Below are 123,529 nucleotides of genomic sequence, written 5' to 3'. Positions count from 1 at the left end.
TATGTCCCCAGTGGGCGCAGGGACACTGCAGTAGGACCCAGGATTGCAGAAGGAGGCCTGAGCCAGGAGGCAGAGACCCACCGAGTGGCCTTGGGGGAGTCCTTTGCCCCTATTCTCTGGGCCACATTTGTCTATTGAAGGCACCGGGCTACAGTGATCTGACCTGCGAGCCCCTGCCCTGGCCCTTCTGGGAGACCCTTTAGAGGCTCTTGAGGCTGAAAGACCTTCAGGAACACACTTCCCATCCCTCTCACCTGGGCCTGTGTTCCACCTCCTGCCTAGGCTGGGTGTGGTCCCCTGTGTCCCAGGTGGCCCTACCACCCCACCGGCTGGAAGCCCAGGGCTCATCACCTGTGACAGCCTGGCTCCTGGGGAAGGGGAGAGTGGTGGTGGGGTGGGAGTGGGGGGCGGCTGGGGCTATGAGGGCACCCGCTAAACCTCGGCTCAGGTCAGTGGGCATGTGGATCTTCTCTGTGACTCCTTCCCACCACACCGTCCTTGACCTGAAGTATTACCCTTGGGGCAAGAAGCAGGGGACGCCCATACCTGCTCTCTGCCCAATTGCTTCTCCTGTCCCCGGACCTGGCAGAGAGAATCATGGGGGTCGGATCCCCACCCCCTGCCAAAGTCATGACACCCTCACATTCAAGGCTCTGAGTGATGATAAGACTGGAAGCTTCCATTCACAGGTGAGGCTGGAACGGGAAGGGAAGGGCCTGGCCTGAGGCCACTTGGTGGCAACAGCTGGGTCTCAGCTCCTCACCCAGCACTCTGCCTGGGCATCTTCTTCGCTTCCTTGAGGGAAAGGCTGTCTCCCAGAACAAGGCACCTCCCCACAACCCACCCCCCCTCCCGACGCACACAACATGTCAAATGCCAGTCCACTCCCGAGAGGCCAGGCAGCTGTCTAGGGGGACAGAGACAGCAGGCCGAGTCCTTGCGGAGAGGAGAGCACACTCCCAGCAAGGTGGCCACCCTGGTGAATAGTATCAGTTTGCTGGGTGGCCCGGGCACGTGCAGGGTGCCAGGCCCTGGAGAAGGGGTCAGCAGAGCAGCCCGGCCTGTGCATGCTCCCAGAGCCCCAGAGGTGGTCAGTGCCCTGGCAAGTTCCTTAGGCCTCTGGTGGGACCCTCAGAAACCCTCTTGGCCCACTGGGAGGAGAGAGGAGGCCTTTGGTGACAAGGGGCAGGGCAGAGGCGGCAGCCCTGGGCCCGGATGGCCCTTGGGAGCCATCGGCCACTGCTCATGAGACACCGTGCTTTGGACCAATCAGGACTCCTCAGCTGTCCCAGCCGCACCATCCCCAGAGAGCTGTGCCCCTCTGGACAGGACATAACTTCTCAAAGAATCCTTGCTCTGACAGCTGACACGTGGAAATGATAGGCTGTGGACCCCAGGAGTGCGCACAACTACTTGCGAAGAAACTGAAGCCCCTGGGGCACCTGGGTGGCTCAGTCAAGCATCCCAGTCAAGCGTCAAGTTCAGGTCACGATCTTGCAGTTCGTGAGTTCAAGCCCCACATCAGGCTCTGTGCTGACAGCTCAGAGCCTGGAGCCTGCTTCAAATTCTCTCTCTCTCTCTCTCTCTCTCTCTGCCCCTCCCCTGCCTCTCTCGAAAATAAACAAACATTAAAAAAAAAAATTTTTTTTTTTTTTTAAATAAGAAACTGAGGCCCAGAGAGGTCTGGAGATCCGGAGCTCTCTTGGCCGCATTTGACATTTCTAACCAGACTGGCCCAAGCATACACACAAGGGGCCACCTAGCATGCTAGCATTTGAAGGCCACGTCTCTATGGTCCTCTGCCATTATAAATGTGTTTCTTTGTATTTTGAAGGCATTTAGTTCTTTCTTCCAAATTCAAGGGCCAGTACCCAGGAGAATTAGTGACAGGTCCTGAGAGCTTGGAAAGGACCAAGCAGAAGAGGCGGCCGGGTGCTCTAGGACGTGTCCAGGGAAGGGGAGTGTGGGAAAGACCAGTGAAAGACAGCAACCTGTCCTGTCCCAAAGGAGTCCGTTCATAACTGGGACCAGCCATTCCCAACATCACAGGCAGGGCTGGTACTTGTGAATCTCCTTTTCTGCCATCTGCCCGGGCTGTGCAGATGTAGGCAGATGGTAAAGCAGGGATACGGGGTTTCTTGGAGGCTCCGCCAAGGCCCTTCCTTCCTTCCTTCCTTTTACAAACCTAGCCCACGCTCCCTAGGTTTTTGTTCCATGACTGCATAAGACATCTGATAAGGGGGAGCTCAGCCCAGGAGAGGCGTGATGACCTATCCCCAGAGGTTCTAGCATGGGGGACAGAGTGGAACAAGGATAAGGATGACCCGCCAGTGAAGGATTTCAGGCAATAAGGAGAGATCGGTGGCTATTTGAGGCCAGGCGTCTTCCCTAAGCGTCCTCGGAGGAGGAGGTCCCTAGGCAACCACCCATTTGCAGGCGGAGAGAGCACTCCCCGCGGCCACCACCAGGGGCAGCATGGAGCGTGGCCTGCCCCACAATGGTGCAGATACTCTGGATGCCCCTAGGTGGCGTTGCAGGCTCAGCCTTCCCCACGGTGGGGCCTGCTGCCCTCAGGTCTGTCCCTCCGAGCCACTGCAGGAAATGCCGCGATTGTACAGGAGATGGAGGGAATGCCATCCCGGGGCCCGCATGGCACCGCTCAGACAGCCACGGGCTTGTCCCAGGTCAGGGCAGGTGGGGCCCCAGGGTGTAGGGCTTTGTGCATAAAACTTTTTACATTTCAGAGGCCTGTTGCCAAGCCCTATGCAAAGAGCCTTCCATACAGCATCCCTTTTACCTTCCGTCACCCTCGGGGATCATACTACCGCTCAGAGAGGTTGAATAACTTCCACAACGTCACACAGCTCTGAGTCCAGGCAGAGGTGGTACTAGTCCCCTGGTTTACGGAGGAGAGGAGGGTGGGAGCTGCATGGGGTGTGGATCAGGGTGGGGCCGGGCAGTCCTGGGAAAAGACTGGACGAGACCCCCAGCACGTGTGCCCCTTCCACCTCCCCGAAGAGAACCCAGTCCAGGGCAATGGGGGCCTTGACAAAGCGAGGGGCAATCCTGTGGCTGGTGGGGAGGACTCCCCGTTCCCACTCCAGAAAAGGCCTCAGAGAAAACCTAGCTAGCTCAGCACTTTGTTTTCTTTAAGCTGCTTCCAGCAGGCAAGCACCAGGTCCCAGGGAGGCATGGGAGAAACCCAGGGTCCCCTCCTGTGGGCCACTGAACACAGTCAAGCTGCACCCCTGCCAGCATGATGCTGGGTGCAAATGCTAAGACTGGCAGGTGGCCCTCGGAAGCTCCGGGAGGCCAGCGCAGGGCGGGGCGGGGGGACATCCTGGCTTCCCCTTCCTGTGCTGGGTGGGAGGGGGGCGCCTGCAGACGTGGCCCGAGCCCTGGTCTGCCGGACCGGCTCCTGTCCCACCTTGCAGAGGAGCAAAGCGAGTGAACCCAACGTGACGGCCACAGGTTGCTGGTGAGTGGGTGAAAGGACAGGAAGGGAGGGACCGTCACAGAGACCCGAGCCTGGGCCAGCTGCCAGCTTCCCGACCCAGGGCCACCAGTCTCTCCCCCTGCCCCCCTGCCCCCCCAGCACCCTGATGGCCCAAGTGGCCTAAACTCCTCTCAGGAAGCCCCGCTCCAAGATTCTTGCAGATTCAATACTCCACCGTTTTTCTGTGTTTGTTTTTATATAAAAATAACCGTTTTCCCTAAATTTTTGCTCTAGGAAAACATGCCATGCTGTGTGGCTTTATGTACTATCCCCCTAGCCCTGGTCCTGTTTGGCCAAGAGCCATGGCCTTAGGGCTGCCAAGCAGACAGGTGAGGGGGGTGGTGAGGTGAGGACAGCAGATCCAGAAGGGTGGGCAGGGCCCCCTAGGCCAGGTGGAGGGTGGGGTGCGGGTGGGGGTGGGGCGGAGTGGTCAAGCCTGCCTGGGCCGGCTTGGTGGTCGCTGGGGCCCTGGGTGCCGCCTTCACTGGTGGAGGTAGGCTTCCAGCCAGATGTCGCCAGACTTCTTCAGGGACCTAGGAGGCAGAGGTGGGGTGGGTGTCTTCTCTCACCCCTCCCCCAAGACAGTCCTCCGCGCGTCCCATTCCCCTGGGCCAGGCAGCTGGGGTGGGGGAGCAGAAGGGGAGACTCGGGGAGGGGGCTACACTCTCATCAACTGGAGTAGAATCTAGACCTCGGGTCGGGGGAGACCAAGGCCGGGCAGCAGTCAGCACGGGCCTGTCCTTCTCTCTTTGGTCTCCTTCTGCGAGGCCCTGCGACCCTGGAGCCCGTGTGTAAGGCACAGAGGCTGCCCACCAGGAGCCCGATGACAGGCAGAGGAGCCAGAAATATCAACCACTCGCCAGGAACCCCTGAGCCAGGTGTTCTAATGGGACCCTGCCCAGTGGCAGGGGCTCGGACGACGGGGCTTGGAAGGGTCATGAAGGGGAAGCAGCAAGAGTTCAAACACCAGCCTAGAAGGAAGGGCCTGCAAGCAAAGGGAACAGCATGTGCAGAGCGCAGAGGTGGAAGAGCTCTGGCTGGGGGAATCTGCCCTCTGCTCCCCACTGCCAAGGCCACCTCCATTGTCCCTCACCCAGACGGCTACAGGGACCCCTGCACTGCTTCTCGCTTCAAATCGAGCCCCATCCGTGCACTCCCGGTCAGGGCATCCAGGTCCCGCGTGTCCCTCCTCCACTCACACCAGCACACGCCTGCCTCACGGCCTTCGCACGGCTGTTCCCGTGCCCCAGATGCTCTTCCCCCCGATGTCACCACTGCCAACCCTCTGCCCTCCTCCCTGTCTCTGCTTACATGTGACCTTCTCGACCTACCCTGCCACCCTACTGAAACTCACAAGTCCCCTCTCCTGCTCCTACTCTTAGGTTTTATGGTTCCATTTCGCCAAAGCATACCTTCTCTTCCCACAGTTTCTGTAATTTACTTAGTTTAACTGGTTTCCAGATCTGCTAGGCAGGGATCTCGGCCGGTTTTGCTCACTGATGTTATCTATAGCCCTCAGGACAGGGTCTGGGCCCATGGCAGATGCTGCCCTAAACCCCGGCAGTGTGAAAGAGCCCTGGGAAGGGAGGGCAGGCACAGGCTGAGGACCGAAAGGTGGATCAGACGGGCCTTGAATGCCAGCTCTTGGGCTCAGAGAGCCAGGTACCCAGGAAGGGGCGCTGAGCGGGGGATCCTTACCCAACGATGTCCACCAGGGCGGTGAGAAAGGGCTTCACCTCGTAGTTGAGGCCGTGCTTGGCACACAGCGCCTTGACCAGCGGGGCCACCCTACGGTAGTTGTGCCTTGGCATCGTGGGGAAGAGGCTGGTGGGGAGAGCGTGTGTTGGCACCTGAGGCGACGGGTGACGGAGGGGGCCCCCGGGGGCCCCCCCCCCCGTTCACCACCTCTCCCCAGCCTCCAGGGAGTCCAGGGCTTATGTCCCGGCCTCCCTGGGGAAAGACTAGACACAGGGGCCCCTCATCAGCTCCTGGGCTCAGGACTCACTCCCACCCCACACTCACTGGTGCTCGATCTGGAAGTTGAGGTGCCCGCTGAACCAGTCGATGAAGAGCGAAGGCTCCACATTGCAGGTGGCTGCCAGCTGGCGGAGGTGGGCGGGGCACAGGTGAGAGAGGTGGGCATGGGGCCCCCACCCCCCTCACTGGGTCCCTGCCCGGGCCCACCCCTGCTGCCCACCTGAGAGCTGGCCCAGTCCCGGTGCTTCTCGTGGCCGATCTCCTTGGGGATGTGGTTCATCTGCGTGATCCACACGAACCAGTGGCTCTCCAGGACCCTGTGAGGGGAGCTCAGGCACTGCCCATGTCCAGCTCACCCCCTGCACCAGACCCGGGCCTTGGCTTCCTCGTCTGCACCACGGGATCACGGGACCCCTTTCCCAGTGGTGTTTAAAGAGGCTGAGCAAAGCAGGGTCCATTGCCAGGCAGAGCTCGGAGCAGCCCTGCTCATGAGGGCGGACATCCATGGGGCTGCTTACAAGCCAGGCCACTTCCTGCAGACCCACTGTCCCTGGGGTCCTGTCACTCGTGTTTCCCAACAACCCAGGGAGGCTGCACTGCTGTCCCCATCCTGCAGATGGGGAAATGGAGGCTCTGACACTGGAGGGCTGTGGTCAGGGTCCCCTGCTGCCTGTGTGTGGCCTCCCCACCTCCCTGCCATCCCGAATCTGGCCATACCTGACAGCGACGAAGAGGAGCAGCGCCCCAGGAACGCCGTAGAAGGGGATGTAGCACAGGAAGAAGCGGGAGTAGAAGCTGGCAGCCCAGAGCAAGTCCTGCAGAGGAGGGTGGAGGAGGGCAGAGGCCCCCGAGGCAGCCGGGAAAGGGAGCTGGGGTCATCCACCCCTTCTGCCTGATGTGCCTCGGAGCCCCGGACGGGTCACTACCCCTCTCTGGGCCTCTGTCTTCTCAGCTACGTAAAGGGACAGGATCCTTGCCCTGCTGGCCTCATGGAGGAGTGTGCAATGGGGGAACCCCTCCCCGGGGACAAGCGCCTGGCAGAGCCGGCCCAGGGGACCCCCACCCCCAGGGAGGGCACCCCGACCGGGGGAGCACCGCGCGCCTCGTGCACACTCGCACAAGCACACACGCATCACAGCGGCACGCGCGCGCACACGCGTGTGCACCCGTCTGCATCCGCGGACGGGGCCGCCCCCTTGTGCCCCACGTCCCGCCACCACAACGGCGTCCCCTGGGGGGCCTGCGCAGAGCCCCCACTCACCATCCACCGCATGCACACCAGCATGTACGCCAGATTCTCCACTTCAAAGTTCACCAGGGTGAGCAGCGGCGGGCCGACTGCGAGGGGCACAGGAGGGCTCAGGAGCAGGGCAGGGGTGCCAGGCAGGCCAGGCCGAGGGAGTCAGGGAGCGGGGCGGCGCTGACATCCCGGGAACGCCCGTGGGGCCTGGTGCCGGTCCCGTCCAGCCGGCTGACCCTGCGTCACCCACGTGGCCTCGGCCACCCATCTTCCCTTGGCCTCCGAGCCTCCCCGGGCTGGCCCTCGCCCCACCGCCTCCGTGTTCCTCCTGAGGAGGCCAGCCTCCCACGTCCCCTTAAATCTTCATCCTGGCCACCCCGACAACCCCCTCCCCCCCCCCCCCCCGGGGCCCTAGGGCTCCAGGCCACTCTGGCGTGCGTGCAGGAAGGAATCCTGAAAACCCCGGGGCAGGGCCGGGGGCCAGCAGGGCAGGGGCTGGGAGAGGTGTGCCGGCGCCATAATGAGGGGGTTTGAACAGGTCCGCCCCTGGCTCGGGAGGGGGTGGAAGCAGGCAGGGGCAGACAGGTCCTGGCCCCGCCTGTGCCCCCACCCCCAGGAGGACCGAGGGACACTCACTCAGGAAAAAGTACAGATGCTGATGGTTGTAGGGCAAGTATCTGCGCTTCTTCCTGCCGTACTGCAGAGGAGACAGCCAGGGGTCAGGGGGCAAGGGCAACCCTGGGTTCTAGCAGTTGGGCCCTTCACCCCCGGCAGGCTGGGAGGTGGGGCAGGGGTGCCCTTCGGGTAGGGACTCAGCGTGGAGTGACAGTGGGGGGGCTCCGTCAGGGGCTCGGTCACAGTGACTCAGTGGCTACCGCAGATGGGAAAATGGACGCTCTGACGACGGAGGGCTGTGGCCAGGGTCCCCTGCCGCCTGCCTGTGACCTCTCCGCCTCCCTGCCTGAGGCCCAGACGAGTGAGTCCACATCCTTCCCACACACCTCGACCGACGACTCCCCCAGGAGGAAGACGGGCGCTACGGTCACATCCGGGTCTTTGTGGAAGATGTTGGGCTTGGCGTGGTGCTGGAAATGGCGGAAGTTCCACCAGTGGGCAGAGAAGCCCTACAGGGGACAAGGGGGGGCTCTGAGGGCGGGGGCCAGGTGCCTGACCGCGTGTGTGGACCCGGCGGGGCACCCCCAGCTCAGCCCCAAGGCTGCCCACCACCCACCCCCACCCTCACCTTCAGCTGTCCCATCACAAACTGCTGGGCCAGGTGGTTCCACTGGGACTTCCGGAAGACGGAGATATGGCCCAGGTCATGCTGCAGACACCAACACTGAGCCTGGGAGGGGAGCAGGGTCAGGAGCCGGTGGGAAGGGGCCCCAGGGTGCCCTCCCCGCTCACAGGACGCGGCTGCCGCTCATGCTACATCTTAAGACCCTGTGGGCCAACTTCCTCTTTTAACAGATGAGGGCAACTGAGTCTCGGGAGGTCTACGGGCTTGCCAGTCCGTCACGGAGACTTCTGGTTCCCCGCCCTGAGCTTCCACGGCTCATTTAAAATGCAGCTTGACCTACAGATAGAGCCGTCACGGGGCCTCTGGCCGGTCATTCATACTCAGCAGGTATGTCCAGAGTGTCCCCACGGGCCGGGCCCCACGTCTACTGGGCAGTTCGGGTGGCGGCAAAAGAATGCTGGAGTCACCTGGGAGGTGGCCAGGACAAGGGCGGCGAGGGTGCTGGGCACCCAGCCCGGGCCGAGGAGGTAGATGGTGAGCCAGGCGAGCACCTCCATGGCCAGGATGTGGCCCAGCAAGAGAGCGAAGAAGGCGGGCTTGGCCTCAAACAACTTCATGTCCTCAGCTGCCTGGCGCAGGGCTCGGAAGTCCTCAACCAGCTGGGCCTGCCACGGCCGAATGGCTGGTCAGCTATGGAAGCCGCCCTCCCCTCCCCCCCTCCCCCCGGGAGCCCCCAACAGCGACCCACGCTGCAGCCACTCCCAGTGTCAGGCCCAAGGGGTACAGCCCAAGAGATGGAGGGGCGAGAGCACCGGTGTGGGGTCTGAGCTGGGGAGCCAGCTGGTGGCAGGGGCTCACCCCGCCAGAGGTGTGGGCACACAAGAAGAAGAGAAAGGCAGAGCTGGGAAAACCCTTAGAGCCCAGTGCTTCAAAACCCTCAGTGTCGATGGGGATGCCGGACCCAGAGCAGGAAGGGGCTTGCCTTCAGCAGGAAGGGAAATGGAACGTGGCAAATGCTGGCCCCGCCAGACCCGGGCCTTGGGCTCCTGCGGGCCTCCTACAGCTCTACCTTCGGCTGCTGCCCGGGAAGGGAAGGCAAACCCAGCCCAGGACCCGGGTCCCCCCCGGAGTAATGTGGATGGCGTTGCTACCGGCGATGCTCCCCGCCCCTCCAGGCCCCCGCACTGGGGGCTTAGCCTCCACCGGGGCCCCGCTCACATTCTGGGGTCCATCCTGGCTGGGCTCCTCCGGGGCCAGCTCTCCAATCAGCAGGGGCTGCAGGAACTTGCGCACGAAATTGAGGTCCTGGTGGAAGGCGTGGAAGGCATCCTGAAGGAGAGCAGACAGTCAGGTGGACAGAGGGGCAGATAGAGACGGGGTAGAAGGCAGAGCAGACAGACGGAGAAGCAGCTGGTCGTTCAGGGGTCATAAAAAGAGGGCCAAATGGGTCAGCCTTGCCCATTAGCCCTGCCTGGTCCTCCCTAGGCCCTGGGTGCCCTGCCTGGTCCTGCCCAGGGCCTGGGTGCCCTGTTGGGTCCTTCCTGGGCCCTGGGTGCCCTGCCGGGTCCTCCCTGGGCCCTGGGTGCCCTGCCTGGTCCTCCCCGGGCCCTGGGTGCCCTGCCTGGTCCTCCCCGGACCCTGGGTACACTGTTGGGTCCTCCCTGGGCCCTGGGTGCCCTGCCGGGTCCTCCCCGGGCCCTGGATGCCCTGCCAGGTCCTCCTCAGGCCCTGGGTGCCCCAGGCCCCAGCTGCTTCTCCCAGCACAGGGCACCCTTCTCCAAAAATCAGTCCAGGGCCACACAGACTGGGTTCTCAGGTTTGCAAGGAAGATACACAGTTCAACTCATTTGATTTTAAAAGCAGACGTGGAAACGATGGGTTTTACAAAAAAAAAAAAAAAAAAAAAAAAAATCAAATAAATATGGAACATTCCTGTGATTCTCTGGAACAGCTGGGGGTGGGGATGGGGTGCAATGCAACAGGGGTTGGAAAGTCGAGAAAGACAAAGCGCTGGGGTCAGGGACCAGTTAGGAAGTGGCCCAGGCAGCACTGGAGTATGAGCCAACTCGGATTGCCCCGCCGGGCTCCCTCAGTCTCTCTAATCCGGTCCTGGTGTGCCTGGCTCGTTACTGTTCCCAGCTCTTCAATGGGTCTTTCTCCCTGGACTCTCTCTGAAGGGACTAGTCATCCAGCTGCCCGAACTGTAGAAACACCACGGGGTGGGTGTCCCCTGGGCCTTGGGAAGGTGACTGCGTGCGACCAAAGGAGGCACCTTGGACCAAGGCTGACAACAGGGGCCTCCCGTCGTTCTCTTGCTAGGGAGCCTACCAGAAGCTGGGCCCCTACACTCACTGCCGGGACTTCCCCACAGTCCTGGGAGGAGGAAGCACTTTAGGCCCCTCCGGGCCCCCACCCCCCACCCCCCACGCAGAGGCACCACCTGCAAGATCCACCTGAGCGGTCCCCTTTCCTGTTGTCTGCTCTCTTGCTGGCCCAGGGCAGCCCAGAGAGCTGGGGGGCTGGGAGGGTGCTGTTTCTGGAACAACCTAGACTCCCTCCCTGAGCTCCTAAGAGGGGAAGGGGGCTGTGTACTACCGATCTCCCCGCCTCTCCGGGATGACGGTGATGGAGGGGCAGGACATTTGGGAGTGAGAAAGTGTGGGGGAGGCTGGCCCCCACCCCAGGAAGCTGCTGACGGGGTGGGGGGTACCCCAGGCTCCTGGGGAGCTGGGAGGGAAGGCCGCTCTGGGGCTGGCTGGTCTGACCCCACCCGCTGCGACCTTGAGCGAGTCGACCCTCCAGCTTGGGACTAGACAAAAGAGGGCAAGACTCCGGGGCCTTTCTGGCTCTGGACTTCAGAGCAGTAACTTTTTTTTTTTTTTTTTTTTTTTTTTTTGCCCCTTAATTCACCGCTTTCATCCTTTTTAAGTGTGCAGTTTAACGGCACTGAGTGTGCTCACATTGCTGGCCATCCATCACCACCGTCCACTTCTAGAACTTTCTTACCTTCCCCAACTAAAACTCTTGTCTTCATGAACCACCAACCCCCCACCCCCACCCCAGCCCCTGTTAGCCACCACTCACTCTGCTGTCTCTACGAATTGGACCACTGGAGGGACCCCTGATAAGAGGAATCAAACAGATTTGTCCTTTTTTATGCCAGACTAACATGTCACTCAGCATAACGTCTTCAAGCCTCACCCCTATTGTAGCAGGTGTCAGAATTTCCTTCCTTTTTAAGGCTGATGAGCAGGCGCTGGGGAGTTTCCGCTGAAACTCCCTCGTGGCACATGGGGCCCACGCGTGCCTACTGTGGCCACGGCCCCAGGATTTCATCCTTCCTCTTCCAGTCCTTCTCTCCCAGCCCTTCTTCCCTCTGTGTCTTCTGGGACCACCCTAGCGCCCAGCAGATCTCCGGGGGGGGTCCAGGGCCAACTTCCTGGATGCTTCTCCCTGGGTCCTGATTCACCCAGGCCAGGCCTGGAGAAGCGCTGATGGACAGGGCCACCCGAGGGCCCTCCAGCCAGGTCTATCCCCTGGTGTGGCAAGGGGAGGTGTGAGCCCCGGAAGGGCTGGCGGGAAAACCCCAGAGCTCGCAGACCAGGCTCCGGCTGATGGGAGGGGATGGGCGGGGCTGTGGCGGGTCCTTGGGAAGCAGGTGGGCACCACTGACCCTATCGCGTTCTCGGCACCAACAAGGTGGGTTGCCGGCCTCAGACCCAAACCCGACGCACCAGCAAATCAGCTCTTGCTGGAATACTTGCTGGGACCAACGGACCAGATCCTCTCTGGGCTACCGCTTAAGGACCCGGGGCCTGGGCAGAAGACTCAGAGAGGTTAAGCCACTTACAAAGAGCACACAGTTCCATTTGATGGCGAGTGGATCAGAACCCAGTCTGACTACAAAATTGGGCTTGTGGCCGCTCCTGGGCCAGGAGGAGGCAGTGGGTCTCCTGTGTGTGTGTGTGGGGGGGGGGAAGGTTGTAGTGGGGGGGCCTCACCATGAAGCTGGTCATCAACCGACACAGCCAGGGACCTGGCTGTTTAGCGACTGGACTGTAGGGGACAGGAGGGTGGTCCTGGCATTTCTTGGGGCACTCACTGCAGGAGGCCCCACCCCCACCTACCCCTGGTGCACCTGGAAACATCCTCCCTATGATCCTTCCCCACCTAACAAGTGGAAGGTGGCACTCGGGGTCTCTCGCGGGGTCTGGGAAGAGAGCTGGGTGAACCCACTGGTGGCAGTGACAGGCTACGGTCACAGAGCGTCCTCAGAGCCTGGCAGGGCAGGGGCTGGACAGCAGGTGTGAGTGAGTGGACACGAGCCAACCATCCACAGCCAACAAGGCAGGGATATGAACCAGTTTCCTGGAACAGAGGCTCGGAGTGGCAGGGGCATCTGCCCAGGTCAGAGCTTGTCATGACAGAGTCGGGATGCGAACCCAAGCAGCTCTGTGATGTCCACGCCCTGCCAGCCCCGCCTCGGTCCCTGGAAAGCTCACAGTGGCTCCTGCCCTGCCCCCATAGCCCGACACGAGCCCCGAACAGCAGCCAGTTGAGGGGCGGGAGTGGGGGGCTCAGCGCCAGCCTGCTGAGAAGGGAACGTGAACAGCTACTTATGAGCCACAGACAAGATCGCACGCTCCTCCACTCAGTATTTTCGCATTAGTAAATCAGAAACCGCCCGTGCCCATCTCGTGAGGCTGCGGGGAGGACTGAGTCAGTGCAGGTAAAAGTACACTTAGAAGGGCCCGGCGTCCAGCTCTGGCCGAGGCCCCGCTGGCCTGATGCGCCCTTGTCCCGAGTCCACTCAGACTTAGTGGCCTTGGAGGGTGGGCCTGTAGGCGTGAGGGAGGAGAGCGGGGTCCACCCTGCCGGTCGGGCCCTGGCCAGCCTGAGGAGGAACAGACTGTGGAACGGACTGGGGAACAGACACACGGGATGGGGAACATTTCTGGTCACTCCCCCAAAGAATCGGGAATGTTCCAGCTCAGGAAGGGAATGGAGCGGGGCTGTGGGCGGGGGTGGGGGGGTGGGGGTGGGGCGCTCAGGAGGTCTGGGTCTGTCCTTGCTGCCTCCTTAAGCCTTTGTGGAGGAGGCAGCGGTGGGTTGTGAGGATGGGGAGTAGGGGGGTAAGCGTCAAGGGACACCCCAGGAATCCCGCCGCCCCTCCCTCTCGCAGGTGGAAGATGCAGGAGACCCTCGTGCCCAGCACTCATGCTCTTTACCATTCCCTCCCCACATCATTCCTCATCAGAGCCAGCGGAGAAGCACTATCAGTGCATCGTTTTGCAGATGAGGACACTGAGGCACAGCTCCGAACGCGACGCGTCCAACTCGCACCCACGCGGGCGGGGGCAACTCAAGGACAGACCCTCCCGGGAAGCCTGGTGTGGCTGGTGACGGGCCAGCACACACAGTAGGGCTCCTCCCCCCAGCACCCTTGACTTCCCGAGTCAGCGACCCCAAAGGGGCCATACCCACGGACACTTTCTCCACTACCACTCTCCAGTTCCCTCCTCAAGCCCTGGTTCTCCCTAGCTGTTTTCTGCCATACAGAGTAGCGCTTGGGTGCCCTGGGGAGGAAAAGCAGGACTGCCAGGGTGCCCGGCCCACCTCTGTACCGCGTTCCTGCCCAGCACTCCCCCAGGGGGGGAGCTGGGCACTGTGACTACCCTGGGAAGGGGCCTGAGTGGGTGGGGACATTACAGAAACCACCTACGGAGCCCGGAGAGGTCACACTTCATGGGGAGTGGCCATCAGGCAGCAGGGTTTCCAAGGCAGCCAGCGAGGTGGGAGGAAGCCTGAGCGTGGGCTCTGGGGCCAGGTCATCTGGGTTCATGGCCAGCCCCTCTCTGAGGCCCCACCCTCACTCTGAGGCCTGGGATATGCCTCACTTCCCCCCAGCTGCTACCCAGACACAAGTCCCACCCTCCGAGCCCAAGGACCTGATGCCCTGCCCTTTGAGGGCCCCAAGAAGGTCCCTTCGCATCACCCATATTCAGCCTGTCTCCTCATCTGCAAAATGGGCGAACACTCATACCCGCTTTCTTCCAATCGGTTGTTGTCTGAATGCCACGCGATAGCCGCTCTTGCCTTCTGCCCTGGCCATGCCTGCGTTTCGGAGCCCAGGTGAATGGCCACCTCTTCTGAGTGACCTTACCTGGGAGAATCATCCCACCATCTCTTCCCTTAGCCTCCTGCCTTTCTCCAGGAAGGCTCTGTCTTCCCTAGGGATCCTTTTAAATGTTTATCAGATTCCCCTGGCTTCCCTGCTCTGCCCTCCAAAGATCCCCCTTAGAATAAACCAAAGTCCCCCTTCCAAGGACACAGAAGCCCAGCCAACTCCTGTCACCTCTGGACCTCGCTGCCTGCCCCCTCCCAGCCACACCATACCCTCACTGTTCCTTGAGTACAGTCCCACTTCTGAGCTTTTGCTCTAACCTCCTCCTTGAGATGTTTTGTTCGCAGCTGTATCTTCAGAGGTTAGAGCAGAGTTTGGTGGCTAGGACCTGCTCGCTGAATATCTGCTACTGGGTTTACTGATCCAATAATTGCAGAATGAACGAATGGAAAAGCCGGTGAAGTCACAGGGTAGCGTGGGGTTAAGAAGATGGGCTATGGATTCAAATCTCAGACCCACCACTTAATTTCAAGTCACTCTGCTTTTCTGAGCCTCAGTTGTCCCATCTGTAAAGTGGGAAAAACCAGTAATGTACCTGCCTCCTAGGGGTATCCTGGGGATTAAAAGAGAGTATCCATAAGTCAAGTGCTAAACCCGGAGCCTGGCACAGAGCAAGTACTCAGTACCCAGCCCTGGTATACTTCTGGTCAGCAACAGCCAGGCCTCGCCCCTCCCTGGCTGCCTCCACTAGTCTCAAGCCGCCTATGACTCTTAGAGAAACCTGGCTCGGGGCCCAGAGCACTCTCCCCAGGGTACCCAGTTTTGTATCCCAGGATGGCCACAGGCTGACTTCATGGCACAGGAACTCTGGGAATTTCCTGGCAGGAAGGCTTCTGCTGCCTGGACATGAGAACAGCTGATGGGCGGCTGGGGCTAGTGAGAGATGGCCTCAGGAACACAGCCCCGGCATGACAGCTGCCCCACCCCTACCTGCGCTCCACGGCCCGGAATGGGCGCCTGGGGGCTGGGCCTGACCACACACAGCAGTGGGCCGGTCTATAATCTGTCCATCTGTTTGCAGGACACGCGCACACTTATCAGCCAGCAACGTATACCGACCAGGAAGGACTACTCCGTGGGCAGGCCTGGGGCCACAAAGTTGAAAAGGCAGGGTCCTGCCCACAGCTGGCTCACTGTCTGGCCCAGCTCTCCCCTCTTCACAGATGAGGAAACTGAGGCTCAGAGGAGTGACACCTGCTTCAAGGTCACACAGAGTCTCCACTGGCAGAGCCAGGACCGAGCCCCAGGGAGCACACAGACTGCTTCTCTGGAAATGGGCAACAGACCTTACCGGTGATGAATCAGTGAGAAACCTGCCAGATGGAGGTCTCAGGGTCAAGAGATAAGCGTCTGATGGGGTTCCCCTGTGAGAGGCCCCCAGCACCGGCCTGGGCACCAGGCAGGAAAGAGCATTGAGAAATGCCCTCCGTCAGCCTTTCCTCTCGCCTGCCTCCACTCTGCCCTTCAGCTCTGAGGTTGAAATAGGCCCGAGCACGCAGCCATAGGATCCCTCAGGGGCGGCGAGGGCACAGCCAGCTGAGGGGGAGGGGCAGCAGCACCCCAACCGCCCCATACCCCGGCAGAAATGCATGCGCGTCCAACCGTGCACACGAATGCGTGCAGCACTCACGCGCATACAGGCCTGTGCGTGGCCACCCACTTGTTGGCCCATAGTCGTCTTCAACTCCATGGCCACCACCCGGCCCGTGGACAAGTCTGTCAGTGTCTAGCCTTTCAGGAGGCTTCTGCCTCTAAACCCTTGGCTTCTTAGGGGGGAAGTGGGGAAGAGGGACCTTTCCCTTAGAGTCTTTGGAGACTGTCCAACCTGGAAGTCCTGGTAAACAGGACCTCCCGGGACAGGACACGCTCTTCTGCTGCCGAAAGTTCTGCCACTTAGGGATTCGTCTCCTGGAATCTTGAAGATTCCTGGTACCCAGTGTGGCCCATCTCGAATGTTCCACGGTCAAGGCAGAGCATCGTGGTCTCTCCAGACGAGGGACTGCTGGACCACGGGAAGGGGCTGGTGAGGAGGCTCCCCGCACAGGCTGCTCTACCACTGGGCTCCGGCCAGATGCTCCCACTGGACCGGGTCACAACCCTCCTTGGCAAGACACGTCTAGACATGGGCTGGGAAAGGGAAGTCGGGGTTCCCAAGGGTCAGTCTATTCCTGGGGTGACTGTGCTTCCCGAGGAGGCCCACCCAGCCTGGCTGGCAAAGTTCTCCCACGTGCAGCTGCCAGCCCAGGAGAGGTGAGTCACTGCCCCTCAAAGCAGTTTACAGCAGCTCTTGGGAAAGCCACAGACCTCTGGGCACTGCCCAAGCTTTACTGCCCAGCCCCCAGCCTCTGGTGGCACAGCCTTGCCAGTCCCCTGGGGACCCCACCCTACCCCTGGCACTCGGCAGAAGCAACCTGGCCTGGGGGACCCAGAACCGAGAGAAGCTCAGAGCAGCAGGGAGGGCTCACGCTTCGGGCCGGCTAGTCGGCCATGGCACACCCACCTCTGAGAGCCCTTCACTCCCCCTACAGACCCGCTCCAGCCCAGCCCCCACCCCGTCCATGGCCGGGTGTGCAGGTCCTCCGCGCAGGGACGTGGCCTCCTCAGCCCACATCAGGCCCTGGCTTGTCCATCCCAATTCTGGGTCCCGGACCAGGAGATCAAGGGTCAGCGAAGAGTAGAAAGGATGCCAGAGCGTGCAAGCAGAGCGGATCGCAGTGCCCACGACCAGGCCCCAGCGAGCTCCAGGCTCCAACCCGGCCAGCGGTGGGCTTCCTTACCGTGGCGTCCTCAGCGCCGTGGTGGCCAATGAGGCGGCTGCCCCCCGGGTGCCGTTGTGCCCAGCGGCTGATGTCGTAGACGCGACGCTCGATGACCAGCCACTTGTCGCCCGGGAGGTTGTGCGGGCGGATCTGCTCCCAGCGGAAGGTGGGCAGCGGCGCCCCCGGCTGCGCGGGCCCCCGGCCGGGCTCCCCGACGTCGCCCATGGCCCCGTGCAAAAGCCCTCGGCCCCCCCGCCCCCTGCCGGTACCTTTCCGAGGTCCGACAGAGACCCCGAGGGGAGCGAGTCGCGTCCCCGGGGGCGTCCTCCGCTGCCACCCGCTCCTCCGCGGCCCCGCCCTGCCGCTGCGGCCGCCGTACGAGCGTGCGCCTGCCCGGCTCCCGGCGCAGGGAACTTTTCCCTCCCTTATAACCGCGCTGACAGCGCTCGCCTCGCCTCCTCCCCTCGCTCGGCCCCGCCGGCCCGCCCCGCGCCCGCTCCAATCCCCGCGCAGCGCCTCGGCCTCCATTGGCTGCGCGGCTCTCCGGGCCGGCGAGGGCGGCGTCTGGGGGGGCCCGCCCCGCCCGCGGGGGCCGCGGCCACCACGCCCGGCGCTGCCGGGGGTGTCGTCCGCTCCCGGCCCCGCGGGTGGGGCGGGGGACACGGGAGAGGGACGGGGACTTTACACCCTCGGCCGGCGCCGCGCGTGCCCTCGGGGCCCAGATCTGTGCCGGCGGGGCTTGGAACGACAGTCTGCGCACACGGGGTTTCGAGCCACGCGTCCTGGAACGTTAAATCCTGAGCGCACAGAGGTGGGGACGCTACCTCGAGGCGACTGTAAACAGCTTTCCACCAATCGGGGCGCCCCAGCGGCGGGGCGACGAGGCCGCCGTCGGGGCTGAGGATCGTGGCCGGGCCAACCCGCCCCACGCGGGGCCGTCTGCGGGGGCCGTTGGAACTGCAGGGTTGGGATCCCGAAGGGCGGCCGGTGGCGTAGAAGGGGAGAAGGGGGCACCGGAGTCGGGGGCGGGGCGCTGGCATTCACGGGTGCTCTGCTGGATGGCTTGCCTGTTACAGTCCCCTTCCCCCACTTTTGGCTTAAATAAATTCAAGTCCTTTTGAGGGTGTAGGGGGCTCCCCAAATTACTTTGTGGGTTTTTTTTTTTTTTTTTTGAGATAAAGACACCTGTTCCTAAAAGTGAAGCGTTCACACTCAACGTGAAATGAAATCAGGCTGAGGTTATGTGGCAGGGTAGCAGATATCAAACTTGACCGCATCAGAATCATGGGAGAGCTTGTCATGACAGGCTGCTTGGGCTCACCCGCAGAGTGGGATTCGGCAGGGCACGTTTGAGGGCACAGAACTGCATTTGTAACGGGTTCCAAGGGTGGTGATATTGATGTGCTGGCTCAGAGAATGCACTTTGAGAACACTGAGGGTATTTCTCTGATAACTTTATTTTTTAATGTTTATTTATGTTTTGACACACACACACACACACACACACACACACACACACACAGAGTGTGAGTGGGGGAGGGGCAGAGAGAGAGGGAGGCACAGAATTCGAAGCAGGCTCCAGGCTCTGAGCCGTCAGCACAGAGCCTGACTCGGGGCTCGAACCCACGAACCGTGAGATCATGCCCCCAGCTGAAGTCGCACGGCTGAACCGACTGAGCCACCTGGGTGCCCCTGATACACTAACTTTTTATCTTGGTTTCACAGTTTGTAGGATATCATGATAGCTGGAATTTGTGGGGCAGGAGTCCAGGCTGCCAAGAAAGGCTGAAGGGGCTTCTGGGTTCTCCTTGGTACCACCAGACCTCTATTCGGTTGCCAGGACAACCGGTCAGGCCTTGGGGTCACTATGGCCCTGGATGGCCTGAGCACCGACTCCTCCTTGAACTGCTTCCTTGAGCATGTGTGCATGTTGGGGGCCGGGTGGATAGAGGTGTGTGGCTGGCGGCTGAGGTGGGAGGTGACAGCAGAACCCTACCAGGTTTGCACAGAAGCACCAGGATAGCCGAGGCAGGCTCTTAGGGGACCTGAAGCTCCCGCACCCAAATCCAGCTCCCCCCCCCAGGGGCATGGCCCCCCCACCCCATCTTTAGCAGCCCTCCATGTTCCCCTAATGCTGACCCCTTCCCCCACCCCCCTGGTCTCAGCCATGTGCAAGGCAGCTGGGGGACTGGAGTGGGTTAGAACCTCCCCTTGCCCCAGCTGCCCCCAGAGAGGTGAGGAAGATGAAGGCCTGCACAGGGTCCCCAGGAGGTAAAGCAAAGACAGGGCTCGGGGCGGTGCCACCCTTCCAGCCACTTTCTCCCAGCAAGGAGAGAGAGGTCGTGGATCTCCCCTGCCCCCTGTGGCTGTGGTCCCCTAAGGCCTGAACCGGAGGTCTCTCCCTCATAACCCAGCCAACAGCTTCCCACATTTGATTTCTCTGCAGGCCTCGAGGCTTCCATCGGTGGCTTGACCACTCCAGGCTTCCACCCAGGGGACTTTGCAACGCTCCTAAAATCAGGGGGTCTGGGAGAGCTTGAGACTCCATTATCCCAATCCCCACACCCTCCATGTCAGGGCATCTCGAAGCCTCTAAGACCACTTGGAAAGGGAGAGGCTCCACTTGGCGTTCCTGAGCTGCCATTGGGCCACCACCAGGCCCTGGGTTTAGGCAGGGGGAGGGGAGAACTAGCTGAAAGACAAGGGAGGGTCTGGCCAGCTGCAGCATTTTGGAGGGAGGGTTTTTGTGCTTGTGCTTGAGGTTTGAGGGGAGCCCCTCGAACCACTGGCTGGCCCCTGTCCCGGCCCCTGCGGGGCCTCTCCTGGCCACGAGCTGGCACACGGGCCTCTCGTGGGACACACTCGCGTCTCCGCCCGCTGTGGAACCACCAGCCACTGTCCTAGAGCCGAGTGAGACTCGGGCAGGCCAGCGGGCAAATTTACCCCCAAAAGCTCTGGGCCTACCGGCAAGAGCAGTCACCAGGCCCAGGCACGTGCTCGGCGGCAGACACAGTTCAGAGCTTCGCAACTTGGCTTTGAGTTAAAGTTCACCACACCGTGGGCTTGGGGACCGGGCCCGGGACACAACTCTCCAGCGAAGGGTGCAGTCTGAGGGGGCCAGGGCCACAGAATCACGTACGAGCTGTGGCCCCACCGGCCACGAAAGTCTGTCCCTGACGGCGTCGCTATAGCACAGGCTCCTCCGAAGGTCCCTGAGTAAGAAGGCGGCGCATAGAAGTGGCCGACGAGCGTATGAAAAGATGCTCAGCACCACTGATCATCAGAGCGCTAGACATCACGACCGCAGTGAGCTATCACCTCACAGCCATGAGGGTGGCCATTATCCAAAAACACCGACGTAGCAAGCGTTGGCAAGGGTGTGGAGAAATCGGGAACCCCCCACCCCCCCGCGCTGCCGGCAAGATGGTAAGACGGCAAAGCTACTGTGGAAGACGGTATAGAAGACACAAGTCAACAAACTGAAGACCACATATCGCCCAGCAGTCCCGCCTCTGTACAAATCGCCAAAGGAATCGAAAGCAAGGTCTCAAAGAGATAAGCGCGCTCTCCTATTCATCGCAGCACTATTCACGGTAGCTAACGGGTGGAAACAACCCAGATGCCCCTCAAGGGATGGGTGGGTAAAGAGAATAGTAAATCGTATGTGTTTTTTGCCACCATAAAAGACGCGAGAAAGGGGTGGGGGAGCTGCGAAGCTCATTTAGTCCCATCCTCCCAACTCACAGATGAGAAGACTGAGCCCCAGAGAGGAGCCCATCGCCCAGGTACGCGATCCTGGCAGCATTACATGAGGGCAAGCTTGGCAGATTGCAGACTGTGACACAGCAGAGCAGTGCGTAAGGCCAGCGTGTGGCTGGGCTCGGGCTCAATGGCTATGGTTGGAGCTAGCTTTTAAGAGGTGGCCACATGTACCAGGAGCACTTGGAGAGGCCCGAGTGAGTTATCTAGAAAATTCACTTAAGAGGCACAACTCCCGTATGGCCGATGTCGGTTAATCCTCTCCCGACTCCAAGAGCCAAAGCCCTGAGCCCCCTCCAGAGAGCCCCTGCGCACCCCCAGAAGCCTGAAGAGCTGAGGTGGGGGCGGCTGTAAGCAGGGGAAAACGTGGGAAGCCAACTTAGATGGAAATGCACTTCTGTCACTGCCTGACACTCTGTTTCTCCGTCTCTGGAGAACAGGCCTAATCCAGCGCCAGGCACAAGGCAGGTGTCTAGGAAAATGATGCTGGCTCTGGGGCACCCGGGTGGCGCAGTGGGTTGAGCGTCCGACTTCGGCTCGGGTCATGATCTCGCGGTTTGTGAGTTTCAGCCCCATAAACGCTGTCAGCGTGGGGCGCGCTTCGGATGCTCCGTCCTCCTTTCTCGGTCCCTCCCCCACTGGCGCTCTCCCAAAAATAAATATTAAAAGAAAAGAAAAAAAAAAAGGATGCCGGCTCTGGAGCTGGTCTCATCCATTCCTATCTAGGGCCACCGTTTCCTGGGTGAACTCTCAGTGCCTCGGGGGCTTTATCTGCAAAATGGGGAAACGGTACCTCCCAGGACGGCCCTGAGGGTTAAATGTGTTAGTATCAGCTACTGTTGGGAGATACTGAGGCCAGACTGCGTGTCCCTTGGTCCCTCACATGTCTCGTTGCCCACCACAACCCTCTAGGCCTGACAGGAAATCCTATCACAGGGCCAGGCAGAGCAAGTCTGGGGTGTGGGACGCGCTGCCAGGGCTCTGAAATGTTGTCCGGTGTCTCCTTGGCCCCGGGTGTGGCTTGTCCGGGGCCATGGAAGCTGGGGGCGGGGATGGGAGGAAATCTGCGAGGCTGGAGATCAAGAGGGACCAGGCTGGCGGCTGGACAGGGTGACAGGGTTCGGTGGCCTTGACAGAGTCCCGATCTGCTAGCTGAGAGGCCCTGAGGCCTCAGGCTAATCGGGGCCCCTTCAAGGTATCACCAGCCCCAGCACACACGGATTTCCGAGGCTGCTATGCCCCTCCCCCTCCCCCACTGGCCTGGACCCACACCCCTACAGGTGGGGAGGGGATGTGGAATCACAAGACACCTCTCCAGGCCCACCCTGTGACTACTTTTCCTTGCGAAGAAACCATCTAAGAGCGGGAGTGGCTGGCAAGGCCACAGCCGTCACATCCCTGCCTGCGCTGCCTGCAGACATCACCAATCGATCCCCGCACCACTGTCCTGCACTCGCCAGGCAGCCCTGAGGTTTTGACTGTGAACTCCAACCTTCCATTAGAAAGAGGCAGGGAGGAGGAGCGTGGGTGGCTCAGTGGGTTGAGCATCAGACTTCGGCTCAGATCATGATCTCACGGCTCATGGGTTCGAGCCCGGCATCGGGTTCTGTGCTGACAGCTCAGAGCCTGGAGCCTGCAGCCTGTTTCGGACTCTGTCTCCCTCTCTCTCTGCTCCTCCCCCGCTCATGGTCTGTCTCTCTCCGTCTCTCAAAACTAAATAAACATTTAAAAAAATAATAAAATAGGCAGGGATACCAGAGGGGGATCTGCCCAAGGTGCCCCTGAGACGGCTCCACTCTCCCCACAGGAGGCCACCCCGCAGGGGAGAGGAGGTGGGGATCGGCCCTGCTAACCCACAGCCCCACGGACTGGACGGCTGGAGAAGACTCGAGTGGTACTCCCTACAGCAATCCCTTCAGGATTTGGGCCTAATCCCAAGCACGAGGGCGGGCTAGGGAAGGATTTGGTTTCATTCCTTCAGATGCCCAAGCCTTGGCCTGAGCCCCAGGGCGGAGGAGTGAAGGCGCGTGGCTGCCCAGCCTCTACCAACAAAGCCTTCCTTTATTAAATAGAGATCGTGTTACATTCCATTCAAAGGAGGAAATCGGCCACGGTGAGGGATGTGTCCAGGTTGGACCCCGGTCCTGAGTGGGCTGTGAGGGGCGAGGAGGGGCCTGCGTCCTGCCCACCCTCCCCCGGTCCTGTGTACAGGGCTTGGCGACCTCAGCCCCCACTGTCTGAACGGCCACCCACAGCTGAACACAGACACGGTGTCCTGAGGCCCTGTCTGTATTTTACTTCGGGAGCAAAGTATCCTAATCCTTCCAGTGGTGGGGGCAGGGCCGCCAGGAGCACAAGGCTCAGATGGAGGAGGGGGGGAAGGTCAAGTGCGAGGGTGGGAGGAGGGGCCCTGATCCATCTTAAGAACAGTTTGGGGTAGTTCTCAAGCAGATGGTGTGCAAGTCCTTGACAGCCCCTTGTGGCTGCACTGCCCCCACGGGAATGGGGGAGGGATGGCCACACGGGGGTGCTGGTGGCCCAGGGCTTGGGAACTGAGGTGGGAGATACCCTGGAGGTCAGGCCACCCAGTGTGAGCCCTTTCTGAGGACATCACAGCAACAAGGTGACTGCAAGCAGCAGCTCCCAGGACTGCAAAGGGGGTGCTGAGCCCCTGAGTGTGGGTCCAAGCTCCTTGGTCTTTGGTGCTTTCTTGAAAGTCTCCTGGTGGCTGTAGGGCCACTGGGGAAGGGCGAAGGGTCAGCTCATGAGGTCCTGTCCTTCCCGGGATGAAGATTTGGTACCGGCTCAGCAAGGCCTCCATGGCCTGGCCATCTGTCCATCTGCTCGGCTTCTGGCTCAGGGCTGGCGCCAGGACCCTGTCTTCCTGTCTGTCTGTGCCGGGGCAGGTGTTGGCTGTGGCTCAGAGCCCCCCTCCAGGCTCCGGCCATGCCCTAGGCCTCCTGGGGAAAGAAGCCGAGCTTGGCCAGCGACATCTCCTTCCGCAGCCTCGTGATCTCCCAGAACATCGGCTCCGCTGCAGGCAGAGAGAAGGTGGACGGCTCAGTGACAGGGTCACTTCAGGCAGATGGTCCAGCCCCCGCCTCCTAGCTTTGGGCAGGGCAGCTGACAGGTACCCTAGGGCTCCCCGGTCCCCCAGGACAGATAACCTCAGTAAGTGGCTGGACCTCTTACAAGTGCCACGCTGAGGCCCTGCAAACTGTTGAGGGCTGAACCCACTCTGCACCGTACCAGTGGGAGAGGTGACACCACCCCTATGGCCTGACACCCACCCACACAAGCACGCTGCCACACATTTGGTGGTGATTTCCAACCCGTATCCTTGGGGTCTCAGAGACCCCGAGCAGTCAGCAGAGCCATGGATTCAGCCCAAGATCCCCTCCAAGGCCTTGACCCCCAAGCTGGGGAGGAGAGGCTCAGACTCCAAACGGACTGGGCAGCAGGGAACTGAGTTTGGAGGAGGGGCGGGAAGCTAGACCTTGCAGAATAGGGCTGAAGGGGATAACAGGTGGATGCAGGACCAGCCCTGGCAAGAGTGAAGTGGGAGGCAGCGTTCAGTGTCAAACGACCGACGGTGAGGAGGTTACCTCCAGCGGGGAGGAGATTCACAAGGGACACCCCATCGTGCAAGGTTTCTGATGCCAGGCCGGTAACAGGGAGCCCCGGGGCCTGGGAGAGGTTGCTGGGTGGGAGAAGGCAGCCGGACCCGGCAGACCCTGGCAGGGTCCTCCCCTCTGTCAGGGCAAAGCCCAGCCGGTGGACCCCTCAGATGGCTGGCCCGCCCTCTCGCTGCCCCCATCCCTCCCAGGCGCCGCCCTCGCCGGCCACCAGGGGGCGCTCACCTTCCTGCCGCACCAGGCCTTGCTGGATGTAGCGGATGTAGGTGAGGAAGTTGCACACTGCGGTGATCTGTGGACACAAGTGAAGAGGCTGTGACCTGCCAGCCCTCACGCTTAGAGTCCCCCCAAGAGCCAGGGCAGGTCGGAGACCCGAGCCACAAATCCCACGTCCCATCAAAGCTAGATAACGAATGCTCCCTGAGTGGCACAGGACCGGGCTCTCAAATTTAATTGCCAACAGTGGTATTAGTCCTGCTCCTGGGAAGAACAATAGCAGCAGCTAACGTTTAACCCGGTACGCGTATCCGAGTGAGGCAGACATGCGTATCATCCCCAGTTGACCCAGGAGGAAAGCAGAGACTCCAAGAATGAAGCCACCGGACAGCAATTATAGAGGTCACGAAACAGTCAGTGGCTGAGCTGGAAGACGAAACCAGGTGGCTCGGCCTAGAAACCACACTCGTCCCCAGGCAGGCCTGCCTGCTCTGGGCGCTGGAGGCCCCGGCCAGCCAGGCCTTGGCCCAGTGCTCCTGGTAATGCCAGGCGGGACAGGGGGATCCGGAGCTGCTCACCGGGACTGCCCTGGATCCCCAGGCCTGAAGCCCCCAGCTTGGCCTGAGGCCTGCCCCATGCCGGGCCCTGTGCTGGGCACCACGGACCCCAAGTCGGCCCTTCCACGAAGACTCACATACCGCAGAGAGGGTGCTGCTGGTACCCTGCCCAGGCCCCTTCCCCAGGCTGGGGCCCCCTCTCCCCACTACTGAGAGGGTCGTCCACTAATGGCGCCTAGGTGCCCCTCCGTACCCCGTCCCCTGCATGCCACAGCCAGTGACTGGCCCGCATGCGGTGTATAAAAGGTCAGCCCCCTTGCCTCAGGGTGGAACCCACTCTGGGCTCCAGGGCCCCCACGGATCAGATTGCAGCCAGACTCCAGCTGAGGCCGGACACTCCTCTGCCCACCCTATCCCGCATTCATGCCTCCTAAGAATAGCATAAAATCTTCGTCCGGGGCTTAGCTTCTAGGGAACTCAGCCTAAGAAAGGGCAGAGGGTAGCTGGCAGCTGTGCCCACGGAAGCCTGTACTGAATGTCCGGCGCCCGGGGGCACGGACGTCAAGCGTGTGGGAGCCCACAGGGTCCAGAGTTGCAGGGAGGGGACAACACCCCTGGGCCCTCAACCACGTAGGAATCCTGGCCAGCAGGACAAAGCAGGCGCAGGGGGGTCAGGGCAGAGGTCGGTGCAGGAGAAGATTGTGGGCCAGGCCGTGGTGTTTCCCAGTGGCCAGCGGGCCCCCACAGGAGGCTAGTGAGCAAGGTGTGGCACCGAGCAGTGAGGTTCTCTCCCCAGGGCTCCACTTTGGGGACACAAATCTCTTCTCCCTGTGGATTCCACACTCCTTGGTCTCTTCAGAGTGTGGGGACCACATCCTGAAACTTCACACCCTTCTCGTCTCCCATCCCAGCTCTGCCCAACGCAGAGACATAGGAGGCCTGGAAGAAACAAGGCTCTAGAGGTAGTTTTGCCAGGCACGGAATGTCTGGCGCGGATCCTTCTGGTGAGCCCTGGTGGGGATCAGGAAAATGCCACCGGACAGGGCTCTGGGCACAGATGCGTGGGGCGGAGGCTGCAGCGAAGGGGGACTGGGTTCAGAATGGGGAGCCTCCGGGTCTAGGCTATACCCCCTCCTAAGGCATAGACTCCCCATATACAAATGGGGGCTCAGCTCACTGCCGTGGGGGTGGCCAAGACAACACATTGGATGCCCTGCGGGAGCTGTCGTAACCGAACAAGCTGCCCAGCAGTGGGGCCATCTGTCCACTCTGATCCCTGTGAGGAGCCTCTAGTAGGTTGAGGGCAGGAGATGGTTCCTAAAGGAGGACCCACCCACCCTGTGTCACCTTTGTACCAAGCTTCAGAACCTTCTCACACATTCTCTTTGGCTCCTTACAGTCCTGTTCACAGTCTGTGAGGGGACAGAGGAACGAGGACCACCCGACCCCTGCCCCCAGCTCAGTGAGGTCCACTGACGCAGCCTGGGCCACTTGGCACGTGAGGACGGAAGCTGGGATTCCCGGAGCCCTCGTGGCACCTGCCACGGACAGTCAGGCTCGAGTAACAGACGTGCCTCAGAACGTTCTCAAGAGCCTGGGGCCAGAGCCTGAGCTGGGAGTCAGGAGCCTGGAACTTTAACCTGAACTCTAATGTCACTCCCATGGTTAGGTTTCGGCCAGCACACAGGTCCCTCAGTCCTTCACCCCTAGGAACTGAGTCTTGCCAATGGCCACGGGAGCTCAGAAGAGGACCACTATCCCCAGGAAGGAAGCAGCCAGCCAACCCCTTGACTAGAGCCTCTGACACCCTGAGCAGAAGATCCAGCTAAGCTGGGCTGACTCCTGCCCCAGGGAGACCGTGATGATAAACAGGTGTTGTTTTAAGCCACTAAGTTTATGGTCATTTGTTTTGTGGTAATGACAAACTAATTCACCAGGCTCGGCTGTGTGGCCCCAGTTAGTCTCTGTACCTCTCTGAGCCTGTGCCCTGCTCTGCAGATCAAGGTTGTGCTCCCAGGCCTGGAGCCCGGAGCCCCAGCCCAATGTGCCCCTGAGAAGCAAAGTGACACTCCCACTGGATGACTTACCCTGGCCCGGGAGGACGGTGAGATGTAGTAGTGATTCTCGGAGTCCCCAAGCCGGATTCGGTGGCGACAGGCACGAGCCAGCCCGCTCAGGGCACAGGTACTAGAGGAAAGCAGAGGGAGCCTTGGAGGCTGGCCGAGGCTCGCCCACCCAGCTCACGCAGGCAGGACGCAGCAGCCAGAAAGATGCACAGAGGGAGGGAGAGGCAAACAGACACGGGGGGGTGGGACCTGGCAGCCCCTCCCTCGACCCCAGCTTCCCAAGGAGCCCAGGGCCAGGCCAAGGAAGGGGCAGCCCTAGAAGTCCCTGGGACAGATCTCGGAACTAAGCTGGATCCCACCCCTAAAGCCCTCACCTCGCCACTGTTGGGCAGGAGAGTTCAGTCAACCTCATGCCGGGTGTACCAAAGCTCCACTCTCTGCAGTCCCCCTACTTTATCGGGGCCCTCAGACTCAGTGATGCCTTCCCCAACTAAACAAGAGTCTTCTCTCTCCTCCACTCTGTCACCAAGTCCCCAGGCTAGGTCACGCAAGGGGCCTTTTGCCTGGATCCTCTCAGCTCCACGTTACAGCCAGGGGCTCCTCCAAAAGCCCGTATGTAGCCCATCATCTTTCCCCGCTGCTTTGCTACTGCCCAGGAAACCGTTATGGAGAATCCAGAGCAGAGGAAGGTTAAGTAGGCTCCTGGGGTGCGGGACTTATCAGTGCCTTTGCTGCCTCCAGATTCACTGTGACTCTGATTGGACTTGGCAACCCTCTTTTCAGGGTACATCTATTGATGAGCTTGTGAAATGCTGGCGTAGTGGGTCAAAGCCCAAACTTCATTCAAGGCCCTTTACACTCTGGCCCTCCCGTGTGGCCTCAGCCCCAACTCCCTACCCACGCCACCGCTCTGCAAACCCAGTGATGCTTCCATTCATACCGTGGCCTCTCACACCTTCATTCATGTTGTCCCCTCTGCCTGCAAGGCACATCCCTACTTGGCAAACTGCCACTCATCCTTCAAAATGGCTCAAATATTCCCATGAGTGACAAGACTCTCCCCAAGGGGCCTCCCTGGCAGGTCAAATCCTGGGCTGCCAAGGGAAAATGCTCCCTGTCTCTGCCCCTTGCTCTACCAAGGCTATTTTGTTCTGCTGCGAGCCCTGCTCGATGCCAGCTGAGTAGCAGGAAAGCCAAGGCATGAGGGCTGTTTGGTTATTTATTAGCAGAAGGGGAGCCAAGAAATGACTTCACTTACATGTCAGTCGGGGCCCAGAGCCCATTGTGGGAGAGAGAGTTGGGGGTGGGAGAGGGATGTCTGCCAAGCTGGGAAGAGGGAGACTCCAGCTCCCAGACCCCCCTGGATAGCCTGGGGGTCCGTGACTAAAGGCAGGAACTTCTGCCAAAGAGTCCTCCCCGCACAGGGCGGGGGGGAGGGGGGGGGAGAGGGGGGTGGTGATGGCAGCCACCGTGCTTTTGCACTCTAGCCCACCCCCCGCCCCTGCTCCTCTCGGGTCCCACACCCGGACCCTCCGCAGGCAGGCCTGAGGCTCAATCCCTGGCCACCCCCTCGGCAGAGCTCAAGGCTAGGTGTGGCTCTCTCAAGTGCGCAAGGAAGGGTGAAGGGCGCTGAACGTACTTGGTGCTGCCACACTCCACCGCGGCCACCTTCGCGGTGGGCGGCGTCTGCGAAGCCACGGGCTCGATGGTGAGTGTGTTGTCCTCCACGGCGGCCCGTACCAGCGCAGAGAGCTGCAACAAAGCAGGGCAGCAGGTGGAGCGGTGAGGGGCTGACCTCTGGCTGAGGCGCTGGGCCCCGGGCCGGCCGCCCTCTGCCCTGCCTCACCTCCTGCATGGTGAAGTCCAGGCAGGGGCCCACGTCCTCCCGGTACACCCTTTCAAGGAAGGGGCAGGTCTTGTCCAGGGTGGGGGATTCCCTCCAGGCCTGGAACTCTGCGAACAGGGTCGTGTCCACCTGTGGGGGAGGGTGAGCGGGGCGCAGCGGTCAAGGCGCTGGGTGGGGGGGAGGGGCAGCATGGCCAGGAAGGGCAGAGCCCACAGCGGTGGGGAGGCGGGGAGGTTGCGGGACGGGCCCCAGCCTGCCGGCGAGTCTGTCCCCAGCGGCCAGGCGGGGAAGCCGAGTGCCGAGGAAGGACGGCCTCCTTCCTTTCGCCCCAAAGACCTCAGAACTCAAGCTTGCACATCCAGGTGTGCTTTTAGCTTCCTGCCTCTACTTGTGTCCAGGGCCCCTTCCTGAAGACCCTCACTGCCTCCTGGAGGGGGAGAAGTTGAAAAGTGGCCCCGCGGGACCCCCGCCCCCCTCCCCGTACACACAGGTACCACGGCACACACAGACACAGGCACACAGAGGGAACACACGCGGGCCACCTGCTCTGGAGAGGCCACCCGCTGGCCGCCCTGGGGCATGTGCAGTGTGAGTGAGGCTGGGGGTGGGGGACGGAGGGGCGGCCCCTCTCTGCGGCCATTACCTGTCGGGAAAAGGAGAGAGAGGTAGCGGAGGTGGAGGTGGGGGCCGTGGGCGGCTCCCCAGGTAGGAGCTGCCAAGCCGGCTCGTAGGTGAGGTGAACAGCCTTGCTGGGGACCACGCAGAGGAGCAGGGAGAGGAGGGGGGCCAGCCCGGGCTGGGTGGGCAGGGCAGACGGACGGACAGACAGACAGGTGCACAGAGACAGACGGGAGGAAGGAGATGTTAGTGTTCAGTCGGAAGCTGAGAGCTCAGAAGTGGGGGGAGGGGGAGAGGCCTGGCCCGCACCTCCTCCCTGGGGGCTCCAGAGACATAGGGCAGGAGCGGGCTGGGGGCTGCCTTGGTGTCAAAGACCACAGGAAACAGAATCCCACGACAGCCCTTGTAGGGCTCGCCCCGTGCAGCCCTGAGCCGAGCTCCTGACATCCAGGGCTCGTCAGCGCCCCATAGCCCCAGGAGGCCCTACTTTTGTGAGGAAACTGAGGCTCTGACAGGTGACCTCACTCGCCGAAGGACCTGTGGCCAAGGACCTGTGGCCGCTGCCCAGCCTGGACCAAGCAGCCCATGCACCCAGCCGGGCGGGGAGGGAGACAGCTCCCAAATGCTATGCTTGTCTAGGCACCGGAGCCAGAAGGTGTCGAAGACCTTCGAGTCCAGGGATGTCCCAAGACGGTCTTGGGCGTCAGGGCTGTGAGCGCCCAGGGTCCAAGCAGCCTGTCCCCAGAGGCCCAGCAGTGGCCTCCTTAGGCCGAGGCCTCCTTGTGTCTCCAAGCAGAACTCCCCCATCCCCCCACCCAAGGCAGGCCCTCAGGCCAAGGCCAGCCTCAGGCGCACAGAACATCACCTACTGCTTAGAGGGGCTTGGAGGGCCTATCAGGGCCCCCACGTGGTACACCCAGAGGCCGAGGCCCAAACCTCCTATCACAGAAACCTGCCCAGCTCTCCCAGAGGACACAGAGGCCCAGAGAGGGCAGGCCAGGCTCCAGGTCACACTGTGAGGGGTCAGGCCTCTCCACTGGGCCCCACTGCCTGGCGGACTTTGGGCACTGTCTCCCTGTCCCGCGTCCACCACCGCCCGCCCGCCCGCCGCCCCTCACCTCTTTGCCCTCCTTGTCCGGGGTGAGGGTATGTCCGGCAGCGGGGCACACGGCGGGGCAGAGGGTGCTGCTGGTGCTCTTATGGCGCAAGTGGCCCTTGCGGGGCCCGGCCTTGGTGGGGCTCAGCAGCTGTGGGTGGAGCTCGCGGTTGGGAGAGGCCGGTGTGGACGTGAGGACCAGTGTCTTCAAGGCTGTCACCTCTGCCTGCAGCATGTCGATCTGGCCGGGGTGAGGTGGACGTCAACCTTAGTCCAGGGCTAACGCTGCCCAGGCTGCCCCTGCCTGCCGCCCCGGCTCAGGACAGCCTGTCCCGGCAGTGACTAGTACCCGACCCCTGCTGTTACCCTTGGAATGGCCTTTGAAGGGGGGACTGACACACCCATTTCACAGCTAAGGGAACTGAGGCTCAGACAGGAAACGCGGCCTGCCTGAGGTCACACCGTACGCCAGGGCTCTGTGACGCGCACCCGTCTGGGAGCTGGCCGGGCCTCCCGCTGAGGGGCCCTCAGGAGCCAGGAACCACACAGCCCTCGCATTTTACAGATGTGCAAATAGACTCCAAGAGAGGAAGCTACGTGCCCAGGCTCCCGTAGCCAGACTGGGGTTTCTGCTTTGTAAAGGGCGTATGGAAGGAGGCAGGAGAAATTGCACTGCCCACGGGATCCTCCCTGCCCTGGTGAGGCCCCGCAAAGGTCTCTGGTGCGGTGCGAACGCTGCTCGAGTCCCCGGGGAGCTGTGTCGTCTCAGACACCTCTGCCTCGACGTCCTGGGCCGTGGCCTAACCATCCCCGCCACCCACGAGAACACGCCGGGGTCCCACCGGGTGGCGAAAGCCCAGCGCTCTCGGGGGCTGGCGGGGCGGGCAGGGCGGGAGCTCTGGGTGTGGCTCGAAGCCCGTGGGGCCCTCACCTTGCCCCGCGCCTCCTTCAGCTGCTTTTCCGACGCTGCCTGCTTCATGTTGGCTGCTCGCACCATCTTGTGGGCTTCCTGGGAAGAAGGCAGGCTCCGCGTGAGTGCAGAGGGGCCTGCGGACACCCGGCAGCCGCCTTCCCCAACCTGCAACCACCCCCCGCCCCCGCCAAGCCGGCCACCACACCTCGAACAGGCTGGCTGTCAGCTCCTCCAGCTCCCGTTCCAGCTGCTCCCGCACCCTGGACAGCCGCTCACACTCCTCGTCCTTCAGCTTCAGCTCCTGGGGAGGGGGAGGGGTTCCAGGTGGGTGGCCGTGAGCCCCATAGGGGCCCTGGGCCTGGCATGGAGGGGACCGGGCACCCCGCTTCCCCCCACCCGCCCCGATCAGGCTCCATTGCCAGGGTCATCTTACGTGGGCCTCTGGGCCCCGACCGCCCTTCCTCTGTTGTCCTACAGTTTATGATGCATTTTCCATTTAGCTTGTGGCATGTTGAAGCCCCACCCGCCGGTCTATTAGAGCTTAGGACAGGCTTTCAGAGAAGTCAAGACTTCTAGAAGTCCTTCAAAAGTCACAAGCAGAACTCTCTTCTGTGCTTCCCTCACGCCCAGCACAGGCCTCCGTGCAGCCGGCCCTGGCGGGTGCACGATCTCTCTGGGTGCCCAGGGAGAGCCCACAGCTCCTCCAGACGGGCCCCTCGTCCCCGCAGCCCCTCCCGCTGCCCTCTGAGCCCCCACCTTCTGGGCTTTGTGAAGCTCCTCCTTCAGGAACTCTGAGCCCTTCTCGCGGATCTCCATGGAAGAGCTTCGCAGGCGGAGCACGTCCAGCGGGGCGGCCGCAGGGCCCTCCTCACCTTGGGCCTCCTCCCCTCCAGGGGTCTCCACCAGGCCTCTTGGGGACTCCGTCCTGTGGCTTTTGCAGGGGCCCACGCTCTTCCAGGGGACGGGGACAGCCTCAAGAGGCGGCGGGTGGCCCTCGTCTGGGTGGGGCTGGCTGCGAGGCAAACAGCAAATACAGGGTGGGGTCCTGAGACCCAGAGCTGAGCCCAGGCACCAACCCTGGACAGCGCACCTGCCACTCGCGGCCTACTCTGTAAAATAGGGACTCTACCCATGAGGCTGTCAAGGGCATAAGGACCAAACATGAGGTCACCTGGGGGCAAAGCCACGACTCACTCACCTTTGTCAACCACCCTCTCCAGCTCAGGGCCTAGGGCTGAGCTTGGCACACAGTAGGTGCTCAGTTTATCTGTCCAGCAGAAGACTGGAAATGCATCAGTGCTGAGAATCTGAGTTTCCACTTCTACATAGTGGGGATGATCCCAATGGCCCTACCTCCAGGGTCACTGGATGGATGTGACCTGCATAAAACCTTGGCACCCAGGAGGCACTTAAATGGGAACCGCCTTCTTGGCTATCGTTAATGCAAATTTTATGCAAATTATACCCCATTTAGGGTGGCGGGGAGAGGAAGGACCCAGCCAGGGCAGGCATTGCTGAGGTAGGAAAGTTCTGCCAAATAGCCCAGGCCGGGCGGACTGTCTTCCTGCTCCCTGTGGGGAGCAGTCTGGGCTCTCTCCGCTGGTCTGCCTTGTGAGCTCAGGCAAACACCCTTCTCTGGGCCTCAGGATCCTTCTCTCCCTGAAGTTGAAGACCCTAGAGGTAGTGAGGGGGCCATCAGCCTCTGTCCCCCACCCCCCACTGTCCATCCACACCCCTCACTTTGCAACAGACCCTGGGGAGGGAGGGAGGCAGGAAGGGAGAGGGCCCGGCTGGCACTGGTTTGTGCCAAGACAGCACCTCTGGACTCGCTCAGTCAGCAAAAGCTGGCAGCTCCTGAGCCAGCAGCTTCTGAGCCTCGGTGGCTGGGCTGAGGGTGAGTGGCTGGGCCAGGCCACTGATAACAGTGGGGAAGTGGAGGGGAGGGGGCTCGGCGGGGCCCACACAAGAGGGAGGAAAGACGAGGCCAAGGGGTCGTGAGACTCAGGATTGCTGAGGGGAAAGTGTGAAAGGCAAGACTGGGGATCAGCTGCTCCTCCCTGTCATGTGGACCCCGGCACAGTCACCAAGCAGCCCCTGAACATCGGTGACCCTCCCAGGTAACACAAAGGGGCTGGGGACCCAGGGACCCCCGCAATGAGCCCATTCCCAGCCCTTCACGTGGCCCTATCCAGGCACCTAGTTTGGCCTGCCCTAGGCTTTGGAACTGGCCCAGAGTGTGGCCTCATGGTTCCTTGGCTGAGTCCTGCCTGGCAGGGACCGGGGACTGATAGATGAAGTGGGAAAACACATCTGTCACTCCATCAACAGCGTTTATGCCAATGATCTTTCTTAATACCCTTGGGGGTGGGGGAGAGTCTCGTTGGCAAGGGGTCCCTGAGGCTCGAGGAAGGGCTATGGCAGCACTATGGCGGCCCTGGACTGGGGTCCGCACCCAGGGGACTCCCACCATGCCAGATGCTGGGATACTCTGCCCATGCCCTCTCATTTAGGGCTCTCAGTAGCATTTGTGGGACTGTCCCCATCCCACAGATGAGGGACAGAGTCTACAGAAGTGTAGAACTTGCCCGGGCTCACACAGCTGGTGGGTGGCTGTGCAGGATGGGCAGCCAGGTCTTTGGCCTGAAGCCCCCACCGGGTGGGTGTTGGGGGGGGGGGGAGTATGAAATCACTGCATCAGCCTCAGGGTCAAGGTCTACAAGGCCCCAGGTGGACTCAGGAGACGACTCCCTGCCGCAGCAGGGAAATGTGACCCAATTCTGGCCCGACCAACTTCTCAGCCTCTGCTCGGGCCCAGACACTGCCTCCCAGGAGGGCAAAGCCAGGGTCCATGCCAGGCTCTGAGCTGCGGTATGCGCCGGCCCCTGCGAATGTCACCAGAGTTCTCTGAAGCTGCTTCCCACCTGTGGGACGGGGGTAACGACCTACAGTCACTGGAGAAGCACCATGTAAAGACCGTGCCGTCTGTGGCCACATTTGGCAGATACCCCTACTGTGCCTGCCCGGGCTCTGGGTCCCGCGGCTGAAACCGCAGGCCTCAGGGAGGTCCTTCCCGCTGAGAGTCTGGAGGCCCCGGGCCCAGTGCCCATTTCTTCAGGTGAGAGACGATGGCCACAGTCACTCAGGCTTGGGGGTGGGGGGGGGGGGGGGCGGGTGGCAGACCCCAACTCGAGGACTGCACATTTCAACAGGATGGGCGAGAACTGTGGGCCAAGGGTGGGGGTGACCCAGGCAGGATTCCAGGTTTCAGACACCCAGCCCCAGTGCCTTTCCCTCTGCAAGGACCACCCCACACATCAGCCATGTCCCCGCCGAGGAGCAAAAGACCTCCAGCCCCTCCCACGAGGGCCACCAGTGTGGTCTGGGCCCCGGCCCCGAGTGAAAGACACTAACTCTCCTGCTGGCCCCAAGGGCATGGGCTGGGGTTATGGCTGGACTGCCCCCCATTAGTTTCCCAACAGGCTCTCACTTCAGCCCCCTGCCGGGAAGGATGGGGGCCCTCTTTTGCAGCCAGAGGCAACAGTGGCCTCCCCACCACCCATCTCCCATCCTCCCTGCCCCCGGCTTCCCCAGTGAAAAAGCCCAACTCAAAAAATCCTAATGGCTGAAAGCATATGAAGAACACATCCACCCCGTAGTCAGGAACCACCCAATGCCGGGGCCAGGGGGTCAGGAAAGACACCCCCCCCCCCACCTCGGTACTGGAAGGGACGCTTGAATCTGTAGGCCCTCCCCTCACACTTCTAGGCTGTGAGGCGACTCAGAAATTTCAGGAGGGGCCCTAGGCCCCACAGGTCCAGCCCCAGCTTCACACACTTCAGCCTCCCAAACCAAAGGCTGGCAAACCTCAACGGGACCACCTGCACTCCTTGGGCAGGCACGGGCTACCACACCGCACCCCCTCCCCGCCCCTCAGCCCTGGTCCACGGCCCTCTGTTGGAACCTTTTCGGTCCCCACTCCCCGCAGAAACAGAGTCCAGCAACCGCAATACGCTGCAGGGGCCCCTGGGAAGGGGTTAGAGGCAGGAGATAGTAAGAGTCAAGGTCAGAGGAAAGTGGGAGCATCCAACACCCTCCATCCTGAACCGGCTCCACTGCCCGGAGCCCACGACAGTTTATACAGGAAAGGCCCCACTGGGTCACTTCCCCAGGAAACACACAAGGGGGTGGGGGTGCAGTAATGCAATCCTCACCCCCGCCAGTCCTGCCCTAGGCCAGCCAGCATGGCTTCGTCTCCATCCACAAAACATGGCAAAACGAGAATCGGGTCCCCTGGATCCTATGGTCTTCAGTCACCCGGAAACCCCCACTGGACCAGGAGGGCCTGTGCAGAGGTCACTCCCAGGGGCCAGGAGGGCCCAGCGAGGATCCTGCGTACCTCTTCCCATCTCCAGCCCAACCGGCCTGCCATGAGGTCTTTCTGCCCCGCGGTCTCTCCCTGTCCACTGACCAGGGCCCAGGTCATCTCTTTGAATTAAAGATCCCTGTGCTGATGGGCATGACAGGTTCATTAAAGAAGCTGGAAGGAGCTGGTTAGGGAGGCTCTGGAATTGGAGGGAGCAGAGCTGGGACCACCGGGACACAATGGGACCGCTAGCCTCTGCCCCGGGGGCCAACAGGGCGGCTTCGGCTGATCCGGTCTACAGGGTGGTGCCACGGTACAGGGGCCCCCGTTCAGACTCGTGCTCATGCACCCACAGGTGTTCCCGTAAGCCCTGAGGGCGAGGCTGACAGCCAGGTGACTCCGGTCTGGGGGCCGCGGGGGGTCCCAGGAAAGGCTTCCTGCAGAGGCTCCCCGACTGGCCAGCAAGCCCGGCCAGGCTGAGCTGACAGAGAGGGGCTAAGCCCACAGCTCCAAACCGTCAAGCCGTGTTCGAGTCCCAACCTCATGATGCCGCGGCAGGGAGATGCTCTCCCTAGCCCGCTTTGGACGATGAGGCACGTGATGTTCAGAGAGGGGTGGCGACCTGACCGGAACAGACAGCCAGAAAGTGACAGGGTGGGAACTGAACCCAGAGTCCCAGCTCTATCGCATCATGTGACGCGTCAGCCGGAAAAATCCAGACGGGAGGAAAGATGAATGGTGGTTTTGGAGAAGTGGGGCGGGATGCAGATGGGGTTTGAGGAAGTCTGTGGGCCGGGAGGGGGCTGTGCACAGGCCACACAGACACAAAAGACTCAGGGCTGGGGGGACTGTGGCACGACCTGGGGCTGGAGAGAGGGACAGGGGAAAAAACAAAACAAAACAAAACTGCAGTGCCTAGGGCCAGAGAGCCAGCCTGGAGGTCTGAGGAGCAGCCACTGCCAGGGTTGAGAAGGGATGGTTCCAGAAGAATAGGACAACGGTGTCATATATTTCATACATAGGAACAGGAGGCCAGGCCTGCAAACAGAGTGGGACCCCAGCGTGGGGTGGGGGGCGGGGAGAGAAGGTGCAAGGGGGAAACAGAGCGGGAGGGCGGAGGTCAGCAACAGCCTCGGGATGGAAAGCAGGGAGGTTGGACGCCTGAACCCGGTGGACCAGACCAAGCAAACCGTTCCCCGCCACAGCCCCCGGGCTGCCAACCCGGTCCCAGCCCAGACAGGAAATCCAGCCCCGCGTCTCCACTGGGAGCCAACACAAGGCCTGGGAGGGTGGGCGCCGAGCAAGGGGGCACACAGCACATGCCTCACATCCTCCTGCTTAGTCCTAGAAGCATCTGACGCCCTATGACCTTGAAAGTCCAATTCATATATAGTGAGCGCCCATCGTGTGCTGGGCACCCCACCGGCCCCGACCCACCCAATCTGCATGACTGCACACGGAGCCCCCTTCGGACCACATTCTAACTCATTTTGCTCCCCCTCCTCCACCACCCTATTGGGCACAAATCCGGGGCAGACCTGGGGAGAGTCTAGGACAAGCAGGATTCTCATGAGGGTCTGAGCTCCACACAAGTGCAGGAAATATAGCTCCACCGGTTGAGGGGGCAGGGGCTGGTGGGGGGCCGGGGTTAGTTAGATCCAGGAGAGCTTCCCCGGAAGGAGCAGCTGGGAAAGGTGAATGACTGCTTCCCAGGGAGGAGGCCCACCCTCCTGCTCCTGAAGCCCCCAGGCCATACTTCGGAGGAAGTCTGAGCCTGTAGACCCCTGTGACCTCCGCCCAACCGGCAGGGGCTCACGGATCCAAGCCCCATAGGGTAATCAACACCCAGAGCAGTTAAGTGACCTGCTCAAGGCCACACAGCCTATGTGCAGCCCTGGAGCGCCTCCCCCCCGCCCAGGGTCCTGCCTGCTAGGACACAGTCCTCCATCCCTGGGAGGTTGGGGGGGCTTGTTTCATTCCTGAGGGGTCAGTCAGAGACTGGCCCTCCCTAGAGAGAAGTATGATTGGCCCCATCTGTCAGATAGGGAAACTGAGACCAGGGGGCTAGACCAATGGCATGTGGCCGCTTAGCGGCAGAAAACTAGCCCAGAACTCAATTTCTGGTCTTTGCTGACCGAGCCCCAAGTGCCCAGCACCATGTCAGCCGCAGGTATACCCAAGATGCTGTCCTCACCGCCTCAGAGCAGGCTTGGCCACCAAGACTGGGGACGTGGGAAACTGTGGGAAAGCGGGAGGGGAGTATCCCAGTTATGGGGGAGCTGCCTCTGGGTTCAGAGTTCAGGGCTCCTGCTCACGGAGTCCCCAGGAAGAGGGCCTGCCTGAGCTCCTGCAGAGTCCTGCCCCTGTCACCCACCCTAGGAGAGCAGCCCTGGGTCTGGGGCCAAGGGGGCGAACTGGCACCAGGACCCAGCCATCAACAGCTGCTATTCCTCACCTACCGATGAGAAAACGAAACCCCAGGGACATTGACAGCTTAGCCAGGGCCACTGACTCCTGATCCCCGACTCATACTCTAGAATGAGGGCCCAAATATATACCTACCCAGACTGCCATGAGCCACTGGAGGCCACAAGCCCAAGCAGCTCAGTCAGACATACGTGGGCAAGTGTGACCCCAAGCAGGGTCCCTTCCAGCTCCTGCTGGGGTCTGGATGAGTTTCCAGGACACCAGACCCCCCGTGGGTGCTGGCAGCTTGGCCCCTGATCCTTCTTCAGTCCCTGCCTCCAATATCCAAGTGGGGGGGAGGGGGGTCCATAAAAATGCAGTGCTCAGGGGAACCCCAAAACTCTGCCTCTCATTTCCAGGTCCAGCTCCTCCTTCTGCCCCCTATGCTTTCCATCTGCATTTATAAAGCACCTGCTAGGTGCTCTGTAGCTGAAGCCCTAGGGGTCCAAACGTACATGCAAAAGGTGAGCTATATTGAGGATCATGGCGTGGGGAGGTCAGCTTGGCGGCCTGGTTCATCCAGAAGGCTCTTGGAAATCTGGCAGGGAGGCCGGACTAGGGGTCTTCTCCAAGACCTGGAGTCTTTTGGACTTTGTCTTTAAAGAGAGCGTCTATCTGTTGATGGCTCCCAGCCCTGTCTGTCTGGCCCTGGCCTGGATGCCTCCAGGGAAGGGCACTCTGGGCCTGGATCACGCCTGGATCACCTGCTCATTTCATCCAGAGACCCAGAGAAGTGAGGCCATACGCTCAAGATCACACAGCAACTCAGCGACTGTGTTTTGCCTGGGTGGCCCCAACACGTGGGGTCACAAGCTTCTTCCAGACTAGGCTGCCCCTTAAACACAGTTAACCTCAGGCAAGGATTGCGCTAATCTCACCAGGTTCCACATTAACCACTTTTTCCGGAAACTCACTCTTCTTGGGCGGGGTGGGGGTGGTAGTGGTCATGGTGCGGTGACTACTACGTTTCCAAAGAACACACAGGCTCCGCTTCAACTTTCGCCCTTTAAGAGTCTCACCCCTCTCCACACCTCACCCCTACCAGGAGCCCTTTCTCTCAGCACCCCCTGCTGGGGACAAAGCCCCACAACTCCCTAGCATCTCAGCTCCAGCTTTGCTGGGCGCCTCGAGTAAAGTGGACCCAGCCCACATTAGAAACCTCTCCAACCTGCCAGTCTCCCGAGAGGCTTCCCTCACTCCCCAGCTGTGGCTGGGAAGGGGCCCTGTCCTGGGACCACCCAGTTGGCCCAGTTCTTGACAGGAATACAACCCACCCCACTCTGGCCACATCTCTTCCAGGACCTGGCCTTTCCAGGCTATGGGGAAGAGGAAGTGTTTGCCCAAGTTCCTGACAAGACCACAGGCTTTCTGCACGGCCAGGGCAGGGGTCCCACGCCAGGTGGGCCAGAGACTGGGATCACCCCTGACAGCCAATAAACAGTCACGGGGACTGGGGCCACGAAGCCGGGCCCCACGGCTGTGCCGCCCTCCTTCAGCCCGCAGGGAGGTCCCACCCCACACCTCCGAGCCAGGCCGGAGCCAGCAGCCCCAGATGGAGCTCCATCAACTTACTAGCGACCTTGGCAGAGACCCGGCCCCCTTTCCCCCACTGCACCGCTTTCCAAAGGTTCATCCAGGCTTGGGGGCCCCCTCCTCCAGGCGCGCCCCCCAGACTTACTCTGGCTTGCACCCCCCGCTGCCTCCCTCCTCACTGGCGCTCCAGAGGAGCTAGGAATTGGCGCCGTCCCGCCGGGGAAGGTCTGCCGCCCACCCTTCACAGTCCCCACCCTCCCGGAGACACCCGACCGCCCCCCGCCGGGTGTCCTTCCACCTCCGCCCCGAGTTGGCTCGCCCGTCCTCGGGCCACAGGGGGCCCCTCTCCGCCGCGGACAGGGGGCACACACGGCAGGGACCCCCACCCCCGGGGGGGCTGCCGCGGCCCGAGCCGGCGCGGTGCGGCGAGCGCGCGCGGACCTACCCGCTCCACATCCCGGCGCCGCCGCGAGCTCCCTGCGCCGCCCGGCGCCGCGTCCCCGCCCGCCGCCTGTCAGTCCCTCCCGCAGTCCCGCCGGCCGCGCGGCCCCCCGGCCCAGCCCGCCCCTGCCCTCCGCGGGTCACGTGGCCGAGGGGGTGGCCCGAGGACACGTGCCCGGCCCCGCCCCTCCGCCGGCCGCGCGCCCCGGGACGGTGCGCCCGCGGGAGCCGGGGGGGGAGGGAGGAGCCCGGTGTCGGCGCCCTGCGCCTCGCGCCGCGCTCCGCAGCCCGCGGCCGACTCGTCTCTAGGCCCCCCGCGGCCCCGGCGCAGGGAGGCCCGAGCCCTGGGCCACCGCTGCATCAAGAAGCTTGGCGACTTGTCACCGAGAGCCTGCTGACACCTTCCCACGCCCACACCCCGCCCCCCCCTCCCCCGGGGCTCTCCTTCCTTGGGCTCCCCAATCTGTGCCTGCTCCTGCGTGGTGGGAAAGGGGCCAGGCCCCCAAAACAAGTTTCCTCGGGTTTACTCTGAGTGCCTATCCGCTTTTCCCAAGGGAGGACCCACCTTTGGCCGGAGTCTTCAACCCCGGGCACCCCCCCCCCCCCCCCCCCGCCAGCCCCGCAAAGGGGCCTTTCCGTCTTGTTCTGAACAGCGGGTTCACTGCCGGTGCCTTCCCTGCCTTTCCCCAGCATCTGTAGTTAGGGGGAATGCATCCCCACCAAGCACAGCCGTCTGGTCTCACGTCCTCTGCAAAACCTTTTTCTGCATCCCAGACCACTGGTCTTCCTGTTCCTGAGTCCCTCCGTCCCTCTGTCACCCGTCCTGAGCCTTGATCACTGGCCTCGACTTCAGCCCGGGGCTGGATCCAGTGAGAATATAGCTCTAACCTCCCTCCAGGGACAGTAGCTTCCACCCTCCATGTCTAGGGAGGCCTGGGAGGCCAGGAGGAAGGAGGTGCTTCCCTTCCAGAAGCTACCAGAACTCAGGGCACTACTCTTCCGAGCCCACAGAGCTGAAACCACAGGCCTGAATTTGTCCGGTCTTCATTTGGGGACACACATTTCTTTCATTCATCCATTTGTTCATTTGTTCATGTACCCCTTCGGAACACAAACTGTGGACCATACAAGGGCTAGGGATCCAAAGGGAAATTGCAGACGCATGCTCTATTATCCTGGGGCTCCAATATGGGAGGGAGAAGGGGGGTGGGAGACATACTCACAAGGACTTCCACTTCCAGGGTCACGGCTTGCCCAGGGCACACCTTGCTAAGTGCATGGTGTCCTTGTCAAAAATAGAAAACAGTACTGCTTTTCCAGGTGGGCACAGCCCATGCCAAGGCACAGGACTTGGCGAGTGGAGGGCAGGCTAGATTTCATGCCTTGCTCACTCACTCCCTTGGCTGGCACCTTGTGCAGTGCACAACCTGTGCAGGCCACTGTGACATCCCTTCTGACCTACCAGAATCATTCTACCCAGGCCTCCAACGCCCTTCACTCTGTGGGGCAATTGTTTCCCCGACTGGTTTCTCAAGGGCAGGGACCAGCTCCTTCTCGGTGCAGTGTTTCTCCACCTACCCCAGCCTATCCCAGAGTCTGGCCCAAAGCAGATGTCATCATGTTTGTTGACTTGAATTCTATACCAAATAAGCGTTGAGCAACAGTGGTCTTCCCGACACGTGCTCTGTTCGTTATTTAGAGGAAGGAGGAGAAGACACAAATAGAGCTCAGGACAGGGCCTTTACCCTCCAAGCCTGGGCAGGAGATAAGACCTGGTCCAAGTCAGGGTAACCCAGACTGGTGGGAGATAAGGCATGGAGAGGGTGTCGGCCCAGAGGAAGAGTCCTTAGCAGGAGGGGGGATGGCTAGTGGGCTGTGGAGGCCCTTAAGCGAGGCCTCCAAGGACAAATGTGGGATCGCCAGGGAGCACGGACACCCAAGTACTACCAAAAAACATCACGTCATCTATACATCCAGTGGTCATCCAGTGGATTCCGGGGTCTCACTAGCTCCTCCCACCGCCCATTGAGCTCTGCTCCTCAGCCGCAAAGGATAGGCTCAGAGAAGTTCGGGAACCTATTTGATATCACACAGCCAGGGGTGATGGGGCTGAGACCCCTTACAACCAGTTTTCTGGAAGGACAGCCCAGAAGCCAGAGAACTCACTAGAGGCTGCAGCTACATGCAGCCAGACAACAAATGGGGAGCCTAGGAGAGGCCTGGCCAGCTGGAGGGGAGGGAGAAGTGAAAGGTGTGTCCTCTGCCTTTAAGACACTGCCCTTCCCCACCCTCCTCCCTGCCATCCCCATCCCCCCCTGACAGCCCTGACCACAGACCCTTGGCTGGAAACAGATGAGCAGGAAACTGCCGGCCTGGATGACCCAGGCCCTGATTCTGAACTTAGGTCTCTCCTCAGCTCACTGTGTGACCCAGGAGATGTGCCTTGCCCTCTCTGAGCCTCAGATTCTGTGATTGTACAACCACCAAGTTAGAGAATCAGGGTCACCCCTTGGCAACTGACCTTGTAGGAGGCTCATGAAATCCCTCATGGTTCCACGCCAGTCCCCCCCCCCCCCCCCAGTCAGGAGCCTGGCCTCTCACCCCCTCTTCCCCAGTGCCGCTGCAGAGTGGCAAGAATCCTCCTCCCCTCCCCTCTATGATCAAGGTCACTAGCTCACCTGTCTGGGTCCCAAGGCTCCTCTCCCAAGTTCCCGTCAAGGGCAGGTCCCAGAACCGATGGAGTGTAGCAGACAGCCCCCGAGCTCATTGCCAGGAACACGGGGCATGTCCCTCGGGCAGGACACCTGGTGTGCTCCTTGGGGGCATCCATTGCCAGGGCCAGCCTGAAGGTCCCTCCGGAGACTGCCAAGCAGGCGAGCAGCAGAAGCCCTTCTCCCCCACCCCGGGGCTGAGCCTCCTGCTAACCTTTGCTATCTCTGAGAAGCAGCAGCCCAGGAGGGAGGCCCCTCCCAGCAGGCCTCTATCTCCTGAAACCCCGTAATTATTAACTCCCATGGCTCGGCGGGCAGCAGACGGCTCTGGGGCCCTCCTTCCCGGGCTCTGGGCCAGGAAAGGTAAGACACCCTAAGGGGTCGTGGGAACTTTCCTTTATATGCCCAAGGCCCCAGGCTTTCATTCGGCCCGAAGACGGAGCTGTCTGTCCCCTCCTTGGCCAGGTTGCTGAGTTGGAAAGAGCCCGTCCAGCCCAGGCTCTATCTATTACCAGTCGGTTGTGTGGCTTTGGGCAAGAACCTCCACCTGCCCCACCCCCCATCCCCGGCCTCGATATCCCCTCGATATCAACCACCGGCGTGCATGGACACCTCAGTGTAGCAGTGAGGAACACAGGCCCGGTGTCAGGCCGGATTCACACCCCACTTCTAAACTATAAACCTTTGGGCGTGTTACTTTCTGTGCCTCAGTTTCCCCAACTGTAATATGGAATCTTACCCTCTAAGGCACACCAGGCCAGCTGCTACTGCCCCAGACATGCCCTACACCTCCGCTTTCCTCACACAATGTCCCCTACATCACATCCTACCCCCTGCTGATAAATCTCTTTTGCGAATACCCCCTCTGCCAGCAAGCCTTCCCCTGTGGCATGGGAGGGGGGGAGCCCTCAGACAGATGTCCACCTTGTGTCATGACGATTGGAACGGTCGGACACCCCCACGAGAAATGAGTGGCCCCGTGGGCAGAGGCTGGCCCGCACTCACCACCAAATCCTCAGGACCCCCTTGTCCGGGACGTGGTCAGGCTCAGTCTCCCCAAGATAGTTGGTGTGTTTCACCCTGTCTCATTTGGCTTGAAATCTAATCCTGCTTCTGCGGTTCCTTGGCTCTGTGGCCTTGGGGCAAATCACCTCACCTCTCTGGGACTCAGTTTCCTCATCTGTGAAACGGGCACGATTGTCCCCGGTGAGGTTGTGAGCGTCACAGAAGGTAACATCTGTGAAGGGTCTGCCACCCTTGAAATGAGAGTTTCATTTCTCTCTACTCCTTTCTCCCTCACCTTCCCTCTTCTTTCCTGTCAGCCTCTGAGGTCCCCGTGGGGGAGAAGCCGCCAGTTCCTGACTAGCAGTCACACCCCCCACCCCCCAGCCCTGCCCCGCGGATAACAATATCTCCTACTCAGGCTTTGGGCTTCGATGCTCTCAGCCTAATGCAAACCAGATGCTGGCCTTGCCTTTCCTGGCAGTGAATTTTCCATGGCCTGCTCCCACCCCCTTCCTGTTTTTGCTCCTCACGGATCCCCTGCTAAATTCTCTCGTGCCCCCACCTTCCTCTGCAGGGCAACCTCTGGGCCCACCTGGAAACAATTAATGGAAAACAGGAAGTGTGGAAAGGCGGGAGGTGGGGGAGGGTCTCTCCATCATCCCAACATGGCAGGAGGGAAAGGAGCTCAGTCCGGCTGGTGACAAAGTGTATAAGAGACAGTCCCTCGCTGCTAAGCACCAGCCAGCCCCTCGGGGAGGAAACGGAGTCAGAGTCGCTTTGGGGGCCGTAGAGAAAAACCTGCTACCTTCTGGACATTTAGGCATAGCTGGGACTTCATGGGGAGCTTTAAGGGCCTTGTCCTTGGCTGTGACTTAGAAAAAAATCGGAGCCAGAAGAGGCCCAGGCCTCGCTGTTGCAGATGAGGAAACTGACTTGGAGGCTCGTCCAGGGTCACTGGTGAGTCAGAGCCAAGAGGCAGCCGGGGACTGCTTGCCAGTAAAAGCTGCTCCCCGAAGTCACTTCCCGGGCTTGCTATCTCATCATCCCCGCTGCCCTTCCCCCGCAAGGAGCCCTGGGCCCCATCACGAGGATGCTCACAAGGCCACCCGTAGCACCTGGCCAGCCGGACCTGGATCTTCCCCACCAGGAGCCGGGCACTGGGAAGTGAGGCCTGGGGCAAGCCCTTGAGTGTGCGTGTTGGGAGCTCTACCTTTAGCCTCAGCCCCGTGAACCCCCTCGGGGCATCCAGGGCTGGCCCTCCTCCGGAGGACTCCACCATTCCCATGAAAACAACAGCCCGAGGGCTCCCTGAGAGCTCGGCTCTGGCCGCCCCTCCCTCGGCCAGCTGTGCTGAGTGTTTGGACAACTGGATGGAATGTTTTGCAGCTACAGTCCTCCCTGGGTCCCTGAGGTCAGATTTCAAGAGGGGCGGGGCAGAGGATGCTGGCTCCAGGGAGAGAGAGAGAGAGAGAGAGAGGCTCAAGAGGTCAAATAGGAGTCTGGAGCGCCCCCCCCTCCCCCAACGCCCTGCCCAGACCCGACCAAGACCACTGGCTGGCCAGCCCCAGTGCGGTGGGGAGATGGAATGAGCCTCAGGCCCCCGAGAGGAGGACAGAGCAGAGGGTGGAGGCAGCCAAATGGTGTCAGAGATTTGGTGGGGCCAACCTGGTGAGGTCAGGCCCTGGAGACAGTCTGGGCTCGGGGAGGGGTCAAGGCCCAGGACAGCACTTTGAGAACACTAAGATTGCGAAGATTCCACCACAGAGATGGGTCCATCTGCTACTATCCCCATTTTACAGATAGAACAATTGGGGTCCAGAGAGAGTAGACCATCCCAGGTGATGCAGCGTGCTGCGTGTAGAGCTAGAACCCAGGGCCCCAGAACCGAAGCTCACTCTTCTCATTATTTTCATGTTCCCACCCTCATCTCCAGCCCCAGAGACACACACACCCCCGCCACTGAATCGTCATCCTTCCTCTTCCTTAAAGGACGCAGACAAGGGGCGTCTGGGTGGCTCAGTCGGTTAAGCGTCTGACTTTGGCTCATGTCATGGTCTCACTGCTCATGAGTTCAAGCCCCGCATCAGGCTCTGTGCTGATGGCTCAGAGCCTGGAGCCTGCTTTGGACTCTGTGTCTCCCTCTCTCTGCCCCTCCCCCACTAGCGTTCCGTCTCTCTCTCAAAAATAAACAAACATTAAAAATAAAAAAGGATAACCTACGCAAGTGGGGGTACTGAAGGTTCACAAAGAGAACACACAGACGCTAGGCTCGCTGCCAGCCTCTGAGAGCATTAACCCACTGCAGACAAAGGCTGGAGGCTCTGGTAGCCAGAATTCCTGCGCCTTCTCCCACCCTGGGGCCAGAGGTCTCCCAGATTCCCCAACACAGCTGCTCAGGCCTCCCAGAGCCCCTTGAATCAGGCTGACAAGACACACAAGTCCTAGACCCAACTATATGGAAGACAGTTTGAGCCTCAGTTTGCTCACTTTGAAATTGAAAAGGTTACCTTTGCTCCACTTGCCTTGCCATCATATTGTGGGTGCTGATGACAAGGAACAGGAGGTTCCAGTGGGCCCCTTGGGAGACTTAAATATTTCCCAGCAATAAAACCTTTGGAGCTCACTTGAAGAAAGGAGGGAGGGGATTCCTTTGAGCCCAGATGGGTGTGGGAGTCCCACCGAGGTGCCCGGAGGCCTGGGTTAGATTCCTGGAGGTGGAACCTGTTTGGCCACTCCCAGCACCTGAGCAGGAAAGTTCTCGGCCACCTAATGGAATTCGAGAACCAGCCAAACTTTCAGAGGCAGGTGTGGCTAGAGGGGGTGGGTTGGCCCCACCTCACTCCCTTCCAAAATGGTGGGATGAGGCAGGGAGTCTTTTTTTTTTTTTTTTTTTAAGTATATTTATTTGTTTAAGTAATCTCTACATTCAATGTGCGGGCTCAAACTCAAGACCTTGAGATCAACAGTTGCATGCTTCTCCGACTGAGCCAGCCAGGCGCCTTGTGCCAGGATCTTTACATTTGATCGATTGGGTTCACCCTCAGACCACCCGATGTGGTCCTTCATTGCTTTCTGTTCCCATTTTAATCATGGAGGAATGGAGACTAGGTGAAAAGATTTGGCAACAGGAACAAGTGAAGAAATTAGGATTAAAAAAAAATTTTTTTTAACGTTTATTTATTTTTGAGACAGAGAGAGACAAAGCATGAACGGGGGAGGGTCAGAGAGAGGGAGACACAGAATCTGAAACAGGCTCCAGGCTCTGAGCTGTCAGCACAGAGCCCGACGCGGGGCTCGAACTCACGGACCGCGAGATCATGGCCTGAGCCGAAGTCGGATGCTTAACCAACTGAGCCACCCAGGCGCCCCAAGAAATTAGGATTTTAATCCACATTGTCTAACTCCAAAAGCTCATGTTCTCATCCCTCTACCATTTATCCTCTCAAAGGGTAAGGTGAGGCTTTTTTTGAGAAAAGAGGGCTTGAAGAACAAGCAGGATTTAAATATACAAAATGGAGGATGGCATTCTATGCCAAGGAACACCAGGAACAAAGCCTTGGAGGTGGGACAGAGCAGGGCACACAGAGAGAAGCCAACTCTTCCCTTTGGCTGGAGCTCAAGCTGATTTGGGGGACACTAGAGAAAAGACTGGACAGGCAGTCTCGGAATGAATCACGAAACGTGTTAGAGGCCAAGTTAAAGAATTTGGACTTTATTCTAAAGGCTCCAAGGAGACAGTTAAACATTTTTGAGCAGGGGAGTGACGTGATCAGAGCCCTGCTATTAACAGCAGTGTGCATAGAAAATAGAAATGAACTTATCAAATATCCTGAGAGGTAAAGGCTTTCTAAACTTAGATGCATTTGAAGAGACCTCAAAAGGAAAAACCAATAGATCTGTTTACATTAAAATTTAAAACTTCTCCATCTTCCTCCTTTCACCAAAAAATAACCAAAATTAAAAGGCAAAAGGCCTAGGGAAAATATTCCCAGCAAGTGGCAAAGTGTTGATATCTTTAATATATAAAGAATTCACAAAAATCAATAAGGAAAAAAAAAGAAAAGAAATAGAGTCCAGTAAACATGTTCATTCATTCATTCATGCATTCATTCAAGCAACATATAATGAGCATCTGTGTTGGGTGCTGAGAAGATATTAGTGGACAAAACAATTTATTTTAAAAAGTATTTGGAAACCTGGGAATGAGAGGGAACTTTATTAAATTGATGAAGAGTATCCACCAACACCCCACAGCCAATATCATTCTTTCTTTTTTTCTTTTTTCTTTTCTTTTTTTTTTTTTTTTTTTTTGGCAAATATTCTTAATGCTGAAATTCTAGAAACAATCTTTTAAAATCGGGAATGAGACAGGCATGGCTGCTATCATTACTTCTATTCTATACTATATTGGTGATTGTAGACAGTGCAATAAGACTAGAAAAAGAAATTTAAGACACAAATATTGGAAAAGAAAAATCAGAACTCTTCTTTTTCCTAAATGATTGTCTACATGTCAAATTCAAAGGTTTAACTATAGAGAACAAACTGGAGGGGAGGTTGGGGGGAGATGGGGTAAATGGATGATAGGCTTTAAAGAAGGCACTTGTGGGGCGCCTGGGTGGCTCAGTCAGTTAAGCATCCGACTTTGTCTCAGGTCATGATCTCACAGTTTGTGAGTTTAAGCCCTGCGTCGGGCTCTGTGCTGATGGCTCAGAGCCTAGAGCCTGCTTTGTGGATTCTGTCTCCTGCTCTCTCTGCCTCTCCCCAACTCGTATTCTGTCTCTATCTCAAAAATAAATAAAACATTAAAAAAAAATTTTTTTTAAATAAAGAGGGCACTTGTGACGAGCACTGGGTGTTATACATAAGTGATGAATCACTAAATTCTACTCCTGAAACCAATACTACACTATCTGCTAACTAACTTGAATTTAAATAAAATCTTGGAAAAAAAACAAAACCCAAAGGACTCCATAGAGTCCTATTATTATTATCTATTATCTATATCTATTATTATAAAAAGAGAGCTTGGCAAAAAGGTTGGCTATAATATCAATATAAAAATTATTCACAGTTCTGAGCACTGGTAGAAATTGGAAAAATAGAATTTTAAAAATACATTATTTATTATAGCAATAAACAATAAGAACCTATCATAAATCTAACAAAACACTTGCAAGACTTATTATAGAGGAAATTTTAATTTTGGATACAAATTATAATAATTATAGTATTATTATATAATCTAAATTATTCCAATAATAAAAATATCAAAATGATACAAATTCTAAAACTAGGTATTTCGCCAAAATGCCAGTTTTCTCAAATTCGATCTACGTATTTGATGCAATTGCAATAAAAGTTCCAACAGCGTTTTCCTTAAATATGACATGCTGATTTTAAAATTTATATAGAAGAGTAAAAATATCGAAGACATGCCTGAAGAATGAGGCACTTCCTTACTCCCCAGCTATCAGGACTTATAAAACTCTAGTACTAAAAACAGTATGATATTAGCTCAAGAATGAACATATATAGACTGATGAAATCGAAACCAGAAAAAGACCAACACATATCTGGAGCTCTGATGTTCAGATATAGCCTTGCTGATCAGTGGGGAAAGGAAGGGACCATCAAATACATCATGTAGGAACAACTGATCGAGTCTATGTGGGTAAGATAATTGGAACCCTATCTCACACCATGCGGAAAAATTAATTCCAGCTTGATTACATATGGAAAGAAAAACTCTTAGAAAAAATTGTAGGAGAATATCTTTTTTACTTCAGAGAAAGATTTTTAAGTAATTTCTACACCCAACATGTGAGGTTCGAATCCACAACCCCCAAATCAAGAGTCATATGCTCGGGGCGCCTGGGTGGCGCAGTCGGTTAAGCGTCCGACTTCAGCCAGGTCACGATCTCGCGGTCCGTGAGTTCGAGCCCCGCGTCAGGCTCTGGGCTGATGGCTCGGAGCCTGGAGCCTGTTTCTGATTCTGTGTCTCCCTCTCTCTCTGCCCCTCCCCGGTTCATGCTCTGTCTCTCTCTGTCCCAAAAATAAATAAAAAAAAGTTGAAAAAAAAATTAAAAAAAAAAAAAAAAAAAGAGTCATATGCTCTACTGATAGAGCCAGCCAGGTGCCCCACGAAAGGAAGGATTCTAAAAAAAAATAGGGGCGCTTGGGTGGCTCAGTCAGTTGAACGTCTGACTTCGGCTCAGGTCATGATCTTGCGGTTCATGGGTTCAAGCCCCATATCAGGCTCTGTGCTGATAGCTCAGAGCCTGGAGCCTGCTTCGGATTCTGTCTCTCCCACTCTCTCTGCTCCTTCCCTGCTCATGCTCTGTCTCTTTCTCTCTCAAAAATAAATAAACGTTAAAAAAAAAATTTTAATAAAAAAAAAACCACATAAAAAGCGCTAACCATGAAGGAAGACTGATAAATCCAACTACATTAAAACTGAGAACTTCTTTTCATCAACTGACACCATAAAGTAAATAAAAAGATGAGCCACGGGGCACCTGGGAGGCTCCGTCGGTTGAGTGTCCAACATCAGCTCAGGTCAGGATCTCGCAGTTTGTGAGTTCGAGCCCCGCGTCGGGCTCCGTGCTGACAGCTCAGAGCCTGGGGCCAGCTTCAGATTCTGTGTTTCCCTCTCTCTCTGCTCTGCCCCTGTTTGCACTCTCTCTCTCAAAAATAAAAACATTAAAAATAGTGATAATAAAAAATAAAAAGATGAGCCATAACCAACAAAGTTGTAGTATCTAGAACATAAAAGGAACAGGAACTCTCAAGTCAATTAAAAAATATATATAAAATAATTAGAAAAATGGGCAAAAGATATGAACGAGCATTTCAGAGAAGAAACATTACAAATGGCCAATAAGGGTTCGAAAAGATACTCAAACCTAATCACGTTGGTTATCAGGGAAATTAAAATAAAACCACAGCGAGAGAGCATCTCACGTTCCCTAGGATTGGCAAAAATTAAGAAATCGGATAATACCAAGCGATGAACAAAACGCACATCCATCCACAACAACTATAGCATTGGTATGAGTGTAAATTGATAACTGTTTCGGTGAGCAATTTGACATTACCTTCTAGAATTGAACATTTGTGTGTGCCGTGACCAAGCAATTCCACTCCCAGGTATATGTGCTACAACAATTCTAGCACATTTGCACCAGGAAACGTGTGCAAGACACTTCATAATAGCAATCCAAGTGTCCAATGAGCAGGGGCTAGATAAATGCATCGTGTTATTCGTTTACAGTTCCTATAGCAACTGTATCCAGCTACCATAAACCAGGAGGCTTAAAACAACAGAAATTTATTTTTCCACCATTCTGGAGGCCAGAGGTCCAAAACCAGGATCACCGGGCCTCAGTGAAGATGTCAGTTGGTCTCTACTCCCTCTGGAGGCTCTAGGGGAGAGTTTGTTCCTTGCCTCTTCCGGGGTCTGGTGGTAGCTAGTATTCCGTGGCTTGTAGCCACACCACTTCTCCATTATCTTCACATTGCCTTCTCCTCTTTCATTTGTGACAAATGTCACTCTGGCTCCCTCTCATAAGGACACTTGTGGTTGCATTTAGAGCCCCCCTGGATGATCCAGGATAATCTCCACATGTCAAAATGCTTAACTTAATCACATTTGCAAAGATCCTGTTTTTATGTAAGGCACAATATATTGGTTTAGGGGTTAGACTCTGATATGTTGGGGGGGGAGGGCTTCCCTCCCCCCCCCCCCAGTTTTCTGCAGTCTGCCATCAGTCTGTCACACACACAAAATACATTCACCCTATCCCAACATCTCCAAAAGTCTTAACCCATTGTAATATCAACAAGCCCAAAATCTCATCTAAATATAATCAGCTGAAACCCCCAAAATTCATCTAAACTAGGTTTGTAAGATTGGATAGAGTCCATTCTGGGGGAAAAAAGTTCTCCATTTCTAAAACTGTGAAACTAGTAATGAGTAATCTGTTCCCCTAATATGATGGAGTGGGCATAGTATAACAGTTACACACATCTTTACTCCAAAAGGGAGAAAATGGAAGAGAGAAAGGGACTGGTCCCAGGTAATTTCAAAATCCAGCAGGACAAATTCCTCTAGTTTTCAAGATGTAGGACTAATCCTCTGTCACCCACAGTTCCTGCCTCCACATCTGTGGTTCTGACTTCCAGGTCCAAGGCTCTGCCCTCTGGGCTTGAGGTTAATCCCTTTTGTCATTCTTCGTTTTTCTTAACAGTAGGCACATGTGTGAAGCTGAGTCATTTTATAAGCCTATTTCCTGCCTCTAGAATCGTGGGAGTCCAATAGCCTTCCTTCATTCCATTCCGTCTCTGTCCCTTTCCATCTAAGATGGCAGCGTTTCTGCTGGTATAACTCTCAAAAGTCTTGTGGGTCTCCTGTGTATGTCACAGAGATTCACATCATTACAGACAGCCCTCCACAGATCTCTCCTGGATAATTCTATCTCTATTCCTGGCTTCTGCTGAGATGGTTGAGTGGATCTATGAGTCATACACTTAATATCCTCAAGACTAGCAAAAAGCTGTTCAACCACACCCATGGCCTTCTCCCTAGAGCACGTTGTTCTAACAGTAAATCGCCTAATTTTAGTATATTTCACAGTTCGGAAAGGTTGCAAATTTCCCCCATCATCATGTGCTGGTTCCTTTTGATGTAACAGTTCTTTCCCTGAGATATCTTTTTCCTCTCTCATTTTATGATAATCAGCAAGAAAAAACCAGGCCGTATCTTTAACATTTTGCTTGGGAATCGCCTCAGCTAAAATCCAAGTTTATCACGTACAAGTGCTTCTAACAGTGCTTCTCGAAATTCTTCCAGCTTCTACCCATTACCCATTCCAAATCTATCTTCACATTTTTAGGTGTTTGTTACAGCAGCATACTACTCGATTCCAAAATTTGTATTAGTTTGCTATGGTAACTGAAACAAATTAACACAAACTAGATGGCTTTTCGCAACAGAAATTTATTTCACGCCATTCTGGATGCCCGAAGTCCAAAATGACTATCACTGTGCCCAAACCAAGATGCTGGTAGGTCCGTGTCCCCTCTCAAGGGTATAGGGGAGACTTCTGTTCCTTGCTTCTTCCAGCTCTGGGCAACTGCTGGCATTCCTTAGTTTCACTCCAATTTCTGCTTCCAATGATCGCTTTGCTTTTCCTCTTCCGTCCATGTCAAATCTCCTCTTCCTCTCTCTTATAAAGAGGCATGTGATTGACTTTGAGGCCCACCCTGATAATCCAGGATAATATCCACACACTTCAAGATCCTTAACTTAATCACAGCTGCAAGGATCCTGTTTTCAATAAGGTAACATCCACAGGTTTCCGGGACTAGGACCTGATGTCTTTGGCGGGGCGGTAGGGTGGGGTGGGGGGCAGTTTTCATCCTATCATAGTTCTTCTGTTCTTATAATAGAACTTTAAACAGCAACGACAGTGAATGAATATTTATATGTCACTTACTTCACTCCCTACTCCAATGTAAGCTGTGTGAGGACAGGGCCTTGTTTCACTCACCACTGTATACTCAGTCCCTGGAAGAGTGACCACCAGGTAAATGGTACCCAATAAATATTTGCCGAATGAACTACTAAGGTGGATATTTATATGAAGAATAATACAAGTAAATAGAAAATTTTATGGTATAACATCAAGTGAAAAAATCAGTATGCAGATTTTTATATATAAGGTAATTATTTTCACATAAAAATTCTACACTAAAAAAAAAAAACAAAACTGGGGATGTAGGGAACTCCTAGAGTCCATCACTCCACAAAAGCAGCTAACAAACTGGCAAAACCATCAAAATCAGTTTTATCAGAACTCTGGAAACAGCTCAAAGTTTAGAGCAACCAGGTGAACACTTATCAAGAAACAAACAACAGGGGCGCCGGGGTGGCTCAGTTGATTAAGCATCCAACTCTTGATTTCAGCTCGGGTCATGCTCTCACCGTTCATGACATCAAGTCCCATGTCAGGCTCTGCTGACTGTGCAGAGCTTGCTTGGGATTCGCTCTCTCCCTCTCTCTCTCTCTGTTCCTCCCCCTGCTTCCTCTGCCTCAAAATAAATAAATAAACATTAAAAAAAACAACAAACAAGAAAGAAACAGCTGAATTTCACCAAGAAAGCTTCATGATAATTTCACTTACTTTGGCCATCCCCCGCTCGCCAGCTCTGTGGCAGCCTCTTGAAGACAGTAACCTTGAAGACAATATTCCTGGTGTGAGTTCCTAGTATCAGAGGAAGCAGAACAGACCTGCTACAGAAAGTATTGGGGCTGTTTTGACCTGTCTGGTGGCTCTCTGCATGTCTGGCTCAAAGGGCTTGCCTTTGTTTTGCCTAATGCAGAACTCTCCCAGAACCGAGGGGGCATTTGTTGAAAATATATAAAGGCCATGCGATTGGCTGCTGCCAACCGGGACAAATGATCACATTTGGAGAAAACAACAAGCAAATAAAAAAGCTTAGGAAGAAAGGCTGGAGGATAAAATGATTTAGGGAACAAGGACTTTGAAAAGCTCCTACAGCGGCACCTGGGTGGCTCAGTCAGTTGAGTGTCTGACTCTTGATTTCGGTTCAGGTCATGTTCCCAGAGTTGTGGGATGAAGCCCCATGTCAGGCTCCACACTGAGCGTGGAGCCTGCTTAAGATTCTCTCTCTCTCTCTCTCTCTCTCTCTCTCTCTCTCTCTCTCCCCCTCTGCCCCTCTGCTCCTTTCCCCTGCTCACGTGCATTCTCTCTCTCTCTCTCTCCCCCTCTGCCCCTCTGCTCCTTTCTCCTGCTCATGTGCATGCTCTCTCTCTCTCTCTCTCTCTCTAAAAACAAAAACAAAAACAAAAACAAAAACAAAAACAAAAACAAAAACAAAAACAAAAAGTTCCTACATATTCCTGGGAATAGAGGTCCATATGCATGCCCAGGGCTGGGTACATGCTCAGAAAAGCCCTGACAAGGCCCTAAGATCTTACCTCTAGCTGATCACCAGATTCTCTGAAAGCAGGAAATGAGGGCCAAAGTAGAGTTGTAAATTGCATGACGGATTGTTGAAGGCATTTCCCAATCTATATACAGTGCTCATCTGCAAAGACTGGGAGGTTTTGTTGTTGCTGTTCTAGGCATTTAAGGAAATCTCTGTCAAATGACTAACTGACCACTAAGCTAATGACACAGAGACTTTGGTGGCCATGGACAACAAAAAATAGATTTTCCAAAGTTAGTTCCTGAAAAGTCACTAAACTAATAAACAATAATTTCTATCACAAGCAGCAATAAGTCTTAGCATGGTAGGAAATCCTATTCCCAGAGTTGTTTCATTATAATACTCAAAATATCCAGTTTTAGAAAAAAAAATATGATGCATCAAAGGGAGCATGGCTTATACATGGCGGGGGGCGGGGGGGGATGTCCTTGAGGAAGCACAGATATTGGATATAGAAGACAAAGGCTTTAAATCAACTATTTAAAATATACTCAAAGATATAAAGGAAACCATGTGTAAAGAACTAAAGGAAAACATGATAATTATTTATCTCACCAGTCAGAAAATATCAATAAGGAAACAAAAGTTATAATACAGAAACAAATTCTGGATTTGAAGAGAATTAGCTGAAATGAAAAATTGACTAGAGTTGTTCAACAACAGATTTGAGCAAGCAGAAGAAAGAGTCAGCCTACTAGAAGATAAATCAATTGAGATTACCCAGGCTGTGGAACAGAAAGGAAAAAAAACATGAAAAAAAAAAGAAACAGAACCAAAGAGATGTATGAGACAACATCATGCATACTAACAAATGCATAGTGGAAATCCCAGAAGGAGGGGCAGGGGAGAAATAAGAAAGATATAATGGCTAAAAACTTCTAAATTTGAAGCAAGACTTAATCTACACATCCAGGAAGCTTAATTAACTTCAAGTAAGATAAACTCAAAGAGATCCACACCAGGACATAATCAAACTGTAGAAGGCCAAAACCAAAAAGAGAATCTTTAGAGCGAGAAAAGTGACTAATCACATACAAGAGAACCTCAGATTCTCCAGCTGATTTCTCATCAGAAACTTTGGGGATAAGGAAGGCCATAAGGAAGTAGGATAATATATTTGGAGTTCTGAAAGGGAAGGAAAAGGCAGCAAGGAATTTTTATCTGGCAAAACTATCCTTCAGGAATTAAAGATAAATCAAGACATTTCCAGAATAACAAAAATTATGAGAATTTGTCACTAGTAGATTTTCTTTACAAGAAATGTTAAAGAGAGTCCTTCAGGCTGATATGAAAGGATAGTAGACAGTAACTCAAATCCATATGAAGAAATGAACACTGATATAAGTAAATATAAAAGTCAGCAATGATGAATTCTTTTAATGTAACTTTTCTTTTTTTCTTATATAATTTAAAGGACAACTGTAATAATTATAAATCTATGCTGATGGATACCTAATATATAAAGATGTAATTTGTGATGCTAACAACATAAAGGACAGGGAATGGAGCTATAGAAGAACAAAATTTTTTTATACTATCAAAACTAAATTGGTATTAATTTGAACTAGATTGTTATAAATTAAGATGTTAATTGTAATCCGCAGGTCAACAACTAAGAAAATAAAATATATCTGGTAACAGAAACAACAAGGGAATCAAAATGTTACATTAGAAAACATCTAACACCAGGGCACCTGGGCGTCTCAGTCAGTTGAGTGTCCAACTTGGGCTCAGGTCATGATCTCGCGGTCTGTGAGTTCAAGCCCCACGTTGGGCTCTGTGCTGACAGCTCGGAGCCTGGAGCCTGCTTCCAATTCTGTGTCTCCCTCTCTCTCTGCCCCTCCCCCACTCATGCTCTGTCTCTCTTTCTGTCAAAAATAAATAAACATTAAAAAAAAAAAAAAGAAAACGTCTAACACAAAAGAAGGAGGAATTGAGAAACAACAAGATATAAGACATATAGCAAACAAAGTGGCAGAAGTAAGTTCTTATTAGTAATTGCATTAAATATAAATGGATTAAATTCTCTAATTAAAAGACAGAGGTTAATGGAATGGATTAAAAAAACACATAATGCAATTATATGCTGTCACAAGAGTCTTTCTTTGGCTCAAAAACTCAAATAGGTTAAAAGTGAAAGGATGGGAAAGATAATCCATGCCAAAATTAACAAAAAAAGAGATGAAATGGCTGTACTACTATTTTAAAAATAGGCTTTAAGGCAAAAATTATTAAAAAAGACTTTATAAATTATTTATATTTTTTTCATTTATAACTATAAATTATTAAAAGAGAGGTATTATATAATGATAAAAAGCTCAATCCATCAAGAAGATATAACAATAGTAAACATATACTTAAGAGAGAAATAAACATTACAATAATAATAAGGACTCCAATACTCCACTTCCTTTTTTTTTTAATGTTTATTTACTTTTGAGAGAGAGAGAGCACAAGCAGGAAAGGGGCAGAGGATCTGAAGGAGGCTCGTCACTGACAGCAGAGAGCACAATGCAGGGCTCGAACTTACCGATCATGAGATCATGACCTGAGCCAAAGTCGGACACTTAATCAACTGAGCCACCCAGGTGCCCCTCCAATATTCCATTTTCAGTAATGGATAGAACTACTACACAAAAGACAAACAAAGAAATAGAAGCATTGAACAACACTATAAACCAACTAGACCTAACTCCACCCAACGACAGCAGAATATACATTCTTCTCAAGTAAGCATGGAACATCCCTCAGGATAAACCATGTTTATACCACAAAACAAGTCTCAATACATTTAAAACTACTGAATGCATTTGAAGTATTTTCTCTGACCACAATGACATGAAACCAGAAATTAATAAATGCGATATGTGAAAATACAATAATACTTTTACATGCCCAATGGCATAAAAAGAAATCACAAGGGAAATTAGATGAGATGAATGAAAATAAAAACAGCATATATTAAACAGAAGAAAGATCTCAAATCAATAACTAAACTTCCAACTTTTTTTAAATGGGCCCAAAGAAAATGTATTGAATATGTAACTGAATGTCCAGAAGTAGGACTTGCTTTAGACATGGACTGTTTCAGGGGCTCAAGCACTGTCCTCAAGATCCAATGTCTCTCTTGTCCTCTTCCTGGTTTAACTGTATTCTCAGACTGGTGCTCTCTTTGGTAGCAAGATATTTACAGAGTCTCCAACCTCATAACTCAACCTCACTCAAGTCCCACCCTAAACTTCAACTTAAGGAACTTAGAAAAAACCAAACTAAACCCAAAGTCAGCAGAAGGAAGGAAATAAAGATTGGAATGGAAATAAAGGAAATACAGAATTGAAAAACAACAAAGAGAATCAATAAAAACAAAAGATGCTTCTTTGAAAGGAGTTAACAAAATTGATGAATTTTTAGTTAGAATGACAAAAAATAGAGATAAAAGATTCAAACCACTAAAATCAGGAATGAAAGTAGGGACATTGCTATCAACTTTATAGATACAAAAAGGATTGTAAGATAATATGATGAATAATTATATACCAAAAAATCAGATAATCTAGATGAAAAGAAAATTTCCTAGAAGACACAAACTACTAAAACTGACTCGAGAACAAATAGAAACCTGAATAGACCCATAAGAAGAGACTGTGAAAGTAAACAAAAAATTTCCAGTAAAGAAAATGCTAGGACCAGATTGTTTCACTGGTAAACTCTCTCAAACATTTAAAGAAAAATGAATACCAATCTTTCTCAAACTTTTCCAAAAAATAGACTCTGCTTCCTAATTCATTCCATGATGCCAGTGTTACTTTGATACTAAGGCCAGACAAAGAAATTATAAGGAAAGATATCTATAGACCAATATTCCTTATGAATATAGATGCAAAAATTATCAACAAAATACTGAGACATTTGAATCCAGCAATTAAAATGATCATACTGTATGGGCAAGTGGGATTTATCCCAAGAATGCAAAGGCAGTTCAACTTATGAACACTAATCAATGTAATACACAGTATTAATGGAATAGAGGAAAAGAGTCGCATGACCATGTCAACTGATGTAGAAAAATAATTTGATAAAACCCAACACCCTTACTGATGAACCTTGAAAATATTATGGTAAGTGAAATAAGCCAGTCACAAAAAGACAAATACTGTTTGATTCCACTTATATGAGATACTTAGAAATGAACTATTGGGACCTCATCAAGATAAAAAGCTTCTGCACAATCAACAAAACTAAAAGGCAACTGACAGAATGGGAGAAGATATTTGCAAATGACATATTGGGCAAAGGGTTATTATCCAAAATCTATAGAGAACTTATCAAACTCAATACCCAAAAAACAAGTGATCCAGTGAAGAAATGGTCAAAAGATATGAACAGACATTTTTCCAAAGAAGACATCCAGATGGCGAACAGACATGCAAAAAAGATGCTCAACATCACTCATCATCAGGAAATACAAATCAAAACCACAATGAGATACCACCTCACCCCTGTCAGAATGGCTAAAATTAACAACTCAGGAGACAACAAATGTTGGTGAGGATGCAGAGAAAAGGAAAACCTTTTGCACTGTTGGCGGAATGCAAACTGGTGCAGCCACCCTGGAGAACAGTGTGGAGGTTCCTCAAAAAATTAAAAATAGAGCTAACCTAAGACCAGCCATTGCACTACCAGGTATTTATCCAAAGGATACAAAAATGCTGATTCAAAGGGGCACCTACACCCAAATGTTTATAGCAGCACTATCGACAATAGCCAAAGTATGGAAAGAGCCCAATGTCCATTGACTGATGAATGGATAAAGATATGGTATATATATACACAATGGACTATTATTTGGCAATCAAAAAGAATGAAATCTTGCCATTTGCAACAACCTGGATGGAACTAGATTGTATCATGCTAAGCGAAATAAGTTAGTCTGAGAAATACAAATATATCATTTCACTCATATGTGGAATTTAAGAAACACAACAGATGAACATAGGGGAAGGGAAGGAAGAAGAACATAAGAACAGAGAGGGAGGCAAACCATAAGAGACTCTTAAATACAGAGAACAAACTGAGGGTTGCTGGAGGGGTGTTGGGTAGGGGGATGATCCAAATGGGTGATGGGCATTAAGGAGGGCATTTGTTGGAATGATCACTGGGTGGCTCAGTCAGGTAAGCATCTGACTCTTGATTTTAGCTCAGGTCATGATCTCATGGTTGGTGAGTTCAAGCCCCATATTGGGCTCTGTGCTGACACTGTGGAGTCTGTTTGGCATTCTCTCTCTCCCTATCAAAATAAATACATAAATTAAAAAAAAAAGAAATGGGTAAAATTTTAAATGTTATGTTGTGTTACATTTTACCACAATAAACAAAGTTTGGGGGGAAAAACCCACCTAACACCTTTCATGATAAAAATACTCATAAAACTAGGACTCAGAGGGAACTTTCTTAGCTCGATAACGGAGATCTGTGAAAATCCACAGTTAATATCATACTCAATGGTGAAAGACTGAAAGCTTTCCTCCTAAGATCAGAAACACTACGAGGATGTCTGGTCTTGCCACTTCTATTCAACATTTTACTGGAAGTTTTAGCCATGGGAAGAAAGTAAATAAAAGGCATCCAAATTGGAAGAGAAGTAGTAAAACTGTCTCTATTTGTAGATGGTGTAATCTTATATGTAGAAAATCCTAACGAATCCACACAGACATTATCATAGCTAATAAATGAATTCAGCAAAGTTGCAGCATATCAGATCAATGTGCAAAAATCAGTTGTATTTCTATACACTAGCAATGAACAATCCGGAAAAGAAATTTAGAAAAACAACTTCACTGGGGTGCCTGGGTGGCTCAATCGGTTAGGCGTCCGACTTCAGCTCAGTTCATGATCTCACGGTTTGTGAGTTTGAGCCCCCTGCATCAGGCTCTGTGCTGACAGCTCAGAGCCTGGAGCCTGCTTAGGATTCTGTATCTCCCTCTCTCTCTCTGCCCCTCCCCCACTCACACACACACACACTCTCTCTCTCTCTCCCAAAAATAAACATTAAAAAAAAGAAAACTTCATTTATAATATTATAAAAAATAATATTTAGGAATAAGATTAACAAAGGAGTACAAGACTTGTACACTGAAAACTACAAAACATTGTTGAAAGAAATTTAAACAGATCTAAATAAGTGAAAAGACATCCTATGTTCATGGACTGTAAAGAAACAATATTGTAAAGAAAGCAAAGTGGTCTACAGACTCAACGTAATCTCCATCAAAGTTCCAACTGTCTTTTTTGCAGAAATGAGCAAGTTGATCCTCAAATTCATATGGAATTTTAAGGGATCCTACATGGCCCAAATGATCTTGAAATGGGAGAACAAAATTGGAGAACTCACACTTCCCAATTTCAAAACTTCTACAAAGCTGCACAACCAAAACAGTGTGGTACTGGCATAAAGATATATAGACGAATGGAATAAAATCAGGAGTCCAGAAGTAAACCCATACATCTATGGACAAGTGATTTTCAACAAGAGTGGCAAGACCATTCAGTGGGGAAAGAATAATCTTTTCAAATAATAGTGCTTGGACAACTGGATATCTGCATGCAAAAGAAAAGAGTCAGTGGGGGGGGACCTGGATGGCTCAGTTGGTAGAGCATGTGACTCTTGATCTCAGGGTCTGAGTTCGAGCCCCACGTTGGGTGTAGAGATTACTTAAAAAGGAAAAAAAGACAGGGCACCTGGGTGGCTCAGTAGGTTAAGCGTCTGACTTCAATTCAGGTCATGATCTCATGGTTTGTGGGTTTGAACCCCACATCAAGCTGTTGCCGTCAGCACAGAGCCTGCTTCGGATCCACTGTCTACCTCTCTATTTTCCCCTCCCTGGCTTGCACTCTCTCTCTCCCTCTCTCAAAAAAAAAAAAAAAAAAAAGAAAAGAAAAGAAAAGAAAAAGAAAAAGAAAAAGACAAAGACAAAGACAAAGACAAAGAATGAAGTTGCACCCCTACCTCTCACCACATACAAAAATTAACTCAAAATATGTCAAAGACCTACGTGTAAGACCTGGAGATACAGAACCATTAGAAAACTTAACAGTAGGGGCGCCTGGGTGGCGCAGTCGGTTAAGCGTCCGACTTCAGCCAGGTCACGATCTCACGGTCCGTGAGTTCGAGCCCCGCGTCAGGCTCTGGGCTGATGGCTCAGAGCCTGGAGCCTGTTTCCGATTCTGTGTCTCCCTCTCTCTCTGTCCCTCCCCCGTTCATGCTCTGTCTCTCTCTGTCCCAAAAATAAATAAACGTTGAAAAAAAAAAAAAAATTAAAAAAAAAAAAAAAAAAAGAAAACTTAACAGTAAATTTTTATGGCCTTGGATTTGGTAACGATTTCTTAGATATGACACCAAAAGAACAAAGAACAAAAGAAAAAATGAACTGAACTTTGTAAAAAAAAAAAAAAACAAAAAAAACTTAAAAAAATTTTTTTAATGTTTATTTTTGAGAAACAGAGACAGACGTGAGTGGAGAAAGGGCAGAGAGAGGGAGACACAGAATCCGAAGCAGGCTCCAGGCTCTGAGCTGTCAGCACAGAGCCCGACGCGGGGCTCAAACTCATGAACTGTGAGATCATAACCTGAGCTGAAGTGGGACGTTTAACCATTTGAGCCACCCAGGCACCCCTAAAAACAAACAAACAAACAAACAAAAAAAACCTTTTGGGCATCAAAGAACATTCTCAAGAAAGTGAAAAAACAAACCAAAGAATGGGGAAAAATAGTTGTGAATCCTATATATCTTGTAAGAGTCTAGCATCCAGAATATATAAAGAACTCTTATAACTCAAACAATAGGAATACAATCCAATTAAAAGATGGGCAAAGGACTTGGATAGACATTTCTCCAGTGAAGACGTGCAAATAACCAATAGGCACATGAGAGGTTCAACATCATTTGTCATGAGGGAAATGCAAGTCAAAACCACAAGGAGACACCACTAAGATAGCATGGTTTTGTTTTTGTTTTTGTTTTTTTTGTTTTTAAGGAAAATAACAAGATGGAGAAACAGGAATCCGTCAGGCCGTGCTGGTAAGAATGTAGAATAGTACAGCCACTGTGGAAAACAGGCAGCTCCTTGAGAAGTGAGCCAGAGAATTACCATGTGACCCAACAATTTCACTCTTAGGTATATACCCCAAAGAACTGAACGTTTTCTTTTTTTTTTTTTTTTTTAATTTTTTTTTTTTAACATTTATTTATTTTTGAGACAGAGAGAGACAGACCATGAACGGGGGAGGGTCAGAGAGAGAGGGAGACACAGAATCTGAAACAGACTCAAGGCTCCGAGCTGTCAGCACAGAGCCCGACGCGGGGCCCGAACTCACGGACCGCGAGATCATGACCTGAGCCGAAGTCGGCCGCTTAACCGACTGAGCCACCCAGGCGCCCCAAGAACTGAACGTTTAAAGAAAAACATGTCTATAAATATACATAGTAGATAAAAAAAAAATGGAAACAATCCAGATGTCCATCAACCAAGGAAGGAATAAACAAACTGGGGTATATCCATACGGTGGAATATTATTCAACCCAGAAAGGAATAAAGCACCAACATGTGCTATAATGTGGCTGAACCTTGAAAACATTAGGCCAAGGGAAAGAAGCCAGACGTAAAAGGACAAACGTTCTTTGTTTCCATTTATATGAAATGTCAAGAAAAGGCAAAGCCATAGAGACAGAAGTAGATTGATGGTTACCAGGGATGGGAGAAAGGGGTGAACGGGGAGTGACTGCGTAATAGGTACTGAGCTTCCATCCGGGTGACGAAAATGTTCTAGAATTAGTGGCGATGGTTGGATGAAGTAACAGCCACTGAATTAATTGTACATGGAAAACGGTTAAAATCGTGACTTTGATGGCATGTGCATTTTACCTCGATGTTAAAAGACAGGAAGGAAATACATCAAAATGATAATCTTCGGTGATGTTGGTTTTCTTCACCGCGCTGCATTTTCCTAGCTGCCTACAATAAACATACGGTGCCAGAATAAACTTAAATCGCTCCTGTTGCTGTGTGAAACAAGGCTGTCCAACTGTCAGGTGCACACAGACCTCCCCGGGGGATCTTGTTAAAGCGCAGATTCTGATCGAGTGGGCTAGGGTGGGACCTGAGAGTCTGCATTCCCAGCAAGCTTCCCCCGACCTCCCCTGGAGCAGCCAGGCTCCTGAAATCAGCAGCCCAAGCAGCAGATGAAGCAGGTGCACCGCAGCGGAGATGCCCACACAGAGAAGACTCTTGCTTCTGGATGCCCTCCCCACCGCCCCCCCGGGGCCTATGTAGTGTAGGACCCACTGAGGTTTATCCGAAATTCAGATGTAACTGACTACCCTGTGTTTTTATTTGCTAACCCTGAAACCCCAGGCTGCGGTGGAGAAGAAGGGTTGAAGCTGTGGTTGTCCGGGCAACCTGGGGCTGAGACACTTCAAGGCCACTAAAGGCGGCTTGCTGGGTGGTCCCGTCGACCTAACAGATAGCCACCAACACGGCTTACTCCTCAGCTGGCCCGCCCGTCTGCCATCCTCCCCACTGCCCTTGGGTCTGTTTCACCCACCTGGCCCCCTCCTGGAGAAGACTGCCCTGGAAACTGGCACACAGACTCCCACCTGATCTGGCCCCCTGGTCCAGCCGCCCACAGAGCAGAGGAGTCCCCTCCAGGACACCGCTGCCAGGCAGCCTGACCTGCCGACCAACCCGGGGTCAGTAACCGAGGGCCAGGAGGCAGTCTGCAACGGCCTGGAGACTCGGGTGTGAGTGGAGGCTCGGACGAGGTACTTCGCTTCTCTCTGGGCCTTGACACCTACCTGTAACAGGTGTTACAGGTTACCTGTCAATAGAAGTATCTATTCTTTTATTCCCCAGTTCTGATGATGAGATGAAACCATTTCGAAATAGCGCTCCGTGCACTGCCTGGCACCCAGTAAACGCTCAAGATATCGGGGAAACCATAGCTTCTTCTCTTCCCCTCCCACAATGCCCAGCACGGGGCTAAGCACAGCTCAGCTGACATTCGGCACGCACCCGTGGGAGCTGAACAGCAGGAACGTCCCGGAACAGTGAAGGGACGCACCGCTCTGACCTGGACAGGTGGCCTCCTCACACCCTCCCAGCTCTGCCTCTAATTCTTTGTGACTTGAGGTAAGTCCGTTCCTTTCCTTACGCCTCGGTGTCTTTGTCCACCAAGTAAGCGGGTGGATGAGCAGCCATCTGTGTTCTCTCACAGCCGTTAATGTGCCCATTCCACAGATCAGGAAGCCTGAGGCTACTGACTCGCATGCAGTGAAGGTGGGACAGCACCCAGGTCTTCTTAAACCCCGCGGGGTTCTTCAGAAGCCTGGCCTGGGGTTCTCCCCCACCTCCTCACCTGCCCATTAGCCCCAGCTCTAAGCTGGTGGGGAAGGGGGTTGTGGATGGGGTCTGCGCCTCACCTGGCTGGCCTCGGTGGGGCAGAGTCCATGGGGACAGGGCCGCTCGGAGATCCCAGTGTTCTCCGCGAGGCTGTGGTGGATCCTCTTGCCTTTCGTATCCGGCTGGGCTGGCTCCAGACCATTCGATGCTATTCCATTGTCATCGGCAGGACTGGGCTTGGTGAAGCTGGGCCCGGCGTGTCCCAGCGTGTCCCAGCCTCTCCCCGTCCCCGTTGTCTTTCTACAGGAGCCGGAGCTCATGTGTTCGTCTCTTGGGATGTTGAGTCTACCCAGCCCTTCAGGGATCGGGGCTGCTGGCCCCAGTGTAGAGATGTTGTTATCTGTATTACTTACAGGCCCCAGGCTGGTAGGGTCCCTCCCCTCCTCTGACCAGATATGCCCAGCCCCCCTCCTTTTTCTCTCTTGGCTTCTGCCCTGTTCTTTCTGTGATTGGCCCAAGAGAGGGGTGTGGGCCGGCAAGTAGCCTGCACAGAGCCGGGAGGCAGCATCCAGGGCTGGTTGGGCCACCCCAGGGCCTCCTGCCCACTGCCCCCCAGCCAAGCTGGGTCCTCTGCTTCCTGCCCAGCTGGGGCAGGCCTGGAAGGGCACAGTGGCAGGCCCTCTGTGATGCTCCTGTTGCCATGGTGATTCTAGATGAAAAGACCATAGCATTCTGTCCCCGGAACCTCCCCCCATCTTCCCAGCTCTGCTTTGTCTGCCTCCGGAGATGGCTCTCCGCTGGTGGCCTCGAGAGCTATGGCTCTGCTGCGGTCAGCGTCTCTTCTGTGCGTCTCCTATCCCCCTGGACCTCCCTTTAACCCCAACAGAGGCCACTACCCTAAGAGTAAGCCTCTGCCCCCACCCCCACCCCCAAAACTGGCATCCACTAGAAAGGTGATGGCGGGTCATGAAAAAGCCACAGGATTCAAAATGAAAAGACCCAGATTTCAGCTCCAGCCTAGACTTTTATAGCTGTGTGGCCTTGGACACAACAGGCCTTGAGCTTCAGGGTCCTCCTCTGTAAAATGGAGATAATAATACTCTATCGAACTGTCCCTCAGAAATGCCTCCGTGACTTTGCATGGACTTTCCCTTATATGTAATACCCCTCCGTCCTTCTCAGCTCCGGCGAACTCCTACCCATGCCTCAGGACCCGGCTGAAATGATCCCTTCCGTGTAACAGTTTCCCTGGCCTCTGTGTCCCTGACACAGCTACGAGGACTTGCCATTTTGTGTTAAAGTTACTGAAGGGTTTCCTTCGTTTTTATTTGACTATGAATTTTTGGACGCAGGAGGAACCGGATGAGGCTTCATTCCGGCATCAGAAATGGTTTGTTGGAGGACTACTTTGTGGAACAGAAAGCAGAAGAGGATGACCCTGACTGGGGTGGACTCCATCCTTGCAGGGGTCAATCCTGGGGCCCTTTGTCCAAGCACAGCGTGGGTCGATCAGTGCTTGCTGTAGCCTCTCTGTGTGCCTTGAGATGCAGGCTGGGGACATTTTCGTGGCTGGGAGCCACTGGAAAAGACCCCGACTTATGCCTGGGGTCTACCTGTCTTAGCACTGGGCTGGGGCCAGGAGCGGCTTCTCACCAGGTGTGTCTGTGGATATCCTGGGGCATCTGGGAGGGGAAGGAGGGGGGCACAGCACCGTCAGCTGGTCCTGGTAGGGCTTTTGGGATATCGGCAAGGAACCTGAAGTTCAGGGGAGAGAGAGAGAGCTCCGGTTGCCACGGTGTCTTCCGACTCTCTTTCACGGCTCTACAGCTGCTGGTCAGGGTGAAGGGGAAGAAGGAGCCTCCAGGGACAGCTCCAGGGTCCCTACAGACCGCTCATCAGCCAACAGGGCTTCCGTGGCCGGAGCCAGCGAGTCAGGGGCGCCCTCCAGTGGTCATTATAGGGGAGGCAGGAACCTGAGCGCGCAAAAAGGGAGGTGTTTCATTCACTCCTTCAGCTAACGTTAAGTGAGCATGCCCGCGCCAGACGGGTGCTAGGCACATGTTTCAGTTCCAACTAAAAATATATTGAGCATCTGCTCAGTGGAGAGCTCTCCCTGGAGTGTAGACATTTTTGGGTGGGGGAAGACGGAATGCAAGGTAGGGAATTAACCCTTCCAGCAGTGATTCTCAACCCACGCTGTCCATTGGCCTTGCCTGAGGAACTTGAGAAAACATGAGGGTCCGGGGCCCGTCCACCCAACCGAATCTGCGGGGGTGGGGGCGGACGCACCAGGGGCCGGCAGCCGGGCACGAGAACCACTGGTTTGGAGAGTTGACTGAATCATCACCCATCGTTCTCATTGCTGAGGTAGTGCTATTGTCCCATTTTCCAGACGAGGACGCTGAGGCTCAAGGGAAGGACAGCGATGGGAAAGATGTTTCCCACTGCACAGGCAGCAGGTAGCAAATCGTCCTCGAAGAGACCCCCCCCCCCCTCCTAACTGCAATGGCCTTATCGTTTGCTGTGATTAGAAAAATACGCAAGGCGGTTGTGAAAGGGTAAGTTTTCCCCGTAGGCGGGGAATTACAAAGGCGAAAAGTGGTGCGCACAAGTCACCTGCAATCTCAGCATTGTGAACCCTCAGGAGTATGTCAGAGAGAGGGAAAGAGAGACGAGGGAGAAAGGGATGCAGGGAGGAGAAGGGGGAGGGAGGAGAGGGGGGAGGGAGGGAAGGCGTGGATTGATTTTAAGGCTCCAGGTCATTTTGTAAATCAGGGCTTCCGAAAGTGCGATCTTCAGACGTGGGCCAGCAGCGCTCGTTAGAAATGCAGCCCGCCCCTCCCCCACGACCCCCAACCCGGTCGCCGAATCAGGCTCTGGAGCAAGATCCCGAGAAGCTGCATGTTTCGTATACATTCCAGACCCTTCCTATGGCCACTGGCTGAAGACCAAAAGCCCCTGGGGCTTCCAGCTTTCACAAGAGGAGCCTGTCCTGGACAGCCATCACTTCCAGGGGCTTAGGGCCCTTGCGTATAGATTGATGTATTAAACTGTTTGGAAGCAGGTGCTGAGACGTTAACCAGCTGCCCTTGGGGACCTGGGTACATACCCCCATCTTGCGTGGGCTGGCGAAAAGCCAGCAACAAAAACACCGAGGCTGCTGCGTCATCCTTCACCAGGCCCAGCCCCCACACAGCAGCCTCCCACCCCCGCCTTCTTCCGTAGCTATGAACCAACCCACCGACTGGATTCTGCCAGCCAATCACAGCCCGAAAAGCCTATGATGTCACCATCAGCCAATCAGAGCTCCTCACCAGCATAGGAAGACCAATGTCACTCTTAAAAAGGTGATGAGGCCTAAAGCGAGGCCATCCTTTTTGGATAGGGACACTGAGGCCTAGGGAGACGCAGAGGCCCACTGGGGTCAGCCACACGGGTGGCAGAGCCAGGACTGGAAGCCAGGACTTCTGACCATGGTCCAGTGTCCTTTCCACTGCCCTCCGTGCTGCCCAAACCCCGAAGGGCCTGGGCCGGGGCTCCCTCTCTCGTGTAGCTCCTGGCACCGGAGATGAGGACCAGGGCCCCGGCCCCACTCCCGACAGCTCTCCCTGCAAGACCTCAGCCGTCAGAAACAGATCCTTCAGTCTCTGGATTTGAGGGGCCAGAGAAAATGGCGGGATTGGGCCCATGGTGGAAGGGAGTTGCCCCAAATTCTAGCCCTGGTCTCAGCCCCCACAGCCCCCAGGAAGGAATTAGAGGGGCCCTGGCCAGGCTGTGCTGGCTGCTAATGTGCAGATTATGAGGAGGAGCCAAAACAAGGGCTCCTTTGTGGAGGCCCCGGATTAGGCAGTCAAGTGACCGCCTAACACACGCATGGGCAGGGTCACTGGCCGCAGGACCCCCAAGAGTCCCGTCGGTCCAGTGGCCAGAAATGTCGTGGGATTCCCTGAGAGGACTGGAGCTCCTCCTGTGAGTAGCGGTTGGCCCAGGCAGGTGGGGCCGGGGCTTTGAGGGCCCCTGGGGTAGATGGCTGTCCTTGCAACAGTATGGGGGATGCGGACACATGGGCAGCACATGTGCGCGTGGCGGGGGGGGGCACCAGTGTGTGTGTGTGTGTGTGTGTGTGTGTGTGTGTGTGTGTGTGTGCGCAAAGTCTCTGAGGTGGGAGGTGGGAATGAGTTTGGTGTGCACAAGGCACAAAGACAGCCACCCCAGCTGCATCAGAGCGAGTAGGGGGAGGGCAGGTGGCAGCCATTGCTTCGGGAAGTTTTTCCTGAGCACCTGCTATGAGAACACAGTGGGAGCTTCCATTCTAAGGCGGGAATAGGCAGACAGCCAATTCAAGTATAACAAGAGAAATGCTATGGAGAAAAATCGATAAGATGAGGGGACAGAGAACCAGTGGCACTGGGAGGCTATCTCCAGGTAGAGTAGTTGGCTGCATCCTTTCTGAGCAGACGACCCGAAGTGGGAATGAGCCACACAGATTAGGAAGAGCATCCTCCAGGCACAAGGATTAGCAAGTGGAAAGGCCCTGGGGTCACTGATCAGTAAACATTATTTGAGCATCTCGATTAGCAAGTGGAAAGGCCCTGGGGTCACTGATCAGTAAACATTATTTGAGCATCTCGATTAGCAAGTGGAAAGGCCCTGGGGTCACTGATCAGTAAACATTATTTGAGCATCTCTACCAGCCAGACTCTGTTCTGGGCAGTGGGGACAGGGAAGTGGACAAGACCGACGAGGCCCCTCACCAGTCTTGGTCCAAAGTGGCTGAGGGTGCTTGGGGAGCTAGTGAACAAGATGGGCTCGGGGGACCAAGCCCAATGTGTGGGCTTTGCTATTGCTGTTGTCATTACCTCTGTCAGACAACTTAAGGGCACAGACCTATCTGTGTCTTCTCTGCCAAGGCTGTGGGCAGCTCTGGGCTCACTTCCCTGGCTTCCCATGTCCCACAGTCAAGAAGAGCCAAAAGGGCCTTTGAGGCCACCTCATCCCCCTCCCAGTGTCCAGACAGGAAAGCTGAGGCCCAGAGCAGGGAGGAGTCCTGGCTAAGATCACTCATGACGCCCAGACAAGCTCTGACCAAGCCCCCTGCTCCCTGCCAGGCCCTCATCGGTGTCCCTCCCTGTCTGTCTACTAGCGTGCCCCCCGTGCTCAGTCATGACCGTCACCTACTCAAGCCAAGTGGCTAATGCCCGCTTAGGCTCCTTCTCCCGCCTGCTCCTGTGCTGGCGCGGCAGCATCTACAAGCTGATCTATGGCGAGTTCCTCATCTTCTTGCTCAGCTACTACATCATCCGTTTCATTTACAGGTGCAGGGGGACAGGCTGGGGTGGGGCCTGGGAGGGGCGCGGCTGGGGCTTGGAACAACTAGGGGGACGCTCTTACAGGACCAGAGTCCTATAAGGCTGACCTGAGCTCCTAGCCAAGCCCTGGGGGCTGGGGGCTGGGGGCTGGGGGCTGGGAGGACATAAAAGGAGTCAGACTGGGAGGGCAGCTCACGGCAGGCCAGGAGTATCTTTCTCCCAACTCGGGGACAGGCCCGGGAACCCAGGCCTTACCTGGTCCCACTCAGCCAGCCTGTTTTCCTGAGTCCCACACAAGCTCAATCCCAGACCATACTTTTCCCCCCCTCCAATAAACATGTTTATTTAAACAATAAAATATAGGACAGATACAATCACAGAATATACGAAAGCATTTTGAATGGAGAAAAGCACTTATGACCGAAATGGATTGAAGGGCTCTTACATAGGGAAAGTTCTTGGATTCACAATTACAATGCCAATAACAAAGCACATTGATTTTCTTTGGTTGCTACTAGGCCATCAAGATCCTTTTTTAAGAAAAATTAGAGTTCATTTCTGAGAGTTTTAAGTTGATAGCAAAATTGAACGGGAGGTAGAGAGTTTCCATATGCTCCCTCGAACACACACAGCCTCCCCCACTATCAACGTCCCACGGCAAAGTGGCCTATGCGTTGTAATGGATGAACCCACACGGTCACATCATTGTCACCCAAAGTTCATACTATACACCAAGGTCCACGCTCGGTGTTGTGCATTCTGTGGGTTTGGACAGATGCATAATGATATGTATTCATCATTTTAGTATCATACTCAGTAGTTTCACTGCCCTAAAAGTCCTCCCGGCTTCACCTATTCAACCCTCCCCCCCCATACATATTTTTATTAAAAATATTTTTTTAATGTTTATTTATTTTTGAGAGAGCACGCACACGCACGCACACAAGAGGGGGAGGGGCAGAGAGAGAGAGGGAGACACAGAATCCGAGGCAGGCTCCAGGCTCTGAGCTGTCAGCACCGAGCCTGACGTGGGGCTCGAACCCACGGACTGTGAGATCCTGACGCGAACGGAAGTCAGCCGCCCAACCGACTGAGCCACCCAGGCGCCTCATAGGCTTTTTAAACACCAAATGCTATTTGAACCTGCTTGGGATCCTTTAAAAGGGGGTCAGTGGTGCCTGAAACTGACTCCTGGCGAGACCTTCCTATAGCTCACAGAAAACCTCCTGAGGGGGCCTCTTCCAGCCATGGAGCAGAGGCCCCCTTGGGGCTTGGGGTTGCCAGAGAAGGACGGGTTGGGCCAGTGAAAGGGGCAGGGAAGGGTGGGGGAGCAAAGCGGCAGTCACATTCCTACCCTAGGCCTGGCTGGACGTGGTACCTGTCTCAGCCATGTCTACACATCCCCCTCCCCCCCAGGATGGCCCTCACGGAGGAACAGCAGGTGATGTTTGAGAAACTGACTCTGTATTGCGACAGCTACATCCAGCTCATCCCCATTTCCTTCGTGCTGGGTGAGCTCCCCCTTCTGAACGTCGGGGTCCCAGGGGCTGCTCCAGGCTCCAGACAGGGACACTACGAGGAACTAGCTGGTGAAGGCCACTGGAATGTCAGTGCCTCTTGGCAGTTCACAGAAATGGGGGGACTGCCCCCAGACGGAATGAAGTTAGACATTAGGAAGGACGTCCTGCTGTTGGCACTCAAGACCCCAGTTTCTGAGGGCAGCCCTGACAGGGTCCCTGGAGCCTCTGTGCAGGAGTGGGGGGGGGGGTCTGGCAGATTTCTGGGTTAAGCGGGGGGCCTCTGGGAGCAAGAGCTTGGGGCTCTTGCGCCTTTCTGCGGCGATGGTCTTCCCCTGCTGAATGCCTTCCAGGAGGGTTGGGGCTGGGCCCCGCTCCCATCACAAAGATGGAGAAACCAGGCGTCGCCCTTGTTTGGCTCTGGCCGCAGCCTGGGCCCTCGCCTCGCCCCCCTCCCCCTTCTCCTGCCCAGGCTTCTACGTGACGCTGGTCGTGACCCGCTGGTGGAACCAGTACGAGAACCTGCCATGGCCCGATCGCCTTATGAACCTGGTGTCGGGCTTGGTGGAGGGCAAGGACGAGCAAGGCCGGCTGCTGCGGCGCACGCTCATCCGCTACGCCAACCTGGGCAACGTACTGATCCTGCGCAGCGTCAGCGCCGCAGTCTACAAGCGCTTTCCCAGTTCCCAGCATCTGGTGAAAGCAGGTGGGCGGGGGCGGCGGGGCGGGGGCAGGGCCGGTGGGTGGAGCCAGAGGCCTGCCTGCTGATGATTGGGTGGGGATGGGGTCGACCCCTGGGTCGAATTGGGCGGGGCGGAGTCAGGTGCGCGAAGGTGGGTGGGGCGAGGCCCGGGGAACCACGCGAGGGGAGGGTTTTGAGATATGGCTAAGGACCCTTGAGGGATGAGAGAAGAGTGGGGACTGAGGGCCCGGAGTGGGGCTTTGGGAATCGGCAAGAAAGTACCGGTCTGCCTGCCTCTGTCCTTCCCCGTCCAGCTCTGCGGGTTTTCAGTCTCTGACCTTCCCTGGCCCTTACCTGAGCTGGTCCTCATTAAGAAGACAGACACTTCTCACGCGCTCAGGCCAGAACAGCACATAGTAGGCACTCAGTAATCATTTGTTGAAAGAGGATGGCAAAGAAGCTCAGAGGTCCCAATGAACTTGGCCCTAAATCCTGGGCTTCGGCAAGGCCTGGCCTGGCCACCCCTGCCAGCCCGTCCCTTCTGCAGGTTCCCCCACGCGCTGCCTTCTTAACTCCACCCCGCAGGCTTTATGACCCCCGCGGAACGCAAGCACTTAGAAAAGCTGAGCTTGCCGCACAACACGTTCTGGGTGCCCTGGGTGTGGTTTGCCAACCTGTCAATGAAGGCGTGGATCGGAGGTCGAATACGGGACCCTGTCCTGCTCCAGAGCCTGTTGAACGTGAGCTTCCCGACACAGATGGGGCTGTTGCAGAGTGGGGACGGTTGTGCCCGAGGTTGCACAAAGTTTCCTACAAAGAGGAGGCTTGAGGGTCTTCCCAGAACCTGCCTTGAGATTGTAGGATTTTGTCCAACAGCATTCCACAACCCACCGTGGCCCCTTGCCCCCGGTTCCCTTCCCACTTCCTCTCTAGAGTGAGCCCTGGAGATCCTGGTTCCTTTTTGATAGATGAGGAGGCTGAGGCACAAAGAGGTTAAGGGAGCTGCCCATGACCACACAGCCAGGGGCTGGACCATGAGGGCTTGAGCTTGGGAGAGCACACGGTGGTCAGAACCCCAACCCTCCCTCCTGCTCCCCAGGAGATGAACGTCTTGCGTACTCAGTGTGGACTCCTGTTTGCCTATGACTGGATCAGTATCCCACTGGTGTACACACAGGTGAGGACTAAGCCAGTAGAGCTGCCCATTTGGGAAACGAGGTGGGGGGTGCTGGCAGGACTTGGAGAAACAGCCTGTCATAGGAAGGGCTCACGTAGGGGCTAAGAGGCTCCCCTGGGAGTTAGATCTGGACTTTGCGGGTCCTCTCCAGTGCCAAGTTGGAAGAGTCCGGGCTCCTGCCTGGTTCAGCCCAGCAGAGGCAGTGTGATCATCCCTATTTTATTTTATTTATTTTATTTTATTTTATTTTATTTTTTATCTATTTTTTTAATACGAAATTTATTGTCAGATTGGTTTCCATACAACGCCCAGTGCTCATCCCAACAGGTGCCCTCCTCAATGCCCATCACCCACCCCCCCCTCCCTCCCACCCCCCATCGACCCTCAGTTTGTCATCCCCGTTTTAGAGATCACAGAGACCCAGACTCACTGGACTGCACAAGTCAGAGCAAGGTCTCGTTCTCCCAGCCTAGGGAGCTTCCTGACTTCAGGGCCTTCCCCAGCTCATTTCTGCTGCCACCTCCCTTTCCTCCCAGGTGGTGACCGTGGCGGTTTACAGCTTCTTCCTGGCTTGCTTGATCGGGCGGCAGTTTCTGAACCCGGCCAAGGCCTATCCTGGCCATGAGCTGGACCTCGTTGTGCCCGTTTTCACGTTCCTGCAGTTCTTTTTCTATGCTGGCTGGCTGAAGGTGAGATTCTCTGCCTCACAAGACCGGGTGAGGTCACGGCCAGGAGGTCCATGCTCAGCCAGGAAAGGAGAGTCTCAAATGTGGAAAGTGGGCTGCTCGGCCCCGCCCACCACCCTCTGGTCTCCTCCTTCCCCGTGTCTTAACATAGGAAGAAACTGAGACCCAGAGAAGAGCGGGACTCGCCAGAGGCCTGTGTCTGATCCCAGTGCTTCACCCGAGGCCTAGGACATAGCCGGCTATCCTAGCCCCCATCCTTTCAAGGCAGATTAGCACCACCTCTCCTTACTCAAGAAATCTATCCAGGGCGGGATGGGGGAAGGTGTCTCATCCCCACCCCAAGTGGCTTTTCCAGGTTTTCCTCCCACTACATCCGGAGCTGTCCCTAACAGGAGTTCTGAACAGCACCATTTCCTCTCCATCTCTTTATCTTTCCTCCGTTTTTTTTTTTTTTAATTTTTTAACATTTATTTTTGAGAGACAGAGCAAGACAGAGCATGAGTGGGGGAGGGGCAGAGAGAGGCAGGGGCACAGAATGCAAAGCAGGCTCCAGACTCTGAGCTGTCAGCACAGAGCCCAACGCGGGGCTCGAACCCACGGACCGCGAGATCATAACCTGAGTCAGACACTCAACCGAGTGAGCCACCCAGGCGCCCCAGATCTTTCCTCCATTTCTCACCCACCCTCTGTCTCTTCCTTTTTTTCCTTTATTTTTTGGTAGCGGTGGTGATGGCACGTTGCCTCCTCCCTCCCTCCTGTGCATGGTTTGCGCGCGCGCGCGCACACACACACACACACACACACACACACACAGACACAGCTATTCCTTCCCCATCCACACCCTCAGCCCCTCAGTCATCTTCGCTTCAAACCAGATCACACCCATTTTTCTGGATGAAATTCCCCAGCGGCTTACGGGATGTCCCTTGAACCCTTAGTGCAGCTCACCCCTACTGCGGGGCTTTGTCAGGGGACTTCACAGGTTACTGCCAGGATTCATCCTGCCTGGGCCACCCTTTATTTGATCACAGCCTCAACGTCTCTGTTGCATTGAAAACAATGAGTAAATGAGTGTTTGAAGACTGGAATGAGTAAATGAACGAACGCACAGAATTCTGGAACTCCGGGGAGCATATAGGTTTGGGAGGTACCAGTGATGACTGGTACTGAGTGACACAATGAAGGACAGCTCTTCCCTGAAGAGCTTCCCTAAAGGGAAGGACATACTGGCTTTGGAGATGGTGGTTAGGGAGGTCAGGCATCGAGGGGGGTGTGGAACTAGAAGGAGCTGAAAGTTTAAGGCCAGGGAGCAGGCTGCAGGGAATCTACCTGAGGATTTCCAGAGCCTCACCTCTCCCCAAGGTGGCAGAGCAGCTCATCAACCCATTTGGAGAGGATGATGATGACTTTGAGACCAACTGGATTGTCGACAGGAGCCTGCAGGTATTCGGGGAGAGGGGGCGCCTATCCTGTGGTCCTTCCCTGAAAGGGCCAGGGAGGGGACCCCACAGGTCTGCAGGAAGGCCTCACCGTGAACTGCCCCCTCCCAGCCAACCATTCATTCACAGGATTCTCACCCCAACTTCTGAGGCTGCAGACGGGCATCAGTCTCTCCATTTCACAAGTAGGGAAACTGAGGCCCAGAGAGAGGGAAGTGACCTCTCCAAGTCATCTAGCAAATTCAAGGTCCTGCTTGGGCTGACCTTTCTGCTGGATTTTCCTTCTGTGCCTGGCAACCAGGTGTCCCTGTTGGCTGTGGACGAGATGCACCAGGACCTGCCCCCAATGGAGCGGGATATGTACTGGAATGATCCAGAACCACAACCCCCCTATACAGCTGCTTCCGCCCAGTATCGTCGACCCTCCTTTTTAGGCTCTACCTTCAACATCAGGTGAGCTGTGCCCGGGACCACTTTGGTGAGTCGAAAAGCCCAAGTGCAAGGGCCTGCCTGAAAACTTAGAATAGCGCTGGTTAATACATATCGGATATGTGCTAAGTGCTGGGAATTCTGCTAAGCTCTTTGTATAAACTCTCTTTTTCCTCCCAGTGGTTTGGTACCTCCAGTTTTCAGGTGATTAAGTCCAAGTTCAGAGAGGTTAAGTGGGTTGTCCAGCCCAAGGTCACATAGTTAGCAAGTGATACACGTGGACCAGGTGTGTCTGCTTCTATCTCCACATCCTTACCTTGAACTGTTTAGTAATTCCTAAAGCCGTAAGGGATTGTAGGTACAGCCAGTCTAAGCCCCCCACATCCAGAGCTGGAAACAGGTCCTGAGAAAAGAAGGCACTTACTCAAGGGCAGTCAGTGATCAGTGATGCAGTTGGGATGTCAGAGCCTGGTTCCCAGCTCTGGTCCGGAACTACGTTTCCTGATAAGCCAGGGTGTTTGGACGGGGAGTGAAAGCGGGGAGGGGGAGGAAGTGAGGGGAAGGACGGCAAGCATGTCCCCAGCAAGACGCTGGGTCATCACAGGTAACTTCTGGGTAGGTTCCGTGCTACAGAGCACAGGCCTCAGGTCACCCACCGCAGCCAGCCAGACTTCCCTGACCATGGGTCCTGATTCCCTGATTCCGTCCGAATCCCTTCTAAGCTGCAGCAGGGTCACAGTGGGCTGAAGGGCCATCCCAGACAGCCCTCTGTCCCCAGTATGAGAGTGGGGAGGACTTTATAGAGAGTCGTCTGCATGTCAGGATCCATACCATCAAGATTTTCTTCCACAGTATTAAGCATTGTTGTCTTTTTTTTTTTTTCTTCGAGAGGCTTTTTAAAATTTATTTTTGAGTGAGAGAAAGAGGAAGCACAAGCGAGACAGGGGCAGAGAGAGAGAGAGAGAGAGAGAGAGAGAGAGAGAATCCCAAGCAGGCTCTGCACAGATGGTGGACCCCCGATGCGGGGCTCGAACTCCCAAACCGTGAGATCGTGACCTGAGATGAAGTCGGGTGCTTAACCAGCTGAGCCACCCAGGTACCCCAGCACTATTGGCTTTTAAAAACCATATTATCTGGGGCGTCTGGGGGGCTCAGTCAGTTAAGCATCTGACTTCAGTTCAGGTCATGATCTCGCGGTTTGCGAGTTCGAGCCCCGCGTCGGGCTCTGTGCTGACGGCTCGGAGCCTTGGAGCCCGCTTCGGATTCTGTGTCTCCCTCTCCCTCTCTGCCCCTTCCCTGCTCGTGCTCTCTCAAAAATAAATGTTAATAAATAAATTAATTAATTAATAAATAACATAAAAATAAAAACCAAATATTCTCTTAAGCCATAATTAGAATTAGCGAGTCTCTAGTAGGTGTGAGGAAGGTTTGAAAAAGCGATCACATGAAGGCTGGAGGCTTGCTCAGGTCAGAAACATTTCTGGAAGTTGCTTTTGAATTCCATGTGGTCTGTACTCTGGCAGCTGAAGGTTGGGTGGAGGACAGAGAACGGTAATACATAGACCTTGTCTGCAAGGAACACACAATTCAGTGAGGGGACTCAAACCCAAGGCCCCAACTCTGGATACAAGGTACAAAGTACCAGGTGCCTGGTGGAGACGGAACATAGAACAAGAGACCGCCTTTGGCCTGGGAGGTGGCCTCCAGCTGGACCCGGAGCTGGGCCTTGAAGCATGGGGAGAATGTGGACACGAGCGAGGGCAGGCCACACTCTGGGATAGGCGGGCTCTTCCCTGCAGAGCAAAGGCCTTGGGCTTCCAGAAAGCCAGACTTCTTTGTGGATATGCTGCTCTGCAGTTAACAACCGCAAACCCCCAGCCTGCCCAGAGTCACTCCTGGGCCTCATGTGACTGACCACACCTGGGGAGCAGTATTCTGCTCGCCTGGAGTGAGGGATGCTCACGAGAAGATGGAGATGAAGACAGAGCCCTCAAGTGCCAGGTTGGGGGGGGCAGGGAGGGGTTAGTCAACACGGGCAAGAGGGAGGCACACAACAGTGAGGGGAGCCGGGCCTGGAAGGATTCATAGGGCAGTAGAGGATGGGTCGGGAGAGAGATGAGTCCAGGCATAGTGAGAAACACTGTGTGTCTTTGGCTTTGGGCCATAGAGAGGGGAAAAGAGGGGGTGAAGGAGAAGTCAAGTCAGGCTTTGGTCCTTGTCCGCTGCTCAACCGAGTCTCCTTTACAGTCTGCATAAGGAAGACATGGGGTTTCAGGCAAATCCAGAAGAGGAGGAGGACCCTCAAACTGGCATCATTGGCCGCTTCCTAGGGCTACAGTCCCACGACCACCATCCCCCCAGGACAAACTCAAAGACCAAACTACTGCGACCCAAGAAAGAAGGCCTTCTCCAAGAGGGCCAGCCCAAGAAACTCGGGAGTGCCAGACAGCACCCTAGGAACCAGGAAGGCGGCAAGCCTTGGAAGATTGAGGAGGAGGATGATGTTTTCGAGACTGCTGCACTATACGGGAGGTCAGGCTACCACAGTGCCCCCCAGACGCCCCTCAGCCACACCCCTATGGTCTTCCCACCTGGAAAGTCAGCACCCTCAGGCCTTCGCAGAGTCTCAGGCACAGACAGCGCTGTCAAAGACCAAGGCCTACAGCCTGTGACTCCTGACAGAGAGAACAGTTTTGAACTGCTCTCAGATGGCGTCGGGTCCTCAATGGAGAACCCACAAGTGGGTCACATGAAGAAGAAAACCGTGGAGTTTAACCTGACCGACGTGTCGGAGACCTCGGAACATCATCTCAGAGAATCACATTTGGACCAGTCAAGCAACATAGAGATAATACTCAGAAGTCACGGAGATCCCTACTGGGCCTTGGAAGACAGGTCTGTTCTCTACCTTAGCCAGGTCACTTCACCTCCTCCCCTCCCCACACTCCCACCCACATGGGGGGAAGCCCCACCAGCTTCCCTTGCTGGGAGGCTACCCTTCCTTCCACCATTTTTCCTACAGTTCCCTCACTGCCAGAGCATGCTGGACTCACACCTTGCATTGCCTTGGGGCACACACCTGGCCACCTCAGCAAGGGCCCTAGTTAAGTGCTGAGGGCTTTTGCTCATTTCCCCCAAGAACCCGATACCACCAGGAAGAGTCCCCTGGGTCCCAGGTGAAGGAAGCAGAGGTTGCACTGACTGGAACGATGCCTGGGGGCTACCAGGCCAGGCTTAGGTGGGCATGTTATCCCTGGAGCTCACTTTTGGAGGAGCAGACCCAAAACCATGAGGCAGAGCTAGGGACTCTAGGCTGTAGCCTAAGAACTCCACTCACTACCCAGCCTCAGCTGGGTGACTGCATATGAACACTCCCCCACAACCCTTCAGTGATCCTGGGAAGTATTACACCCCTGGGAACTGGTAGATGGTCAAGGTGAGGGTGGCCAGGTCCCTTGGGGTATCTTACTGCTTTGGGGAACTCATCAGGACTTCTGAACTTCAGTGTGCTCTTCATGCTGCCTCGGGGGTCCATCCAAAGCTGTCAAAACCCTAGGTGTTTCCCTACATTCAGGATTTCACCCATTAGACCCACCCTACCCCACCCCCAATCATGATGTGGGAAGTGTAACTTCCTATTTCTAGATTCTCAAGCAGTTAACTTCTGGGTCAGAATGCACACTTTGTGATTAAAAGCCCGAAAAGGGCTACCATCGGTTTTGTCTCTAGCCAGACAGAAACTTACACATCACTGTGGCTTGTTTGGGAAAGGACATTAATGTAGTCGTTAGCAAGGAGATGGTTCTGTGGTCTCCTGACACTACTGATGTTTTGTAGTTTAGATGTCCCAACCTTTGCCGCACTACACAACTAGTTTTAACACTGAAGTGGAGAGCTTCTGTACTCACGTTAACTTTCTCCAATTTTCTCTAGGGATGAAGCACACTCTTAGCCTGTTTCCCCGAGAGGGACGGTTCGCCGGCCTGGTCCTACCTGCATGTACACCAGCGGGACACTGATCCAGTCATAGCCATATAGCTGTCCACACTGAAGCATACGTTCGTATGACAGCCTGAATTAAATGGTTGGCTTAATGGGTAACAAAATCAGTAGTTTCGGGACTACTTAAGCCTTTAAGTGCCTTTTGTACATAACAATTGTGAAAGCTAGACCGAATCACCGGAAACATGTAATTCAAAACATCAAATTCAGCATCCGGAGTCCTTACGTCCTGTCTGAATTCCACACCCCCAACCTTGACATCTTTTCCAAACTAAAGAGTTGAATAAATACAAATCCTCCCAGGCATTTCATTTGGTTACCGTGGTTGAACTGCAGCACTCACAGATTTTGCAAAGAGGACCTAGATCCATTTCTAGCCCATCTCAACTACTCAAAAGACAACAGCTGGGTACCAAATTACTTTATTTGAAGGAATGGTACAAATGAAAGAAGTTAAGTAGATGTTTTGGTACAACTTCTAGAAAAGGGAAAGGTAACCCCAACACGCATGCACTGCCTCGGTGACCAGGGAAGTCACCCGTGTGGCGATGGGAAGACAGCCTAAGGCTTAGCTCTCGTTATCACTGTTTCCCAAGGTGTGCTTGTCAAAGAGATACTCTGCCATGCCAGATTCGGGAGCCCCCATCTTGCGGAGGTTGGTTACGTGGTCACCCAGTTCTTTGATGGATTTCACCTGCTCATTCAGATAATGCGTCTCAATGAAGTCACACAACTAGAAAACAGAAATGGGGAAGAATGTTAGCGGTAAGCTTTCCCAGGAGAGGCAAACGGTTCCCTCCCTGGGCTCCCCGGCTGTCAGTACTCACATGGGGGTCGTTTTTGTCAGTGGCCAGTTTGTGCAGTTCCAGTAGTGACTGATTCACACTCTTTTCCAAGTGTAACGCACACTCCATTGCGTTCAGCCCGTTCTCCCAATCGTCACGGTCTGGTTTCTGAACGAGAGGGGGTCAGGTCAACGCACCTGCAGCCTCTACCAGCCCACGAGTCAGCAAGCACCTCTAGCGTGCGCTTCACAAGGGACATCCAAGTTTCTCCCGCAACGGCTTCCAACTTAACACCCTCGCCCACTACTCTTTGCCTCCTTTAGCTTAGATGGTTAAGCCTAAAAAAAGCCCAAAACCCCGAAGTCGCCTCATTTCATCAGGGCAACTGCTAGCTTCCGAGTAATTCCTGACACCTGAGGACTGCCAGGTAGCTTACTTAGGAGGCACGGCACCTCTAGGATCTTTCGTTCACCTTGATATCCTGAAGGAAGATTCGGCCACCTCGCTGGTTCTGCAGCTTCATCAGCTTCTCAGCATGTTCCCTCTCCTCATGAGATTGGTGAAGAAAATATTTGGCAAAGTTCTTCAAAGCCACATCATCACGGTCAAAATAGTAAGACTGAAAGGGGAACATCAATGTTATGCTAAGGAGTCCCAAGAAAGGCACTCTGCTGGCCTAAGTCTTTCTTTCTCAAAGCACAGCAAGAAAGGGATCTGTGCTGAAGGAGACTGGGGGCAGGTTGTGTTCCTGGAAAGAACACAACAGTAATTACCGTGTCTTTATTGTGGTCCTTGAAATTGAAAGTTTACTACAAGGAACCTTTAGACTATCATGGAATTGCCCCCAGCATGGAATTTCTTAAGGCTCTGTATTAGTGCAAAGTTCTTCCGCCCAACGTCCAACTTGATTGGAGAGGGTGTTGGGAGTATTTACCCTGTACAAATAGTGCCTTCTCTCTCTACTCCCTGGTTAACCCCTGTCAGAACATGAACTGGTCAGCTTACAGCAGCCTGTGAAATTTCTAAACAAATTTCTAAAATTAACCCATTAGGGATGGTGAGCTGTGGGCAATGCTAATGTATACAAATACACTGCCAGCAGAAAGCCAAAAAAAAAAAAAAAAAAAGGCAAAACAAAAACTCTGAATACAAATATGTTGCCAGCAGAAAACAAAACAAAAACACAAAAAACCTGATTCAGTTTTAGACACTTGCTGTATTCAGGTATTCCTCAAACGGAACGGCAGTCATGGAAATCCAGGCCTGTTTTCAAATGCATCTGGAACATGACTATTCTTGGATAATTTGCACAATCATAAGACAATTCTAAGTAAAACTCCCACCACCTCGCCTCAAAACCAGGATTTTGGAAAACGGAGCCCACTGATTGGCGCATGGAAAAATTCTTTGCCCAGTTACTGGCGGTGTACTTTATCCGAAAACCACGGGTTCAGTTAGAGGGCCACAACTCTCAGGCACCAAAAAGATAAGGAATTAAGTATCCAGGCGAAAGGAGGGATGACTAAGACAACTGTGTCCTCGCAAGGGGAGATTTCCGCGCTTCGATTCAAGTGGGACCCAGAGATAAGCACAACAGAGGGGTGGCGACGGCTGCTCGAGAGTGGTCAGCCTACAGGAGATAAGCCACTTAGCACCAGACCACCCCCGCCCCTCCCGGCCGTTGCCATCCGACACCATTACCCAGCAGGCTCCGCCATACCCGAAAGGGGGGGGGGCGGTGGGGGTGGGGAGAGGATGGGGGCTGGACCACTTCGCCTGTTACCCAAGCCAAAGGACGACCTCAGGATCACGTGATCGACGCAGGGGAAGGGATGGAAAGGCCAAAACCACCTTCCTCGCTGCAGGATCGTACTGGTCGCAACCGTGGCCGACTCCAGGGTTTCAGCAAACGAGGCTCTCTTTAAATATAAAGGGGGTGCGCAGAGGCGGCCCTGCCAGGGGACACTCGGAAAGGGCGAACTCGCCAGAATGTCTGCGCAAGTCCCGGGAGACCTCGAGCAACGTCCATTTTCTTGCAGGGCGCGCGCGGAGGCGGGAGAGGCCGCCCGTTAGCCACACCCCCGCCCCGCCCCGCCCCGCCGCCCGCGGCCCGGAGAAGCCGCGCCCGCGCTCACCATGGACAGGTAGACGTAGGAGGCGTAGAGCTCCAGGTTGATCTGGCGGTTGATGGCGGCCTCCGAGTCCTGGTGGTAGTTCTGGCGCACCTGCGAGGGGGACGCGGTCGTCATGGCGGCGGCTGAGGAGAGGCGGCGGCGGCGGGCGGTGGCGGCGCTGGAGCGGCGGCGGGAGCCTTGGGGCGGTCCGAGGGCGCTGTGAGGAGATGGCGGAGGGCTGGCTCTGGGCGGCCGGCCGGAGGAGGGTGGTCGAGCGCCGGGTTCCGTCCAAGCACTGTTGAAGCAGGAAACCGCGGCGACTCTCGGCAGACTGTGGCGCAGATGGCCGCGGCCCCGCACTTATAGCGGGATCGGGCGTCAGGCCCGCTCGGGCCAATCAAGCCGCCCGCCCGCCGGGACAGGCCCCGCCTCTTCCGGTGGGCGCGCGGCCCCGCCCCTGGGGCCCTGGGGGAGGGCGGCGCTGCGGGAGGAGGCCGCGCGTGTCCCGCCGCGCGTGGGGCCGGAGGCGTCCTTGCGCTCGGCCGCGCCTTTGGTGCAACTGTGGGGAAGACGTGCGGAAGGGCAGGAAGCCCAGCTCGGAATCCGGGGCCCAGGGCGTCCCGGGTCCCGGAGCCGACGGAAAGCGCCCCAGGCCCCCGGGGCGTCGGGGCGATTCCTGAGGCCCTGGGCGGGCTCCCCGAGGCTCTTGGCCAAGGGCACGTTAAAAATCCGAGCGGTAGGGCAGCAGTTACCCACACTCGAGGTGACTTCCTCGTCATGCAAATTGGGAAACTGGAAACATGGGCCCTAGGAGGCCGTGTGAGTCAGAGATGTGGCTGGGAGAAGGCTGGCTTTCTCTTCCTCAAGGTCTAGCAAGGAGCAAAATGCAGGCCTCGGCCCGTCCCTGGTTGTCCCCCGCCCTTCCGATCCCGTCCGCCTTTTGCCGAAAGCAAATATGGCTCCTCCTGCAGCTTCTACAACAAAGGCTGGGCGGGCTGTTTCCCGAGAGGCCTGGACAGGGCCTTCCCTGAGGGAGTCCTGGCGGGGTGGGCCGCCTGGGCTTCAGAGAAAATCCAGAGGACGATTTTCTTTTCTAAAGAAAAGACAGGAGAAGCCACTTGGATCTGGAGACGAAGCCATGAGGCCGTTTTGAGATGGTCTCTTTTATGGGCCCCACTTACAGGAGACGTCTCCTGGGGTTACCCTTGGAGAGAAGCCGGTGGGGCTGAATGTACGACATGACCTCCGTGACAGGTGCAAGGAACCCTGGAAGGGCAGGGCTACTGGGTGTGGCTTGCAGCTGTGCCCCAGGCACGAGTAGGTGTGGATTCGAGGATGGCAGAATTGGAGTTAGGCCCGGGCTCCTGTCTTCCAGATTCCCAGTACGCCGGCTTCGAGGTTCACTGTTCTTAACCGGGTTCCTTCAACACAAGTGGGAGACCTATCCAAGACCCCTTTCGGGGTGCTCACAGACATGAGACTGGAAACTGAACTCCCCAACCTTAAAAAGGGAAGGAGCTCTACTAAAAAAAAAAGAAGTTGCTGATCGAATTACTGCGATTTCTCTTTCTTGGGTCTCTGCTACACTCCTTTCAAAATGAACGAGCACATGTTACTTTCAGGAAGAAAATTTTAGTGGGGCTAGAGCTACAAAAAATAATAAGCAGAAGGCTGCTGGGAGAGCATAGACAAGGGGTGCCTTAGCGTGTCTGGGGTAGGAGATCAGGGCAGGCTTCCCAAGGGAAGTGACAGTTGAGCTAAGTCTGAAGAAAAAGCTAGAAAGAAGGTGGAGTGGAGGGAGGGAGGGAGGGAGGGAGGGAGGGAGATGGGGAAGGGAATTCCAAGCCGGAAGAACAGCATATGCAAAGGTGTGGAAATGGATGGCCTAATCAAGGTAACTTAAGAAAGCGTTGGCCTGGAAAATAGAGTCTATGTTGGAGAATTCTGGAAGGCTGATAGCGGGTCAAGGTGGGGAAAGACTGTGGGCCATAAAAAGGGGTTCAATTTTATCCTGGGCGATCTGAAGACACTAAAGGATTTCTAAGCAGGGAGATACTACATTAGTTTTATTTTTGGAAATCTTACACTGAATCCATAGAAAAGCTCTCCTATATTAGCAGTAAACAGCAGTTAGAAAATGTTACAAGAAAAAAGTATTTTTAACTTACGCTGGCAACAGAAGCTTCAAGTACCTAGGAATAAAGTGAACAGGAAGTATATGAAGAGAATTAGAAATGTTTGCTGCTGGCCAGAAGAGAAAACCTGCATAAAGGAAGAAACACCATGGATAGCCAACCTCAGTTTTGTGAAGATGTCGCTTGTCCCCCATGGAAACCTATAGATTCAATGCAATTTCTGTAAAACTCCACGGTATATCTTGGAACTTGACGAAATGATCCTAAATTTGGAAGAATGCATGTGTAGAATAGCTGATAAGCATTTGTCGCAAAAAAGGTTCTGAGGGTTTGCCCTCAGGGCCTGATTTGCCCTCTCTGATATTTAAAAAGTACTGTATAAAGTCGTCTAAGCAGTTGGTACCGGCTCAGGAAGATATGATATATCAGTGTTAACAGTCCTATTCGGGTACTTATGGGAACTTCGTAGATGCCGAAGTGACCTTTCAAATTTGGGGAGAAAGAATGGGTTCAACAAATGATGTTGAAACAATGGAGAGTCATATGGAAAAAAAAAATGACTCATTGTATTTCAAAATGTGTTCCAGACAGATTAAAGATCCAAGCCTTTAAAAAACAAAAACACCCATGAAGTTACTAAACGAATATCTAGGAGATTATCTTTTAAAATTCTGGAGTAGGGAGTGTTCTTTTGAGGTTGTAAAAAGCCATAAAGGGGCAGTTGGCAGATTGACTACTTAAAAAAAATGCAAAGTTGGATGGCTGGGAGGTCCAGTGACACGGAGAGCAGGTGACAGACTCAGCCACGTGGGAGAGTGGCACCTGGCCGCCACGAGACAATGCGGAGGACGATCAACGATGGGATTGTGCCAAATAAAAACGGCCAGTGTCTTCAGAAGAGAAAGAATCTGCCAAAGAGAAAATCAATGACACTCCCAATTCCTGTAAGAGCTCCAAATTGTTGCAACAAGTTTGCAAACCCGAAAGTTACTACAACTACCTTGGTGATGAGCTGCACTTGATTACAGGAAGAAGGAATTTAGAACAGACTTGGCCTATTTGCAAGAGGAACAGAGAGAATCCAAAATTTCTGGGACTTGTGGTATTGAAGCTAGAACTGTTTGTCTTTTTCAACCAGTAAAAAATAAAATGGAGAAATAACTTTGAGTAGCAAATGCTGATTAAGATGAGTCCTCAGGACAGTGACCAAAATCAAGGACATGGCTGACACAGAGTTTGTGAAAATGAATTAAAATTGTTCCGGGCCACCTGGGTGGCTCAGTCGGTTAAGCGTCTGACTTCGGCTCACGTCATGATCTCAGGGTTCGTGGGTTTGAGCCCCGTGTCGCGGGCTCTGTGCTGACAGCTCAGAGCCTGGAGCCTGCTTTGGATTCTGTGTCTCCCTCTCTCTCTGCCCCTCCTCCACTACACTCTGTCTCTCTCTCAAAAATAAATATTAAAAAATAATAAAATAAAATAAAATTGTTCCTAGTAAGTCCTTTCAGTTGTACAGAGCACTTGGAAAAAGAACAGAGGGTATGTCCTACAAAAACTTGGTAAGTCCAAAATACACGTAGTTACATCTTTGAGGGAGGCATACCTAGAAGAAAAATTGTGGGTATAGCTATAGGAATATGGAACAGACTGGAATCAAGTAGATAAAAAGCCAACAAAACTGTTTTTTCTTTGCAAAAATGAGTGATTTAATTTTTTTGATTAATTACAATAAAATGCACAGAATCTTACATGCTTGATTAAGGGCCAGTGTTGACCCTTGAATCCAGCTGAAACAAGATACAGAAGATTTCCATTATCCTAGAAGTTCCTTTGTATCCCTTTCCAGAAGTTTTCCCCGTGCCCCCCAAGACAACCAGCTTCTGACATTTTTCAATATTGATTAACTTCGCACGTTCTAGAATTTCACATCAATGGAATCATAAAACAACAAGCCGTTAAGACAAAAGATGCCATAAACCAAGTTAAAAATACAAATGACAGGGGCGCCTGGGTGGCTCGGTCAGTTAAGCTTCCGACTTCGGCTCAGTTCATGATCTCACGGTTCTTGAGTTCAAGCCCCACGTTGGGCTCGATGCTGACATCTCAGAGCGTGGAGCCCGCTTCGGATTCTGTGTCTCCTTCTCTTTCTGTCCCTCCCCACTCGCACTCTGTCTCTCTCTGAAAAATAAATATTAAAAAAAAATACAAATCACAAATTGAGTTGATATTTGTAGCTTGGTTAAGTAGTGACAACGAATAACTAAAGTATAGAATACTTGTGTGTATGATTATATGTCATGCACGCCTAAGTCACTTTTTGCTTGTCTTTCCTGCTGGATACTGTAAGCTCCTGGAGGGCAGGGTTGTTTCTGCCTTCTTCATCCTGCACTTCCAACATTTTGCAAGATGCTTGTTACTAGGTGCTCTGTATCTGTCGAGCAAACAGAAGACGGCTGCAGGATTGAATGTGGAGGGTGAATTACAGTCAGGCAAGAGGGCTGGGTACTGTTTGGGAGGGAACAGCCCTGGCTCTCAGCAGAGGAGACAGCAAGAAGATGTGAGATATGAGGGGGACAGAATAGACAGGACGAGGTGGCTGATTGGTAGTGCGAAGGGTGGAAGTAAGGAGTGGGGGGTGGGCAAGAGAGCCCCCAGCCCCTAGGAGCTGGGTGAGTGTGGGACGAAATGCAGGTTGGAGGGAAGGCAAGCTTGCTTTTGGACCCTGGGGTGCTGACTCTCGGGGCCTCCAGGACATCCAGGCGTACAGAGCCAGCATGACATTGGACCCACCTGAAGGAAGTTGGTCTATTGCAGAAAGTAGGTTTCAATAATGAGTATTGGCTCTGTGCTGAGATAAAAACACAGTTGCAGTCATGAGGGAGAGCTTTGACTGTGGTAAGCCATTGGGAGAGGCTGGCTGGGAAGAATGAAAGGGAAATCTTGTGCTGGGCTGAGTGTGTGTGTGTGTGTGTGTGTGTGTGTGTGTGTGTGTGTGTGTGTTTGCTTGGGCCATTCCCCACCTTCTGGGAACCCTGAGTGTTAGAACTGCCATTTCCAAGCCTCTAGATTCTTTCAAAGCTGTGACCTGCCCTCTGGACCTTTGCTGACCAGGATTTCGCCTCCCTGCCCCTCCAGCCCCAGCTCCTCGTGACTTGGACGAGGCGGGGCGTTTGGCTGGCCTCCCGGGACAGCCACCTCTTGGGGCTGGGAGCGGCGGGAGGGAGGGCAAGCCAGAGAAGAGCCGGGCTAGTTTTTTTGTTGTTGTTGTTGTTGTTGCTTTTGTTTTTATTTTTTCTGGAAGACACTGGCTTATTCCAGAACTGGAGGGGGAAGAGGCGGGGTGGGGGGGGTGGGGGTGCAGGGGGTGGGGTTGTGGTCGACAACTGCTGTCCCACCGTGACTCAGCACTCTGCTGGTCTGGAGGGTTTGAGCTTTGACTCCAAAAGTGCTTTGTCATCGAGGGGCGGGAAAGACTAGGAGGCTTGGAGGGCTGTAGCTTCACTCTGAGGAGTGAGTGGGTGAACACCCCCATCTTCGCATGTGGCCGGTTGCCCAGGCTAGACGAACAACGAAGGGATCTGGATCACCCAGCCAAGGAAGGGGGCTAGTGGTAATCACTTTTCCTACCTATTTCTTCCTCAGCGTCATCCCACCCCACAGTGAGGCCTCTCCCTTCTAGGGACTGTCACCCTAGGGTTACAGTTTAGGACTCCACAGCTGGAAAGTCATAAGACCCTTGCAACGTTAAGGCTGCCAAAAGACTTGGGAGTTTCCACGTCACCATGTTTTACAAATAAAGAGGTGAGAGACCTGTAGGAGGCCAGGCTTGCCCAAGGCCATGGTCACTGGCAGAAACACAAGCTGAAAATGTAGACCAGGACACAGGGTGGAGTACAGCGTGGTCGTTAAGAACAACGATAAACTTGTTGCTAGAATGTGTATATCACGTGATGTGTATGTGAAAAAGCGGAGCCCCAGGTAGTTGGTGCAAAGGCGAGGACGCTGAAGAAAAATCCCGGGGCTGGAAACCTTGGTGGGGACCGGGAGGGACCGGGTTGATGTTTTAAGTGAACAGCTAACGTTTCAAGTGTCTGGGATTCACCCCGAGGTTCAGGAAAGCGAAGTGTGCAGGAAGTTGGAGTTCGGAAACTTCAAAACTGGAAAGAATGACACCGAGGCAGATTCCGGTGCATTTCTAGACGATGCAGCCGCGATTCGGAGAACTTGGCCTTAACACACTTCTTGAAAACCCAGAGGCAATGTAGACTCAAAGTCTAGGGGCTCCGGATCCCCCCTTTCCAAGAGGTTAAGGCCAAAAGCCATGACCTGGGATGTTGAGGATGATTGAGCGTGGAAGGCCCCCGTGTTTAAGGCAACTCAGGCCTTCCTGCCTCTGTGGGAGCTCCCGCTGGGAGAGCCCAGCACACCATGTCTCTGCCGGGGACCTTATCCCTCGGGCCCTGGCTGTTGTTTGCTTGTCTACCTTCCCACTGGACTTTGAGCTGCGTGTTACATTGTGTCCCCAGACCCCAGCACAGCCCAGGCGCCCTTCCATTTCTAGCAGCTTGCAGCCCTGGAGATCTCTTCTAGAATCATCATGCCCAGTGGAGAGCTGGCCTCTGCCTTTGGACTGGAGGCCTTTGGAGGTCAAGGATCTTGCCTTTGATGATGTCCTTCTAAAAGACCCCATGACTATCTGCCCTTGGAGACACCTTGGAGAGGTCACCTGGCCTTTCTGAACTTTATTGCCCATATTTATTTACGGTATCTGGAGCCAGCCCTCCCCCGTGCTACCCTGGCTGCCCCCTCCCCCACTGTGGGTGTCCTCATCGCCACAATTCATGCTGCGCCCCATGGCCTGGTACCCAGCTCCGTGGCGTTCCCATGTTACCCGGTCTGGGCTCAGTCACGCCCCTGCCCCCACACTGCCTCCACCAGTAGGAGAGGTGGCAGGTGGGGAGCAGTGCTAGTGGGCTTAGAAGGAGGGAAAGAGAAGGGTGAGATGCTCGCTTTGGCAGGGGCCAGGCAGAGCGGGCTGGGAGCACCTCCACTGGGAAAACCGACACTTGTGACGTCCTCGGTCTTTCACGGTGTCCACGCTTTGCCTACAGCTGGAGGTGTCTTCTGATGCCGGTTGGGGAGAGGAGGCCCCAGTCATCTGTGGCTGCTCCCGGCGTCCCAGGCTCCTTGTTTCCTGCCCGTGTGTGCTCCCACCTGTGGCCTTGCCCTCTTGTCTCTTTTCTGCCCCTCCCAACTTTATGAAAGGCTCCCCAAGGGTTCTCCACTGCCCTGGGGGCTGGGGGGTGGGGGAAAAGTGTGACTTTTCCACCCAAAACGAACATAACATTGTGGGTCAACTATACCTGAATTAAAAACAAGGAAAGAGTGGGGGGTGCCTGGGTGGCTCAGTTGGTTAGGCATCTGACTCTTGATCTCAACTCAGGTCGTGATCTCAGGGTCATGAGTTAAAGCCCCCACGCTGGGCTCTGCGCTGGGCTTGAAGCCTACTTTAAAAGAAGAACAAAAGTGTGACTCTTCTGTGTGTCCCGAGGCCCTGCCCGCTGCCCAACACTCCCCTCCGGGACCTCCTCTCCAGCCCTTCCCCGCGGCCCAGCAGCGATGCCCTCATACCTGGAGAACTTGGCACAGCCGGTCCCTTTGCCCTGAACTTTCTGCCTGAAAAACGACCCAGTCTTCAGAAGCCAGCTCACATATCCTCTGAGAGGCTTCCCTCCCTCCCCCCTGCAGAGTGGAGAATGTCCATTCTCGGACAACCTCGTGCTAGATTTCATTTCAGATCTCAGCTCCTACTCACGTTCCCTGTTGTTGAGGGACAGGCCTCCCGCCCAGCCCTTGTCTCACAGGTTGGCTCTTTCCACCCCTTTCTCCCTCTTTCTACCTCGCTCACAGAGCATGCAGATGAGTCTGTCTGGGGGTATGAGGCTTATTCTGCAGGAGAGAACTGGGGACACTGCGAGGCATTGGGGGCTGTGACCACCAGCTGGGGATAGTGAGGCCAAGGTCACGGGCTCCCTGCTCTGAGGACTGGTCCCCTTTGTCTGCGTCTGTGGCCACAGAATGTGTCCTCAACTGGAGGAATCCGTGGGAGGCCACAAGGGGCCTGAATAGACATGTCAAAGGTTTGGTTCTCTCTACTAGAGAACGGGCCATGTGCTTCCTGGAGATGGGACCAGAGCATTCTTGGAGTCGTTATCATCCTGTAAACATAACATGCCAGAGAGTTGACACAAACTGAGTTGACACATTCTGGTGGCTGGAACCAACGAGGCCTCTAAGGAGGAAGTAGGGCAGGTAGCCAGGCTGTAAGCAGAGGGGGAGACCGCAGGTCAGAGAGGTTCAGTGACTGCCTCACTTGAGGTAGCACAGCCGGCCGGAGACCCGGAGCCTAGCTGTGCAGCAGTTTTCCAGATCAGGGGCCCTGAGGCCTCGACTGCAATTCTGAAAATCCGAGGCATCCAAGTGGGCGGTCGGCGCTTTTAAAGGAGTCGCTATGATCGCGCCAGCAGCAAATGGGTGATTTTCAACATCAGCAGTTTGATTTGATTAGTAGCTGGAGTCTGCTTGGTGGGAGCTGGCGATTCTTCAGAAGACGCTACTGGGGATCCTGCAAGGCTCAGTTTGTGGGCTTGGTCTTGAGTTCTATCTCCTGAGCTTGATGCTTGTGGCTGGCAGGCTTCGGAGATGACCGGGAAGCCTGGGGACCCTTGGTTATTCAGTGGCATCGCTGAGCAGGGCAGCTGGGTCCAGACCCACTCTTGAGACCTGAGGATATTTCTAGAACATGCTTTTAATAGGGACCGAGGCTGGTTCCTCAGACCCCCAGTGCTCCCCATGGGCCCGGAGACCTCTGCTTAGCCACTGGTAGACGCCCCAGGGTTGGGATTTGTGGGTAACGCCTCCTCCAAGGGCTCACAACCCCTCATTCCAAACACAGGATCTGAGCATCAAGTAAACTCTTCCCAAAAAGCCTCTGGGTACCTGGAGCTGAAACTGACTACTTATCAGGGCACTTAACACGACCCCCTTCCCAACTGGGGCAATCCCACCTCCCCAGCAGGGCCCTGAGTGCCCCCTCAGCTTTCTCGGTAGAGGACTTTCTAACAAAGCTTGTGGTCTAGGACAGACGCTTAGAAGAAGCCTGTCTGCCTAAGTCAGACCCAGGACAGCTTTCCCAAGGGAGGGGAGACTGCCTGCCCTTTCCTTTCCTACCTCTTTAGTTCTGGCTGTACGGAACCCCCTTTCAAAAACGTCCCTGCCTTTTTTAATTCTCCGGAACAATTAGTCAGAATTAAGTATCTAGGTTGTTTTTTTTTTTTTTCCCTACTCGCTTACCTGTTCTGCTGTTCTTTCCACATTGTGGGTGTGCATGTGGTAGCAGTGGGAGGGGGAACCCAGATGCCCTGCTTTTTTCTGGAGTTGGTGATTTTTTTCCCCAAGATTCACACCTACTTCCCCAACATTCACCACCCCCTTCTGGTTATACTAGATCCGGATTCTCCTCTGGGGAACCATTCTCTCCCTCCAGCCATTGCTATGGGCGATGATTAAAATGGCCTGTATCCCCAGATGCAGGAATAGACAGGTTTTCTGTCATTTGCAATCAATTCTCCAATCCATGTGCCTTTTTAAAAAAAATGTTTTAGTTATTTCTGAGAGCGTGCACAGAGGGGAGGAGCAGAGAGAGGGGGACAGAGGATCTGAAATGGGCTCTGTGCTGATAGCAGTGAGCCCGATGTGGGACTTGAACTCACGAACCTCGAGATACGACCTGAGCCGAAGTTGGACGCTCAGCTGAGCCACCCGGGTGTCCCCCCGTTCAATTTGCCTTTAACATCATCTGAATGGCAACAGATTCCTTCATGGGGCAGAGTTTTCAAGCCAGGAATGTGCCTTTGAGGCTACCTGATCTAATACTCCCGTTCAGTCACTCAGCTAACAAAGCGTGGCTCATAACTGGTCAGAGCACATTCCAAATGCCCGAACTTTCTAATCAGGAGTCAGACAGAAGGAAAGGAAGAGTTGGAATCAAACCAATGAGGAAATGTGTTGAGGGGCCATCCAAGTCCCTGACCCTTCCCTCGGCTTCTCCTTGTCCTTCTGAGCGATACTCACGTTTCGGGGCAATTGCTTCCAGAAGCCGCCCCTGCGTGCCGGACACAGTTGCCTGACAGGTGGCAGAGCAGGCTGGGGCCGCATGAGGTCTCATCCCCTCCCGTTGTCCCTCCTGCCTGTCCATTAGCGCTGTGTCCTGTGTGGGCTGCACCCCCGTCCCTGTGCTTAAGTCTCTCCTCCCCAAAGCTGTCCCCTTTGACATATCAGACCTACCCTTCCCCCAAACTCCAGTCCAAACCCTGCCTCTGCCAGGAAGCTTCCAAGATGGGAGCTAATCTCCTTCCTCCTCTAACGGGGGTCCCTTCTGCCTTTCCCGAGTGACAGTAGGCACTTGTGTGCCACGGCACTATCATTCTTCCGTTGCCAAGAGGCGACTGAGGACTCAGTGGACACAGGAAGCTCTCTGTCCTCTCCGCTCCTGGCCCTGGCCCGTGACAGCGCCCCTGAGCAAACTCTGGGTGGCTGAATGGAGTTGTGGAAAGGTCGAATCCTTGCCCCAGAAGGGTCCTTCCCTCTCTGAGATACGGTTCTCTGCACTTGACTGGGACTAAGGGAGGGACCCGTCCTCCATTCTTCCTCTTAGGAATCTCACGAGTTGGAATTGGTCTCTGGAGTTTGCCTTAAGCCCCATCAGCCTAGTCACCCCTTCAGCCCTGAACTCCTGCATTCCAAGGGAGGGGGTCCTCGGGCCCAAGCTATCCAGCTGAGTGGGGTTTACTCAGTCCCTTTTCTTAAAAAAGAATCTGATCATAATAAAAATTACTGATGAATGATAAAAGCTAATGCTTGTTGAGTCTCTACTAAATATATATCAAACATGCCACTTGACGGATGAGGAAACTGAGGCAGGGGACTACAGAGTAACCTGCCCAAGAACACCCACGGTTTGAATTCAGGGCCCACACTCCTAGCCGTTCCTCACCCCCTGCCCCCTGCCCAGATCACTCGGCCCTCCGCTCCAGCTCGTCCTTGGCTCCTCACCCCTCTCTGTTTGCCCAGGACCCCTGATGGGGCAGCCCACACAGGGGTTTAGTAAATGCTTATGAGACAAGTGAATGGAATCAGGGAGTTCTGTCTATCAGGTTATCCCTAGGAGGGCCTCGAAGGCATGAGAAGGAACAACGAAAGTGCCGAAAGCCCAGCTCCCAGGACCTTCTGTCACTCTCCACCACATCTAGGAAGGGGGATGTTTCCGAAAAGTTCCTGGATTTCAGATTGACTCTCTTCACTGTTGACGTAAGACGGAGGGCATGGGTGCGGCTGCCTCTTGGCCAGACCCTGTGAGAGACCTCCAGGGTAAAACCACACCGTGGAGGGCAATGGCTTCTGAGGTTGTGCCTGAGGTGGATGGATGAGAGAGCAGGGAGGTCTGCCTGAGTCAGGAGGGTTTTGATTTCCAGCAACAAAACCCAACCCACACTAGCTTAGCAACGAAGGAGATTTATTGGCTCATGTGGCTGAGAAATCAGGAAGTGGACTTGAGGCACGGTTTCATCAAGGCTCGGGCCCCATGCCTCTGCCATTCCCTCTCAGGTCTGCTCCTATCCATGGAGCTTCATCCCCAGGCTATCTTCCAGCAGCATTGAGGGTGGCAGACCTCCTTCTTCTTCCGGGGGAATGTTAGACACCGCCCCACCCCCATCTCACAAGCGTTGTCTGACTGGGTCTCACTTGACCCAGGACTGCCTCTCCGAGTGTCTACTTCTAATTTTTTTTTTAATGTTTTATTTTATTTTTGAGAGAGAGAGAGAGAGAGAGAGAGAGAGAGTGAGACTGGGGGAGGGGCAGAGAGAGAGAGGGAGACACAGAATCCGAAGCAGGCTCCAGGCTCCGAGCTGTCAGCGCAGAGCCCGACGCGGGGCTCGAACTCACGAACCGTGAGGTTATGACCTGAGCCGAAGTTGGACGCTCAACCGACTGAGCCACCCAGGTGCCAGTGATATTTTCAGACGATAATTCTGTTTTTAATCTTTTGGGGGAAACTTCCTCATTCTTCTTACGGCTACGGAGTACTCTGCTGTGTGGATGTACTCTTGTTTATTGGTTATTGAAAACAGAGCTGCAATCAACAGCCACATCCCTCCGTCTTTTTGTATTATTTGCAGTGGATCCGTAGGATAGATTCCTAGAAGTGGGATTGCAGGATCAACGGATCATGCAGTTTTATTAGGTATTGGCAAACTCCCTTCCGTAGGGACAGTTCCATTTCGCATTCACATGGGCAAAGTGTGAGACTATTTGTTTTCTCAGGCCGGGACAGAAGAGGATTTTGTTAAACTTTTGGATTTTGGCCAGCCCGATCAGCCACAATAGTTCCTTGGGGCAATTTGCATTTCTTTCACTAAGTGAGGTTGACCATCTTTCTGTGTGGTTTGGAAACACTTGCCTTGCCTCTTCCGAAAACTGGTTATATTTTTAGTACATTTCTCTCCCCGGTGGTTGGGCTTTTAACTTACACGAGGGGCGCTTTCTACGCTAAGAATATTAACGCGTTCTCTGTGATGCAACTTGTGAATCTTTTTTTTTTTTTTTTTACTAGTTGATCATTTGTCTTTTTCATTTTACTTCCGTATTTATTTCAATCTAATTTAACTTTTTTTGCCACGCAAAACTTCAACTCCTTGCAACGTATTAATCTTCCCTTGTATTGCTTCTGGATGTTGAGTCAGGATTAAGAAAGCTTTGCTCGCTCCCAAGCTATAGAAGAATTTCCCGGTGGCCCCTTGTACTTGGATGGTGTCCTTTTACACTTAAATGACCAATCCCTTCGGAAGGTATTCTGGTAAAGGACAGGAACACCTCCAATTGTTCCTGGTTCCCCAGGGCTCTCCAGTTACCTGAGCACTAACTGAAATCACCCATTCTTTCCCCCCACCCCAGATTCCTGACCCTGCCTTTATCTCACACGAGCTCTCCACAGGCAATGGGGGCCATTTCTGGATTTTTGCATTCTGCCGTCCGGAAGAACACTTCCCGCTGCTCTGGGGTTGGTGAGAGCACAAGTTCAAAGAGCTAAAAGCATCAGAAAAAGGGGCTTGGGCCTTGTTGTCTGAGCAACGGTCAAAACACTTCGGCCTTGGGGAAGCGAGGTCTCTTGCCGAAACTCTCCTGGCTAGAAACACAAGCTGCGGAGGCAGAGCAGATGGGGGAGAGGGATGGCTGGGACCAGCCTTTAATGATGTGATAAGCCGTCTTTCTGCAAGACAGGCTTAAAGTTTAGAGGGGGGAGAGATCATTTCTAGCTCGGGCGCTCCAGGGGGGGATAAGCTGAATTGATTTTGCTATATGACGTAGAAGTTAAGTAAATATCCATGAGTTGGGGAGGGAAATTGATTCAATTTGCAAATCGATCTGCCGATCGATTTTGGGCGGGTCTGCCTCCAGCGAGTGCTGTGAGTGAGTCTGGAGGGGTCTTTTGGGAGGATTGCAGCTCTCAGCTTCCTTCCAGCACCTAAAAGGGAGACCCTGAAGGTCGCGGGCAGGGTGACGGGCACAGGAAGTGGAGGCCCGTCCTGCTCGCCTCTCTGGAGGGACACCTGAATGATGTCGTACCAGCTCTGCTCGCCGGACAGCGTCACTGAGAGGATCGACCCTGTGGAATGGGACTTACAGTCAAGTATCCCACAATATTATTATTGTTCATATGGCCCGGATTTTGCAAACACTGCCCCCCCCCCCCCACCAAACAGCCACTCACAGCTTAGCCGCTCTGACCCCTGCACCTCCCTTATTACCCTGAGGTGACCCTGACGCCCCAGTCTCGTAGAATCAGACGTTGTTTAAGAGTTAAAGGGAGTCTAGAAGTCACGGTGTCCCTCTCGGTGTTGGCTGTGTCGGTTTAGGTGGAGAACGGTGGCAGGTGTGGACCCCAGCTCTCTTAGGACTTAGCCTCTTGGGAAGCCGGGGATCCCAAGGGAGCATGTCCTGCCCCTCAGCTGCCTGCGGAGGGAGGAGTTGCCTGGGTTGTCTGGCTCTAATCCAGTCTGCCCCACGTGCAGGCCTCGTCCAGATCCGGGACCCGCTCTTCTGGAGGCTCAGCATGGGTGGGGTGGGGGCGCCCACCACGAGAGGTACCCCCCTTTCTCTGCTGGGCTGCCGCAGAACTGAGCCGTGCCTTCTTTGAATGAAGTGACCTCTGCCCATTCCTCAGCCCCTGCGTAGTCACACCCACGTCCTCTGAGTACCCCCTGCTCTGACGCCTGCCCACCCCCCACTCTGTCCGTCTGTCTTCAGACTGGCCACCCATTTCCTTTGCCTTTGCCCCATCTGGCCTGCCTTCCTGCCTCCTCTCTGTCGGTCCCCTCCCCAGCCTCTCACTCTCCTCCCTGCCAGAGTGGTGGTCAAGGCAGAGGCAGAGGGAGTCATCTCCCTCTTGCAGGGTCTGGGTCTCTCTTTGTGTTGCCCACAGTGGCTGGTGGAGAATGGCTTTTGAAGGGCCCTAAAGAGAAACCCTCCAGGACTTCCCTGAAATGACAAAAGCAAGTAGACGGCCCCCTGTGCCTTGGGATAGGGGTCGAATCATCTGACCTATCACTGAGGCCCTTGGACATCTTCCTGACCAAGTAAGTAAACTAGACCGTCGTGAGCCACGCCGGTGCCCAGACGGCTCGGAGGCTGGAGGAAGGAAGCCAGCTTTGGGGCTGAGCTGAGCCACTGGGTGAGGATGCCTGGGAGAGAAGGCCTCGGCAGGGAGCCTGCTGGGACGTTAACCGGTAACCTTGCCTGGCTCCGCATCTCCTGGGAGAAGAGCGCAAGGCCCCTGCTCGCTGGGCTCGAAGCAGCATGTGGGGCCCACCTTGCCAAAAAGGACCGTCTTGGTTGGTCAGTTTCCAAGGCATTTGCATCCAGAGGGAAGTGAGAGGGAGCATTGCGCACGGTCAGGAAGCTTTGTCACCCCCTACCCCCGGCACGCGGGAGCCAACAGTCTGTACCAGTGCTCCCTGAGGCCCTGAAAAGAGAACACGAGGCTGTCCTCTGTCCTTCTCAAGGACCTAGCTCGCCGTCCGGAAGAGGAGAGGCTACCCCAGCAAAGAGCTCTCTCCCTTGTCACGATGAGCCTCGATGTGAACGTGTATGAAGGTCAGGCAGATACAGGCGAGTTCTTGCTTTCATCACGATCCCTGCGAGGAACCAGACGGAAGGGAAAACAATCTCCAGAGGCTCCCCAGAGATCTCCCTGGATCTCCCAGTCTGGACATATTTGATGTCCCTCAGGACACGCTGCTCCCTCTGCCTGGATGCCCTTGCCCCAAATCTTTGCTGGACTGGCCTCTTGGTGCTGATGGCTGTGCTCAAGGGTCAGCTCTTAGAGGCCTTCTCTGACCCCTATCCAAAGTGGCCTATCCCCCTAGGACTCAGTCCCTCTCTAAATAACTGCTGTTTCTTCCTTACAGTAGTCAGTATTATTTCTGTTTAATAGACTTACGTCCCTTTTCCAGCCTCCACTGACAGGAATGCGAACTCTCGGGGAGCCAGGCCGCTCCGTGGTGATCATTGCCGTATCCCGGTGCCTGGAGGGGTGCCTGGCACCTGGTGGGTGTTTGGGCGGCAGCTGCAGAAGTGGTGGGTGGTCTTGGGTTGTGATGGAGAAAGGAAGAAGGTGGTTTGGAGAAGAGCGGAGATGCAGGGAGGAGATACCTTTTCCTTTCCATCAGCTTTCCTCAGCTTTCCTCCTCGTGTGCCTCTTGAGGGGCTGATCATTTGAAGAAAGAGACATCCCACGGACCCTGTCCCTTTGAGTGCCTTCACCAGGGGTCAGGCAGAGGGCAATTTTTCTCTGTGTGACGCTGGAACCCGGGAGCCCCATGCTGGGGAAAGTGGGGTGGGCCCCTTTGACCTGCTGAACTTTATTTTTTATTTATTATTTTTTTTAATGTTTATTTATTTTTTGAGACAGAGAGAGACAGAGCATGAATGGGGGAGGGTCAGAGAGAGAGGGAGACACAGAATCCGAAGCAGGCTCCAAGGCTCTGAGCTGTCAGCACAGAGCCCGACGCGGGGCTCGAACTCAGACCGGGAGATCATGACCTGAGCCGAAGTCGGACGCTTAACCGACTGAGCCACCCAGGCGCCCCTAACCTGCTATACTTTAAATGTCAGTTACCCAGCTGGGAACAGGTTGAAGGAATCAGGTTTCCTTCCAGTTGGTCTGTCCACAAGCTCCAAGCTCTTCTGGCAAACGAGGTCCCCTTAACTTTGCCTCATGCTGGTCCCACTTGCTAGTTTGGTTGAGTTCCTTAAACGCGGAATCTGAGACAGAGGTTTTTGTGCACAGGCCACGGGAAGGGAGAGCTCTCGGGATGACAGCCGGTCAGAGAGGGGAAGCAGGGGGCGCCTGGGTGGCTCCGTCGGTTAAGCATCCGATTTTGGCTCAGGTCACGATCTCGAGATTCGTGGGTTCAAGCCCCGCGTCGGGCTCTGGGCTGACAGCTCAGAGCCTGGAGCCTACTTCGGATTCTGTGTCTCCCTCTCTCTCTGCCCCTCTCCTACTCACATTCTGTCTCTCTGTCTCTCTCTAAAAAAAAGAAAGAAAGAAAAAAGAGGGGAAGCAGGAAGGGGCAGATGGAGAGGCCAGGCAAGGCTGTTTTCAGCTGAGGTCTGACCACAGCCAGATCCTCTGGGAGTTCTGGAGTCAGTGGCACCACAGGGCTGTTCCATCTCGACACAGGGGATGGGATTTTGTAGCCCCGTGTCATACAGTCTTTGCGGCAAATCGCCCGCAACAGGGTGTCATGACTAGATGGCTCCTGTCCACCAAGGCAATTCTCCGGATTGCCGGAAGATTGCTCTGTGGGCCAGCAGCAGACCACACTCACAGCCAGGATTAGAACCCGTGATGCCACTCGAATGTCCCCGTTGCCACGTCTAGGGGACGGGACGTGTTTTCTAACTCACTTGTCTGATGTCAATGCTTTCGTGTTTCTGGGTGTTGGCCTTGTTTCCATTACCGGTCGGAAAGCTCTAACTCTGTCGTCTTACCCAGGCTGACCTATTGCTCAGAAGAGCCATGAACCACAATCCCCTGGGGAAACACACACACATATGGCAGCAGCCTCTGGGGTCAGGTGCGTGGGACTTCCAGAGGAAGTGAAAACGACAGCAGCAGCCGGACCACCCAGGCCAGCTGGCCAGAGCCCAACCCCATGGCTCGCTTTGCCCTGTGACCCAGAGCGAGCCTGTTCTCCCTGAACCGAAGTTCACTAGCCCCACAGTGGATGGCAGAACTAAGCCACCTATTAATGCCACTGCCACCAAGGGTCCCCTCGGGGCCCGAGGGGGATCAGAAAGACTCTGAGGCCTGGCCGCCAGACTTTGCTCTTACGAAGCAAGGAGGTTCAAACTCTCTCCTTCTCCCCCTCCTTCCCTCACTCCCTGTCTCTCCTTAATGTGCGTTTGCCCTAAGACCCAGCCCTGGGATACCCAGGAGTGGACAGAAGGACACACAAAAGGCAAAAAAGATGTTCCTATGACAACTCGGAGGCCAGGGTCACTTCTGTTCTCTAACAGTGCTGAGAAAGGACGTGCGCATAGACCAGAATTCTGAGCAGGAGCCAAGGCGGCAGCTGGGCCGGGCCCCCAAACCAATCTGGAGGAGGAAAACAGTGCAAAGAAAGATGTTATTCAGGCCACAAGCAGTCCGTCTCTCCTGCTCAACCTCTCCCTCGCCCTCTGAAATTCTTCTTCCTACTCACGGGCTCCAGCCTTTTCCGTCCTGTGACTAGTACGTTGGAGGGGGTGTGTGTGTCAGGAAAACAGGTTGCCCTGACGTTGCCAGATGACTGCAAATGGCAAGTCACGGACCACGCAGGGATCCGGGATCAGTGCTGTCCCCCAGATACCAGCTGTCAGCCCCTTGGTGTCTTCCATTTACCACCACAGAGGGGACCAAGGGTTTTTCTCTCCCTCAAACCGTACGGTTAGACTTGGAGCCTCTTCTTTCTTTTTTTTTTTTTTTTTTTTTAATTTTTAAAAAAATCTTCTTTCCAATGTTTCTTTACTTTTGAGAGAGAGACAGAGCGTGAGCGGGAGAGGAGCAGACAGAGAGGGAGACCCAGAATCCGAAGCAGGCTCCAGGCTCCAAGATGTCAGCCCAGAGCCCGACGCGGGGCTCGAGCCCACAAACCGTGAGATCATGACCTGAGCCGAAGTCAGATGTTTAACCGACTGAGCCACCAGGTGCCCCTCGGAGCCTCTTCTTTTTGGAAGGCTTGTGGGGGACTGAGAGGAAGGGCAGCTGAGGTAAAGTATGGGGGCCACCAGCTTCCCCAGGGAAAGGGATTTCTAGGCCAAGACCTTGTGGAGTCTGTTTGTGTCCATCTGGCGTGGTGAAAAGAAAGGAAGCGATTCTCAGCGTGTGTCTACCCCTGAACGATAAAAGGAAGGAACTATTGATAGACAGCATCTCGGATGAATCACAAAGGCCTCAGGCGGAGTGAAAGCAGCCAGTCTCCAAAGGTTAGATATGGCCAGGTTCTATTTCTATGACGTTCTCGGGGGCAAAACTGTATGGAGGGAGAACAGGTGAGTGGTTGCCAGAGGTCACAAGTGGGGAATGGAAAGGCCCAGCAGGAGGGAGTTTTGGCAGGATCGTTGTGTATTCTGTTTTGGGGACAGTTACACGGATCTGTGGATGTGCTAAAATTCAAAGAATTGAGGGGCACCTGGGTGGCTCTGCTCTCGCTCTCTCTCAAAATAAATAAACATTAAAAAAGTAAAAAATAAATAAAGTTCAAAGAATCGTACACCCCCGAAGAGGTCAATTGTATTGTAGTGACAATTTTTCAAGTAAGAACTTTAAAAGTTAATGATGACTGGGGCACCGGGGTGGCTTAGTCGGTTAAGCATCCGGCTCTTGATTTCAGCTCGGGTCACGATCTCGTGGTTCCTGAGTTCTAGCCCCGTGTCAGGCTCTGGGCAGACAGCACACAGAGCTGGCTTAGAATTCTCTTCTCTTTCCCTCTCTCTCTGCCCTTCCACCCACACGCGCTGCCCCTCGAGCTCCCTCTCTCTCTCTCTCTCTCTGAAAATAAATAGATAAAACTTAAAAAAACGTTAACGATGATAGTAATGGCTGACATTAGCTTTCTATGTACCCAACTCTGGGCTGAGTGCGATGCCTCCATTATCTCATTTATTCCTCTCGATAAGTCCGTTTGGCACTCAGATGATGATGCACCTTGTTCAAGGTCAGGTAGTAGTCAGTGGCAGAGCAGGGACGCGGACCCCTGTTCTGCCTGACTCAAGAGCCTGAGATCTAATCACTGTGCCTCATTTGGAAGAGGTGGGGTTGAAAGCAGAAGCTTGCTTGTGGAAACATTCTATTTTAGGTCCGCCTGGATCACTGAAGTGGAGACATCCCGTTGGTGGTTGATTTCGACATTCTGGAACTCAGAGAAGGCTGACTTAGCAGTGCAGGCGTGGGGGTCGCCGGCATATGAATGGGGCTGAAGAGCCTGGGAGATGGACACATCTGACCGGGAAGAACTAGAAGGAGACTCAGAGAAGGACCAAGGCAGAAGCCCAGCGCCCGCACACCTAAACGCAGTCACTCACACACCGCCCTCACTATTTATTTGCCACATCAGTACACGCCCCCTCTTGTTTTCTAGTAAACAGAGAGTTCTTGAAGTTCTCCTACTTTTTAGTGTAATGAGTTTATTTCAAAAGGAAATTTGTACATAATGGGTGAAAAAAAATCAACGTCAGAGCCATGAAGGGCATTGACGATATAAACACAACGGAAACGAAACAATACCACACAATTCTAGCTAGGTAGAGGACATCTGCAAATGTTCGTCCTGTGTTCAAGACGGAGCTGCCCCCAGTTGAGCCCTGGTGCCAGAAGAAGCGAGGATTGAGAGAGAGTCAAAAAGGAAGTTAACTTAGTGACCCTTAAAATCAGCTCTCTGGACACCGGCGGGAGTCACGCTCTTTGTTTAAAGCAGAGGCCCTCAACCTTTCTCCGTGAAGGGTCAAATAACAAATATTTAGACTTCGAGGGCCACTTGTATGCCTGCTACATATCCCCCCCCCCCCCCCCCCCGCCACTGTCCTTGTCTTGAAATCCTTTAGAACCATTCTTAGTCCTGGTTGGATTAAAAACAGGCCCAGGGCTGGGTCTGGCCCACGGGCTATAGTTTGCCACCTCCCGATTTAAAGGATGGTGAGAAGAAGGCCAGACCCCCAACGAGACAGGTGTTTATGGTGTCACACGGGGTTCCTAGGCACTCAACTCCGGACAGCGCAGTAGCGTCCCCACCCCAGCCATCAAAGGCCCTTCTCTGCCTCTGTTTTTAGGCTCCCACGCAGGCCATTCCTTGTCCCCCAGGAGTCTCGTGGGAGATTTGGCCACACCTCCCTTGTGGACGGTTTCACAAGATCAGAGCCTCTCAGAACTGGTTGTTCAGGGGGCCGCTTTGGGGCTAGGTCAGCATTTCATTACCAAGACTTCCCTCCAGACTCTGTGGGTCCCTCTTCTGACGTCACTCCTTGCATATTTCCTTCCCTCCGGGCCTCTCTGTGCCTCGGATGAAGGCCTCACTGTTCCTCACTGAAGCCTAGCCACACTGAGGTCACCTATGATCTCAGATCACCGCGGCCGCCATCAAGTCCTTCCCTCCCTCCTGTCAGGACGTGGAGTTCAACGGCCCCTCCCCCACCTCAGGTTCCGGTGGGTCTTCCTTCCATTCGAGGTGGAAGGGATGTTCTAGGTCTTCCAGGGCAAGGCCTTAAGAAGTCCTGCAAGGCTCTCATGGAAACTGCCTTTGGACATTTGTTTAGGGTGGAGCCAGCTGCCCTGAAAGAAGTTTGACAATCCCAAGACCGCCATGTTGTGAGGACACCCAGGCTAGTCAAGTGGAGAGAACACGTGGAAAGAGCAATGCTTGGGGTCCCCAGCTGTCCCAGCCCAGGAGCCACACACTGAAGCAGAGAAACCTTCAGATGGGCTCTAGCCCCCACTGCGACCTCATGAGACCCCAAGTGAGAATTGCCCCACTGAGCCCAGCTGACTCCTAGACCATGAGAGATAATAATAAATTATCCTGTTTAAGCCATTACGTCTTGGGATTTTTTTTCTTCAAATGCTTGTTTATTTTTGAGAGAGGTGGGGGAGGGGCAGAGAGAGAGAGAGAGAGAGAGAGAGAGGATCCGAAGCAGGCTCTGCGCTGACAGCAGAGAGCCCGATGTGGGGCTCGAAGTCACGCACCGTGAGATCGTGACCCGAGCTGAAACCGGACACTCACCAGACTGAGCCACCCAGGCGCCCCTGGGGTGTTTGTTTACACCTCGATAAACATTTGGAACACCACCCGAAAGTGAAGTCTCATCCAGGGAGTTGTCTGTCACGCTCAGGCACAAGTTTTAAAACTCTCTTTTCCAGTCCAAACCAGAAGAATTATCCTCAGCTTTGCAGGTCAGTCTCTGGTCCCTCCATCAGAAAATCGTATACATTTTGCACCTGAGTCTAGTTGTCCAAAATCAGGCGTCCTTGGGCTGGTCAGTTGTGGCAGGTACTTGGGGTCAATTGACTCAAAGTCATCCCCCAAACCTTTCTTCCTGTCTTCCTCTCACTGCGAAGCTTAGGAAGGCCAGATACACCCTTTCTGGCTTTGCCGTGGAAGACTTTATAACCCCTCTGGCCAATGAGGTGAAGAAAGGGTTGGATTCTTGAAAATAGTCTTCGCTTGCTGATAAGGAAGAAACTCTGCTTGGTATCACCCCCTGTTTCCTGCTCCTGAACATGGTGTAAAAATGTGATGTGTGGGGCTGCTGCAACCATCTTGACACCATGAGGGGAAAGCTAAGAGAATGAGAAAGACCACAGCCCAGAACCCTGTCATTTTATATGAGAAAAATAAACAACTATTTCTTTAAGATGTTGTTGGTCAGGGTTTCTTTTATTATTATTGCTGTTTTTCTTCTTCTTATTATTATTTACTATTATTACTATTATTATTATTACTATTATTATTATTATTATTACTATTATTATTACTAGCTATGGCATCAGTCGTGTCCACTTTAGGGACAAAAGGTCTCATTTTTCCCTATAGAGGGAAAATTTATTTTCCGGTCTTCCACAATAAGCCAGATTTTGATCTGCAGCCAGAGATTCAGGTGGAGGGAGAAGGAAGGTCCCTTTACCTGGGGCTTGAGCTGGGGTTTGGGGGGCACAGGGGTTCTGACAGTGAGGTCTTGGGGTACAGTTTATGTGTGCTGTCCCCACTACAGAGCCTAAGGAGCTTCTCCAGCTTCAGCCCTGGGTCTTGGTCACATGAGGCATCAAAGATGTCCCCCCTGAACCAGGGAGCTCGCCCTGATACTGATGGTGGGCAGGGACAGGGGCAGGGGTAGGAGATGGCCCCAGCCACAGATACTGAGTCAGATAAACAGACTGGGCTGCAACCCCAGCTCTGCCACTGTCTGTGTGTCGCTGTATCTTGCCCAACTTCCTGAGGGCAAGTGCTCTGAGCCTTCATCCATGAATAGGACACTCTGTGTTCATGGGGAACAGGCTTTCCCCGGGCCCCTGGTCTCTGAGCTTCTTCTCAGAAACATGAGCAATTCTGGGCAGCCAGGGGCCCTCCCTCAACTGGCAGTCAGCAGTGCCGTGCTGGGAGCCTCCATTGTAACAGGTCCCTGGAAATGGGAACCTGAGATCCCGGAGGGCCGACAGCAGCTCAAAGTCATGTAGCTTCCCGAGCACCAGGTATGGGGGGGCGGCAGGGAGGGGGCAGGAGGAAGACAAAGATGAATCAGAGGAAATCTCACCTTGAGCGATGCGGAATAGGGAAAGGATCCGGGTTCCTAAGCCCATCCACCTGCTGTCAGCCCCCTCCAGCTTGCTTCCTGCTGCTGGGGCAGAGAGGTGGGTGGGCTCCAGGCTACACCATGGTGTGTGTGGGGGGGGATGGATGGGGGAGGGCAGCGGATCCCAGAAAGCTGGCAGTCCTGGCCTCTGGAAAGTTCAGTTTTTCTCCCTGGCTCCCCGGGAGGCAGAGCTACTGGGAAGTTCCCACCACCCACCGTGCCTCGGGCTTTGCTGGAACCTTCTGTACAGCCAGCCAAGAAAGGATCTGCCCACAGTCCCCTGGAGCTACAAATCTTCTCCCTGTGCTCCGGGAGGACTGTCTTACCTCTGCCCTGGGGAACGCCTTCAATTACAACAGTAACAAACAAAAATATGATTCTGGCCATGGGAACGCTGTTTGTGTTCTACGTGATGTTTTCATACCTTATCCCATTCAGTTCTCTGAACAAGTCTGACAAGTATTCTGCTGGTTTTACAGATGAGGAAACGGGAGCAAAGACGCTGAGTAACCTCCAAGGGGTCACGCCAGCCAGGAAGTGACATGACCACAATTCTCACTCAGGCTTATTGACCTTACCCTCTGGCTTCCTTGTTTGTTACACCTTCCATCTCAACCCCCCAGCCATCCCCCGCCCACCCCACCCGGTACTCTTTGAGTGGGATAGTGGCCTGCGTTGGGAGGGTGGGGCCAAGGAAGCTTCCTGCAGCTGACTCCCATGGTGCCACATCCAAACAGCACGCAACTCATTCGATTTCGGTGATTTGAGCTCAGCAAAAAGACACTAAAAATAGAGAGCCATGAACGCAGATGCCAAATTTAAGAAAATGCTTGAATTCTCTCGAACGGAGGAGACGTTTGGGGAGAGTTACACTGGGGCTTCTACTGAATCTGCTACCTTTTTAAAAAATATTTTCTTACTGAGAAAACAAGAGCCACACATGGTCCAGTGTTGAGGTTGGCGGTAGGTACACAGATCTCTGTTACGTTATCGTCTGTACCTTTTCCTGTAAGCTTAAAATATTTCGTAATGAAAACTATTTGCCATGTTTGTCCTTCTGCGGGGCACTGTGGTAGGGTGAATAATGCACCCCCCACAGGCCCTGTGAACATGTCAAGGCAAAAGGGATCTTGCAGATATGATTAAGTTGGGGATTTTGAGACAGGATTATATTGGGTGGGTCTGAGGTAGTCATAAAGATCATTACAAGAGAGGGGCAGTTGCAGAAGAGTCTGGAGATGTGAAAACAGAAGCGTAAATCGGAATGGTGTGGTTATGGGTGGAGGAACGTGGGGAGCCCCTATGAACTAGAAGAGCCAAGGAGTTGATTCTCCCTGAGAGTCTCCAGAAGGAACATGACCCTGGCCACACCTTTCCAGCTCCTGAAGGACTCATTTTATTTTATTTTATTTTATTTTATTTTATTTTTATTTTTTTAACGTTTATTTGTTTTTGAGACAGAGAGAGACAGAGCGTGAACGGGGGAGGGTCAGAGAGAGAGGGAGACACAGAATCCGAAGCAGGCTCCAGGCTCCGAGCGGTCAGCACAGAGCCCGACGCGGGGCTCGAACTCACGGACCGCGAGATCATGACCTGAGCCGACGTCGGACGCTTAGCCGACTGAGCCACCCAGGCGCCCCCTGAAGGACTCATTTTAGACTTGACCTCTGTAAGATAATGAACCTGTGTTGTTTCAAGCCACTAAGTTTGTGGCCATTTGTCACAACCACTATAGAACATGCATGCTTATAGCATGGTCTACAACTACACCGGTCGATGGTGATACAATTTCTCAAAGTGAGGACAAGAGGCCCAGGGAGGGCACCCCTCCTACGCAGGATGGCTCAGCCAGGATTCCTGAGTCCTGAGTCCCCAGCCCTGTACTTTCGATAGAGTCTGGTCAGCTCTAACTTCAGCAGGAGAGCAAGGATGCAAAAGGCTCATGGAACCAAGAGCCCTGACCTGCTTGGCCAACCATCAACACTCTATCCTGGTCTCAAATACCCAGTTTCTTCTGGGGTCTGGGTACCAAGATACAAGATGCCCCTCGTCCAAGATTTAACTGCCTAGGTCTTCTCTTCTGAGTCTTGCAAATGAAAAGACTGATTTTCCAACAGGTGGGTACCCAAGCGCTTCTAATCCCTTGTCCCATCCCCTCGACTTGCTTGTTTTTCTGCTGCCCTAGAGGTCACTGGGCAGGTGGCTTCTGACCTCCAAGCCAACTCAACAATTCTTTGTGAGCACCCAGTCTGCAATGGTGCTGGGTTCTGGTGGGGGTTGGGGGCAGGGATGGTGCCCTGCCCCACTCACCTCAGGAGCTTACGAACCAGCAGGGGTAACTGTGGCACATACCTGGAAAGTCGCAGAACAAGGCGCATGTGACTAGCGGGAGGGAGGGCTCGGAGATTCCACACTTAGCGATTCACTTGTTTGTTAGGGCTCCACACTCCTTTCCCATCTGCCCACCTAGACTCTAAACTCTGAAAATGCGATCCTTTGTCTTGAGGGAGCAAAGAGTCTTACTAGAGAACCAAAATCACAGCAAAATTAAAAATTCACTAGCAATGCCCGGTAGTATTGGTAAGGATGTGAGTGCCCCGGCGTTGTCTCAGGCCAACTATGGGGATTCAGAAAGGAGAGAGTACAGAATGCTCTTCAGCGGAGGTGGGACTCCAGATGGGTCCTGAAGGCCCTCAGAACTTGTGCTGAGAAAGGCGTGGGCATTCTCAGCCATAGGAGGTGGTAGTCAGAGATTTGAAGAGAAGGCCACAGGATGAGCCAAAGGTATGAGGGTGCCAGCAGAAAAAGGTATTCCCAGTTAGGAGTGGGCTGTCAGGAGGGGCTGGCGTTAGCCCAGGTCAAGTTTTGCGTGGGCGAGATAATCTATGCTCATTAAATCAAACCGATGTTAACCCCAAGTGCCCCTTGAGTGGCTTATCAGGGCCTCCTTAGTACCTGTTCAACCTTCTGTGGGGAGTCTGTCCGGGCGGCACCGAGCGGGAACTCAGGTAGTCCAGAGAATCTGACGGGGCAGGTGGCCTGAACAAACAGGATACGGAGGAAATATCTGAGAGGGAGGGATAGTCTTATAATTAAATGGGCTCAAAGGCATGGTGGAGGGTATGAAGGTCAAAGAGTATGTGTTGAAGTGGTAAGGGTTAACAGGAAGCATTGAGTAAAGGAGATTATTTGCAGGAATAATGAAAAACACACCAACAAGGATTTAGGGCCACTTTCCCGGGAGAAGGGAAATCAATCAGAACTTCCGCAGGAAGCGGCCAGAGTATTTTGTCGTTCACATTCAAATAGGACCAAAGGACAATTTAAAGCCACTGTCGTACAGCCAGAGGGGGTCCTCCGGACCGAGGAAGAAGGTAGAGGAGGGGGACTGTCCCACAGTGGCTGAGCCTGTATTGAGGACGGGGGACTTGGCAGCCAGTGGGGACCGGGAGGGACATTGCGCAGAACCCGCTCAAATAGGGTTAAGATGAAATGTTAGAGAGAAAACAAGGGCGAGGAGAGGACTGGTGGACACCGTGCCATTCGAACACAAGAGAGGAAGAGGGGGAGAGGAGATAAAAGCTGGAGGCCAGTGAGAAGGATGGTGGGAAGACATGTTCTGAGGGTCTTCATGGACATGTCTATGTCTATGTCTCATGTCTACGGCCATACCACCTTGAACGCGCCCGATCTCGTCTGATCTCGGAAGCTAAGCAGGGTCGGGCCTGGTTAGTACTTGGATGGGAGAATAACGTACAGTAACCAAGACGGGGCAAAAACAAGATGATAATGCAGAAAGCCAAGTTCCTGAGAACAATAGGTCATGGGAGAGAAGAACAAAGGCCCCAGAGCAGTCACACTGTGGTCCCCAGGATTCGGTAACACAAAGGGGGCTAAGAGCATCTGCCAAACACGGGGACAAGTGCCCTGCTGTCTGGCTGATCTGGGAAACTGGGCTCTACAGTCAACTGAGTGTTTACTCCGTGACAAGCGTTGACCTACAGCGAGCTTTCGTGAATCAGATGGGCTTTCCTCGTGGAGTGAGCTGTTCGGGGTCTTGTACTCCAGCGGGGCCGGGGTGGGGGGTGCGGCATCACGGCCACCAAGGTGACCGCAAGTCCTCGTCCAGGCCATTCGGGGCCCTGGGATGTCAGATGGGGGCAGCGTGCCTCCGATGGCGCTCCAAATAAAAGTCAGAGCCCGGCTCCGTTGCCAGCGTTTGGTAGTTTCTGATAGTTCTGTCTGATCTGGACGGGAGTGTAGGGCACGTCATAAGGGCCAGTATGACACCGCAGTTGCAATGCAGGCTCCATGCTGGGGCGGCCCGGGTTCACACCCCTGCTTTGCTCCTTCCTATCAGTGAGGACGTTGGCCTTGATTTTATGACCTGTGTATCACGACGATACCGGCCTCACAGGGTTGTCGCGAACATTGAATGGGTGCACACGTGTTAAGTGCTTGGAACAGTGCCACGTTAGTAATTAGGACTTGTTGGCGTTCACAAGCACAAAACACTGGGACAGGAAGTAGAAGGAAGATAGCCTGAGGGAGGAGAAGCTACTTTTGGGCAGGCTGCGTGCCTGGCTTACATAGCGGGGGGTCAGAGAGATGGAAAGGGGGTTCCATGGGGGGTCTGGGTGGGGCCTTTCTTGGGTCCACTGGCATTTCTTATTTGCACTAAGTCTAAGAGACAGAACCAAAGGCCTCGTCCATTCACCAAGTAATCACTAATGCTCGTCCTGGCTGAGTTGGGTGCCGGGTCCTGGGCTTTATTGCTCCCTGCCCTGGAGATCTGTCCCACGGTCCGGCTCTTTGACATCTGAAGAAACCAAATCTCTGCCACTTGCTGGTGGTTCGGCCTTCTATGTCTTTGGTTTCCTGCTGTACCTCAGAGACCTCTGGTGAGATCCAGTGGGTAAGTAAACAAAGACAAACGAAGCGGGATCCCCGATGAGCGCTGTTTTCGAAGCTCGCGTGCGGATGGGTTACAGGCCTAACTGAAACATAAACTATGAAAGACTAGAGACTATCTGTAAGGTAATGTCTTTATAGACTACAGGTGAGGAAGGACTCTTCTTAAAAACTTCAAAAGCACCATCGTAAGACTCAAAATTAGTGGGATCCCTCGAAATAAAGGATTTCTATAAAACAAAGGACACAGCGGGTCAAAGATAACGAGCAGATAACAGACTGGGAACAGATAGTGAATATCTAAAGCCAAAAGGAGACAGTATCTAGAAGAAACAAGACCTGCCCATCAAGGAGACAGAAGAGCTGAATGGAAAAATGGGCAGAGTATAAGGGGTCATTTTCAGAATAGGAAACTGGAGATCGCAACAAACACGTGGAGAGGAGTTTATTGCATACAAGGTAACTGCAGATTAAACCAACGAGACGTCACTTTCTGCCTATTTGGCAAAAACGTAAAAGCTGGGTGACACCAGCTGGGTTAGGGACGTGGCACTATATAAGCTCCCTGTGTGACTGGTGGTGATGTGTCCGAGGTATAGCTGCTCTGCAGAATAACCCGCCCTACTTAGCTGGACTATGTGTGTGCCACATAACCAGTAACCAATAATCCACTCCTGGGAGTGCGTGTGTGTGTGTGTGTGTGTGTGTGTGTGTGTGTGTATCCTGAACCTTCTGGTGCAGGGGCCTGAGGACACATACATGAGGTGCTCATCATAGCAGAGGGTTCTTGTGGGGACAGGGAACTGGGCACAATCGAGGGCCCTTCAGTGGGGGAATGGACAGGTAAGAACTGGGGACAGCATTCTATGGATTATCACACAGCCGTGGGGGCTGGGGGGGGGAAGGTGCAGGGGGTGGGGGTGGAGTGGGTGCTGAGGGTGGGGTAGATGCACAGGGAGCAGCACAGATGAATCATACTAACACCGTGCCCGAAGCAAACGTGCATCCTCATTTACGTGAACACAGCTGACAGCAATAGAAATTAAAATATGTGCGTAGAAAACGAACCGAAAGCCCAACAACACAAACAGGGACACATGTGAAACATGTCAGGACGGTTGTCTTTGGGGGAAAAGAGCATGGGAATTGAGACAAAAGACACTAGCTGTTTAAAAAAGGGTTTAGTGCGGGGGCACCTGGGAGGCTCAGTCGATCGAGCATCTGACTCTTGGTTTTAGCTCAGGTCATGATTTCACGGTTTGTGAGTTTGTGTCCTGCGTCGGGCTCTGAGCTGACAGTGGGGAGCCTGCTTGGGATTCTCTCTCCCTCTGTCTCTGCCCCTGCCCCCAACTCACTCGCTCTCTCTTCATCAAAATAAATAAATAACCTTAAAAAACTTTTTTTTAAAGGGGTGATAGGGGCTCAGTTGGTTAAGCATCTGACTTCAGCTCAGGTCAGGATCTCACGGTTCCTGGGTTTGAGCTCCACGTCGGGCTCTGTGCTGATGGCTCAGAGCCTGGAGACTGATTCGATTCTGTCTCCCTCTCTCTGCCCCTCCCCTGCTCGTGCCCTGTCTCTCAAGAATAAACAAACACTAAAAAAATTGTTTTGAATAAAAAAGGGTTTAGCACAGCAACTGGCATGCAGTAAGCACTCCCCAAGTGTTAGTTATTATCGATTAACCAAAAAGAATAGTCCAACAATACACGTAGGTCAAATTATTATACTGTATACCTTAAGCTTGTGCAGTGCAGTATGTCGACTGTATCTTTTTAAAAAATCTTTTAAAATATTTATTTTTTTATTTTATTTTTTATTTTTTACATTAAAAAAAATTTTTTTTTAACCTTTATTTATTTTTGAGACAGAGAGAGACAGAGCATGAACAGGGGAGGAGCAGAGAGAGAGGGAGACACAGAATCTGAAACAGCTCCAGGCTCTGAGCTGTCAGCACAGAGCCCGACGCGGGGCTCGAACTCACGGAACGTGAGATCGTGACCTGAGCCGAAGTCGGACGCTCAACCGACCAAACCACCCAGGCGCCCCTAAAATATTTATTTCTGAGAGAGACAGAGCATGAGTGGGGGAGGGGCAGAGAGAGAGGGAGACAGAATCCGAATCAGTCTCCAGGCTCTGAGCCATCAGCACAGAGCCCGACGTGGGGCTCAAACCCACGAACTGCGAGATCATGACCTGAGCCGAAGTCAGACGCTTAACCGACTGAGCCACCCAGCCCCCCACCCCCACCCCCATGTCGACTGTATCTTAATAAAACTGGAGAGAAGACAAAGAAAAGGCAGCGGGTGCTATTCCCCAAGCACCCATTTTGGTAAGCTCCAGGAGGAGACAGGACCCGATTAAAATTTAAAACCTCAAAACGCAGGGGCGCCTGGGTGGCTCAGTCGGTTGGGCAGCCGACTTCGGCTCAGGTCACGATCTCACGGCCCGTGAGTTCGAGCCCCACGTGGGGCTCTGTGCTGACGGCTCAGAGCCTGGAGCCTGTTTCGGATTCTGTGTCTCCCTCTCTCTGACCCTCCCCCGTTCATGCTCTGTCTCTCTCTGTCTCAAAAATAAATTTAAAAAAAACATTAAAAAAAATAAATAAATAAAACCTCAAAACGCATACGTACATAAAACAAAATAAAATGTAAAGCTTCTGCTCTGAAGAACACAGGATCAAAAGAATTAGAAGACAAGCCACTGACTCAGAGAAAATATTTGCAAAAGACCCATCAGATAAGGACTGTTATCTAAAACATACAAAGGACTCTTAAAACTCAACCATAAGGAAACAACCTGATTTTTAAAAATGAGCCGTAGACATTATAAGACATTTCACCAAAGAAGGCATAAGAGAACAAATAAACATATGAAAAGAGGCTCTACATTATGTCGCAGGGAAGTGAAAATTAAAACAACAGTGAGAGGGGCGTCTGGGTGGCTCAGTCTGTTAAGCACCTGACTCTGGCTCAGGTCATGATCTCACAGCTCTTGAGTTCAAGCCCGCATGGAGCTCTGTGCCGACAGCTGGAAGCCTGGAGCCTGGTTCAGATTCTGTGTCACCCTCTGTCTCTGTCCCTCCCCCACTCACACTTTGTCTCTCTAAAAAATAAATAAGAGGGGCGCCTGGGTGGCTCAGTCGGTTAAGCGGCCCACTTCGGCTCAGGTCACGATCTCACGGTCCGTGAGTTCGAGCCCCGCGTCGGGCTCTGTGCTGACAGCTCAGAGCCTGGAGCCTGTTTCGGATTCTGTGTCTCCCTCTCTCTCTGACCCTCCCCCGTTCATGCTCTGTCTCACTCTGTCTCAAAAATAAAGAAACGTTAAAAAAAAAAATTAAAAAAAAATAAAAATAAAAAATAAATAAGAATTTTAAAAAATTAAAAAAAATAAAACAACAGTGAGATACCACTACGCACGTCTTAAAATGGTCAAAATCCAGAACACCGACAACGCCAAATGCTGCTGACAATGTGGAACAACAAAAACTCTCCTTTAGTGCCAGTGGGAATGGAAAATGGCAGCACCACTTTGGAGGCCAGTTTGGAAGTTTCTTACACAGCGAAACCTCCTCTTATCATATGATCCAGCAGTCTGCTCCTTGGCGTTTTACCCAAGGAAGCTGAAAGCATGTTCACAAAAAAACCTGCACATGACGTTCATTGCACTCTGATTCATAATTACGTAAACTTGGAAGCAATCCAGATGTAGGTGAATGGATAAATAAACTATGGTGCATCCAGACAAGGGAATAGTGTTCCCTTAATAGTGCTATTAAGCCAAGAAAAGATATGGAGGAAACCTAAGTCCACGTTACTTAGCGAAAGAAGCCAATCTGAAAAGGTTACGTACTGTGTGATTTCAGTTATGTGACGTTCCAGAAAAGGCGAAACTGTGGAGGCAGTAAAAAGATCAGTGGTTGCCTGGGGTTGAGGAGGGGGCATTAATTGCCAGGGCACAGAGGATCATTAGGGCAATGAAGGTACTCTGCATGGTTTCGTAATGACGGGTATATTTGTACAAACCCGCTCCCCTAGAGTGAACCCTAAGGTAAACTGTGGACGTTGGGTGATCGCCATGTGTCAATCAATTTAGGTTCCTTGGTTTAAAAACAAACAAAAAAAAAAAGTGCCATTCTGGTGAGTGATGTTGATAATGGGGAAGACTATGCATGGGGAGGGAGCAGGGTATGTGTGGGAAGTCTCTGTACCTTCTTCTCAATCTTGTGGGAAACCTAAAACTGCTTTTTAAAAAATGAGCCCGCGTCGGGCTCTGTGCTGACAGCTCAGAGCCTGGAGCCTGCTTCTGATTCTCTGTCTCCCTCTCCTTCTGCCCCTTCCTCTCTCTCTCTCTCTCTCTCTCTCTCTCTCTCAAAAATAAACATTAAAAATTTAGTGAAAAAAATAAGACCTAAAAAGAGCTAACCACAAAGGAAGACTGATAACTCCAACTACATTAAAACTGAGAACTTCTTTTCATCAACTGACACCATAAAGTAAATAAAAAGATGAGCCACGGGGCACCTGGGAGGCTCAGTCGGTTGAGCGTCCGACTTCAGCTCAGGTCAGGATCTCGAAGTTCGTGAGTTCGAGCCCCGCGTCGGGCTCTGTGCTGACAGCTCCGAGCCTGGAGCCTGCTTCTGAGTCTCTGTCTCCCTCTCTTTCTGCCCCTCCCCCACTCATGCTCTGTCTCTCTGTCTCTCTCTCAAAAATAAATAAACATTAAACAAATCAATAAAATAAAATAAATGAAGTCTTTAAAAGAAAGAAAAAAGAAGCTGGATCTGCCTCAGTCATTTTTCAGGAGCCTAGAACAGTGTCTGGCAATGGGTATGCCTTGAATGAACTGGTTAGCGTCAGAGTTGCTCAGCAGAACGGTCAAGTCTTCTACACAACCCAGAGGAACGTTCCGGTCCTCTCCTCAAAGGTCTGAGTTCGAGTCAGCCACGTGTTGTATTTACACATCTATTCTATCCCGATCTCAGCGCCCAGGAATGTCCGATAGCTGTCCACACAAAACCCACCTCCCCTGAGTTAGAACTCAAGGTCCCTGCGGTTAACTCCGGTGGCTTCCACACCTTTCCGTGAACTCCGGTGGGGGAGCCGCCCCCAGGGTTTGTTGATCCGTAACCCTGCCGCCGAAGCTGAGGGAAGTGAGTCAGCCTCTTGCCACACACACAGGGATCCACACAGAAGGGACAGCAGACTTCAGGGCATGAGGAAACACATCTGACAAGTTGGTTGTTACATCGAGAGAGCTGATGTCAGCGGGAGCACTCCGCGGTCAGCAGACACCCGCGGGACGGGCCGGCTCTGTTTTGACCACACCCCTCTCAGCACTTCCAGGGCGAGCCAAATGGGAAGAGCCCAGACACCATGACTGGCAGAAAAGTGGCCATTTGGGCAACCAGTGTATATGTTATGAAATCACGTTTCCAACAGATAAGGCAGGGCCTTCGGGTGGCTGTGTGCGCCTAGGCCAAAATGCCTCAGGATAATGGCTCCTGACCGCAAGAACGGCAGGGTATCAGCTAGTCTGCGATCCTCCCATGTGAAACCATCGCCTTGAGGCGCCTGGCTTCCTTAGCAACTCTTTTTTTTAAATGTTTATTTATTTTTGAGAGAGAGTAAGTGGGGAAGGGGCAGAGAGAGAGGGAGACACAGAATCGGAAGGAGGCTCCGGGCTCTGAGCCATCAGCACAGAGCCCGATGCAGCTTGAACCTACGAACCGTGAGATTGTGACCTGAGCTGAAGTTGGATGCTTAACTTAGCCACTCAGGCGCCCCCCTCCTTAACAACTTGTGACATACATCTGCCGCTGCCCCCCACTTTGCTCACGGAGGCCGTCGGCTTCCTCCGTGAACCCCAGAGCAGAGGTGTGCAATGCTGGCTTGCACATTGGACTTCTGCAGAGAGCTTTTTAAAATCCCAGCACTCAGGCCGCACCCGGACCAATGAAGCCGGAATCTGTGGGCGCTGGGTGTGGGCATTGGTGTTACCTAAACTCCTCAAGGTGGTCCCGGCTCACTGCCAGGGCTGAGCGGCATCGCTTTTGAGTCTTGCTTATAGGGCACTTTCAGTACAGATCTATTAAATAAAGTGTGAAGACCGATTCTGTCTGCGAGGCCCAGTGCCAGGGCTTTAGTCCCGGGCATTCACTGGGCCAGGTTGTGAGTGAGAATCATCCACTCCAGGCACAGCCTGCTGGCCTTCACTCTGTGGCTCCCAGGGGACATGGCTTTGCTGAGACCCTTCGCGGTCACTGGGCCCTTAGCATGGCTCCTCTCAGATCTGCCGTTTGCCTGGTGCTAATCGGAGGGGACACCACGAGAACCCACTTCCAGCTTCTGGAGAAACTTCCAGCATGGTCGCAGACAGGGTGAGGGTGACAAGGGCGGGGCTCTCTGGGGGCCCCCGATCCTTATCCTCAGCTTTCCTCCACTAACCTCGGGGCTCTCTGTTCCATACTTGTCCCGGCCTGAAACAAAGATGGGATTGGATGTAAGGGGGTAAGATAACAGACCGTACCTGAGAAGGTACGAGAAGATTTGACTCTGTCCTGATCCTGTCGGCCAGAGGGAGGGGCAGGCAGTGACTGTGATAACCGCTTGGGCTCTCCTCTGTAGAGAAACCCTCTGGACAGCTGAGACTAGAGATGACCATAGCTAATACTCTCTTTTTATTTTAAATTTATTCATTTACTTTGAAAGAGAGAGAGAGAGAGGGAGGGAGAAAGAGAGAGAATTCCAAGCAGGCTCCTCGCCGTCAGCACAGAGCCCGACAGGGGGCTCGAACCCATGAAACCATGAGATCGTGACCTGAGCCGAAACCCGGAGGCGGACGCCTAATGGGTTGAGCCGCCCGGGGCACCCCAGAATTTCCTTCCTTTTGAAGGCTGAATAACGCTCCATTGTTTGGATAGACCACATTTTGTTCATCCATTCATCAGTGATAGGCATGTGGTCTGTTTACCTTTTGGTTACACAATGATTAATATCCTGAGCACCTCCTACATGCCAGATACTCTTCTAAGCTCTTCGCCTGTGCACCCTGTTCCTGCCTAGAACGGACCTAGGGCAGTACAGAGCCACAAATAACCTGAAAGAACAGCCTTGTTTTGTCTCCTATTGTCTCAGCCCATTACAGGTGGGATGGGGTCCCTACAGATCCCCCAAGAGCAAAGGTCCAACACGCTCTACTTTAGGCCGCCAGTAGCATTTGCCTTGTTCAGTGTCAAGCTCCTTCCTTAGTCCTCTCCTCTCGTCCTGCTGGTCCCTGTCTCAATCCTCCAGACCGGATTGTCCTCTTGGGAACCACTCCCATTAGCGAGGCTCTTGCTTCGCGTGGGTTTACTGCCCCCAGACTATGCGGTCACTTGCAGGGCATTGGCTGTTACTTAACTGCAGAAGAGTCAAACCTTGCTCTACGTTCAAGAGGTTTCTTTTTTTTTTTTTTCCTTTTTAATTCTTTTAATGTTGATTTGTTTTTGAGAGAGAGTGACAGAGCGTGAGTGGGGGAGGGGCAGAGAGAGGGGAAGACAGAGAATCTGAAGCAGGCTCCGGGCTCCGAGCTGTCAGCACAGAGCCCGACGTGGGGCTCAAACCCACCAACCGAGAGATCATGACCTGAGCTGAAGTCGGACGCTTAACCGACTGGGCCACCCAGGCGCCCCTCGAGATCTTTCAGAGCTCCAGATCAAAATTTCTGACTCCTAACTGGATGCCCCAAAGCAACCTCAATTTCCCTCCTAACCAGCTAATGCTTTCACTGGGAGGGATAAACTTGCATTATTGACCTTATTTCCTCATGGTGGGCAGAATATATTCCCCTACCCCTTGATTTTGGCCTTGGCCATATGGTTTCCTTTGGCTAATAGAGGTCACACTGTGCCCTAGATGAGCGTCTGGCATTGCCACGAGAGGAGCTTTCTCTGGGTGGCTGCTGTCTCCTGAGTCTGGGCCAGAATGAACACACGTGGGACAAAGCTGCCCCAGTCCATGTGCAAACCCATTGTAAGGAGCACATCTGCCCCCACCCCTGTGGACGGATCAGAGCCATGGGCCCTGCCGACCCCCAGAGCTGTGAGAATAAAGGACAGTGGTTTTAAGCCCCTGAATGTTGGCTGTTTTGTTACACAGCATTGCTGTAGCAATAGCTAACCAATACAATCTTACAGACAGATGAATGTGTAAAATATAGATACACAAGTGAAGATTCATTTTGTAGGGACAATCTACGTAACCGCCACCAAGGCCAGGAAGCGAAACATCCCTCAATACATCAGAAATCTCCATGTGCCTCTTCCTGATCCCCACCCCCTCCCTCAGCCCTTGAGGTAATCACAGTTTTGACTTTTTAAAAAAATACAATTTCGGAACACCAGGGTGACCCGGTCGGTTAAGAGTCTGACTTCGGCTCAGGTCATGATCTCCCGGTCCGTGAGTTCGAGCCCCGCGTCGGGCTCTGTACTGACAGCTCGGAGCCTGGAGCCTGCTTCGGATTCTGCGTCTCCCTCTCTCTCTGCCCCACCCCCGTTCGTGCTCTGTCTCTCTCTGTCTCAAAAAATACATAAACATCGAAAAAAAATTTTTTTTAATAAAACATGTAAAAATAGCCCACGGGGATGCAAAGCTAAGAGATTAGGAACAGGCTCTGGCCCACGGGCTAGAGTTTGCTGACCTCTGCTATTTGAGCTCTGTGGTACACATGCACAAATGTTTCTCCAGGAGTGTAATAGCTGGCCGGCCGGAGGACTCACACTTGTTCGGCCTGTCTAGGTTAATGCCCACTCTTAAATTCGGCACGAGGAAGATGGAACTTTCATCTTCTCGAGCAAATGAGCCTGTGGATACACCTGCTTCATGATAAACGTGAGAGTCCTGTGGTCCCGATGGGACCTGAGCCCTCTGCTACTCCCATGTCTTCTCCCTTCCGTTCCAGATGGCGGTGAATAGCCCACTGTCAAGCTGGACGCTCTTCACAATGGGCCAGGGAGGCTGGCACCAGGCAGGCCAGAACAAGGGAGTCACGCCTGGCATGGAGGCTAGGCTTGGAGGTAAGTCTACCTGTAACAAAACCAGTGGAGGAGGTGAAGCGGGGTGGTGACAAGGATCTATGCCATGGGTTTGAAAAGGATCTGGGGCACCTGGGGGTGGCTCAGGCGGTTAAACGTCCGCCTTTGGCTCAGGTCACGATCTGGTGGTTGGTGAGTTCGAGCCGCGTGTTGGGCTCTGTGTGGACCGCTCGCAGCCTGGAGGGAGCCTGCTTCGGATTCTGTGTCTCCCTCTCTCTGCCCCTCCCCCGCTCATGCCTCTGTCTCTCTTTCTCTCTCTCGCTCAAAAGTAAATAAACATTAAAAAAGTTTTTTTTTTTTTTTTTTTTTAATTTGTTTTAGAGGATCGCTTTGGCTGTGGCAGTGGATTTTGGGAGAACAAGAAAGGAGGTAGGGAGACCTAACAGAAGGTTGCTGTAGGGGGGTCTCCTGAGAGTGTTAGGAGCTCAGGCCGGGCTGCCTAAGCCAGGCCTCGGCCTCCTTCTCCAGCAGCACCTGCACCGCCCCCTTAGGCACCCACAGGCGAGCCACCCTGACCAGAGAGGGTCTCTGGGTCACCCTGTTGTGCCACATACCCCATTTCTGCAATCCCTCTCCCCTAACCCAGCGAGCACTGTTCAGATACCCTGCCCACTGTGGATCCTTCCCTGGCTGACCCCTCCCCCCCAACTAGACTTCTCCAGCAGGCAGTTAGGTGGCCCCAGGCCACGAGATGCAATGATAGATGTGATACATGCCCTAAGTCTATTTCTCACTGGACTTTAGACAACTCTTATCTTGGGGTTTTATCTCTATATTTGCCATTGAGTGGGCATTAAAGGCAATAATGGAACCGATCCATTATCTGGACGACCAGGCAGATAGGAGCCAGACTACGGTGATTAGGAAACAGGGCCACACAATGAGCCCGCAGGCTGGGTCACAAGGGAAGAGACAGTTTGGTAAAAGCGGTGGACCCAGAACTGGAATTCACAGGGTATGTGGACTTCTTGAAAGAATCGAGGAAGGTGGAAATGCCATAGCTTGGCTTCCGGAACAACGCGGCACCCACGCTGTGCTGTAGGGAGCAAAGCTAGAGGCGCCCAGGGCCAGAACCTCCTTAAAATAGAAGCTGAGAACACATCTTACCGTTGCTTAACAACGGATAAGTCTCTTGTCTCTCCTCCTACTAGTTAGCAAGCGGTTACAGCCAGCCCTGTTTCAAGATGCAACCCTGGGCACTGTTTCTGTTCATTGTGAGTTCTTGGCTCTGTTCCCATCTGTTCTCTGGAGAAGTTGCAACACAGGGGTAAATTAAGTTGTAAAAACAGGTCAAACCCTCCAGTTAGTTGGCTATTGGGATTCTGGATAAAGAAAATGGGAGGACAGAGGGAGATAGGAAGGAGGTAGAACTGAGGGTGGGGGGGGCAGGGGGGAAAGAAAACTGGGGAAGGGATGAATACTGGTTTTTATTATAAACTAATTATAATACTTACAACGGTGTAGTAAAGAATGTGGCTTTCAAAATGTTTGTTTATTTTGGAGAGAGAAGGACAGAGGATCTGAAGCATAGAGCCTGACATGGGGCTTGAACCCACGAGCCATGAGATCATGACCTGAGCCTAAGGTAGACGTTCAACCAACTGAGCCACCCAGGCACCCCGAGAGTGTGTTTTATTAAAACATGGCAAATTATTGCAAGGTGGGCTAGACCATTGCTTCACAAACTGTCCAGGAACAGGGCTGATCTGTGTGTTAAGAAGTAAATACAGGGGAGTTGAGCGAAATTTTTTAGAATGTTTCACAGTGGTTTGACAGAATAATTTTCTGATTATTGAATCTAATAATGACAATAGGATTTATATTTTGTCTTTTTTAAAATTTTATTTCCCTAGTGCAGAGGAGACGAATATGCCCCCTTCCCTTGTAGGGAAGCACTTTTTTAAATGTTTATTTATTTTTGAGAGAGACAGAGATAGAACGTGAGCAGGGGAGGGGCAGAGAGAGAGGGAGACACAGAATCCAAAGCAGGCTCCAGGCTCTGAGCTGTCAGCCCTGATGCGGGGCTCGAACTCACAAGCCGTGAGATCATGATGCGAGCCAAAGTTGGACGCTTAACCGACTGAGCCACCCAGGCTCCCAAAACCTACATGTTTTTAAACTGGGTTGACTAGAGATGCAATCATAGAAAAGTAACTAAAACATAGGGGAGGCTAAACGAAGAGAATTATTTTAACAAAGTCTGTTCTCCCAGAACTTCCTCAACTTCAACTCCCTGCCCTTGATGATAAGAGATATTATCAAAAGTCTTAGTAACCAAAATGCACCTGTCAGAACCCGGTTCGCCCTGGAGCCACAACTACCCCAGGCAGCACATGCCCTCTGGACCACTCTCAAGATCTCCACAGGTGTCAGAGCTGTCGAAGACAATTCAGAATGTTCTAGATCGTGCTGAGGAAATGCTGCTGCCTTTGGCTTCTATCGCAATATTTTGGGCAGGAGCCTGCCTGAACTGAAACTCTGGCTAAGTATATCTCTGCATGAATCAAATCTGGTGACCCCTAGGCATCCGTCTCCGGAGGGGAGGAAAAGGAGAAGGTCTTGAAGGAACGCTGTGTCCTTGGGAGGTGACACAGCACTGAACGTGCCAAATGGCAAGGTGGCTATGGGTACAAATACGGCGTAACAGATCTCTCACAGCAGCACACACTCTGAGTTCAAATTAATGAGAGAAATTACTGTGTGAAGAGAGGCGTCTTTGCGGATGGTGACCTGGGTCTAAAAGGCTGGCAGAAGTTTAATAGAGAGGGAGCGATTCGTTTGCTTTTTGGCTAACAGACAAAGGA

At 53.8% G+C, this 123,529-nt stretch overlaps 4 protein-coding genes and 1 long non-coding RNA gene across 11 annotated transcripts; 1 reads left to right on the top strand and 4 right to left on the bottom strand.

Moving 5' to 3' along the window:
* Positions 1 to 3,132: 3,132 nt before the first annotated feature.
* FADS3 (fatty acid desaturase 3) lies at positions 3,133 to 17,343 on the bottom strand. The gene is made up of 12 exons (XM_060606916.3): positions 16,915 to 17,343; positions 9,172 to 9,282; positions 8,421 to 8,618; positions 7,957 to 8,058; positions 7,715 to 7,837; positions 7,350 to 7,410; positions 6,735 to 6,811; positions 6,191 to 6,288; positions 5,694 to 5,790; positions 5,519 to 5,598; positions 5,195 to 5,320; positions 3,133 to 4,029 (listed from the first exon to the last, which is right to left on the bottom strand). Exons 1-12 carry the CDS (start codon positions 17,119 to 17,121, stop codon positions 3,978 to 3,980), a joined length of 1,332 nt encoding a protein of 443 aa, XP_060462899.1. The 5' UTR covers positions 17,122 to 17,343; the 3' UTR covers positions 3,133 to 3,977.
* A 5,355-nt stretch (positions 17,344 to 22,698) lies between these two features.
* Positions 22,699 to 66,167, bottom strand: RAB3IL1 (RAB3A interacting protein like 1). Of its 6 annotated transcripts, XM_078433566.2 has the most exons (12): positions 65,610 to 66,167; positions 54,306 to 54,386; positions 32,359 to 32,614; positions 31,808 to 31,903; positions 31,621 to 31,698; positions 30,712 to 30,930; positions 29,619 to 29,771; positions 28,976 to 29,104; positions 28,769 to 28,881; positions 27,151 to 27,250; positions 24,516 to 24,582; positions 22,699 to 23,689 (listed from the first exon to the last, which is right to left on the bottom strand). In XM_078433566.2, the coding sequence occupies exons 1-12, from the start codon at positions 65,729 to 65,731 to the stop codon at positions 23,607 to 23,609; spliced, it is 1,497 nt and encodes a 498-aa protein (XP_078289692.1). In that variant the 5' UTR covers positions 65,732 to 66,167; the 3' UTR covers positions 22,699 to 23,606. The 6 variants fall into 6 exon arrangements, with proteins under 6 accessions (XP_078289692.1, XP_060462898.1, XP_078289693.1 ...); XM_060606915.3 differs by lacking the exon at positions 54,306 to 54,386 and having other exon boundaries at positions 65,610 to 66,165; XM_078433567.2 differs by lacking the exon at positions 29,619 to 29,771 and having other exon boundaries at positions 65,610 to 66,163.
* Positions 66,168 to 70,682: 4,515 nt separating this feature from the next.
* Positions 70,683 to 81,008, top strand: BEST1 (bestrophin 1). Of its 2 annotated transcripts, XM_060606920.3 has the most exons (10): positions 70,683 to 70,844; positions 72,255 to 72,349; positions 72,828 to 73,061; positions 73,623 to 73,777; positions 74,137 to 74,214; positions 74,751 to 74,903; positions 76,263 to 76,343; positions 76,641 to 76,792; positions 79,016 to 79,663; positions 80,702 to 81,008. In XM_060606920.3, the coding sequence occupies exons 1-10, from the start codon at positions 70,693 to 70,695 to the stop codon at positions 80,718 to 80,720; spliced, it is 1,767 nt and encodes a 588-aa protein (XP_060462903.3). In that variant the 5' UTR covers positions 70,683 to 70,692; the 3' UTR covers positions 80,721 to 81,008. The 2 variants fall into 2 exon arrangements, with proteins under 2 accessions (XP_060462903.3, XP_060462904.3); XM_060606921.3 differs by lacking the exon at positions 76,263 to 76,343.
* A 168-nt stretch (positions 81,009 to 81,176) lies between these two features.
* On the bottom strand, positions 81,177 to 84,022 carry FTH1 (ferritin heavy chain 1). Its single transcript, XM_060606922.3, has 4 exons — positions 83,691 to 84,022; positions 82,028 to 82,174; positions 81,598 to 81,723; positions 81,177 to 81,503 (listed from the first exon to the last, which is right to left on the bottom strand). The coding sequence occupies exons 1-4, from the start codon at positions 83,802 to 83,804 to the stop codon at positions 81,339 to 81,341; spliced, it is 552 nt and encodes a 183-aa protein (XP_060462905.1). The 5' UTR covers positions 83,805 to 84,022; the 3' UTR covers positions 81,177 to 81,338.
* Positions 82,342 to 83,684, bottom strand: LOC144612974 (uncharacterized). The gene is made up of 2 exons (XR_013550250.2): positions 83,339 to 83,684; positions 82,342 to 83,185 (listed from the first exon to the last, which is right to left on the bottom strand). It is a non-coding gene; the product is annotated as an uncharacterized LOC144612974 (long non-coding RNA).
* Positions 84,023 to 123,529: the final 39,507 nt, after the last annotated feature.

This window comes from Panthera onca, chromosome D1 (genome assembly GCF_046562875.1).
Source record: "Panthera onca isolate mPanOnc1 chromosome D1, mPanOnc1 haplotype 2, whole genome shotgun sequence".
In the NCBI taxonomy this organism is placed as follows: domain Eukaryota; kingdom Metazoa; phylum Chordata; class Mammalia; order Carnivora; family Felidae; genus Panthera; species Panthera onca.
The sequence above is the reverse complement of the archived record's forward strand: the minus strand, read 5'-3'. Positions and strand labels throughout refer to the sequence as shown.

Coding starts and splice junctions, on each gene's coding strand:
- FADS3 (XM_060606916.3), bottom strand. CDS start 17,121: ATGGGCGACGTCGGGGAGCCCGGCCGGGGGCCCGCGCAGCCGGGGGCG. Junction 7,411..7,714: donor TGGGGGAGTCGTCGGTCGAG/GTGTGTGGGAAG, acceptor TCTCCTCTGCAG/TACGGCAGGAAGAAGCGCAG. Junction 5,791..6,190: donor CTCCTCTTCGTCGCTGTCAG/GTATGGCCAGAT, acceptor CTCCCCTCACAG/GGTCCTGGAGAGCCACTGGT.
- RAB3IL1 (XM_078433566.2), bottom strand. CDS start 65,731: ATGGTCTGGAGCCAGCCCAGCCGGATACGAAAGGCAAGAGGATCCACC. Junction 54,387..65,609: donor GCCCCACCGAGGCCAGCCAG/GTGAGGCGCAGA, acceptor CTCTGATACTAG/GAACTCACACCAGGAATATT. Junction 31,904..32,358: donor AGCTTCACAAAGCCCAGAAG/GTGGGGGCTCAG, acceptor CCCCCTCCCCAG/GAGCTGAAGCTGAAGGACGA.
- BEST1 (XM_060606920.3), top strand. CDS start 70,693: ATGACCGTCACCTACTCAAGCCAAGTGGCTAATGCCCGCTTAGGCTCC. Junction 76,344..76,640: donor TTGTCGACAGGAGCCTGCAG/GTATTCGGGGAG, acceptor CCTGGCAACCAG/GTGTCCCTGTTGGCTGTGGA. Junction 76,793..79,015: donor GGCTCTACCTTCAACATCAG/GTGAGCTGTGCC, acceptor TCTCCTTTACAG/TCTGCATAAGGAAGACATGG.
- FTH1 (XM_060606922.3), bottom strand. CDS start 83,804: ATGACGACCGCGTCCCCCTCGCAGGTGCGCCAGAACTACCACCAGGAC. Junction 82,175..83,690: donor CCTACGTCTACCTGTCCATG/GTGAGCGCGGGC, acceptor TTCCCCTTTCAG/TCTTACTATTTTGACCGTGA. Junction 81,724..82,027: donor TCTTCCTTCAGGATATCAAG/GTGAACGAAAGA, acceptor CCTCTCGTTCAG/AAACCAGACCGTGACGATTG.